The sequence below is a fragment of the Adelges cooleyi genome, unplaced genomic scaffold, assembly GCF_023614345.1.
Source record: "Adelges cooleyi isolate 19-005CV unplaced genomic scaffold, UGA_ACOO_1.1 ACOO_flye_CR_arks_rails_tigmint_CR_PRNA_8, whole genome shotgun sequence".
In the NCBI taxonomy this organism is placed as follows: Eukaryota; Metazoa; Arthropoda; class Insecta; order Hemiptera; family Adelgidae; genus Adelges; species Adelges cooleyi.
In genome coordinates this window covers 221,876-366,054 of record NW_026096513.1, presented here as the reverse complement: position 1 = coordinate 366,054, position 144,179 = coordinate 221,876, and the positions used below count along the sequence as shown (strand labels likewise).

The window sequence follows — 144,179 nt, the reverse complement described above, 5'->3', positions numbered from 1 at the left end:
CCACTATTGAAAAAAAAACAAAACCGTATTAACGGTGTTCGACCGGAACGAAGACAAAGCGCATGGCAGATGTCACCGTCTTCATAATATAATAATAAGCCTGTACAGTCGAGAACTGTAATACAGACAGCCCTATAATCGGTTATGTCGTTTTGTAATTTATTGGCAATATAATATGCATAAGTATTTTTTTATTGTTTCTTCTTTAGTATTTAAATACACGAGAATTCACAAGGCGTGATCATTTCAAACGTGTCACTATATCATTGTCTCCAGTACACAACTATTTCGCTTTTGGAGACATCTAAACCATAATAAGACAAAGAAAGTCTAAAAAATAAATTGTTTGCATATGAAACGGTCGGCGTGCAATAATTGTCGTTACAGTATTAGTCAACCATAGAAAATGCAAATATAAAACAGATATAATATAGTAAACCTTATTATGGCCTTCTAAGGCGGCGGTAACCAATTACGTCCTCACAAAACGGAGAATTGCACTGTTATATATTCTAATTGGATTTGCATATCTAATGGATTACTAGGAGTTATTATCACGATAGATGCAATTAACTACACTGTTAAATAATTTGTTTCAAAATTGCATAAATCTGAAATGAGGGGCTTAAAATAATAATAAAAGCGTAGAACGTGTTTCGACTTATCTTGATGATGTAATATTAACAGCTATATATTTCTTATATTATTTTATAGACTTTCAATAATTAGCTAAAATGTATTCTTAGATAAATAATGTATATTGTACAGATTGTTTTGCTAATAAAAAAAAAAAAAATTAAAAAAAGAAATAATTCTGTTTACTATAATTATCCATCTATTTTAATAAAAAAAACTAATAATTGTTCAAAATAGCAAAAAAAAAAAAATTATTTACATAGCCATTTGATGTTAATTACCTTGTTTTATTGAAAGTATTACTTTATTCGTGTATTTTAAATATTTTATATCTCATGGTGGTAGCGTGGATCATTTAAGGTCTGTCAAGCTACATGATAGTTGATAAGGTAGGTATTGCACGTCATTAAATGAATAGGTAAGAACATAAAAAAGATACAATTGATTTATTTCTCGTTCTGGTCATTTCTAAAAAAAAAACGGTAGAATTGTATAAAATTGTACAGGAAAGCAAAATATGATTCAAAACTCTTTTTTTTTTTTTTTAAACGTTCATTGGTACTCTTTTGGTTATCATAATTCTAAAATATGATAACTACTCTTATACTGTCGTCTCAGCATGACATTTATATGAAGTTTATACAGCGAATGTAACGTTTAAACATTATAATATTATTTTGTTCAGAACAGCAGGTTATGCTCGTATTATCTACCGGTAGCAGGTTGTATAATACTTTAGATAAGGATATACATATTATGTACTGTGGGCAAAACGCGAATGACAAATAGCTTTTTTTTAAGTCGTTTCGTCTGATTTTTTTTTTTTTTTTCGGTAATACATAATAATAACAATAAAGTAATTGGAAAATAATTACAAAAGAAACACAAAAATATGAAAAGACACACCGTAATCTACCACACACAGTAGTAATGATAATAATAATAATAATAAGAATTTTATTAGCCGGCCGTTTCGACGATATTCATTGTTCTGGGCGCGCGCCCCTGCTGTACGCCATTGAGTCGGTTATCAATTTATTTTGGCAACAGCGAGCACGAACCCGGAGGGCCTGTATTGATGCGTGCACAATAATCTACCGGTTGGTTAAACCGAGGGACAAAAACATCGGCTGTGATGGGGTTTGTCACGAGAGAGAGCTAAGGCTAATGCACTCGAAATGGCCAAAAGTCGACTTTCCGGCAAGTGAACACACGGTTTTTGTTGTCGGCGTAGTACCATGAGACTTTTTTTTTTTAGGTTCATTTTTTGTTTGTTTGTTATACGCGTGTGTGTATACGGTGACACCCGTAGAGCGGTTGCAAAATACTGTGCTCGACAGTCGCGAATAGAAACGTGTACAAGCGGTGAAATAAATCCAACAATGCACGAACATTGTGATTGTTACAATATAGTGTGTGTACCATACTTAAATATTTGTTACAATTAGGAGGACCCGATTGGAAAAAAATTATTATGACACCGTACGCATGCAAGTCGTCGCGAGTACAATGCAAACTTTATAAAATATGTTCTCACGAGTGTTTACGGTCTAACGAACATACATACTTACTATACACGCCCAATCAATCAAACTTACAACCTACGTCAATAATAATGAAAAACGTCCATGGCCTCGGTTAATTATTTTAAAACGTATACAATACAATTAAACCTAGTTCGTTACGATTTACACGAGTGAAACATTGAATGTTGTTAAACAATTGGACATTTTTATTAAAGACACGAACAATTATTCTTCTACTGACAGTATACACATTCGGATACGAACAGTGTAAGACACCAAAGCTCCGACCAAAGCCAGCTGTAAACACATCACTTTTCATGTTCACCGAGGCACCCCAAAATAGGCTATGAAAACACGAGGTTCGATATATTTTTAACTCTTAACTTGCCGTTGTGTCTTTAAAGATACAAACATTTTTTATTACATAACTTTCGGTGTCTAAAAAATGCTATTATTTAAATTAATTTCAATATTTAAAAATAAGCCCTTTCCATAATATGAAGAATTAAAGAAAAACGTATTTCTATATTATATAAAAATGGTTTTTAGCTTCGATTAAACATATCGCCTTGTATATATTGTGTAACAATTAGAAAAATTATTATAACAATATTCACTAATCCATAGCGACCGTTATGATAATATAGTCGGTAATACTCTATGTAATTATGTATTTAGTTGTCAAGACCAGTTATATCGGCCGTTGTCTAGGTACCCTTGATCAACAAGATGTTTTTCGCTTTTGTCGTTTCAAGTTGGTGCTACTCGGATATCACTGCTCAACTTTTTACGATTTTCGCCGTTTAAATACGTTTAATTGTCATTTACCTGCTACCATTGCATTCTACACAGTTTTCTCTACACGCTACAGTCAGATTTTGTTAAAAACAAATAATTCAAGATGCCTGAAAAGTTATCGATCGTCGTTCCTGGTCTTTCCGCTTCGGATGTACTGAGGATGGAAAGGGAAACCGTCAGGAAATGGCTCTTCGATAAACTACCGTTCAGCGGTGTGTCGACAGCTCGAGTCAAATTTACTTCAGCTCTACCTAAGCAATTTACTCGGACTTCGGATGAACCGGCACCTTGCGACGTGGGACTTTGGGACGATGGTTTTACATTGGAAGAGCTGCCAACTTTTGATTATGGCGACCACGCTTGGGAGTCGTATCTTCAGAAGTTTGTAGTGACACCCGAAACTTGCCAGAGTTCCCATCGAGGGTCGATGTGGAAACGAGGTAAGAGAGCCGTAGGCCGACGACTCAGGTCGTTTAGCCGAAGTGTTTCTCATATTTCTTCTCGATTTGCCAGTTCCTCTCAAACGTTTTTTTCCTCGTCCGTAAACGGTTTTAAATTTGTTCATTGTGATGTTTAATTTTTGTCATACACTTCATTTTTTACTATTATTCTATTTTTTTCAATGTATTCTGGATACAAAGTTTTGTTTTTTTGTTAATCACTTATTTTGTTACTATGTTGTTTATTGTATTTTTGTGTTTAACCTAATACGGGGGGTGGTTGTTAGGTTTAAAAAATGTTTGGTTATTAATTTTCTTGTTTTCTTTTGTTTTTTGTAAATGTTTCGAATTGACTTATTGTTTGCAAACTTTGTACCTTTCTTTCTATACACTTTGTAAATATATATAAATATTTTCTTTTTATTTTAGTTTAATAAAAATATATTTATTCATTTCTTTGTGCAATTATATTTGCGATTTTTATTTCATATTTATTTGTTTTAAATATTTTTGTGTCAATGTCGGTTTGATGTTATGTAATTTATGTTTACTTACAAACATGGTAACATATACAGAGTAACGTTCTGGTAACTGATAATATTATAGTGACGACATTTTGATAACTGTACAGGTTTTTTTGGACTCCTACAAATAACTATAAGCTGAATATACAATGATATTTTTTAACTTTTTGTGAGATGTATTAAAATTTTTTTTAAATAAACCTAATTTTTCTATTTTTTTTTCTGAATAAACATAGAATTTAATATAATTCTAAAATGACAGCTTCAATAATTTAAATAATCATTTGCAAATGACACACTTGGCGCTCCAGCTGTGAACAACACCGCAATTTATTCTTCCCATAAGAAAGCATTGAAAAACATAAATTTTACTTATTTGTAATGTAAAAAATTGATTATTGTACTACTTTTTTGTACGTATCAAACAAGGCGTTCGATATACCTACAGAAAATGGATAAACCCATTTGTTTTACTACTATAACGGGTATTAGAAGAAATGCTCTTATCACAAATGGTATAGTAAGAGAATTTATGGAGTTGCCTACTAGGTTGCGGTGTTTTTCGTCGTTGGCACAATTTCGCCGTTTAAATACATTGAAATTGACGTCAGCTTCACCTGGCCAAGTTCCTCGGACTTCAGGTGAACCGACTGCTGGCGACTTGGGAATTTGGGACGATTGTTTTACATTGGAAAAGCTTCCAACTTTCGATTTTGACGACGACGTGTAAGTCACCCGCGGACGACTATTGACTGAGCTTTCAAACATCGACCTTGGCGACGACCCAAGGGAAGGTTTGGTCCGATTCATATCTTCTCAAACAACAGGACGGGTTAGTATCAGGTCAGCCGTCCCACCTTGGCACCTTGGATCCTAACGCGACGGACCAGGAGTATGAAGAGGCGCCTTTAACTTCCCAGAGTTTCCGTCCAGGGTCGATGTGGAAACGGGGTAAGAGACCCGTAGGTCGACGACTAAGGTCGTTTAGCCGACGTGTTTCTCATATTTTTTCTCAATTTGCTAGTTTCTCTCGACTATTTTTCTTCTTACCCTTATATAGTTTTTTATTTGTTAATTATGATATTTAGATTTGTTATCCTCTTCATTTTTTGCTATTACTTTTTTTTACTCAATTTTCCCATAAAACTATTGTTTTTTTGTTTACTAAACTTTTACATTTTATTAATCATTTTTTGATTTTCATATATTGTTTATAATGTCATAATACAGGTTCTTATATTGTTACATTTTTGATAATTAATTCACAAAGTTTATTTTTAACTATTTTTTTCTTTTTTGGTTAGTATTTTTTTTTTTATATTTAACATTTTTGTTTGTATTATATTTTGTTCTTTGTGTTATTTTTTGTTCAATTCTCATAATTTATGAATGATATTATTTTTACATATTTTGTACTTATAATTTGTACTACAATGTTAAAAAAAAAGTTGCTTTAATTGTTATTGTTATTATTTTTGTATCATATTTATTATTTCAGTCTTATGTCAATTAGTTTTACGATTTTGCTATTTTAATTTTATATCTATCTATGAATTACTGTTGTATATAATATTACTACTGTAATATATATACTAGTATGATACTAGTAGTATCAGTGTTAGTTACGTTTATATGCACACTAATTAACATGGTTACATTTTTAGAAATTATTTGCTAATGGTTTTTTAACGGTAACCGCAGTTTCAAAAGAGTATAGTTGTAATATTATACACAACATATATCAAACGTTAAATTGTCGGTAAATATAGTTATCAACATATTTAAACGCAATAAGACAACGTAAATAAGATGAGTTAGGTGAAATATCCCAATAATTTGAGTTCTTTTGTTTAACTGTTTTATTGATTATATATTTTTGGGTTTATAAGCTGTTTTTTGTTTTCCAACTCGCATTACTTTTTATATATATTATTGGTGTTAAGAATGAGAGATATAACTTATTATTTTTCTGGCGTGTTATCAGCTTGTGTGTATAGTGCCAGCGCACATATTATAGTAGGCACTTTAAACATAATATAGAATATTGATCCGATCGAATACCTGTTTCGGTCGCGTTATTATGATGATGATGACCATCGCTGATAATCTACCGGATAAGTTTTATCTATTTATATGTTTGCTGGCGATAGGATTTTACGGTGTTAGTGTTGTAAGGCCTGGCAGTAATAACATTTTAGTCGTCAAAACCCCGTACGTGCAACGAGGTAGCGGTTGAGAACAATGTGAGTATTCTGTATTACATCACTACCTATATTCTAAAATACTTTTTTACATTAATTAAACCGACACCTAATAATATAATTACCGGTGGGTGTATTTTGTGGGAAAATAATATTATTAAAATTAACCCCTAAGCCAGTAATTGCCGTCGTTCGTTTGTCTTAAAAATATAATTATTATTGAAAAGAGCTGTTGACATGTTATTGTATATTTTTATATGGCCGGCAAACATCCGGAGAACCGCTTTTGTAAATCAGTGGATTTTTAAGGTTATGCACGATGGTTGATGTTCGACTTGTCCATTCTCTAGACTCAATTGTAATAATTAATACTTAAAAATATAATGTTGGTACATTATAAAAATAAATGTTTTTTTTTTTTATACTCGGTATATAAAAATACACTACTATAACGACGTTGTTTTAATTAGAAAACCGTTTTCGCGAAATTCGTTTTGGGAAAATTAATGTTTCATTTGATGAACGTTAAAAACACTTTTACCGGGAACAAATTATAATATGTTATTATTAATTTTTACGCTTACATTGTAAAACATGGCCGAGATAAGTTCTACGAATCGTCAACCTGCACTTTACAATGATTATTATTTTGTATCCGTTTTAATTAATCCAAGATTTTGTCGACGTTCGCGTTGCTTCTTATTATATTATTTAACGGATGAGACCGGATGGAAACCGAAATTGACAATTAAATCTACAATATAATATAGCGACAACCCAACAGGGAGTACCTACCATTAGAATCTTAATAACTTTAAGTGCCTTTTATATTTTTACACTTGCACTGTGCACACGCCACATAATAATAATAATAATAATAATATACTATCATCTGTGAGACGGACAATCTCTTTAATAACCGTTTTGTAGCTCCCAGTCAACACTTGGGAACAAAATTCCTTTTTGTCGTGGTCGGCCTTTTACTGTTTACTTTTTGTTTTTTTTTTCTATTGAATAATTAATTCGACGTTTTGCTGGAGTTAAGTTACGACGAACGTTTGGTTTCTCACCAGAGGTTTCACCTAATTCCCTTAGTCACAAATTAACTACCTATTTAGTTTTGGGTTAACTTAATAGTCTTATTTATTTTTCTGCGATTAACGGGATGAAACTAAATCTTCCTCCAATAACTGATTTGACTGACGTTAAATTTACATTAGCTTTTAACTAATAACTAAGTTAACTGAACGTTTGATTTAACGTTAACTTGAAACTTAATTTAAAAATAGTTAATTTAACTAACAGTTAATAGAAACTTATCCAGCTTTGGAAATGACGAAGCATTTCTTTACTGTTTACTGAAACGTATGGTTTACATACGTGTTTTTACTTTATTGAATAGGTACCTACATTTTTTTTGTAAAGAATATTCAGCCAAAAGAAACGATACTTAAGCTCTGATTTAATAATAATTGCCGTTCTCATCAGTTTTGGTAATTTAAAAATTTAAGTCTAGTTTAGCATATCATTTTATTATTTTTTTTAACTAGCGACTTAACTTCTAAGCCTAATTTTTTCTAAAGTAAATCATATTTATCAGATTTATTAATACGATTGAACATATAAATATTGTGGCAATTACATTTTTTAACCCTTTCGACTCAGAATCGCCGTTCCATATTTGGCTGACCTTCAAATCCCCTCTGAATTTACATGAATTTAGTTGGCATTGTGCCCAATCAAAAAAAAATATAATAATAATAAAGATTTTGTTATTCTGAGAAGAATTCAGTTTATTTTGTATGGCGCCACACAACGCTGTGGACCGAATAGCTTCAATTGTTAAATGTTATGATTATGTCTGAACGGCAATGCTGTAGGATAACGCACTCGAAATTCCATTCTCACCCTTTCTTTCAATGAATGGTTTACTCTTTTGACCAGTTAGTCTGACGATCCCCGGACACCGATAATTCCCAAGATTTCCTTTCATGCGCCCCAGAAGTGTCGGATGAGATGATAACACGTTGTGTATAATATCTGTAAGACACATCTAAACAAACAGCCGATACGATTCGATCATGTTTATGACGTTATGTGAAGTAACAATGAAAACGCAGTACCGTTCTCTCGCGAGACAGTGTCTTACCAAACTCGAACATAATATTCTGTACATTGTTGTTTCTTACACATTACAGTGTGCCGCGTTGGAGATGTGCGTTTACTATTACCGGAAACGATCGGGGTCGACAGCTTTCGCGCCGTTGGACTTGCGCAAGGCGATAGAGCGCGGCCACTACGATACGGTGAAACGGATGATAACGTGGAACCGGTACCTGATGCATTGCCCTTCCGGCCGGACGTCCGACTATCCGGTGCACGTGGCCGTGCAGGCCGGCCATCAGCGGATCGTCAAGCTGCTGCTGAACAGAGGAGCCGACCCCAACGCCAGGAACGCGCACCGCAAGACACCAATGCACCAGTGTGTCTTAAACTGCCGGCATAACATTGTCGGTCTGCTGGTCGACCACGGCGCCGAACTGGACTCCACCGACGGCTCCAACAACACGCCGTTGGACTTGGCCACGTTGATGAACGAAAAGTACGGTTCGGTTTAGATTTATATAATAGCTATCTATAAATACGTATTTGTCTACCAAACGTGGCGCTTCTTCACCTTACACCACTCCAAACTACACGGGGTCGGCCACCTTAATCCTACACCTATACATATAGGATCTCTATCTTCTACATCTCGTTTGATCACCCCAGATATCCTCGTATCACTCTCTATCTTTTCTTCGGTCTGCCTCTGCCTAATCTCTCCTCATAACATAACCGAACTATATTCTCTCTCGTTTTCCACACAATTGATGCAACTCCTAGACTCGGCCTTATGTATTCATTGCTTATTCTATCCACCCTAGTCAACTCATCCATCTTCGCTACACTCGTACTCTGTTCAGTTTTCTTGTCTATTGCCCAACATTCCGACCCATTTAAATAACACTGTTGACCTCACTGCCGTTTTATAAAATCCACCTTTCAATCGTACTGGCATCTTCCTGTCACACAACACCTGAAGCTCCCGTCCACTTTATACATCCACAATTAAACCTATTTTTCACGTGCTGGAGCGCCAAGTGTGTCATTTGTAAATGATTATTTAAATTATTAAAGCTATAATTTTAGAATAATATTAAATTGTATGTTTTGTTCAGAAAAAAATAGGTTTATTTAAAAAAAAATGTTTAATACATCTCACATGTCGTCACTATAATATTATCAGTTACCAGAACGTTACTCTGTATACGTTACCATGTTTACATGTAATCATAAATTACATAACATCAAACCGACATTGACACAAACATATTTAAAACAAATAAAATAAAATAAAAATCGCAAATATAATTGTACAAAGAAATAAACAAATATTTTTATTAAACTAAAATAAAAAACAATAACAAATATATATATGTATATACAAACGTACAATAACAAACTTAATGACTATACAGTGTATAGAAAGAAAGGTACAAACAAGAAGTTAATTCAAAACATTTACAAAAAAGAAAAGATAATAGTAAAATTAATTACCAAACATTTTTTAAACCTAACAACCACCCCCCGTATTAGGTTAGACACAAAAATACAATAAACAACATAGTAACAAAATAAGTGATTAACAAAAATACAAAACTTTGTATCCAGAATACATTGAAAAAAATAGAATAATAGTAAAAAATGAAGTGTATGACAAAAATTAAACATCACAATGAACAAATTTAAAACCGTTTTCGGACGAGGAAAAAAACGTTCGAGAGGAACTGGCAAATCGAGAAGAAATATGAGAAACACTTCGGCTAAACGACCTGAGCCGTCGGCCTACGGCTCTCTTACCTCGTTTCCACATCGACCCTCGACGGGAACTCTGGCAAGTTTCGGGTGTCACTACAAACTTCTGAAGATACGACTCCCAAGCGTGGTCGCCATAATCAAAAGTTGGCAGCTCTTCCAATGTAAAACCATCGTCCCAAAGTCCCACGTCGCAAGGTGCCGGTTCATCCGAAGTCCGAGTAAATTGCTTAGGTAGAGCTGAAGTAAATGTGACTCGAGCTGTCGACACACCGCTGAACGGTAGTTTATCGAAGAGCCATTTCCTGACGGTTTCCCTTTCCATCCTCAGTACATCCGAAGCGGAAAGACCAGGAACGACGATCGATAACTTTTCAGGCATCTTGAATTATTTGTTTTTAACAAAATCTGACTGTAGCGTGTAGAGAAAACTGTGTAGAATGCAATGGTAGCAGGTAAATGACAATTAAACGTATTTAAACGGCGAAAATCGTAAAAAGTTGAGCAGTGATATCCGAGTAGCACCAACTTGAAACGACAAAAGCGAAAAACATCTTGTTGATCGAGGGTACCTAGACAACGGCCGAGCAAACTGGCCTTGACAACTAAATACATATTAATTGCATAGAGTACATTACCGCCTTTTAATAAAACGGTTGCTATGAGAATGGATGAAATATTGTTGTTTGTACGTCTTAGACTTAAGAGCATATTAGGAACTCCTAGATCAAAATGGTTTTATTTAGAACGAGATTTTTGATAAGTATAATTTTAGATGTAAAGTAAAATGGTTTAAAAGTCAGTAAGGTGAAATTCGTTATAATATTTGTATTTATTAATCAGACATAATTTGGTAATAATTTGGTGAAAGATGTGTTGATAATTTCTTGTTTCATTTTACTAATTGGGGTTTTTATGGTTCGCTGCTGTATTACAGACGGTGTTTGGACTTGTTGTTGAACTATGAAGTTCCCCAGAATGCGCTGAACAGAGCCTTTTACAAAGCGGTGTCGCAGGACAATACGGTGCTCATGAACAAGCTACTTAACCGCGGCGCAGAACTGGAGTACAGGGACGAGGTGACTGGTTTCACGGCATTGCTGATGGCCATCAAGAGCAAACACGTTAGATCCACACAATTACTATTGGAAAAAGGCGCCAATCCCATGGTCCACGATTTCTTCAGGTATCAGACTATGCATAAGCCGATCATGTTATACACTGTTTTTGTACATATTGTTATTTGCGTTTAAATAAATACAAACGGATAGTAGGTTAGGTTAACTTTTAGCATCACATTCAGTAGCCAACTGAATCGGCCATTTCTGTAGGTTTCGGCTAGGTGGGTCTTAACACTTAAACAATTTATACGCGGTAAATGAAAACAAAATTGTATTATCACTAAAAATTTTTGAGATATGTCTGAAATCGCATGGAAATAGCGATTTTCAGCGGTTTCACTCGATTTGCTGGCCAGCATAATATGACATTTAGCAATCTAGTTTTTTTAAAATCTTTAACTGAGCAATTTAGATAGCAAAAATGATCTAGACAAGATCTTTACACACTTAGTGTATGACGTGCAAATTACAATATTATACAACAACGCCATTGGACACCGTGTAATGTTGTTTTTTTTTTTTGTTGCCCAGGTGGACGTGCCTACATTTTGCGGTGTACTTCCAATTCCCTCAACGCATACTCGCGATGATATTGCAAAACTGTTCGAAAAAGCTGATCGATTTCAAGACTTGTAATCAAGAGACGGCGCTGCACTTGGCGGCCAAAAGGGGCAACGAGATGGCGGCGTTTACGCTGCTCCGGGCCGGCGCCACGGTCAACAGCCTGGACTGCAGGTCCCGGACGCCACTGCTTACCGCGTTGCACTGGCAAAACGAAATGGTCGCCCGGTTCATCGTCCACGCGGGCGCCAACGTCAACCGCGTGCCCGGCTCCATCCAGACGCCCTTGCACGCCGCCGTGGCGCGCAACAACCTGTCCCTGGTGCAATTGATGCTCGAGCATGGGGCCCAAGTGGTCGACCTGGACAACGAGGACATCGACTGGACGGTCATACACTCCGCGTGCGAGACAGGTGAGATATTATACATTCATGCTTGGAGCTGTTACCCCATGTACCCATGTGAGACATGTCTTCTATGGCGGAAGTATGAAAGAACGAGAAGAGGGAGGAATTTGTGAAAAAAAACTTAAAGATAAAGTACAATGTTTTAGTGGGCGAGAAAAAAAAAGTTGAGAATTAAATTAAAGCAGTGGAGGGATGCGTTTGACTTGAAACTAATAATTAGGTCTAAAACGGAATACCTACTTTAGTAATGAGGAGATTTTTAGAAAGAGGCGGAAAACCGGTCATGTTTGCTGACCTAGTGGTAAATAGAGTAGATAAATTTAAGTGTTTGGGATGAGTTATGCGAGAGAATAATGAAAATAATGGAATTGAAGGATATAAGTTGAGTAAAGTAAAATGTGATTAGGTGAGGTGGAAATGAAGCAACAAGGGTTGTGTGGGTGTGTGGAGTAACTTGGTTGAGCGAAAAAATAAACGAGAGAAAATAAATTGAGATAGTCATGTTGAAATAAGGGAGGAAAGTGAAATAGTAAAACAAATTAGAGAGATTTAGAGGTAAAGGTCAACAACAACAAAAATGAGTAGATGTGACAAATAAAGACACGAAGGTTTTGGGACTGAATAAAGAAATGATAATGGTGGATTTAGCTGATCGACCCATCTGAATGGGATAGGGTGAACAAGAAGAAGAATGTTGTTAACGACACCGATTTTGTGTTTATTGGACGCAGGTGACGTGAAGATGTTGGAATGCCTGTTGGATTTCTGCGAACCGGACGTGTTGGCCGCCCTACACTGTGGACGCCGACCGAAACCGCCTCTGTTCGTGGCCGCTTGCCGGGGCCATTCGACCGCCGTCAAGGCGCTGTTGGCACGCGGCGTGGACATCAACACCCGGTCGGAGAACAACGAGACGGCGTTGCACGCGGCCGTGCGCGCCAACAACGCGGGTCTGGTCGAGACGCTGTTGAACGCGGGCGCTTGCATCGACGCCCGAGACTCGCTGACGGCCTCGCGGCCACTGGACGTGTCCGTCTACACATGGGGACGGCGCGTGACCGTCACCGCGCAGCTCATGCACTCGGACCGCATGGCCAAAGCCGTCATCCGGCACGACCTGGACACCGTGTCGTTCCTGCTGTCGTGTGGCGTCTCGCCGAACATGACCACCGAGGCGTTCGGGTCGCCGCTGCACGTGGCCGTCCGGCACCGCCGGTACGAGCTGATGGCCACCATATTGTCGTCCGACCGGAGCCGCACCTCGATCCGGCACAACGGCGTCACGCCGCTCGACTACGCCACCGACATGGGCGACGCGCGCGCCGTCAAGATGATCCTGTGGAAGAACCTGCGGCGCAGCAGACACTCGAGCCTCATCAGGGCCGACAAGAAGAAAAAGACGACGACGACGACAAAACGAACGTCAAGAGCACCGTTGCCATTGCAGGGCGACAGTCCCAGACGTACGTCTATTTGACGAATCCCAAACAAACAAAATAACGGGGGGGGGGGGATTACTATTAGACACACCTTTTGTTTTACTATCTTAATGCGCTTAAGGTAAATCAGAATTTAGGTTTTTCTTTTTTTTTAATATTTACAATTTATGAGACGACGCATGACCGATGATTTGAAACGTTTTATTCGAATCGGTTTTTTTTTTGCTCTTCTGATTATTTTAAGTTGTTTTATTTTTATCTTAACGGGCAGTTGCCAGTATATTTATTTTGCGCTTTACTATGATTTTTATTTTTTAAACGTTTTGTACAGTGTTAACATATAATTAATAATTTTCGACGTTATAAACAGGTTGAAAATCGCCTGTTTTAGAGAAAATCTCTAAAAAAAAAAAAAAAAAAATGTTTATATTATATAATTAGGTATTATAAAGAAATTGTTTAAACGAGTAATAATTAATAACCAAAGATTACCACTGTGATTTATTTTACTATTAGAAATTAACTATAGACCTTAACTAGGCCTAACATAACACATGAGTTTTTGTTCCTTCGTAATATTATTTTGTTATTGCATTATGATTTATGACTATTTAAATAAAACACTTGTTTTAGCAACATTTTTTAATTGATCGGATATCATTATCATTATTTATTTATAAGTGTGTGGTGACTGAGATATTATATGTAGTACTTAATTGTGGTTACAAACAGAAACAATAGTCGTTATTATTTTAACTATTTGTTATTATTTTCGTTATTTATTTAATGTGATACTACCTATACTTTATATATCTACCGATATATACATATTACCTACACTTTTTCAACTTCACATGTTTTGAGTCATATAATTCAATTATGTTGATACGGTATCTAGGCTCGAAGTGTTTTACCAGCTTAGCAACTGACGTAGTATTGCCTATAGTTATAATTGTATACGGTCCTTATGTCTCGTTTAAAAAACATAAAATTTGTGTGTTTTATTGTTTGAAAAGTTGTGCAGTCAATTTAAAACCATACTTTTTATGAAAAACTAATGTACATGTATACTTATAAAATATGTATATCAAGGCAATGAGAATAATAACAACTGTGACAATTTGTTTTAACGTTATACATATGTTTTACCCACGAATACAAATTTCAGTAATTCGTTCATTCGATGCAAAACCTCACTAACAAGTGTTTAGCAACGCAGTTAAAACTATAAAACTACTAGAAAATTATACCGTCATTTTATTTAAATTAACTAATGCGTCGATTAGTATTTTATTTGTTATGAGATTAAATCGTGCATAACTCGGTTCGCGTCCGTGTCCACACTGTATAGTGAACTCTCGGCGGTTGTACTTGCAATGCTTTACCGACAATGGCAATTTATGATGTATTCTAAGCAAACCGAACGCGGCGGATTTATCTTCATGCACACCACAGTCCACAATGCAATAGAGTTTCGATAATATACGCTCTGTGAACGCCGTGCGGTCGACAACGAGACATAAATGGCAGATTGTCGGCGAACGCTCGAGTGTAGGTATTATATATATATATATATATATATTACACACACTTTGGCTTGGCCGAAAAATCAAATACGTTTGCAACGCGCTGGTAAGCAAGTACTTGGCGCTCGTTTCGCCCGAAAACCACCCTCGAATGGGGTAAAACCGTGCGATTTCCTACACTAAACGGTAAACACAATGTCCGTGTGTGTGTGTGTGTGTGTCTCTGTGTGCGCTCGAAGCGGTATATAGTTGAAAACATAATAATAATAATAATAACTGCTCTTGTGTTCATTTCGAAAGGATTCCCTGCTCCGGTTTCTCCGTGAGTGTAGTACTTGTATATATATATATATATAGCTCAGGGCGCCTCGTTTACCCCTTTCGCACAATATATTCCCCAGAATCGTCCCTGGGCCGTATACGCAGGAGACAACTGTACCCGGGCAAAATGCCGAGATTTAATATAACCATCGCGCGCCATTTCCCCGGATATAATATAATAATAATCGCCAACAAAAGAATATAACAATATATATATATATATAATAATACGACGTATAGTTTACCCTTTTGCCCCCGTACAGTGTGCAAAGCGACTGATTCCGACTGAACAAAGCGGTTGCTGTTTTTTACTTAAAACAAAAACCACAAAATAACATTTTGTAATACACGTAATGTTGTGTAATTCGTTTACTTCAAAGCTTAATAATTTTAATAGATTAATATTAAAAATTACCTACCATACTAACTCGGTGTACTCGGTTCGTTTGGATTTCCTACAAAATGCGTATACTATTAAATCGTGTCGGCCGGAAAATTATATATTATTTATTTGATAAATACACGGTCACCATTAATTTAGCCGTGAATAATCCATGCGGTTCTGTAATATTTTGTTTACAGTGTGTACACGCTTGTTGTCGACATTTAGCAGCTACTGTGTATACACTACACTGAGTGTATAGCTTATATAATATAATATACTAGGAACCATATTATTTCCTTGTCAACTCCAGTGTGTACACATAGACAGGCTATGGCCTATATGACAAGAGAGGAGCATATAGTAATAATTGTGTTTCTTCGGAATACGCATACATTCGGGTTAAACACTGCACATGGGGTAGCGCCGGTGCCACTGTTTTTACAATATTGCCGGCGACGACCGACTAGACGTGTTAGGGTTGATAAAAACTTGTCAAAAGCGCTGGTCATAAAACAAACGATATTTAAGAACCTAACAGTGTCAACTATATAATAGTAAATAGTATTAAAAAAAAACTGTATACGTTGGGAAAAAGCGCTCGACATAACCGTTACTACAGCTGTTAATATAGAAATAATAGTACAACAAACAGACGATGGTCCGTTTAGTAAAACAAATAAATAGAATAATTATATTAGATACTTAATAAATCCAAATAATCCAGAACTTTGTGTGTAATTCTCCCATAAATTTACCGGTATTTTTTCTTTCGAACGTTTCATGGGTGTTTAGTATTTATTGAATATAAAGTTTAAGATTTGTTTGCAAAACTGTGTAAAATCTACGCATTGTTTATATGAAATTAAGTTAAAGTTTAAAAAAAATGTAAGTACTTGCCGGTCACAAGTCTGAAACAATTGATTAAATCTGATATTGCATCCACGTTGCAATGGTAATTTTCTGTACTATTTTTAAATCTGAACCACCCATATATGCCTTTTACGTATCGAGTACAAAGTAGTAAGTACGGCTACATGTATGTGTTGTTTTGGCGGGTTAAAAGTTGTGCCTATAACTTTTGCACGTTGTTCGTTTCATATATAAATTTAATTAAAAGTGTTCGGCAAACTATTTGATCTGACATGAACGTAACAAACGGTGTGGAAGTTATCAAGAAAACGCTCATACACGCTGGCACGGTATTTTATGATTCTTATACCTACATTTCAAACTATTAATCCTCCTAATAATCATTTTTTTTATTTATTATTATATTGGCGGCAATAATGCGAAGAGCATAATTATTGAATGGACAGGATGTGTCTATAGGGCGCAGCAGGGAAAATGTTATAGTAACTTCTTGGAAACCAAGCAGGACGAGACAACAATGGCGTACATCAGGACTTGTGGTTGATGGGAATAGAGAACCCAGAAGAAATGGCGAAGGGTAGAGAACGACGGGAAGAGTGAAGACGTGGCAGTTGCTGCAAAGGACCCATAAAAGCCTTTAAAAAACATATTTTTCGCTATGATTTGTTAAACAGAAAGTGTTTGGTTCGAGTAGATAATTAAATCCGTCCGTTACGTGCAAACATATCCTTATTTTTTCCACAAATTTTGATTTACTGTTTTAACGTTTGTGTTTGTTATCGAATAAATATGAATTTTTTCATTCTCGATCACTATACATATGTATAAAATATTTACGAATTTCACATTTTGAAACTTATTAAACAATCGGACCAGAAACGACCAAGCCTGTATTGACATGTGTACACAAACGACGCAAGTAAGTGTATTATGTAAAATGTTCAAAACTAACTCGGGACACCATTTAATAATGTACCTACTCGTCGTTTTATGTCAGGGAAAATTAAATTTCTTGATTTGTTATCGCCAAGTTCCTAACAACATAATATTATATGTATATATATATATTGTGCCCAGATTGTTGTCTATACGTGGTACTTAAAATATATTAAATATCGGCTGACTGTAGCGGTTTTCTATCGATACTAATAATAGTATAATGTATATATATATATATATATTACTTGTAAAACATATTATATAGGTCCACCTTGAGGGTACAACGTCGACGTTAATCCCGAAGGCACCGCGATGGTATCGCAAACGGCGAAGGGTGTATAACGTATAATACATATGAACGTGTCTGTGCTACGATTTATTAGTAAACATACGGCTATTAAGTATCGCATATTAATATAGTATAATATTATACGTTCGTATGTTCGGGTGGTAGGTGTTACCTGAAACACAGGAAGCGACCCGAGAAGGCGTGCGGGGCAATTCATCAAAAAAAAAACGGTGGTAATACATATAAACTAAGAAACTAAAACCTAGGTACATAGTATACAGCATATAGGTGGTGTAGTCCACATTATTTTGCCGTGGCGTAGATATCGTGTGTATACGTTGTACTTGCTTCTCGCGTGCTCTTATCTTGACAACGGTTTTAAATAATCGCCTTCACGCCCACCCCCTTGTGCAGTTACACCTATATGCACGATAGCTGGTTATGATAATACGCACGTTTTGTAATAGCATAGGTATAATATATTAATGTATATTTAAAGATGGTCTCTGTTTTGTTTTATTTTGTTTTGTCTTTTGCTGTACAAAATTTGAATGCGATCGGTCGAGATTACCGCGTGCCCATCGGCTGTTAAAGTTCCATCTGTAATAATACAACTGATATAACAAAAAAAAAAAATTCTGTATATTTAACTAGATCGCGCTATCTTGGTCGATACTACTATTAGAAGAACCAGATTTATGGCAATCACTTAATCGAGTGTCCCCGTGGAGGTCGGGACCTTCCTCCTTTTATTTCGAATACTGGCCTAGAAGTCTGATGATAAAAATTAAAAAAAGATGTTTTAGATGACAGTTAATTTTGTATAATATGTTTTAAAGATTTCATGCCATAAATTAATACGTCTATAATATATTATAATATAAATATTCATCTTGAGAAAACGTCTAATCGGTGATTTTTAATGATAAAAATCATGTTTACACAAAACAGATAAAGGTATCTTTCAAAGTGATTTTAGAGATAAAACACCTGAAATAATAAAGATACAAAACATAATTTCCAAGAGACCTCGTACGAGTTCTTAAAAAATATGAATCACAAAAAAAGTTACAACGATTTAAACATTATATTTTTGCTTTCTTCATATTGTAGATAATTGTAAATCAAATTGTAGATAATTCAAAACGCATTTTTATTATAAGTGCATTATCACTAAAATCACCTTTGAAGGGTAATCACTTTTTCTGTTTTGCGTAAACATGTTTAGATAAAACAATTTTTTTAAATCGCTCTCAAGGATGTTGTGATAGCCCGAAAAATAAATGACTACTAAAAAAAAATAGCCCTAATTACTGAACTAATATTTACACGTTACAACAGTTTAACTCTTAAATAAAGATTTTTCAAAAAACTGCCTATACTTAACTCCTCAATAACTCCCTAATAGTTTTGTATTTTTTCAGGATTAAAAAATTGCTAGAATGTTTATGGGAACATATGGTATTATTATCATATAATTATACGATTCTATAATATTATATATTAATCATATTAATATAAGCTTGTTTTATAGGGGCCTCCTGTTGCATAGAGAACGATATAAAAATATTGGATTGGTGTGGTTTGGCCTGGTTAGGAGGAGAGACGAAAAATAAACATTTATAGGAGAAATAATGTGTACGTGAAACCGGGAAAACAACTATAGGAATGTGTTTGACCACATTTTTAATTTTCGGTTTCCTTCGAACAGCATTTCAGCGGTCAATTATTATTTAATTGTATAATTTTTCTACTTAGACGAGCCTGTTGTAATAATTATTACCGTTTTATATGTCCAACCGTGCCGATTGCTGCTTGCACGCGACAAGCACTTTTAATATTATGACCGTGGACGTCGCATACACGTGTCGGGAACTTTGCGGTCGACCGAGGCGGCGAAGGCAAAGGTCGGCCGATGCGGTTAGGTACACGCCGGACAGGCTAAATTATGTCCCATTGTCAGGCCAACTGGGTTCTCTTTAATGTCGTACACATAATAATAATACTAATATAATATTATGCGCTGTTTTTTTTTACTTCTCACTCTGTTGGTCGCGCCGATACGCTCAGACAAATTATCGTTCGATAAATACCGTTTTGGAATAATAATATTGTAAAAAAGAAACAATAACAATAATACCAAACGCATTACGGCAGCCGGTCGGCACGATCGTCTCTTGTATTATTATTTCCAACACAATACTATAATGCATACCGGGTACGTTTTGGCTTAATAGTTGATTTATGTGGTGTACACATAAAACGTCATATTATTATTATTATTGTAACTCAAAAAAAAAAAAACATATTAGTTAGGTACAAGCCGTAAGCGGTGCTTTGGTAGACGCTCTATTTCGTTTAGCCGTGCTGACTCTGCACCCTGATTTTTATCTCAGTATTACAACAGTAATAATTGCTCATAGCCGAAGATCTCATGCACTCGATATCTTTGCAATAGATTACAATAGTTTTGTTGCAAGCGTACACAAGTTTAAGTTTATTTTTATAGACACAAATTTCTGAAAACCTTTGCTTCCATTTTTGAAATTGGTTTTCTTAAACGGAAAACGACGATAATGATTCTGCGAGGTACGTACTTTGTAGTACATGGGTCTGGCTCGAAGGTGCTAATGACATATGTAAAAAAAAATTTTCTATTTAAATTATTTTTAGTAATAAACAAATTTAATGAAAAGTACATTAAAAATAAAATAAAATCACATAATTACTTTTTAATTAAAAATTATTTAATTTTTTAAAAATTTGCATTTTCATTTTCTCCTTTGTTTGCAATTAACCTATTCCGCAATATTGCCAAGTGTTTATATAAATAAATTATAAAATCTATTTTTTTTGTTTTGGTTTTTTCATGCTTACAAATTAAAAATAAAGCTTTGTACAATTAAAATGTATGTTCATATAATTAATATGAATGTACAAAATAGTTGTTATTTTTTTCAAAAGAACAATTCGTAGGCAATGACCGGCTCAATATAAATTTCCGGTAAACATCGTTTGCTTGCCGAAACCATAAATCATCTTGATTTTTTGACAGTTTTATAATAATAGTATATCCAATTCATAATTGAGGAGGACTGATTATTAAATACAAAAACATTAGAGAATTATTTTTACTCCTTAATTTTGCAAATTATGCAACTTAATCGACTTATCGTATCCCATCGCATACCGATTTAGACGTAGCCGCTGTTATAATGTTTATTACTTTTGCATAAAATGAAAGCGTATTTTATTATTATTTTTATTTTTATTGCCTCTTTAATGGTTGATTTTGGTATAATTGAGAAGTTTACGAAATTATTTTGTAACACATACGCGCGTATTCTGACAACAGTTTATGACTGTTATTAAAATGGTTTATTTACCATATACAAATCTTACTTTTTGGGGGAATTGCTTTTTTAGTTTTAGATGCATGTATGCAAGAGAGTAACACCTAATTTTCGACAAAATAAAATAAAAAGGAACAGAATTTTGTTTCCCCGTGTGTACCTCTACATGTGTTGATTCAATTATTCATGTTCGGTTGGTTTTTTTTATCCTTTCTACAAGCCCTCCATCCTCAGCAATCAACTCGTATATAAGTACACATGAACTGCATCGTTGCATGAATCCCTTTGATTCTGCTTGTACAGCTGTGACGACTTAACACCGTGCACCACGAGGCGTTGAAACAAGCTTACAGTAGGACATATTATGTGCCTTGTGACATTTTCTTACAAAGTGTGTGTTTACCACTATTATGCCTTTATTATCGTCGAATTGGCAGCTGTGCATTCAAAATTTCAGTAAAGAGAACGTTACGAATTTTCACCAAAGCCTCGTTCTAAAACTAAATCTTAAGTTTAACATTTTTAGCACGGTAATTGTCACTACTGGCGATTTTATTGATTCTACTGACTATCATAGCCAAATATATTTTTATATGTGACCTCCCCAAGTGAAAAAACGTTTTTAAAACATTATAAAAATATTTTATTATGATAATATTGCAAAAGATTTTATAACCGTTCTCACGATTGCTTTATGTAACGTTACTTAATCAAAAACATAATATGGAAAATATGTTTAAACTTTAAAAAATAAAAATAATTTTTTAAAATAGTGTACATAAAAAAAAATTGTAATGAAACAAAGGAAAAATATTATTCGAAGTCTTATACTTTGAATAATTTTTAAAATATTTGTAAACTTGTTACAAAGATTTAAGCTAAAATATTACTTAAACATAAAAATACATTTATGTAATTTTTTTTAACATTATAATTTTTTCATTTGATTGACATGTATTATAAACTTTACACATAAAATATTTTAATGTTATTTTAAAGTATGTTTTTTGCAATAAATTGAGTACAGCTACAAAATTGTAACGTTTTAGACACATTTTTTATTTTTTTAATATTTCTTTGCTATTGGGGTAGGTAAATGATATATTATAAAACCGAAAAAAAGGTTTTTATATACATAAATATTAATTTTTCTTTAAATAGCGTAACATAAACAATTTTCTTTTAAACGTTTATTGCTAAATGCTAAATATTTTTTTGTTATATTATAGGTAAACTATTCAATTTCCATAATATTTGTTCGGATTATAAAATGTACTGCGCTATCTTTTGGTAGATCTCAGAAACACAGCCAGGACAGAAGTAGAGATGGTGGGCTGAACCCCCTCCCCCCAAATCCAGGGAACGCCTATCGCCTGCCAATTACCACCACTGCCTCACTATACTCCATTTTTGTTCCGGATTATTTCCTGTGGTGTGTTGTTTCTCTGTATAAAAAAACCCTAAATGTTTTTTTTGCTATAAGAGAAAACATAATATTATGTAATGTGGTTTCAATTTATATTTCTTCAACAAAATGTATTAATAAATATCCCTTTATAATATTATTATTGTACCCACAGGTATACAATATTTATTTTAATTATTTTAGTTCTACATAATATTAATTATTAAATAAATATAAATATACATGCAAAAGGTATTTTAAACAACACAATTTTTTTAATAAATAGCATCTTTTATTAAAATGTTGTTGCAAGCAAAAAACTTTAATTATTTTATTTTACGGACATATTACAAATAAATTCAAATAAATTATTATTTCGCTTTAAAAAAACATTTTTTGATGTTTTTTATATCCTGCAAAACTCAAAATAAGCAGATAATTTTAGTTTTTTTGGTTGTTATATTTTTTTGTATAAGATATAAATAATAACTGTATAGTAGACTGCTTAATTTTTATTTTTTATCTACCTATATACTTTCGATCGACAATACGGCAAAAAAAAATGTATAGTTAGATCAAATATAATTATTGGTACTATAGGGAGTAGGGACACAGTAAACCTCTAGTCGAAATAACTAAATAACTATTTAGGCCAACTTAATGTTTAATCAAAACAAAAGTACACATTTAATTGATCTAACTATTTATTTAGTGTATACAACAGCTATGCATTTTACTATGTCCCTATTTTAGCTATATTTTTTTTTCTGGTGTACTTTTAAGAATAAATATTGAAGGGTTTGCATTTGTATTTACAAAAGTATGTTGACTATTTTCAAGTACACTAGCATAGTTTTATTTAAAACAAAAATTCAATTGAAAATATGTTTAACTATTAGCATAATAGTATGCTTTGTAGTGTACGAGTGCGGCAATATTTGTTTTAATAACACTATGTTGATTTTTGTTATATTTATTTTTGTTTTGCATACTTATAGAAATGAATCGTGAAATATCTTATATATTATATATATATATATATCATAATATTATCATGTATCGACGGGTTCAAGTTAGCTACGACACAGTAACATTATTCGTACGAAAGTCAGCGCCTATTGTAAATCAAGGGCTGCCATAGAAATAAATGCATGCACACACTCAACGCAGATGAACGGGTGCAACACACTGTATAAGCCTGAGCTTTAAGCTTCTTCTCTGTCGAGTGTCACATCACCTCTCGGGACACCAGAAACTAATGGTCCGGAATAAACCACAGTCATATATATATATAATGTTTATGTATAGTGCAATAAAATACACACTTGCTCCCCTTTCACTTGGCCTGTAACAACCCTGTCGCGTCTGACACCCCGAAATAGATAATCTCCGAGCTCGACGGGATTCGGAAAATCTCTTCCCGATGGATTGTGATTTTTTTCCATTGATAAAAAAAAAAATTATTTTTATTATGTCACGTTATTTTTATTTTTTTCGTTTTCTCGTGCAGATATCCCGCAATCATAGAAATCCCAAGAGACTCAATTAGAAGTTAGAACTCGGAACACATTTTTTTATCATAGGGCATTGCACATCTTTCAATACTTATATAAACATCTCAACATATTTGCGTCGCGTGATCAGCACCCAAATTAGCACACAACAAATTAATAGAAACTAAACGCTATTGAAATAATAGGCATTTTGTTTTTTGTGTGAACCTAAAACGATAGTGCCTAATTAGTGGTAAAAGAAGAATTACAACAGGAAATAGTCGACTAGACGAATTAATTGTTATTTATTTCGCACATGATACTTAAATGAATATAATATACGTCATGTCCATCACTCATATTATAGCTAAGTGTAGACTATTTACTAGACCGAACTAACAACATTAAGTATAATATGCCATATTGTTATCGGATCACTGTCCACTACTGTACAAGCAGCATAATAAAATATACATGAAGATTGAAGACATCGTATGTGTCTAATAAGACTGACGGTTGGCCTTGGAATTTACCGCCGTCAATTGTACATGGTCAAGTGTGAAGAAAGACAATAATGGAATCATATGTGTGTTCTTCAACGGGTTGGCATCATGACTTGTTGTGATTACTGACTGCACGGATGAAAGTAATGTTTTATATACTATTTAATATGGACATGTCGTAACTACAAGCTTTTAACGATCGAGGCTGTATTGAATTCATCAAACGTCCGTCGATAAAATAATAATAGTAGTAGATTGTAATCTATTATAAATAATTATTTATAGACAATAGTTCCAATAGATTAATTTTTTAGATTTCACTTTTCTTTAATTAAATTAATAAAAAAGTAATGAATCACTGTAAAAAAATCCAACGAGGTACACCGTACAATAATATAGGTATATTGTCTTTGAAGTTTCACTGACCATAAATAATATTTGAAAATAAACGCTGTGGCAGTGTGACAAAACAAGTATGAATTGACCGCACGAGATACACGCACCGCACGCTAATTGAGATTTAGTGTATTTATTATCAATTATTATGATTTTGCGAAAAAAATAAAAAAATGCCTGTTCCACAAAGTTCTTAACGATAATTTAGAGAGTGTATAGATGCCAAAGTTCAGTTTAACTACTTCACGCGGTATTTGTATTTATATTATTATTTAAATTTAAAAAGGTTATGCGTTTATACGGTTAATCGGACGAAGTTGTGAAAAATAAATACAAATAACGACATTTTAATGGTACTATATAAAACTAACTGTGTGTACGACTTGCATATTATAAGCGATTCGAGTTTGGTACCAAAATAATTGGGACCAGAAATCTCCGAGTCTTAAAGTTATTTAGTTGGGAAACAACAATTTGTGCGTTATTTCGTCTTCGTCTGCGCCGCCGTTGAAGTTTTTACTTCACCGCCGCCGCCGCCGCCATTGTTACTCGAGGGATGATCATCAATTATTATTATGTACAACGCAAACTCATTTAGCGCATTTTGAGGACCTGCACGTACCAGCCAGCAATCAATTTATTGTATAACGACGACTCGTGCTCGGAATACCCGCGGTTGTTTTACACGGTCCCCATTTGAATAATAATGGTCGTCTTCCAGCAATATGGCAGATGGTGCACATCTCACATTTCTGCGTCCCATTCGTTCGTTCAATAATAATAATTAGAATCGTTTACGGTCGGATAATAGTGAGCTCGACTCCTTTTACAAATCAAATCCAATAACGCACAGCCCACACGCCGTGGCCGCTATTGCGAGGAAAATAGATTTTCTCGGCTGCCCTTTGTCGGTGGACTTTCCGTTAGAGAATGCGTTCGGTTCATGTTTACCTACTATATAAGACGCTAAACTGTTTTTTTTTTTTTTTTTTAAACAGTAGCCCTAACGCATATGGTTTAATCTCTTAAATCATAAGATTATAGAAGAGCTTAATCTCTTTACTGTGCAACTGTGTGATGATAATTAAGGCCCGGAACTTACATTTGTGTCCAATAAGTTTACACGCGATGCTCGTCTTTGCAAACATTTGATTAATAAAACGCGAAATTCAAAAATCCTACTTTTATTTTGCACTTTGCTCGATATTTAGGCTTTACGTCATTTTTTTGTAGCAATTTTAGTGAGTTATCTAAAGGAAATACTTGCATGTTTTTTTTGTTTTAAACCAATTTATTTTTTTACAAACATATATTAAAACAATAACTCAACTGCAAAAATTGAAATTTTACAGGAAAACGAAAAATCCAAATTATTTTCACTAAAATGTAATAGGATGTAATTTTAACGGAATGGGAATGCTTGGGAAATTATTACAACTACAGTCCATCGTTTTTTTACCGCATAAGGTCGATATATTTAAACACATTGAAGCATTTAGCCCATTTTACCAAATTTTGCAATTAGGTCATTGTCCTACCAGGGCGGCGTATAACAAAATAAATTTAAGATTTTTTTTATTAATTTTACATGTTATTAAAAAAAAAAAGGTCTAAATGTTTTGCAGTCAGCAGATAGCTATAACGATATTTAGACCTGAGCGGTGATTCATTTGATTATGTTGATAAATTCATATGTACATTTTTGTATACAACACCACGGCATAGGTCCAAAGTATTAGGTAATTAATTAATTCATATTTTTTTTTATACTTTTAGGACATTTTTATGTAATTTTCTTTATTTTTTTGGGGGTCAGCTTTACAATTTTTTTAAGTGCATTTTAATAGGATTTTAGATCATCAAGTTCTAATAATAATATAATATGATGTTCATACTATTATGGGTACTGTTGATGGGAATTCGGCCAATAACAATATATAAAGGTTCAAAACAAAAACTAACACCTCGTCAATGCGTTGATTATGTGTTACTTATACACGAAAAATTCGTTAAAATTCACAACAACCAAACTCAACTTTGCCATTGGTCTCTGATAATTTGTAATTAAAACACGGTTTTAGACTATGTTCAAAATTTGTTTTTTTCATTTCTAAGTATTCTAGTTTCTCAATTAGAAAAAAACGTCTCTGATCTTGGCCCTTATACATAGAGAGAGACTTAGAATAGCTTGCGCGTGCAATCCGGATTACACGTGCCGTGCTGTCACTTTTATAATAGGACGTTTACGTTCGACGTCCTTTGACTATTTTTAATGAAAATCTAGTCCACTTCAGGAGGTGCAAATCTCCAGGGACAACATTTTAAAGCTATTTTCATAGACTGCGTCCGTAAGTCCCCACTAAAAAATAAGCATATTATTAGTGCGATGTTAAAAAATAAATAAAAAATATTTGACTGCAGTAATCGGGATAAAGTGTGTAAAATAATTCATACTTTCAAATTATTATTGTAAACTCACTTTTACCAAAAAACACACACACACACGTTGGCTTAATGATGTTGTTACGGATGATCCGTATACAAATTGTATAAGTGGTAAAAATATATGTAACTGCAGCGGATGTGGCGACGGCGGCGGCACCGGCTCGGTGGCGTCCGAGTCGGTGTAAGATTTTTTTTTTCTTCATATCTTTTCTGCTTCTGCCGGAACACACGGCGAGACCGGCGATAAAGAGGATAAACAGCGGAGATATTAATACACATATATACGTGCGGTCGAAGACAAGAGAGAGGTCATGACGACGACGACGACGACGATGATGATGATGATGGAGGAGATGTATACAAGACGCCACCGGAGTCATTAGCCACGATGACTGTGCATCAAAACTTAGCCCCTGTCATAACACGATATTGCGTTTACTGGCTACCGTCGACGTCCGTCTGCGAGCTATCGGTAATTACATTGTCTGTCATCGGGCAGAGCAGCAGCAGTTATACATACAGTATCCGTAATAGAGGAGATGGTTTCCGAACGATAAAGACGTATTTCGGTTTCGATATCATCCGTATTATATGTGATGCGTTTCTTAAAGGTTGGTCTGCTAGTAGTGCCCATATGGGTAAGATCAGGTATTTATTATATCTGGTCGTTAAACAACCGCGCGCACAGCTATACAGACAGCGGAAGGGTATAATGTAAAAAACCAAGAGAGTGGATGAGGAATTATTAATACAGGTACACTTGGCTCTCAAGTGGCAGTGCTTTCGACCAATGGCCGGGTACGTTGAACGGTTAAACACTATGCAGCACAACTAATATATATATATATATATAGATGTAAGTCATCCCGCATAGCATGAGAAACGGCCGACAGTGTTAACCATACTGGGAACGTTTGTTTTCTGATATTGTAATACACCTATATAATACGTGTATAATGTATATATTATGTACTTGTATATTATATAATCGATAATATCGTATCGTCATCTTTAGTTAGACTACTGTGCATTAGTATAAATTATCATATTTATTTACCAATCGCCTTTGTCCTGCCCCGATGGTAAATAAAGATACACAGTACGGCTAGACGGAATTAACGACGAATGATGATCACGCTAAAACGAGGATAAATAAGTGGTTTACTTATTATTAAGTAGACAGTTGTATAATGATACAGTCATGATTTTTTCTTCAAAAATTTGCATATTATAAATACTCCGGCACATCCCGCAATCGCCCTTAATAAAATATTTTTTTATTATTATAATATATGTTCGCGAAATTAATTTATTGAAAGAAGTATTAAATTTGACAAGTCTAAAGTTTTGCAGTTTGTTAGTAAAATAAGGGGCGGGGCGTATCAAGAAGAACAAGAATTTCTGTTTTTTTTATTATTAATATAATCATATTTATATCTGACGTGTGTACCTATGTAATTAATAAGTATAAATTAATTTTGTGACAATGACTTCTACGTTGTAAGCATAGCCTATATTTTATTACCTACAGTCGTTAATGTGCATCAACTTAACGAGAGTTAAGATAATCCGAAAATTAAGTGTATGCAAACGCATTTTAATGCACGGAATAAACTACATAGTTGGACTAACTATAACTGTGGTTAAAATACGGACACAATACATGTAAATATTTAGGCCAACTGTTTAATGAATTAACTATTTTGTTAGTTCAACTTTCTTTTTTCCCCGTATGCGCTGAGCCTAATGCGAGTTGATTATTTTAATTAGCTTCCTCCAATTAAATTCAACTTAACTGCCTGATAGAAAATTGCATATAAACCCAAACGCTAATGCGCATTAACGACATTGTATAAACGTGGTAAATATAGCCAATGTGGTTACACCACTATTATCCATTTATAATCTCGGATTGTCTTATAGGTAGTCAAAATTTTAAATGTGAAAAAACTAATGTAATGTTGCATGTAAACGTGGTAATACATTTGAGAGATACACCATGTTTACACGTATAAAAAAAAGTTAACCAGGTTTACAGTAATTTGATTTTACCTAATTCGGATTAGCATTAATTCACACCCTATTGACATTTTCCAATTAAGATAAAGATTCACTCAGAGTATTAAGAAACATGAAAACGGATAATATTGTTATGACTTAATAAATTAGGTTTTAATATATTTATGTACCTACCACGTTTATTATTGCCTTAATGCGAATTAACTATTTAATCAGATTCCGCCAATAACAAATTAATATGCAGCTGTTGTTAATGTGTATTATTTTAATGTCAATTAAGTTAATCTACGAGTTAGGTGTATATAAATCTGTTTTTTAAAACGCATTAATTATTTAATTGAATTTCTCAAATTGAATAAAATCTACCACCAGAATTAAAATTTGCGTGTCGGAATCGATTTAAAGTTTTACGTTTAAATAACATTGGAATTTCAGTAAGCTGTAGTTATTGTTGTTTTTTAGGGTCACAAAAAATTTGTTCATACATAAACAAGTATAAGTCACAAACATACATAGTATGCAAAGGACAAACAACAATCCTATGATTTATACCTATTGAGGATTTTTAAAAGGGTTTTGTTCTGTTCCTGTGTTACTAAAATATGACTACTTTAAATAAACATGTGCTTAACATAGTAGATTTCGTATGAAATATTAAAAATTGTTTCAACTAAGAATTTGTTTAGGAAACTTTAGACATGTTAGCGAAAATACATTTATTTATTATAAAATCTGACCGTCGTAATTATAATTTTTTTCCCGTGCACAACAATCAGACGGCTAATTTTTTTTAAGGCGATATTCATGAAAATCACCTATATATAATTATTACACAAAGTAGGGCCACCTATCAGTCAGCTAAGTCACGCCAACATACATGATATTCGTTCCATCGAGTTCATCCGTATTTCGTACATCGAATATTTGAGGGTGACGGGTTTGAACAAAAATGAAATAAATAAACGTGCTAAATCTCTATATCTGCCCGCCTACTGTCGACTCCGACATATTCGTTTCGGATTCGAGTACACCGGCAGTGCTGTACACAACATGGATTATACACAGCGTTGTACAATTGGTTTTGCATTAGGGTTAGTACGTACGCTGCAGCAGTCGAGAGGTTTTTTTTTTTTTTTTTTTTTATCGTTATTATAACACTGGTGCACGCACACATAACGGTTAATTTCTATCGGCGCGACTCCCCCCTTTAATGGCGGCCAATTCAGCAGCGTTCGTGACATAATACAAAAGGGCGGAAAATGCCGTCCCTCGAATTTTTCCCCCCTTCACCGCGTTTCTGCACTTCCTGTCGCCCCCCCCCCCATCCCCTGCCAAAGTCCTACCGCCCTCGATGTACGTTATTACAACCAATGACCCCATTGACGTCAATTGTCAGATGAGTATACAAAAAAAAAAAAAAAAAAGAGAAAGCGTATAATTAATTTTCGTATAGGGCGTATCCACCCTAGGGTTTTTATTTTTATTTTTTTTTTTTTTTACTAGTTTCTAGGTTTTACATTTCCCGTCGGACAAATTACACATTCTTACCGTGTAATTTAACCGGTAGAGTTGTTTACAAAAGGTAGAATGAAGTTTGCCCGCGTGTATCCGTCTGCGTGTGTACTTACATTCGGTTTTCGACTGCGTACAAAGTTGAGACACGGCAAAAAAAAAAACAGATCCATTAATGTTATTAAAATAAATAATTACGGGTCGGTAAAGAATATTAAAAAAAAAAAAAAAAAACCCACTTACCCATATACTTTAATCGCCTCAAAGAGCACATCAGCGCCTGTATGTAATGGTCAATATTATACTTTTGAGCTGACTAATATAAATAATACAATCGCGGCCATAGGCGTTTTAGACTGAAGCCCAAACCTTCAGTTTTCAACGATATTACCTCAAATATAATATGCAGATGAACAAAGTAAATTAAACAAGAAGCTGTTTAATTGACTAATAGGTAATTCACACGTCGGCTACCAAAACATATTAATATAATACATTTTTGGTAAATAAGAGTTTTATTAATCATTTAAATAGTGTAGTGCGGCCATGGCGGGAGGGGGAAAATACATTATTCAAATTACCTTCCTCATAATACCACTATTACCGTGTGTTAATCATAAAAAAAAAAATCATGACAGGAAGTTTTAATATAATCCAAAATTTAGGGTTTTCATGAAACACCGCATTATTGTGATATTCTATATACCGAAGAATCGTATGGGCCTTCATTCATAATCGAGGAACTAATCATACGCTGGATATTTTAAGTGGCCAAATGGGCATTAAGTGTAGACATTCCTCGTCGTATTAAACAAGTTGCCCCGAAGATATTTGAATTATTCATTTTAAATACACACAAGCCTTCTTCATATCGATAGAAATCATATTATTCGTGTTTAACTAATCATAAAAACACATCGTACATAATATTTACTCGTCTTGTTTAACTAATTGATAAAGTAAAAGTAAAGTATATAAAAATATAAACCATGAATATTTTATAAGTTATGTATACATTATACGTATATATTATATAGGGTGAATACATTATTATGGAGTCTACGCAGGTATACCGCTTGTGTACATTACCTATACATACTATTATACCTACGTGTAATAGATTTGATTTTAATATTATTGTCAGACTTCATCGTTTTCCTATGTATTTAAAGTTAAAATCGGTTATTTAATCGGTGCGTTGGCTTGTCGGTTTCTTTCATTTATAACAAAAATAGATAATAATTGAAGTTGAAACCGCTTATTTCTCTAATTGTGTTAAGCTCAGATAGCTAAAAAAAAAATTATCCCAAAAAAAACATATAATGAATGACAAAATATATCTAGATTATTTCTACATGTTAAAACTCTTTATTATGCATAATTAAAACATATTCTCCGTAATCTCTTCACAACATTTTGGGTAGGATTTATTATTTCAAAGTATCTTGACAATACAACAAAAGATGAAGAGGGTGGGTGGAAATGTTGGGTGTCAATAACTGCAGCTAGTGAAAAATATAATATTAAAGTCAAATTATATTTAGAAATATATTTGTTTACACTATAAAAACACATCTACAACATCGCAAATTTTCGACAAGACTTGCACCTTGATTTGAAGATCTGTTTTTGTAAGAGCTACCATCCACCATAAGCACTCATAACATGCTTCATACAACCTGGGGTTATTGTAAAGGCAATATTTGACAGTTTAACTATTAATAATTCGTTGTTGATGTCTGGATATTTATATATACATATTTATTTATTTATTATAAAATAGGTATTCAAAAAAATACAAAGTAATGTTTGTAACAAAATAATAAATAACATTTTATTTGGATAAATAAATAATAAAATTACATCTCTGAGATAATAATTCATAGACAAATAAGATAAAACGGTCTAAGTTAGGTTAAGGTATAATATAATCAACATATAGTCTAATTAAAGTTTCGACACTGTAAGCCTATAAATAATATCTTTGTATAAGAGCACTTCACCGAAATGCGAAAACACCGGTCATATTATAATTCTAATAAAGTGAATGGCATTTTTTTTTTAAGGTCGCTCTTTGACGCGACACCCGAATTATTTTAATGTCATTATGTAATTTTGCCACTATTCACTATACAGTATACTGGTTATATGTAAACCGATCTACGGCCGAACAACCCGGCTCGTACGATACAATACCTATATTGTATAATATAATAATGTGTTGTGTTAAATGTTGCCAATGGATTATATTTTATAGCCTGGAGCACGGGGGTTTTTTTTTTTGTCCGGCTCCATCATGGCCGCGTTTAGGCGTGGTATACTATGCGGTGCCGACGAATTCACATTATAATTTTTATATTATTATCATAGTACCTAGCGTTTTGCGAATACCAAAGTTTCGCGTTTCATCGAGAGAAAAAAAAAAGAAAATGTCAAGGGCATAATAATAATAATATTAAACCGAACGAGTGAGTGAGGGAGAAAAGTGCAAAATCTTATTATCCCGAGCCGGAGTTTGTCACATGTCGGCCAGATCCGGTTACTACGCAGTCCATATAATATTATTGTATTAAGCCGTACGGCGTGTGTAGTGTGTGCGTTCGTCAAATATCTTTACATAATACCTCCATCCTATGTATAGTCGATACAGTTCTGTATAACGATATTATGTGCGAGACACCCGCGATCGTAATCAACGCGTTTCATATTGTCATCTCGACGACTTACATTATTTTTCTTCACACCAAATTGCATTCCACCTCCTGCGTGAAACCACACAGACTCGGCGATAATATGATTATACCGGCCCTACATTTTGTACATCATTCATCCTTTTATAGTATGTGCGCCGGATAAAGAAGGTTTTTTTTTTTGGTGGAAACTAGAGATGATAACGTTTTGAAAAATTGTGCCCCAAGGTGTTTGTTGTAATATTATTATGTATGTTTATTGTCAGGCCGGGCTGTTAGTTCGAGACGTGCCCCGGTAGAAAAGGTCGGTGGATATAATGCTGAATGGCGTTTTATACATTAAATATTATTTTGTTTATTTATCTCTCTTGTTGGGTCGACGAGCGCGCATTACACGGTAATAACAACACTAATACTAATGCACCTCTATCGGACAGAGAAGTCGACAGAAAATCACGGCGTATCGAGATGATCCCAATATAATATTAATATGTCGTCTACACGCACAAGACAGACAACGTATACACACAATGCGGATACAAGGAGTTGTATACCTAAGCCTCCGGCATCCAGAGTGATTACGCAGAACAATACTTACCAACGTCCGTCGAACGCAAAGGTATTAAACGTATACCATAAGTCTTAAAATTCCATTATTGTCGAATCTCGATGGTGTTAAACCTCGATAGTGTTAATTCTGACCGTAAACAGACGACTCCGGGTCGTTTGGCAGACGTGTTTCTAATATATTCCCTCTCAATTTACTAGTTCCTCTGAATGGTTTATCTCCTCGACGTTGATTTGTTTTGTTCATTGTGATATTTAGTTGTTTCTTATACCTTTTTTTGTTTCATATTTTTCTTTTAATTACATTTTTCCATACAACTGTTGATTTTTTGTTTGTTAATTTGCTTACTAAAGTCTAACGGATTTATATTTATTCACTATGATGTTTAATTTGTATTAAATTTTTTTTTTAATTCAACTTTTTCATATAATTCGTCTTTTACGTTTATTAATTTTTGTTTGTTTTAAACTATTTTTCGATTTGCCTAAATGTGTTTATCATAATACACATTTTATGTTTATATGTTAATGGTAATTACCAAAATGTATTATTTACCATTTTTTTCGTTTTTGGTTGTACTGAATTTTTATATATATTTCTTATATATCCTTATTTCTTTTAATACGCTCTTCGATTAACTTTTCACTGTTGTTAATCAAATCGACCCGGCGGCAAACCGTCTCGGGTTCTGCTTAAGCGTTTCCAAATCACCGCGGTACACGCTTTTAGTGTATTGGTCGAAATAAAGGGTTTTCAGCTGGGTAATTGCGTTCGGTTCATAGCCGCATGTCAGGTTTAGACACATTTTATTTTATTTATTCTGTTTTTAATTTCGGTCTCCGGTAGCTGTTTCAAATCGGTCGTTGCCAAGTTCGAATTTTCCTTTTCGCAACCCTTGTTAAAACCTAGTATAGTTTTATAAAAGTAACAATGGCTTCCTTTCTTTCTGCAGCGTTTTCGTCATAGCTAAGATGATTATTACACACCAACAAATGTATTAAAATAATAGTTATTAATATTTTGTGTTAATCATTTTATGTGAAACTGGTTTTAATGACATTCTACCACAGAGCAAACGGTTACTTTTTATTCTATATAAAATCAAATTCCCCATTTGCTCCTTGCCAATAATTACTCAGATGGTTTTTTTGACAAGACGTACAAAAAACGTAAAACAGCGGTCTATAAGTTGATAAATTATTGTTTTTTTTTATTGTGTTGTTTAACAGTTTAATATTTAAAAATGCTTTGTATTTATATAAATGTGAAACATTTATGAAAGACAAGCGCACAACACAAAGATTAATATTTCCATAGAATAGCTACACTCTAAAATATGGAACATGATTTTGTTATTAGGACCTTTAAGAAATTGATGTACAAAATGCAGTCTATATTTACAAGATATTAGGCATTATAATATATTAGGACTAAAATTAAAACAATTAGAGTGACAAATTTGGCGAAGATAACCAAATCTGGTATGCTAGTAATAAATCTTTCTAAAACATTAAATAATGACACCGCTTTCTCGTCAAAATCCAAAAATTTTAACAGTAAACCCAAAAACGGTTAGCGATTAGTAAATAACAAATAACGCAATGACATGAGTTCTCAAAGTAATAGTCATATTTTATTATATTAAATGTATGATACTGAAAACAAATTTAAATATTTTAAATATTATGTTATAAAGATAATTTGACGTAAAATTAAAAAAAAAATAATAACAATTCGTTTATTTGTATGAACACTTTTAAAATATTTCCATTGTTTAAATATATTAAATATCATGTAGAAATATTAAATTTCGCGCCAAAACAACTTTATAACATATTTAAAAAAATAATGAAAACATGTTTGACAGTATTTTGACAATATTAAAATTTGTGGCTTTATGGGTTAGAAAATAAAAATATTACATAGGTATTAATAAACTCAGTGAATTACACCTTATTATTTTTTAACTATTTTAATAAGCATTTAAGTTTTCATTGTATTTAAAATATTTCTCTAAGCTAAACTTGCATTTATGTATAAAAACAACAATAGGTAATTCTCATAGCAACCGTTTTATTAAAAGGCAGTAAATAATAATCTATGTAGTTATGTATTTAGTTGACAAGGCCAGTTTGCACGGCCGTTGTCTAGGTACCCTAGATCATAAAGATGTTTTCGCTTTTGTCGTTTCAAGTTGGTGCTACTCGGATATCACTGCTCAACTTTTTACGATTTTCGCCGTTTAAATACGTTTAATTGTCATTTGCCTGCTACCATTACATTCTACACAGTTTTCTCTACACGCTACAGTTATATTTTGCTAAACAAATAATTCAAGGTGCCTGAAAAGTTATCGATCGTCGTTCCTGGTCTTTCCGCTTCGGATGTACTGAGGATGGAAAAGGAAATGGTCAGGAAATGGCTCTTCGATAAACCACCGTTCAGTAGTGTATCCACAGCTCGTGTCAAATTAACGTCAGCTTCACTTTTCCTCGGACTTTATATGGACCGGTACCTTGCGATGTGGGACTTTGGGACGTTGGTTTTACATTGGAAGAGCTTCCAACATTAGATTTTGACGACGACGACGCTAGGTATTCCTATCTTAAGAAGACCACAGCAGAAGGAGAGGATGAGAAAGTCACCTGCGGACGACTATTGACCGAGCCTTCAAACATCGACCTTGGCGACGACCCTTGGGAAGGTTTGGTCCGATTCATATCATCTGGAACACCGGGACGGGTTAGTATCAGGTCAGCCTTCCCATCTTAGCAAGCCGAACAACCTAACGCGACGGACCAGAAAATGTTTGACTTTAAGCTTTTAAAAATTCTTAAATTGTGCGATTCCTAAGATCTATAAACAACAATACCTACTTCCGTATCTGATAGCAACCATGTTAATAATGTTTTATTAATATCGTGTTTGTTACCTAAATTTTTATTTTATACATGTTTTCTCGTTACATATTTTAATTAAATAAAAACGAATATTTATATTGTTTTTTATATTTATCCTCAAAATTATATTTATTTGTTTTATAACTTATAGTATCAAACAAATGTTAAATGTTTGTTTAACGCCTATAATGGTTACGCAAAGATGTTTGATTAGGGGTTTTTAGATATTTATTTACTTTATAAGTGGAATTGATAATTGTAGTGATACAAATTTACTCTAGGTTTACAGCTGTGGCCGGCAGCGAGTATATACAACTTAAAAAGTAGGTATTTTTTACAAAATTGTTGGTTTGTTACGCTATTTCGAAGATACTTAAATAAATCGAAACTGCGACTTTTCTGCTCGGATAAAACGGCTAATGGCTATGACGAGTTAGAAAAAAAATATATAATAAAAAACAACAAAAACACGGTGCGGTAACAATGGCGTCAGGGACCTCTACGTACAAAGCGCTCATTAGCGAAAAACATCATGGAAGGCCCTTGGGGGATGTTCAAAATCTGTCGGATCAGAGGAGTTTATATAATATACACGTTCATAGCGTGTGTGTATATATATATTATATATATTTTTTTTTTTGTAGAGGTTTATAGCGGCGTCAACGTCAAAAGCGTCGCCTCCCCGTCCGGGCCGTGGAGAGCCTCTTGATCGCCCGTCGAGCTCTTCGCCACCACATCAATGTTAAATCCGGCAAGGTAACTGGCAAGGCATCACAACCCTGCCCGGACGAGACCTTCCTATTCACTTCTTTCTCTATGTTTTTCCTCTCTCTCTCTCTCATTCACGTGTACGTTGGTAATGACGAGGGGTGGCGATCGTGTCGGGTAAAGATTTCTTACTTGGATTTATACGTGACCGGGTTTAATTTTGGGCACAATAGGGCAAATCCTCATGACGAGTGTAAGAACATTATTAAACACACACACAAGACGTTCTTGTATGCTATTTGTACCGTTTAATTTTCATTTTTCAGTATGCCCTTTATAAGCTCGATATGAGTATCAAAATGAATTCGTCGACAATGAGAGCTTTGCTAAAATGGTTACATAGTAAAAGCATAAAAAGAATATTAAGAATAACAATAGAAATAGAAAACCAATAAATAAACAAACATTTTACATAAGCAACCGGTATACGGGGAAGCAGAGGTAGGTAAATAAACGAGTTTATAATAATTGTACTTTAAACCAAATCCTATTAGTTATAACGTTCGGTTTTTATGTTCGTCTAAATAGTTTATCTCGTATTAAAATCAAGAAAAATATACACCCGTTGTTCTACTTATATCCAAAACTTTTTACTTCAGAAGTTCTGGGAAAAGTTCTAAACACGATAGCTTTATACAAAATTGTCGCTTAAACAAAATGTTTAATAGGCCGAAAAAAGTTAGGATTTTTTATTTAAGTCTCGTAATGTAAATTTCGGTTGAATTATATTTCGAAACCCTACTAGTTATTATTATTTTAGTTTTCTTTACTACGGGCAAGAAAACTAAAGTTTAAACAATAAATATGTTCATTAATTATTATAATCTGAGCGCACAGCAGTGCGCCAGGCCAAGTTCCAGCAATGCCAGTGTATCTTTACACGAACCAATTCACCCAGTTTTTCTATCACACATATCTTTATTTCCTCTTAAGATAAGCTTATGAAATTTGAAACATAGATTAAGCTCGGATAGTTTAGGATACTGTAAAAAATTAAGCCCTTAATAGCAAGCCTTTAAAAAAGTGGAGAATTTCAAAGTTTTCATTTTTGTTACTCACTCACTCACTCATCATCAAAATGATAAAACACTTCCCGTATAGGTAGAAACGTGAAATTTGGCACAAAGGTAGGTTTGGTTAGGTTAGCATAAAACATCATTATCAAATGTACTCACTTAGGAGTTACGTGGGTGATAGGAAGGACATAATTTAGAAGAAAAGAAAAAAAATTCAGATCCCCTCCCAAAGAAGTCAGCCAGTAAAAGTCAATTTTAAGCAATACAAATAAAAGAGCAGTGTTGCTCATGAAAGAAGGAGTGAAGTGAGGTTATGAACTAAAGGAATAGCAGACAATGTAGATATCACAATTACGTTAGGTTTGCATTTTTAAAAATTTGAGTTTAATGATGATTATATTCGGGTTTACCACCAACGTACAGATGTGTCTTATTTTTGAGGTTATAGTAATTAGTAGTAGTGTATTATAATGTGGTAAATATTAATAAAAAAATACACTAGTACCTCTAAATGTAATGGAATTAAGTTTGTCCATTAGGTTAAAAAACTAATATGAAAAACACAGCCACGGTAATTGTATAAATATAATACAGCGAACACGCCAAATAGTAATTAGAATAATCATAATTATTATTCTCATTTTTTCAAACGCCCGATGATCTGAATTTACATTTTGAACTAATCAGTAATTAGTAATTTCCATCTAATTATTGTGATTTCGTGATTATTTTTTTTTTAATATCTAACCTACATAAACACAATAAAAATTAAAATAAAATGTGTGTCACGTGGAATTAATAGACTTACTTGCAAAATGCATATAATAACATATTTTGAAATTAAGTATTTATAAATAAGAAAATAACTAACTGCTAAATTTGGAAATTTAAATAGTAAATCATAAAACTAACTTCATAGAAAGATAGAAATGCATTGTTAATGCATCTCCTAGTTTAATGATGAGACATTCCATTAGTGTAGGTTTTAAAGCAATTATGTAACCTACTGTTGTTTTATCACGTATAGTGCCATGTAATGAATCTCATAATTTGTTTAAACCATAAACTATTTTTAAAGTATCATAACTGAGTTCTTAAAAAAAACATGTTTTAAAATCAGTTTGCTTTTAACTAATCGAGAACAAGAGAGAGAGTTCAACATTATATTATTCGGGGACATATACACCACTCTAGTACGCAATAACGTCCTAAATATTATTTAGTTCTCAAACACATCTTTCTCGGCCCACTTGTTTGGCGGACGTTTCGATTTGTCAGATGGAAAAAAAATACACATATAAATTATACAAAATGCCGTTTCCCTGGGGCTTCTTTAGAACTTAACCAAAGCGTACAGTTTTTTTCATTGGAAATAAAAAAAAGGGGAAATTCTTCTGAAGAGGTAAATGGATAGTAGAGGTGGTGAGAGAGAGAGAGAGAGGGGGGGGGCGGTGAAAAGCAACCCTCGACGAATAACATAATGCGAAAAACTGCAATTGAAAAGAAAACCCATCGCCGTAATGGAGTGGCCCGGGCTCTGGCGTTTGTCGAGAAGGCCGACGGGAATACCGAATGAGCCGGAGAGAACGCTTCCCTCGGGACGATTGAACAAAAGCGGCGGGTTTAAAATGGCGTCACCCATATTATTCATGGCGAAGGGCAAACGGGGGTGTTATACAATGCGGAGGCGGCCGGCCGGCAGGGTTATATATATATATATATAGCTGGTATTATATATATATATATATGTATATATCTGTACGGTGTCGACAAAAAATCCGCACGTCGCTATTGTACACGAACGCGTTTTAATCATCGCAGACGGCGTAATTTCCTTCTTTTTACTCCTCCTCTCCCCTCGTTTTCATTCCGATCCCAGCGATACAAGCCGCCCCGCCCCGCCCCGCCCCCCCTATGCTCACACCGTTGCCAAGTACAACTTGCACGAGCGCGCGCGAGGGTCGAGTCCGGACGGGTAGGCGATCACATCCCGAACCGATTCGCCCGTCGTCATTATTGTTATTATAAGCCGTCGAGATTATTATATATTCCAAAACGAACACCCTGTGTGTAAGTTAACGCATCGCATGTGTATATATATATATATATATATATACGGGTCCACGAAAGGGAGGAACGTGCGACCACCGCCCTCGTTATAATATATCCGTGTACGACGACATAATATTACACAGCCGAATCGGTCCTGAAAAAAAAACACCCTAGTGACGACCCCACGCCCATTTCATTTGCATGATAATCTGTCGCCAGGGGATGCGCCCCTTCCGCGGCGACAACGACAGTCGTTAACTCGCCGCCTTGAATAATAATAATCACGACGATAACAATACGAGCACACCATGACGATATTGTGTGTTGCCGAAATGGTAGTACACAGAGAGATTATATTCGCACAATTGCACACTCACTATTGATGTATACATAAATAGTGTATAATACATATTGTACCTACGTGTATATGAATGCCACTTCTGGTGCAAATAGCATTGTACCTAATGTTTTACAGAGTAATGCACAGCGGGTCGAAATAAGTAAAATATTATGAATTGAGCGAAAAGGCGAGCTGCGGAGTGGCCAGAATGACGGAATTACATTTCACTGGTACATATTTTTAATTTGCTTCATTACTGCAACCGCGTTGAGATATAAAACACATTACTTTTCAGTTATAATATTATAACTGAACCGGGCGATTGGTTAACTACGGACCAGTCAATAACTTAGAAGATATCAGAATTTGTTTAATTATTTTTTTTATAATTTTATAGTTATTAGTTGGGACAAATTTAATGTATTTTTGAAAAATATAACCCCATCCCTTATATGTTAAAGCCGTATGAACTTGAGAATTTTAAATGGTAACGTGTACATTTTATTAGCTTTTTAATTGAGAAAAATTTGCTGAACATTTTGACTGGTCGATAACCAGTTTTGGATAATTAGTTTTCAAGTTATTCAAGTTTAAAATTTAGGTCGGGAGGAAGGGTGGAGAGTAGAGATGTTTTTATCTGCGCGCATTACTCAACCGCCTTCTCCTCCCGTCATAACTTTTAAAATTAAATAACTCGAAAACAAATTATCCATAACTGGTTATCGACCAGTCAAAATATTTAGCAAATTATTATTAACTCAAAAAGTTATTCAAATATGTACGTTACTATTTAAAAAACTCAAGTTTATAAGATTTTAACATGTAAGGGACGGAGTTATAATTTAAAAAAATATATTAAATTTGTCCCAACTAATAACAATAAAATTATAAGAAAAAAAATAATTAAAAAAATTCTAATATCTTCTAAGTTATTGACTGGTTCGTAGTTAACCAATCACCCGGTATAGTTGATAAGGATTGTACTGTGCAGCATTTAATAAATAACCTAAAAAAAGGATTTATTTTTATTTAAAGTGGTCACACTGTCGCTCGCTTTTTTTATTACTCCGTTGCTGAGTACAAGATATTATAACTAGAACTCTATTTACTTTTACTCTATGGAGTAACTTACACTTGTACAACAATGATATACAACAAAACAATAATACACTATAGTATTACAGTATGTTATAATAATTAACAGTTATTACCTGTATTGTAACAGTTAATCATAATTACCACGTTTATATGCCGTCTAGTTAATGCGGTAATCAAAATTGCATAGTACAAACCCAAATGCTAATGCACATTGACTTAATTAGCATTTAGCATTAGTTAATGCGCATTAACAATGCCGCATAAACGTCGTAACATAATTAATAATATTATTTATCATTATTATTATGTAATAGTATTATTTATTTATAATAATTTTATTTATGAACAGACGAATCCGCTCTTACAAAATATACGCAGATATTAAATTATGTGTACTTGTATGACTGTTACACAAGCACATACAAAACAAGTACATTAAGAAAACCAATAATAATAACCATAAATATATCAAAAACTTTTGTTTGAAAATATAACATTAAATACGTGTAGGCATATAGCTACTTTCAATATCATAGGTGCCTACAAATTAAGGAGCCTAAGATAATAATGTAAAATGTTATAGTCAATTTATAAATACAGACTTATTGTGTATTAATATTTAATAATATAGTACAGCTCTAACATAATGATTGTACATTTACATTTACGATTTTTCAAAGGCTTATTTGTTAAAACAATTTTTCCGATAGTTTAGTTTTGTCCCGAGTATTGACTGTCTAATCGAGACTAAACCTGTAGGAAAATGTGCTACAAGACTCTCACTCGAGTTAGCTGCGGTGTGAAATATCATTTAGCTTTGATATCATTTTTCAGTACTTTAAGGGTGGCTTCTTTGTACGATATTCAAGCTAGGTACATAATTTTAAGAATAAAAAAACTCATTATAAATTGAATTGTTAAAAAAAACAAAAGGTCTTAGGTCTTATTTATGTTCTCTTAATTCATATAATGCTATAATATTATTCGTTAAACATTATTTTCGTCGTATACACAAAGGGATTAGGTTCTAGACGAACAATAATAACTATTCATATTAACTCCTATAATATTCAACACTTATCGAGTGTAGGTAGACTGATTTTTTTGCTTACTATTTTTTTTTTTTTTTTTAACAACGCCCGTCGCGACAATAGTTACACACTGTACAACGTACAAATAATGTATTATTATTATTTTGTCCTCGCACTTCGATTTCGCTCTTCTCCGTGCACTCCACGTTTATTTTTTTTTTTTTCTCTTGCCGTACACATCTACATAATATTATTATAATACATTTATATACTACAGTAATACTTGTAATAATAACGCTGTATAATGGCGCACAATGGCCGAAAGTGCAGGACAAAGTCGGCGGCAAAGACACAATCGATAGGGGGGACGGTCGGGGCATAAATGAAATTTGATTGAACCACATGGGGCTTTTGTACGTCGCCCGTTGTCGTTATTATAGTATAAGGCACGTCCTCCATACATCCAGCGCGGTCTCCCCCTTTTGACATTGCAGTTAATATTCCCGCAACGGTCTCGTTTTGTGTTCGCTTTCGGTTATTAACTTAACTATACTATATTGTGTGAGCGTATCGAGCCACGCGTTATTATTCGCTCGGGATCCGACATCCGGCTGCTCTTATTGGTCACATTTAAGTATCCGAACCCACCCGCCCCACATCGAGCCGCACGTTGTGTAGACAAACCTATATAGACAAACGAGACTCGCAAAAAAAAAAAAATAATAATAATAATGCCAAAGAAGTCAATCCGTTTCGCCATAACATAGGCCGGCAGTGTCCCCGTCGGATTCGAATCAATACCGATAGTGTTCATAGAGTATAATATATTATTCGATACGTTAAACCGTCGCAACCGTTTGTAGGCGTTCGGTGCCGATTTTGTTTAATTCCACCTTCAAAAACGCCATAGCCGCATTGTCCCTTCCCTCAGACTTGTGAAAAATTAGATAAAATATTTTATATAATGCAAAAAATAAGTTTTCCGGACAAGAGATGGGATTTTTTTGTATGTTGATTTATAAATGGTTCTTTAAAATTTAAGATCGGAAAATTCAATAAATGAACATTGATTAGGTTTGATTACAGTAAAATATTGAAATTTAAAGAGTTATACATTAATTAGTAATTAAAAAAAGAATAATACTATTCAAAAAAGGCGGTAGAACGATATATATATATGAATATATTTTTTATGAGAAACGAAATGTCTTTCTCACTTTTTAAAACAAAAACCGCAAACCTTTTAACCTATTCATATTTATTATATTTTTGTATAACATAGAGACGTACATTGAAGATAAATGATCGCTTTTACGATATTCACAAAATTAATATCGTGCTTCCTTAAGTGAAATGTGTTTCTCAGTAAAAAAAAAAAAACATAATAATTTAAAGAAGCCTGTTTGACTCGTACAAACTACAGTAACCACAGAATAGCCATTAAGCCATGCTATTAACAAATGGACTCCCCTTCTGAACCGCACTAAATCTCTTTGGACGACATCTAAAAGAGAGCATGAGTTATAGGCAAAATGTAAAAACTTGTCAGTCATATTTATTGTCTCGTAAATTATTTTATTTTTTAGTTACAATGCGCTTGTAATTCGTGTTATATGTAAAACAAAATATTGCAATAATAATTACATACATTTGATGTAAGTACCTAGTTAAAATAGTTTTATACAAAAACACTGGGTCACATTTATAACAATTATATTAAGATTGTAACTATGCAATATTCAACATATAGGATATAGGTAATTTTATCTTGTAAAAAAAAACACATTAAAATTATTATTAATTATAGTTCGTTATACCGATTGAAGTCCAGACGCTCAATTTAAAAACTTCACATCAGTGTATTCAATTAGGTAAGTGTATGGTTTCTATAACAGCATATTAGCAGTAATTTTTGTTTTGTAGGTCACTACAAAGAAATATATTTTCCAAGTTCAACGAACTATTATAATTGGGTTGTGTAATTTTATTACGTTACGTAAGTAAATATGTTTTTTTGATGTTGAAATTATTTTAAATGTTCACCAATTTAAAAATAAATACATATTGGGTAGTAAATTTTGTCAACATCATACTGACAGCTACAACCTGAAAATAATCTCAATAATAACTATTAGTATTTTACCACATTAGACATAATTTTTTGTAAAATACCTAAAACTCGTCTTCCGACATTTGTAAGCTAAAAAAGGGTTTGGTGTAAGCAATTATTTTTGCCAGAATTTTATTTCAAAACTAAAATATGAATTTATACTTATATCATTACAGTAATGAGGAGTTTTTTGGCCAGTTAATTTTTATTTCACTATCATGAGTCTGTTTCCAACGTTTGCATTGTTAACTATCCTAATAATTATTATACATTTGTCGGTATATGTACCGCGCTCCTACGGAATATACTGGAATCTTAACGGCTTGGTAAGCCTCAAGGATGTGTTACTATAACTACGGCCACTTGTCCTTGTCGTCGACCCTATGGAATTTCCATCGCGTCAGCTACGGCTGTTAATAAACTAATAATTATCCACTATTTACAGTTTTATACTGTAAAATAATTATAGACATCCGGAAGTCTATATAAAAATGGTCTTAAGATCAGAAGCACGCGGCTGGTATTTCCTTGGCTCTTGTGCTCTTAAGCCTTAAGGTATAAACTACACCATTTTTGAAATTACAAATAAATACAATTTGAAAACTCGTGGGTTAAGCGCTGGTTAGGTTCTAAGCGCCTCGACTACCCTCCGTCATTCACAAAACCAAATAATATCGATTAATGATCTACAGAAAGGAAAACCGGTTAATTTTTTTTTTTTTTTTTCGTGGTGGAGGGGCGTGGAGAGGGCTTTTAGGTCTACCACGTTAATTGATACACGTGTTGTCGTGACGTGTTACACACATGTTAACTCGGTGTAAGTCGTCTAGGCCTCTACTGAGGTTTCCTCCCTCCCCCCCCCCCCCCCCCCAAACACATAGTTCTGATCGCATCAGGGTTACTGAGTGACACAAATCCGTTTTAAGGATATCTCCGTGACACATTAATTGATACACCGTGGCAGCACTCCGGCGGGTCATCCGATACAATCCAGCGCGTTTGTGACGGACACGCGGATTAAACATGCACTAATATACTTAATATATATATATATATATGTTATATTATATGATATTAAAAATATATAATAATAATAATAATAATGACGTGTCGCCGGCGATGCTCGGATGACTGTGTGGTACATTTATAATATATGTCTTTCGGAAAAACAGAAGTCATTACACGAGCGACCATTATACACGGTAGATTTAACGGTCTGTCCGCCGACATTATTATAGGATTAACGCAGGGTTGTACGTATGTATAGCCGCTGTGTTGTTCGTAGGTCGAGTACCGTTTAAAACTATAGTAAAACATCTCGGGTCGGCCACATATAAGCCAAACGGACTACCCGCTAAGACTTCGGCCGCCGGGTTTTTTCATTAATGATAATAACGATCCCACCCGGCTAGCTATGTCGGGTTAAACCCGTAACAATCATTCCTTCCCGCTCTTTCAACCTTCCAAACTTAGAAAACAAATTTTGTGAAAGGCTAAGAAATTTAAAAAATAGAGTTATCCTTTCAAAGTTAATTCGAACTCTAAATAGTCAATCTTAACAATATTGTTGAACGCCATAGGCGCAAATACAATTTCCAGCCCCCCCCCCCCCCGAGTTAAAAATTGAAATTGCGCCTATGTTGAATGCTCGTGCAGTTTTTTTAAGTAGATATTCGGTAATTTCTTTAAATAGTTTAAATTACGCAATCGTGTCGTACCCCATTTTCTAAGTAGTAATAGCATGTAATAGGCAATCATTTCATTACGCCGTAGTTACAGCGTCTATACCAGTGTGTAAATATCAACAAAAGGAACACAACAAAGGGAATCGACGAACAGATTCAAATATATACATGTATTATAGTACAGTATAAGCAAGTTCGTTAAAAGATATATCAATTCATAAAAACATTTAATAGCTGTTGATTATTTGATGCCAATTTAAAGTGTATTTATAACAAAACACACGTGTTATTCTTCATGAATGAACACACCTTTGACTTACCTTCGCCTCAGTCAGTTCAATCTAGCTCCCAATTATTTATGTTTAGCCAGTGCAATCCAATTCACAATATTTTATAAAACATAGTTTAGTTAGTGGCTTTTTCTATAATCGTTGAGTTTTTTAATTGCAATGATTACAATTTGTATGGTAAATTTTACAATGATCTTCCTAAACGACCTTCTTAAATGACCTTCCTAAGATAAGTATACACGTTGTAATACAGTATGAAACATTACTACTTAGTCGAGTGATTTAAGAAAATCTGTCCATTAAGTAGTTAATTCATTTTAAATATTATCCAAAGACTTTAACTTAAATATTATACAGCATTGCCTCAGTTATTAAATAAATACAAACAATACATAACCTTTTTTTAAATTATTTTCTGGGTTTTTTTTTAAATTTGCTGATTTTTTTTTTTTTTTTTATAGAATATTTAATAACATTTTAGATTACACAAATTTTTTTTTTTTATTTGCTTTTGTGATTACACATTATAGAAAACATAAAGGTTTTTAAACCAATAAATATTTTAGCAAAGTTTATCTTACACACATACAGCATCGCAAACACACGTGTAAACTCAATTTTATAGATAACATTTTAAGTGATTTTTTAAAAAAAACCAATAATTATTTTTATATTTACGGGACAAGGCCAAATTATAATTATAATGTACATACGTATGCTGATACATGAGGTAAGGTAGTATTAGCGAAACATGTTTATATTAGAAGGAAAAAACAAAGGCTATTACAAAAAAAGGTTAGCACTCAGCATTAAACATGTAATAGAGACATTTTCAAGGAAATTTGTAAATGATAGATATGGAACTGGACCTAGGAACAAGACAGCAATTTAAAGTTGATAAGAAAGCAGGAGAACCAGTTTTAACAGAAATTTTGACGAGAATGTCAGGAGAATATTGATTAGGAGAACATGAAATAATGAGTTTAAAAGCATAATACAAAGATAGGTACATTGATTTTGATACATTTATTTGGTCGTTCCCAAATAACTGGGATCCCGACAGAGAATAAGAAGAATTAAAATTTGAATGTATAAAAAGTTTATATCAAAATATAACTAGAACCTTTAAATAATTTAAACAATCACATACAAAATCGTAAAATCAATGAAAAACACATCTTCGGCGTACATTACTAAAAAGTCCAATATCTATAGTTGGAATCTAACAAATAATTAAATAATAATAATAATAACAACAATAATGAACGTAGGTATGTACAGAAATCATCTTAAAAAAAAAAATATACAATACAAATGACTATAAATATTAGGTACAATTGTACTTTGAACAATCCTGCAATCTTTACAATTTACATCTTGTTAGACCAATTAATATAATTGACTCAAAATTGGTTCTGAGCAGTCTATTGAAATGTATTAACATAGATAATATTTTTTTAATATAAACTCGTTTTAATGTAGCCTATTTAAGTAATTGCCATTTATACGAACAATAAAATAGTGTTCTTTTAAAATAACATATTTTTAGTTAAACCAATTAATAAAACTAGATTAGATACGAGTAATTTGTTTTCGACTCTACATTTTTAACTGTTAATCGAACTGGAACAAACATATTGAACCCTATACACAAATAACTTTAAAATAAAAAACAATCGTTTATTTAAACTCTAATGTTTTTAATTGAAGGGTTGACAGCGTTCTTCGTTTTTGCACCGTGTCTTTCAAAGAATATCCCATTTGAACAGTCGACGTCACTAAGCCTCTAAATCGTTCAACCATACTGCTATTGTTTGGCCGCCGTGGTCGTTCTTCGGTTGGTTTGACAGGAACTAAAACAGTAAGCAAAAAAATCGTACGATTCGTGTGTTTATGGTATACACTTTATGATTCATAACCAAATTTTCACATAATATAGACAACAACATTGTCTGTGCTCTACTATGGCCCCTTTTTTTTTTATTATTTCAATTTGAATAATTAATTAATTAAGGACTTTTTTAAAAATGATATAGCGTCGGTTGTATTAGGTATATCGAAAAAAATACGGATGCTGCAGCACTGATAATTTTGTCATATATAATATGTATGAATTTCTTTCCTTAACTATACATGAAGCCTGAGAACAATTAATCCGCGTAAAACTGTTTTGATGGGAAAAAAATTGTAATTTATCCTACAGAATCCTATTTATCCTCATTACTGTTTTAATAAGTATACATTATAGTTTAAACTCTAAGTTAAAATTTTTTGAAAAATTGAAAAAACCTTTACTCCTTAAAAATGGGCGGTGTGGCGTCCTCTTAAGTTATTAGAGTTTAAATTTTAGGACGGGAGATACAGTAACGCGCGCAGATAAAAGTAATACTTCACTCCACCCTTTCCCCTATGTTAACTTAGCAAGTTGATGAGTTGTCTAATACTGTAAAATAACATAAACTTAAGTGTCTCTAAAACTACAAAATGTAATTTATCAAGACAAAATCAGTGGCTTGTTCTACATTTCTAGAATTGTCACACTAACCTAAAAACGAAGTTAAAATATCGTTAACCGCTAGTGGTTGTTCCTGGTGTGGAAAATGTGTAGACTTTTCGATAATCTTCAAGGTAAACGTCTTAAGGTACTCTGTGGATTTGATAACGCTTTCCATTCGCACGTGGTCATCGTCGTTGCCGGTAATGAGCAGACACGGTACGTGCAGCACGTCTTGGTCGTCCTTGTTTATTGTCGTTGATGTGTCGTTGATCCGAGAATCGATTCGATAAAATGGTAAATTTCTAAAATAATTAATCGCACCCGTCCAGTCTTCTAAAGTGAAAATATAAAAAAAAAACATTTTTCGCGGTATAATGACATTGCAAATCACGTATTGGCTCTTTAAAATATATTATTACCAGTTCTCGAAAACGTGTATTTGTACGCGTCGATGTAAGCTAAGTCGTCTTTTTGTTTGGTTTTAATCAAATGTTGATAACACTGATTTATTATCTTGAGATCACTCTGTAAAGCGTCCATTTCCGGCAAATACGGTAGCTGACTAAAGCAAATCCAACTGAAATGCAAAACATTTTTCAAGTAAGAATATTGTTGTATAATAATAACACGTTGGTTTTTGTCAATTAATTTAATTATTTATCGTAGGCGCAATTATGAGAATGATAGGGCTTATTCCCTTGCTCAAAAAAAAAAAAAAATTATCGACATCACAAATTAACTGTATCATTATATTTTCTATACTGAATTCAGAATTAGTCTAAGAATTAATTTAGATTTTGTACATAATAGGGTGTTTTTTAACACAAAATAAAATGAGAAAGTTCTTAATTTTTGTTTCTAAGTGGCTTACAACTTTTAATGTAATTAAGAAATAATTTCAATTTTGTTTTGTGTTTAAAAATAAAGTCTAAAAATTCTAAACTTGTTCTGGGACTACACGGAAAAAATGTATAGTTCAAATAGGAACACAATGTATAGTATTTTAAGTAAAGATCTACTAGGCCTAACTATTTATTTAATTACTCAATCTATACATTATTTACATTATTATAACATTATCTTATCCCAATATTAGCCATTATTTGTTCCAACTATAATTATTATTTTCTAGCCTGTGCAATTCTTAATTCGGCAAATAAAAAAATCGAACTGAGATCAATTTAAGACAATTATTCAAGCGTACAATATGAACACCACAAAACGGTAAGCCGTTGTCTTGGGACTTGATTACGTGTTCTGTCAAAGATGTTACTCTTGTTTGACACAATTGAATATGGGTGAATAATAAATAGCTACACATTATACACATAACACAAAGGCACTCGGTAGTTGGTGCTTACGTTATTGGGTTTATCCGTTATGGATTTGACAAACGGACGTACGCATAAAGAAGCGAGGACGGTTTATATTGTTAAACGACAGTACGCGAGTAGTAAGGACTCATTCAGGAGTCAATGGGGGGGGGAGGGGGGTCCTCAAAATTAGTAACTCGTTTCGGTCGCAGCCCCGGTGGTAGGTTAGGTTAGGTTAGGTTAGGTTAGGTTAGGTTAGGTTAGGTTAGGTTAGGTTAGGTTAGGTTCCATAGAATATTAAACTCGAACACATTGTGCCACGACTTGCTTTTTATTGAAGAAGCTAGACGTCGGCAGGTATTCCCAGTAAACGTTTGGATGCGGACACGAAATGGCTACGAACTTGGAAACAAACTCTGGCCTCAAGTGCACTAAGTACCAGCCCAAAAGTGCTCCCAAGTCGTGACCGACCACGTGGCATTTTCGCGTGGCTTCCACTCCAATTGTAGACAGGAACATGACCATCTCGTTGACCAGATTGTCCACTCTGTAGCCCTTCCGCGACGACGGTTTGTCGGAATCCCCAAAACCTTTCAGGTCCACTGCGATTACACTGAAACCAGAATCAAAGACACGCGGCCATAAGAAATGTGTTTTATTCGAATGGGAACCTCTACGCTGGTGTAGTGCCTTGTTGTTTTTGTACAATTACATATGTGTTGCTACTTCTAAGTACGGCGCGTACCGAAAAATACATGGATTTCAATTATTTTGAAAAACACATTCTTTATAACACTTACAAGATATCGACCGTGGCGTAATTATTTTTATATTTTAATTAATTATTTCTATGTAATAAATTGCAATTTTTAATGATTCTTACAGTAATATATTTTTGTAAATTACAATTATTGATTAAATGTGAAACAACGGGCTAAAATATTTGGGTTATCGTTTATTAATATGTATTTTGAATTTTGACCATGTCAAAAGTCAGAAAATTTAGATTAAAACATAGCAAGCAAAATTTTAACCTAGCAACACCTGATGTATTTAAAAAAATGTAAAACAATTATTTTTGTTCAAATATTTAGATAAAATAATGTCATACTCTACAATTATTCCCGTATATACATTTAACTATAATATATTCAAAACGGATTATTACTAAGTCATTATTGTCATTACATCATTCTGCTTTTTATCGGTAGTTCAAATGTGGAAGTTACCATTTGATTTCAAAAATATATTTATATTACAAAAAAAATGTCTTACAACAGTAAAACTATATAAATATTAACATTAGAGTTTGATCTCGAACATATCTGGGAAATTATTTTTAATTAATTAGTAATAAAAACACTTAAACGCGCGTCTGATATTTGTACCGGAGTTCCTATTAAAATAAACGCTAAACAACTTAAATCCGCTACAAATATTTTAAACTTTTTATAAAGTCATTAATTAATTTTTTTTTAAGAATTTTCGTGTTTCTTTAGCACGTATAGAAAACGCATTCGTGTCGTCTATAGACTTCTTTTACATCAACTAGTGATGTTTTCATAGAATAAAAAATTATACTCTGATGACCTCTTATGTTTTTAAACAAAAATGTATATAAACACAAATGGATTATTAAACATTTCAAACAAATATTGTTGTTTAAAAATACTAACCGTTTGGCATACGCTAACTGCTGTCATATTTATTTTTTACCTCTACATGTTGTTGTTTAATATTTTGAATTTGGACGATACAAAAAATTCTTACATGCAGTCGAATACAACTGTATAATAGGTTGTTTCTTAGGCACACTACATACTGTAAGTGCCTAAGTATATTATGAAATTCGGTACTGGTTTGGTTTAAAGTAAGTGCATTACCGAAAATCTTTTGACAGTGGCGGTATTTGTTGGTGCCAACTAATCCAGCATGATGGAAATCCGTGTAGCAGAAGAACGACAGTGCCTTTGGGGTCACCGCATTCGACGTAATGAAATTTCACACCCTAAACGAAATGAAAACAAATTTTAAAAGGTTTCTTTGTATACACAAAAAGTTCATACAATTCAAATAAATTATAATAGTAACTCTTTTTGTTTTAAATGTAAAATTAGTAGTTTTCATTTGTACAATAAAGTTTAAACGAAAATAACTTGTTTACATTATATCATTTGAGTACCTATAGTCTATAACACAGATTGTATATAAATGTACAATCAATACTCGATGATTTTATTCACGAAGGGTCGTAACCAATTACCTATTGTAATTTGTAAATAAAAACATTCGAAGCACTAAAAACTGGGTGTATTTGGTACATGTATCGAAAGCAAGTCCAATTATTTACATACATCACGAAACATCACGTCACTATTTAAAAACACATAAATAAATAAAACACTATTACATATAATTATTAAGAACAATGTACAGACATGGATGGAATAATTTGAAGATAGGAACTAATTAAAATTAAAATAAACATTAATATTATTGTTTACTGTTGACTATAAAAAAAAAAACAAACAAATATTTGACCATTTCACTGGCGTGACTTTTTATCTACAACTAGAACACAATATAATAAATTTAAGGCCTTGACCTCAATTTTGATTAATAACATAACGCTTGTAAATTATATTATAGGTACTAAATGATTATTTGATTCCGGGATAATATTAATTAGAATAGGTTGAAACAGATTATTTAAATCAACAGTTTCATATATTATCATAATTAAATAATGTTATGACAACATATCTTAATTATTTGTCAAGTTTATTTTACAGTTTTATGTGAGTGTCTTTGTACTTTATGGAAAGATTTTTACATAGAATTATTATAAACAAGTAAATAATTAAAAAACTATTTAATATTACATTTAACACACAATCGAATTGACTAAATACTGTTAATAATACCTGTAAAAACTCAATAGCGCTACTTTCCTATTTGTGTCAAACTCAAAAAAACAATTTAAAAAAAGTTATGAACAGGTACCTAAGTACATTGTGCGGTGCGAACCACCTTACACATAGTTAAATCATTGTTGTTGTAAATGTTATTTATAAATAATGACGATACTTTAGGTCAATGTACAGAGAGCATACGCTAATTAATAGTTTTCTATAATCCGACGAAGCTAATTACATTAGGATTTAACAACTATATTTATAAATATACACAAAGAGATTTTTATTGCCACACATTGATATATATATATACGTCATATACACTGTAATGAATACAATGAAGTACGCATAATAAGTTATTATTAATAACTATAATGTTTTGTATAAATTTGTAATTTGTATGTCATTGCGTTAAGAATTATATTTTTTTACATACTCTAGAGTCTACCACACGCGCAGAAATGTACTAATAAATAACCATATTCATTATAACAAACCATAATATAAAACCGAGTTACTTAAGTATTACTTATGATAAAACGCCCATAATAATATGTTTGATAACAACAGACTGGTCAGTTATATTTAACACGGGATAAGTGTTATTTTATCATTTTTATTTTTTATTTGTCAATAACAAAACAATTAGTTTTAGCTGTATAATTGAAATTCAAATTTAAAACGTTTTTATATTTTTAGTTTATTTTATCAAACAGTTTTTATCAATTCGAAGTCAAATGGTATAAAATGTTGAGTATATATATATATTTTTTTTTTAATGATTATTCCTATGAAAACAAGCTGTTGCCTGCCTCACTTGAGTCCTGCTTGACTGGGCTTACCTTGACTTTGGCGTAAGAGTGCGTGCCGTAAACCGTGCTGGTCAGACACGGCGGCGGGCAGTCTCTGCGGCTGACCGAACCGCGTCCGCCGGCCGGCAGGGTGTTGATCGCCCGGAACAGCCCGTTCTTGAGAACAATCCACGTTCCCCAGAACAGCGACAGCACCAGCATTTTCAGCGACTCCACCGGCGATATGCACACCACGTTGTCGCGGCGTTCCACCAACATCGCCATCGCGCCAGACAATTATCGTTGTAACCGACGGCGGCGGATCGAACGAACCGGTCGCGCTTATTACACTGGCGGATGATTACAATTTACACGCGACCGTCGTACCTACACCGTCGTACCTACTACAATAACAATACAGGTATTGGCAGCGTGCACGGACGCGGTTCGTGTTTATTGTTATTATTTTTAATCGACCATTTACTGAATCGTATGATTTACACGATAACGATTACTTTCTTCGTTTTGTTATAAATACAAAATCGATAATTATTATTACCCACTACTATTGTGACCGGCGCGCGGCGGACTTAGCAATGTTCACCCGGTGCTCGGTTGGAAGCGACCGGTTATTTTAGTGTTATTTATACTCATCTGGGCAACGCCTGCATAATTTTTTATCAAAAACTCAATCTAATTTTAATCGAACTCCAAAACGCGTGATCCGGCAATTATTTTGAAAACAGCTACAGATTTTTCCACATACTCGCTTGATAGAAGTACATTTTTAATTATCGTTATTAAAGGCAACGGAAAGTGCCAAATTTTATACAAATAAGTATCAAGTACTAAAACGAAAAGTCACTTTTTCCAAAGTGTCCATCGATATGTTTATTTTTGTTTTCAAAATTTCACTATAATCGTTTATATTTTTACTTTTTTATAGTTTTTTACTAACTACATCGAATTAATTTTATTATAGCTAAATCAAAACTCGGCCTTTTAGCTCCCCCCCCCCCAAAAAAAAAAGTGAACTTCACATAAATAACAAAAAAATTGTAAATCCGTCCAATAGATACTCCAGAAAATTACTACGGAAGTCACTTTTTATCAAACACGCGCCATAACTCGGAGAAAAATAATTTTAAAAGTCTAATAAATAGAAAATCTTGATATTTTTTCTACTTAAAATTAGTCGGCATTTTAAAAATGTCTACTAGATAAATATTTTCAAAAATTGCCTATCCTTTGCCCCTTAATAAATAGCACTTTTCGTTCCCTTAAGAGGACGCCACACAGGCCATTTCTAAGGAGTAAAGAATAGGAAATTATTTGAAAAATCATAATTTAGAGTTTGAACTATAATGTATACTTATTTATACAGTAATGAGGATACTTTGCTGACTGCCTTTTTTTTGTTAGACTATTACAGTCATTTCTATAGGATAAATTCAAATTTGTTTGATTACAGCCTTTGTAAAATTAATTCGCGCTATGCGGGTTTTTTGAAGAAAATAACGGGTGTGTGACGTTCTCTTAATGTTATTGTAAAATTCATTAAGATTTAAGAATCTTCAAAAACTGCAATTTTTCCCACAGAAATTATTTAGTTAATATTTATTATTAACTAAAAAAAAATTTTTAATTGGGCCACGATCGAATAAATGCTATGAATTATAAAAATGTTTTTTCAAAACTAAAATCGCATTATTTTTAAGAACCTACTGTTCAAAGTAGAAACACATGTACAAAATTAGAGCACGTATGCGTTATAGAAGTTGGAAAAACTTATATAAATATTAAAATAGATTCCTCTTGCCTGTGTTAATATATATGTTTACAAATTATAGCTTAATGTTTAATTTTAGTCTATACATGATAGTGTGGACAATGAAAACAACGAATGTACTGATTTAGATTGTGTTGGTTTAGACTGATATTGGTTTAGACTATGCCAGTTTAGACTGTAAGGTTAATTCAGTGCTTGGTTTTCTGTACACTGTTTCAATGGTCAATTTTTGTTTTCCAATTTCTTTTCTTTTCGTTTAATTTTACTTTTTTACATATTTATTTTTTTATTCGTATAACATGTGATATATTAAATTTCAAGTTTGTAAGCCCATAAAAGTCTTAAAAATCCATATTTATAATGTTTGAGTCAGTTTTGAGATTTTTTCGTACATAAACAAATTTTTGACGGAAGGTATTTTGTTTGCACATGTTATAAGTTTGTGATGGACGTGTCTTCAGACTTATTGCGCCAAACAGTTAAAAACCAAAACATGTTCAACCCCCCCGGAGAGTCGGTAGTGATCGAAAATTGGGTTTTGATGGAATTTTAGACAGAGGAGCATGCCTTAAGAATACTCTATAAAAATGTCTACTTAAGTAGAGCTTATCATATCAAAGTTGAAGGTTGAAAAAACGGTCAATTTTTTTGGTCTGGGGGTAAAGGAATTGACTTTTTCAGCACGTTCAATGTTTTTCTAAAATTTAAAGGGAAAATGGAGACATTTATTTGTCTATAATTAAGTACATTCCATGTATGTTTTCTGATCTGTAAACATACTACACGAAGAAATTGGTTAAAAAATAATTCAAATAATGCCCAGGTTTCATCGGTAGCTAAACTACGCCCTTTATACCTAGGTACAGGCTATAGCTATGGTATTTACTATAATCTTCGAACATCACATTATTTATCATATTATTTGAATTTGACAAGAAACACGCCTGGTAAAAAAACGGCGTCGAGTTTAGGCAATTTAGCTGCATAAAAGAATAGTGTGCTTCGTTGAGGCGTCTGCCTACATATTTCACATTTTAATACATACATAGGTAAATCATATTTTCTACTACCTTATCATATCGCCATGACAAGTAATTATAACAAATTTCCACAGAATATGATGGTACATAAAATAATAATTTCTTTTTATCTTTCCTATAGACTAATTCCTCGCGCAATTCAAATAATTTATTTTCATAAGATTGTAGTTCGGTCCATAATTTTTACAATATTATCGTCTAAATTCTGTTATATTGCTTAAGTCTGTTCGAACGTATTTGGTTCTAATATTATGATTCCATGACAACGACTTGACTAGACATCACTAGACAGGGCGTCTACGTGATTCATTTTTGTACTACTATCGCAGTGGACAATTTCAAAAATATAATTTTCTTAAAACAACCCCCCGTCAATATTTTATTTAGCGCAAGTCAAAAACTGTCACAATCAGAAATCATTTTTTAAGCGAATGCTTTCTAAACATACACGGAATCGTTTAATAACATTAATTGCTGCTAAACGTTCTAAATAATAACTATGAGACCATGAGTAGGTTTGTGTCTGGCTAAAATAAAATATTGGATGGAAAATACCAATTGCCTGTCTCTGTAATAATACAGAACAAAGCCTAATTAAGCTTGTGGTGCAAAAACATTGCACCACAAGTCTTAACTTTTGTGTATACATATTAATTACTTAGTTATGTGTAAAATAAAATGTTTACTGGATGATTAACTCTATTCACTTAAGTGCTTGACTTGGAAAGTTCATAAAAATTGGGTCGCCTTTATTAAAAACGTATTTTTCATTTTATTGTAAATGCTCCATAATAATTCATGTATTTATACTGTTTAGAAGAAATTAAAAAATGTTTGGGGTACCTTTTCAAATCCTTTTGTTGCGCATTATGCCTCCAAGTCAAGTACTCCTGGATTAGGTCTATGTATGACGATAGAGGCCCTGCAATTTGAAATGACAATTTTTGTTTACAACTTATCCTTCATTGAAGTCATCACAGAACTACCATTTATCTAAAAACATAGCAGTCACGCGATTCGAAATTACAATTTTTCCTAGTTAAGACTTCTACGCGTTTATTTACTGCCTTTCTTTGCTGTCAATTTTCATTTTTATAAGTCTTACTTTCATCAAATTTCTGTTTTTTTTCATCTATCGATTTCCTCTGTATTCCATTATTTTATTTTTAATTATTTCTATAAGTCTATACTTCTTTGTTGTTTACTTAAACATCATTAATGACTTTCCAGCCCTTTATTTGACTAACGTTTCCTAAATTGTTCTTTCTTTTTTGAAAATACCTCATCATACTTCCAGTACTATAACATCTTGCACCAAATATTTGATTACTCAAACCTCCACCGTACGTTTTATTCACTACACTAACATCATCATACATGGAGATACTACGTTAAAAAAAACGAGCCAAATACTCTACCTTATGGATGGTTTGGAAACGAGTATAAAAAACAAATTATTTTATTCTAACGTCAAATCATTTTGATCTATATATGACCTAGTAATAATTCTTTCAAAACTGTTATGTTCATTAATGCATTTCTCAATCTCTTCGAGTTGATAATATTTAATGACTAATCTAATAATTACTTTTAATTAATTGTATCCTGACACCGTAGTGATTTACTTAAAGCCATACAACAATAGTATTATTAAACATTTTAAATTTAAACTCAAATGTTTTTTTTATAAATTTAAAAATAAATTTTTTTTCTCAACATTTTGAATAATAAATATTTACAAAAATTTCTCCAGGATCAGAATTTGAAATTAAAATTCCATAAGCTTTATTAAAATTCCCCCGCTTAATAAAATGTATTAAATAACTATAAGGTTAAAAGTTCATAAAAACCTTACTACACAGAATGTATTTTACACGAGCCATAATGGTTTTAGAAAAAAAACACTTGTAATAAAAACAAATTTGGACACAATAGTATAGTATCTATTTAACAAAATATTTCCTAAATAAAATATTTCACTTCTTTAAAATAGTAAAATATATCTTATTCAACATTTATTATTATGCGGTCTGTTTTTGTGAGTTTATAATAACATAAAAATATAATTTATACAAAAATAATTGGCATTTGATATCAAAAATATAATTTACAATAACAACAATAAAATATTAGGAATGATAAAATTCATCTAGGTTATAATTTTAAACTGGTAAAGAATTTGACACTTTGTTTCTCACTGCAGAAGAGAAAATGCGTCCAAAAAACGTTAAACCTTTCTGTCCAAATGGTATGGAGTTTAATAGAAACCAAAATATGAGTACTAGATGAACAGTTAAAAATAATAGAGTAAACGGAGTACTTTGCATGAATAAAGAAAAATACAGCGTGAGAATGAGTGTGATGATGTAGCCAAACACGAAAGGTAGTTTTTCCTTACTTGTAACATATTTGAAATGGTTCAACGGACCCGTTAAAAACGACACACTAGAACAATAAACAACAAAAATCAATTCATGCTCATCTGTACTCAAATGTATCATATTGTAATTTTAGAAAAGGTATAATTATTAAAAATATCACCTTTTACTTCAACCAAAAAACTTAATAAAATAAAATAAACACACAACTGAGCAAAACAAACTTGATAAGTGATAACACATATTATTAAATTAATTTTAATAAATATTTAATGTAATACAAAACATATTATCTATCATTATTGAGTATATTATTAACAATATATACTTAATGGCATCATGTATAAAAGTGTTATGTGATTTAAACCTAAGGACAAAGTCTATGACATTAGAAAGAGCCCGCAAAATCATTTGAATAGAACATAAAAATGTTTAATAAATCCCCTTTTATTCAATTAAAAATAGAAAAATTTGTGATAACAACTTATAATTAATAATTTTATTTTTATGTATATTTTCATTCTCCTCCTATTAATCTAATGTTTAATTTCTCAAGTTTTCTATGTTGTATAATAATATTGACAATAGTTACAGAAAAAGTGAGATTAATAATAGGTATTTAAGAAACGAAGCAATCCCCATTTTACATGAACAACTTAACAAACCTCGCAAATGCAAATATGCTTCCAGCTGAATATAATATTGCAAATTTTCTAGCTTTCAACAATAGAACTGGCAAATACAATGCTGATAAAGAAAACATTAAACAGCTAACGCACACACATATCATAAATCCGAATATTCTCTGCTTTTTGGTCTGTAAACAAATATTTAAAGTAGAATGTTAATTTATATAATTACAGCTGTTATCTTTAAATTAAATGAAGAGCATACCTTACCAATGTTGGAAAATTAATGTAAGTGTTTTGCGTTGAATCCAGTAGGTTTTCTGTGTGTTCGCCCGATTCGCTGGTAATGAATTTTTTGAAAACCTTTGGTATGTGTACGTGCCCATTGCTGGGTGCACTTTTTTGGCTCTTCAAGTATTCGTCGAGTTCTAGTTTGAGATTGGCCATTATCGAAACGAAAATCACCTATGTGATCGCTTTTAGATTTTTGTAGCGTACGAAAGATCCATTAATGTTTATGATTTTTTCTTCATCAAAATACACTCAACAAATCTGGAAAAACTTTACAAATCATACAATTGTACAAGCAACGAATTTTGAATTACCGAGTATGTCATCACTTTACTCATACACTGAACATAAGTCATTACACAAATCAACGTTGTTTACGCTGTTATCATATTTAATGATAACAGAAAACATATTGATAACGATAAATTATTCGATACTGTGTTCCGAGCTCTTTTTATTCTTTCCAATTTTTATAAATCCCGTGTGGCTTGAGTTAAGTTATTTACAGTTTTTATAGCATGAAGACTAGAAATACAACTGTATAAAATAGAAACTGCACACTCATGTCAGTACTTATAACAGCAGTGTTACGATAACCAATTAGAAAAAAATGTTGTAAATAAGAAAGGAACGAGAAATACATTACATTTACAATAATTAGCTGTACGTTTTTATGCCTGAAAAAAGTCTGAATTGTAAATTTTGTTCAGTTAAATTTTCCCGCTTTTCGAGAAACACGAATATCATAGATCTCAAAATTATACAAAAAACTTACAAAATTTGTAATTAATAATTAACAATAACACTCTTACCTTTCAATTTGGTTCTTCTTTTGGCTGTATAATAGATTTGTTAATACATTAAGATAACACGGCAAATCTATTATTTATAAGTTTTATTACAATAATGATTTAATTATATAATTTTACAATTTAAAAAAAAAAAAATAATATTGAGATCAACTATTTTATACAATGAATACATGACGACCACAACAACGTTGGCTACAAAAAGACTGTACCGACGTTACAAAATTAGCTACATTAACACCAGTATAAATTACACATACATATGCTCTCTAGTCTATAATTATGTAGAAAAATAAACACATTGAAAATTAAATTATGAACTAAAATTAGCAGGCAACAGTATTTTTTTCTCCATTAATTAACATAGATAAATACATTTAAACTAAATTTGAACAATTGTTAATATTTTATCAATTTGTTTAATACAGTATTAATGTGTGGGTTACAACTAAACTATTGAACACAATATAATCATAATAAATTATTGTTTATAAAACAAAATATATATTTTTGTATATAACAGGAGAAATCAGTACTTGTAAGCAACGAGAACTATCTCGCAATAGTTTATGGCAGTGATCAGTTGGCGTAATAAAACGTGTTTAAAATAAATTATTAAATTGAACAAAAAAAAAAATCTTCATTAACACACTAGTTAAGTTTAAAATTAATTCAAAATATGAAATTAACAATAACAATTATGTTGTTATAAAAAATTCCATGTACAAATTTTAAAAAAAGGAACCAAAAAATTGACCAGACAAAAAAATTTGTTTTGCTTTAATTACAATGTATAAAATTTAACTAAATGGAACATGTAAATGACTTATCAAGTATAATTATTAATGTCAACATTAAATTTTGGATCTCACGCTTAGGAAGAAGTACAGCTTGATTAATAGTTCAAATTATTAATCAAGACATAAATTAATAATAAATAATAATTTAAATCTGCCTCAAAACAGTTTACATACAAATTGTTAATATTTATTTTTATACATAAATACCTAAGCAGTCAAATAAATAGAAAACAAAACCTAGCGTAAAAATAAAATAAAATACACATCTTATAATTTTGTTTGTTGGACCTCTCATTTCATTTTTCAGATAGTATGTTTTTTTCTAGTCTAGTTTTTTTTTTTTTTACTTTAGCGTTAAAAAAATCCAGATCTTTTTATAATCATACATCAAAGTATCTAAAAATTATACAATATTAATTTAAATTGTATTTCAGTTTGTACTTTTGGATTCCATTTTTTGCACATCAAAAAAATTGAGTCAAATAATACAATAATTTGATTTTCAGTACAAAAATATACATTATAATTAATAGAACATTTTGGTAAAAAAAAAAAAAAAAATTGAGATCTGAAATTCTAGAAAAATGTATCTCCAACAAAAATTGTTTAAAATATTTAATTATGTGTATTTACAATAATTTTCTACTTAATTATAATAATAGAAGACACAGCATTTTATACTTTCAGAGGTTATACAGTCGTTTAAGTTTTGTACATATTATATGAACACATAATGTGTGTGAAGAGCTGATTAAACTACTATAAAATTAATGTTGACAATGTTATATAATAAAAATAACTTATTTAATAGCTATATACAACAGATGTTCCCAAATCATTTTAATGACGGCTTTAAAGCTATGTTTTAATTTATCTATTACACTTAATCATTTGTAATTAACTTAGCCTCGGTAATATTTCACATGAAAAAAAAAATGTTTTCATTTAAAAGAAGGACAAATAACCTAATTACAAAAGTACTTCAAGCGTACCAACGACATATAAAATATACTATTAATCGACTGCATAAGTCACACACGACTAATCAATTTCATCAATTTACTTTACGCTTTGAACAAAGTATCAATAAAACTATAAACGCTATCGTTTTAATCTTATTATATGGTAAAAAAAATGATTCACTTAAAGCATACGAAAAATTGACGTTCTTGTAAAAACTTTATTCTATACTCAAAAAAAATTCAAACAATTAGTAGAAAATATTGCTTGCAATAAGAGTTTGTCAGGGACAAATACTTAAAATCATACGTGTTCTTTTATATACAATTAGTTATATAAAAAAAAATATATATATATTAATACAAAATAATGAATACAAATATTGTGTAATATCGTAGATACTAAAACTTACGTCAATTGTACTACAGTATTATTATTGGACGACGGTACAGGTAAAGCCTGACTGTGTAATACAAAATTGTCATAGATTTCTACAAGATCAGACATCTTATATTCCTCCAAACACACGAACCCTTCTAAATTTGGAGATTGTTTCTTTGCACATATAACACAATATACACAATGTTTTTTCTCTTGTTCACGTATCAAAAGAATATTAAACACTTCCACCTATAATTACATTGTCGCATTAGCTAAAATAGTTTGAATACCAAATAAAATATAATTGTGATTATTTGAAAACTACTTACGTCACAGTCATGACAATAATGCGAAGCTTCATTCTTGCCTCGTCCATGAAAACGAGTCTGAATTTTTTTTAATTTAATAAACTCCATTGTGATACCACATTGTCGCATAGAACACATCAAACACATCCTATTTAAAGTAAAAAATATGGTTTTATAATATTTTTTTATATTTTTTTATATTAGTCTGCAATAGTGGTCTTGAATGATACCGATATTTCTATACAACATCAAATGTCACTATTTCTTTTCGGCAAATTTGTAACATTCAATTGGAATATTGTTATAGTTTTGGAATCGAATATTAAATAAAAAAATAATTGAAAATTAAAAAGTTGCAGTATATAACATGATCGAGAAATTATCTTGAAAACAAGTCAAGGTGCTGAGTACCTTTAAGATAACCTTTTGGGAAGAACAATATTTTTTTGGTTTTTCACCATACATAAGTAGTACTACATCTAAAGAATATTATGAACAAGAGAATGAATTGATCATTTTCAAAAAAGTTCTTGTGTGCCGTAATTTGTAAATGAAAAATGCATTAATTTTTAGGGTGTTTTTTCCAAATTAGAGAGAGAAGCAATAAACTTTATTTCATTTTTGGCCTTATGAAGTACCTTGTGGGTACGATTTCTGATCCATAGACTTGCTACATGAAAAAAAATCTGTTCAGCGATTTAAGAGTTATTGTGAGTCTAGACACAAAAATTAAAAAATTAAAACACATCATTGTAAAAATAATACTTTATCTACTTAGAAGCTTAAGCTTAAATAATAATAATTAAATAAGAAAAGTTGAAAATTGAATTGATAAAATGATTGTTTGTCGACTGCATTATTTAAAATTGGTACAACACTTTGAGAAAGTGTTGTTACAGATCATTATTGAAAGACATTTCTTTTATACCATCAGACTACCCCTATTATTCTCCTATTGCCTAACTCCTACTATTATGTAAAATTAGTTTAAAATCCCTTAACTCAATATAGTAGCCTTACTTTACGAGGTCATAGAGCCTAGGGTCTGAAACTTTGATATTTCGAGCTAAATTCCAACTTAAATGTATCATAGGAACAATGCTTTTATAACTCTGCAATTTATTCCATTCGTAACGTTCTATTGCAAGTTGGTATTGTCTTGCAGTTAATGGGCCAACATTCCAAGCAATGTTATTACACCAACCAACGGCTTGAACCCAATGAACACAACCTGCCACCAAACAAAAATTTTTTTAACAAATCTACCATTTAAAACTAATATTGAATTATTTTTATAAAATCTTACCAGAGTTTACCCAAACCATGTCACCAGGTCTTTGTAAAAATCGATACAAAGGAACATTCGCAGCAAGCAAGTCTTCAATCAAGGGCCACCACGAACCGTGTAAATAGTTTAACCCATATCTACAAAAAAAAAAGGTATTTATAAATACAATATTTTACTCCCATATAATAATGTAAAATAAATTTACTTTTCACAAAGATTGTTGATGACACCCCAATATGCGTCTGGAACGGCAAACCATTCACAGTCTCCAGGCCCGATATTTATATTTATAGAACAGAAATTGTTATTTTCTTGATGGCCAGGAGTTCGACTTCCAGGAACCTATTTTTAAATATTACATATCAATAGTGGACAATTAAAAAAATATATAAATACATACTTTCATATACAACTGTACAGTGTTCATGCCTAATATAGAATGGCCGACATGCGAGAGCATATTAGCTGCGGAAACAACACGTGCGAATGCAGGTAATTTTGTAAGTTCTTGCAACTGAGATCTCCATTTTTTTTCATCTGATAAATCGACATTTGTACCAAACTTGAGCATCTTACTACCCGCTGGAGGTTTAATGCCGGGTAAATTCTACAAAAAAAATAAATACATTTACTATTATTATAACGTTAATACAAATATTGTACACCTACTGGTATACAATATTAAAACTTACAATATTCTTTTTTCGTTTCTTTTCCATAGACATAGAATCTTTGGAATCTGAATCAGATAAGTTAGAATTAGGAACTGAATGAACACCAGTGATACCTTCTTTTTCATCCTGAAATATTATAATTATAATAAACTTTAAATTTTACAGTGGTTTTACAGCAGAAACTAATATTCAACATTCTCTAACAGCTAATAGCAACTAAAAAGGTATGACAAATTCTTGCTTAAAACATGTTATGGTTAATTCGGACTCAATTTTATCGACTTATTTTTCGGTTTATTCGGTCTTAAACTAGTTCAATATACCGACTCTATTAAACTAAAAAAATTTAGTAGTAACAATCTTACTCGGATTGATTCATGAAAACTGGATGCCTGGTATTGGGCATATTTAGCAATAGTTGTATGTGATCTATGACTTATGCAAGCCCACCCTCTTCGATTTTGTTTGACATCCCAATTATCGTCACTGCTTTGCATTACTTGGGTGCGAACTTCAACAGAATGATCTGGATTGGTTTCCACTAGCGTTCGAGTTGAAAATAATCCCAAATCTAAAATAATACATTAAATTATACGTATTAACTTATTAGCATTAATACTTTAATCACTCTACAGTAGTTTACAATATTTACCTAATTTAAGGGCAGCAGCTAAACAACGGACAACCGCAATAGGATTTTTTAAACAAAATTCCTGTAAACGAGGGCTAAATGCATCCTTTTTATTTTCTAACATCACGGATGGGGTAGATGGTAGTAACTGTTCTCGTGTTAGTTGCTGTGGCGGAGGATCAGGTGGTGTAGGTGGAGGTCCATTTGGACTCAGTACATTTCTATTCCACATACCTGATCCAGTTTCTTTCCTAAAAATAAATAGAACTTGAAGACTTTTTTTTAACTAAAGCACTATATTTATATTGTTGTACGTCCTTAAATAATATACTTAAAGAATCTGAATAGAAAAGGTTAATATTAATCTCATTTTGTTTTAACATGGAACATGCTTTAGCTTTGGCCCCCCAGCACGAAAATAACACTAATTGCGATACTAATTTAGCGCAATAGATTATTGTTTATTTGGCCAGAACATATAATAAAGACTATACTATCATCATAAATCGCAAGATTATAAATCTGAAGTAATCACTATTCAGGAGCCAGCAGGCTAAAGCATGTTCCATATTTTATCATTTTTGCCGTTAGGCTTTAAGCAGACTGTAACTTTTTCAAACAGCTGTAACTTCTGCTTTTGAAAAAAATATATACATAAATGAATATACTCAATAGTGAAACTAGTTTTAGACGACACAATAAGTTCAGCAACTTTAATTTAGCAATCAGAGAAATATGGAAAACTCAATTTTTGTTAGGTAAGGTAAAAATTGGGAATAGTATCTTAATCAAATGTCTCCATTTAAGAGACAGGTTTAAAACATATATATATGTATATATGTATATATATATATATATATATATATATATAAATAAATAATAATTTACATATAATCTTCTGCCTTAACAGCCAACAGGTGTATTTCCTATTATATTTTTATTGACCTTGAATAAAAATTATTTTAAAAACTATATGCAAGATAAAAAAGAAAAAAAAATGCATTCAACTAAGTATTTTAACAGTTCTACAATTAAAGAAACACTTGATGAAAAATAAAGAATTTCATACAAAATTAGATATTAAATTACAAATAATTTAAATTATAGTAAGTATAGGTTAGTACATGGGTACTAAAGAACTTGTATGAAGCATAATACTCCACCTTGTAACATAATTTGATACAATGATCAGGTAGTAAATGGACAAGAAACAGGTGGTATAGTGAACACAAAAGGCAATACTCAAATCACCTGTTCAAACCTTGTGTTACAAAAAGGTGATTTATACTTAATTAGAGCCATTATTATTATCATTTAAGAAAGAACGTTATGTTAGCAGATACCAACAATTTAAATAAAATATTAGTTCTACCTTCATTTTTTTTTCGTAATAATGCGAAAAATCTTGATTTTTAATGTCAAACTCCAAACACAAACCAAATTTATTTTAATTCATTCTATCTTAAACCAAACTAAGTTATTTATAAAACAATTTGAGCACAAACCTAACTTTGGAAAAATGAATGCAATAACAACCTATCCAGTTTTATACACCAAACTAAACAGACAAATGCAAAAACTTGGTAGATAACAAATTACCGATAAGATGATTTTCTAGATCAAATTATGAAACCAGAAATAACTAAAAATATATTTACTTTAAGAAATTTTGTAAGAGTAGTACTTAAGAAGATAACTAAATGCCTAATTTTTTATTTGAAATAGTAAAACACTGAGCTGATGATGAACACCTAAACGTTTGCTCACTAGTATTATGGTTATCCATCTGCTGTCACAATTTCAAGCTATTTAAATATTACTTACTTGGCAACACTTAATACTTCTTCAGCGGTCATACTTAATGAGTAATCAGAATCGGAAGAACTAGTATCGTGGTATCTGACCACAGGCTCAGAAGCTATTGGTTGAATACATGTCTTCACTTCTACAATTTTTAAAATTAATAAATAATTAGTAAGTTTAGAATAAGATCATAATCATTTCTTATATGAATTACTGTATATCAACCATAAAAATGTTAATAAAATAAAACGAGTTAATAAAGTAACTTCATAATTAATACTAACGTACCATAAGTTATAGTTATTTGCTATCACTTTATAGTGCTATTTCAAGTTTCAACAAACAATTTAATTATGCAAAATTAATAAGTAATTATCTAATTAACAGCATTAACTATTCATAACTTCAACAATAAACAATTTTATAACAAAATAAATAACATACCTTCAGACTGTACTGTTGCCGTTTCGTTTGGTTCTATCTTAATGTTATCCAGTTCATCAGAAGAACCGAATTGCTTGAGCAAATCTTCAGCTAATGAGGTAGTTAGCTCTTTTTGGGATAAAAGAGCCTGCAACTCCCTGTCTAGTTCTTGATTTTCATTTGTACTGTCTATTATATCTGTTGATTTCGAATCACTCCTATTTTGATCAGGAAACTGTTTGATGACTGAAGAATTTTGATATTGTCCTTGCTGACCAACACCGCTACCGTTTTGTTGTTTCAATCGCATTTGCTGCTGATGCTGTTGCATCATTCGATAGTTATTTTGCAATTGTTGGAGCATTGTCTGAGGATTCATAAAAAAAATCATAATAAATTATTATGTAGAGTGGCAAATAATTTAATCACTATGAATATAATTTATTTACCTGTTCCCGGGGTGATAAATTATTAGAATTTTGTTGTAGAACATTCATAATTTGTACTTGTTGACTACTTAAATAGTATGCAGGCAAAGGCTGAGGGCTATCGTTAGAACCAATTCTAGGTTCAACCTAATATTATAAAAAAAAAATATTATATTTAAATTATAATGATAAAAAGAGTAAAAAGATTAAATCATTGTTTTTGCACAAACATACTTTAATTCTTTTAGTGGTATTTTCACTTTGTGGATCTGGTTTAGGTGAATTATAAGGAGGAGGCTGACTGGATATCATTTCTTGAGATTTTTGAAAAGGAGTTTGTGCAGTAGTCTTTTGTTGTTGCTGCTGCTGTTGTCTAGATGACATTTCAGCTGAAATGGGTAAATTCCAAGCTTCTTCAATTGAAGGCAACTGTCGACGTCTGATAAAACAACAATTCAATAATATTTTATTTCCCCAGTTTTAGATAATTAACACCCTAAACATTATAAATATACATTACATGTACAAATTATTGTACTAAAAAATGTAATAAATGATAAAAAAATAGTTCAAGTTCCACTTGAATACTGAACTTACTTGCTGGTAATACTAGGCATAGGTGCATTGCATAAGTGCGTTTGTAAAAACTTGATACGTTGACCAAGATTAGGATTCATTGTAGATACTGGCACATTGATTGTGGTTTTCATTAATGATTCATTCACTGTACTTCCTTTGGTTGCATTTACATAACAAGCAAGTGCGTCTTTTGGTTGATTACAACTTTCATACAATATACCTAGAAAATAATTGTGGGGAAAAAAAATTACACACAAACAAACATAATTATTTAATATTTGGATGTTAATTAATGTTAACTATAATGAATTACCTAGATTAGTCCAGGCTGCACTATGTCCTTTATCCAATTGCACTGCACATATATATGCTTGCAGTGCATCCATAGGCTGGTTCTGCTGCTGATATAAAACTCTAAAATAAATTAAAACGATTGTAGTTTTAATAATATCATTTAACATTTATGTGGCAAAATGTATCATTTAATAAATATATTAAAGTTTACCAACATTATGCATTTTCTATAACTATTTGTTCTTATTATATAGAAAACATTTACTATTATTTAAATTATATAATATATTACTCAAATATAGTATGTTTATTTACCCGATAGAGCACCATGTATCTGCGTTTCCTTCAGATTTCTCAACAGAATTACGATATGCTATAAATGCGTCATGAACTTTTCCAACACTTGCGTAACAACGTCCGAGCAAATAGAGTGATTGGCCTGATTTATTGTCTGCTTCTATAGATTTTTGTAAATATTGTATAGCTACAGTTTCACGTTGATTTTTATCACCTAAGCATTCACAACTGTGGTACATCCATCCTAAAGGTAAAAAATTGATTAGCGTCAATAATGTAAATACCATTTAAATTCAGAAAAAATAAAAATAAAAATACCCTTACCTAACTGCCGACAAATATCAGCACGAAGATGTACGGTAATTTTTGAATCATTTAATAACTGTTCATAATGATCTTTGGCTAATTTATACTTGCCTTGAACCTCATATAAATGTGCAATATGAAAGCTGACTGCAAATAAAAACAAAATAAACATTAATACTTAAATACCAGTTTATTAAATGTAGTTTTAACAACAAAAAAAGGCTTACTTTCTAGTTTTGAAAATGTACTAAGACTGGCATCCGAATGAGCATTTTTTAAATGTTTTAAAGCTGTTTCCCATTCATTAAACACTTTGTACATCAAACCCAATCTGAGATGAACTTCATTTGCTCGTTGAAAATTTGGGTCTACGTAGAGAAGTTTTTGAAAAAATTTTATAGACCTGTAAATTAAATTTTTATTACACATGTGAAAATTTGATATTAAAGTAGTTTTTAAAGGACAAAAAAACTAATAAATATATTAAAATAAATCCAATATAAATAGCCTAACAGTTGTTATAAAAGTATGACAACTAATAACTGATATACCTCCAACTGTTATTGTGTAAATAATGATGCGTTTTCTTTGTCTTAAAAAAGAATAAATGTAACTTGAAAGATATATAGTGAACCAGTCTTAGACAGAATATTTTTAATACCTAACAAGTATGATGCAATTTTATTTTATGCATTAGATTAGCAAGTTTAAAATAACAATACTAACTTTAGGATTAGATAGATTACTATAGAATTTTACATTATTGTGCTTGTATTTACTTTTTTTACCTATCCAAGAATAAAACAAAATATGCAACTATAAAATATATAACAGTTGCTGATATTTATACCTACTAATTTGGAGCACAATGTTCATTTAAGCATAACACTGAGAATTGACATTCAACGGTATTAATAATGCATAACATGCACAACTATTATTGCAACGGATGACCTAATTACAATATTTACTTTTAGTGTTCACAATTTTTTATTTCTTTAAATGTAATAAAAAAATGAGTTAGCATTTTTGATATAAACTCTCATATCCGTTTTACGAAAAATATAACTATATTCTTAAAATACTTAATAATAAGCTTTCAACATTTAAATACTAACTAAAATGTTTAAAACAATTATACTTCATACAATAGTAATTTTATGAGTTATGGCAGTTTTCAATGACACAGTGGCCATGTATTTAGCAGTAATAACTTTATTGTTTTCAATACTTGGAAGGAGCATAATATATCTGTACCTAATTGTAAGCCATTTAACAACACAACTATAATTAAATGTTTACAACAGTAACGTGCTCTCATAATCCATTCGGATTAGATCATTAAGTTTACAGTGTACAAACCCAATTTGTTATTAAGTTAACTATTTTTTTTTATACAATTAACTTTTTAGTAGGTTTTTTTTGTATAATGATGCGTCTATTAAGAATATATTATTTTGTAAATATCTAATACCTTTCACAACAATGTAAAATATATATATATATATATATATATATATAAAATACAATTAATACCTAGGTATACAATTTTCAAGTATTGCTGTCATACATTGTGAACACTAAAAATAAACAAAAAACACGACGTTAAAGACTAGAAGTTACGCCAATTAGTTACACCACTGACTTTTGGTTAGCAAGTCGACCACCGACAGATAAATACAAACTACAATAATTTATTTAGCTTGTTTAAATAACATTAGTAACACATTTGGGAAATAACAATGACTAATAATTTAGCAGACTATGACGTTGCCAGTATCGGAAATTCGTCAGCTAAGTAATGGTCGTATTATTGTGGGAATCCTGACCGAATGTTTTGTGTTTGATTCACTAGGTATATCTTGTTATTAGTAACCTACAGGATCAGAAAAATATCAATGATTTTTACAGCGTGCCACGAGCGCAAATAAGATACTCTAGAATCTGCATTGGCCGCAACGCAAGCAACGCCGTCAGCGTGTACGTGCGACACGGGCGACGACAGTAATCGCTGACAGACGGCCGACGGAAATGGGTTTGTTATGACTTATGAGAGAGCCGATGTGTTTTGTGTTATACAATCGCTTGCGGCGTCACAAGAACGATGCACCCGCGGACTGCACGCGGACGAGCGGGAGGTCCTGAAAGAGAGAGAGAGAGAGAGAGAGAGAGAGGAGAACACAGGAAACAACGCGGTGCAGATGTGTGTCATCGTTTACCTGATGAGATAACACGGCAGAGAACGATGCGATGTACACTACGCAGAGACGACGACACTACGAGCAAATTTAATAATAACATAAATACACAAATAAACAAAAAAATGAACACAAATTTAATATACACTATCGACGATGGGTGCTAAAAATAATAATAATAATAATGCGATAAGCGGAGAACAAATTGAAAATATTAAATAATAAATAATACACACTAAAAGCGGAGGAAAAAATATAATACGAACAGTCGCAGGTCGCGCTGCTGCGGCGGTGTAGAGGACATTGTCGTCGCCGCCGCACGCCACAGCCGCTACCGCCGCCGTAGAAAAAGAGGGTCTTTCCGCTGCGTCCGAGTGGTGGGGTGGAACGGGAGATGAAGGGCCGGAGTGACGGCACCGGACGGCCAGAGGGTGAGCGGGGAACAGCAACGGCAGCGTCCGCGCGCATCCCTACTACGCCTAACGTGAGTATACAAACGTAGTGGCAGCGGCGGCGGCCGTTCTAAACATTGACCTGTGGGACGCTAACCTCGGCGGCGAGTACGGAGTGAGACACTTCAGTGGTTGCCAAATCCGTGTCCAGTCATCGTAAGTCGTAACCTGCAGGTTCCTCACCGTCGAAGACGCCGACGAGCACCCACTACTACCCGTCAGCCATTGCGCAGACGTCAGATCAAGAAATAAATTTACTAATATGATATTATACATATACATATATATATATATATATGTATATATATAAATTATTAATATTGTACAAATAGTTTTACTAGGTATTGTGTTGTTGTTGTTGTTGATAGGCCCTAACAGCGATGTAGATCATCCGGAGGGTAGAAAGATTCTATATGGTGCCTGGTGGACATCAGGTAAACGAGTTCGAGGTTCCTCTATTCTTTCCCTTTTTTTGTCCAATACTGAAGTTAAGAAACAGGTTTCCTTTCATCGATTATTTGTATTATTCTCTGTGCTTCTTACAAATGCGTTGTTGCATTATTTTTTTTTCACAAAAATCTAACCTTCAGACTTGAAAAATAGAGAGAAAAAAATACAAATCGAACTGGACAACCGATAAAATAGAGCCATATAATAATAGATCATATAATTTTATTATACTACATAAACTAGTGATAGGAACGAATGTACCTTTTTAGCTATAGAGAATTTTATTTTAAAGGTTACAAATTTAAATTTGTTCAAAAAAATAGACAAGTTTTTGACTAGTATTGACTTGGTATCTTAAGAATCAAACCTGAAGTATATATTATACGTTTAGAAACACTTTTTAAAACTAATATTAAAATATTTGCAATACATAAAATAAACAAAATTAAAAATAGATACTCTCAGAACTAACTTTAGAAAAATAGGCACGAATTTTTCTTAAACCATGATATACCTACGAATGTAAATAAATACAAGAACTGTAAAATCTATTTGTTCAGTAAAAATGTCAACAATAATTTGTAAAAAATAATTTGTTTTAAACTTTTTTTGTTTATAATCATTGACTAATACGGACCATCGATTCAACGTTTTAAACCCAAAAGGTATAATTAGTACAACAGTGTCAATAATAGCAAAAAGGAATGGTGTGGGAAAAACTTTAGAATATTGGTGAGTTATTTTCAGTTTCAAAACCATATAAATCGTTACTGTCTAAACAAAAATTATGGCCATCTGTAAACGTGTACTAATAAGTAATGTCAATATTTAAAACCTTCTTTTTTAGTATTAAAGATACTTCGTATTTTATTAAAGTTGGCGTAATTTAAAACGTTAAGAGTTGAAAATTAAATTATGACTCAATACTCATAGTTTATAAGAACTGGTATTTGGTAACTGTTAAATCTATGATACATTATAACATAATAAAAAAAAAGTAATTATTCACTTTTTATTTACCATAAACGACAAAATTAACGACTGATCTTGGATATAATAGCTAACGAGTATATTGTAACAATAAAGGAGGAGGGGTTCCAAACCAATATTAAATAGTATTCAAATTTTAACTATCTACCGACGTAGGTAAATTATATTATACATTTAGTTGAAGACCGCTGTGTAAAAAAACAGAATAGGGACTAGGAAGTCAATCAAGTGATGGTTTTAGATAATACACAATATTACGAGACTATTATTTCTATTATTAGATATTGTACAGTTGTCGAGTTCCACTAAGCATTGTTAAGCACTTAAATTTGAATTAGTCTATATAATTATATACTTAAAGTATTTAGGTATGTTAATATTGATATTCGAAAGATAAAAAATTAAAATATAATCATGGCCTATATTCTATACTCTATAGAATATGTGTTATCATTTATATTTAAACGCACAAGGCACATTACCTATCTGAGATAACGGCAAAATGCGAAATAGATAACATTGACAATTGCAATTATATTATATACTCATTAAATATTATATTCGTAATATATATATATATATATATATATAATTAATGTATAATATGATGATTTGTAAGCATGTTAATGCAAGAATATTAACAATATGTATGTTATGTGTTTTTAGCTCAATTTATAAAACTTACCCTACTTAAAACTTTAATAATACTCGTCCAAAAAAATACTGTACATAATAACTATTGTCCCACATTATATAATGTTACAAAATCTGTTTATTGTATGATGTAAATATTAAAATTATAACAGCTGAGGCTTATTGTTTCATAGAAAAAAAAATAATAGAAAGTGTAATACCTTAACTTGTGATATATATCTGTGTTAAAGCTCCTTCACTTTTTTGAAAATTGTTTACAAAAACACAATCTAAAACAAGTACTATGCCAAAGACTACATATACATGCCAATCAGAAGAAAATGTAATAATGTTCGATCCTACTTTACCAAATCAATATTTTAATTAATTTAAATATTTTCATATTGTTAAAATAAAAAAAGGACGAGAAAATTTGGCTGAGTGGGTACGGCGGTAGTGTTTTAACGCTTACTGTCATTAGTTCAACATTAGGGTTAATTTGCGGGGCAGAAAGCCATCTAGAAAAAACAAACTACCATCCCTCTCTACAGCGATAGACTAACAACCTATCCCAAAGTTTAATTCATTAAGAAATCTTAATCTCATCTTCATCCCATGATGGCAGCCTTGGGCCTTCAAGGTCTGTTAATTTGCATAGGGATGACAAACATTTTTTAGAGGCCAATGCCTATGGTACCTTCCTATAAATCAGCCGTTTAATATAATACATAAAAGATCTTACCATTGATATGAATTAAAATGGAAGTATACAAGGCCCAAACCATACAAAAAATTTGCATCTTTCCAGTGATTAAATTCTGCATTATGATAATACTTGTGATACGCAGACATTGCTAAAACAAAATTAGTATATATTAATATTGAGTAGGGAAACTCGGCCAAAATGTTATGGGGAAATATACATAACATATTTTTTTAAAAGGAGACTTGTGTTTACTAGATAGATCTCTTATTTAACAAATTAAAATAGTCGTAATAAAAGTTTACCTCTTTCAAACAAAAAAAATGATCAAACACCTTTACTCAAATACTGGTAGTCCTGAAGGCACAGTAGTTATAGTACATACAGTAATATAAAAGGAAGTCATTAGAAAAAAACGAGATTATACATAATATTTTAATAATTTGATGTGGCGTAGTAAAAAACAATAAAGATGCTCTCAAGTAGTTAAAAAAAAGTAATAATACATCAATCAAAATGAAAGTCAACCTTGGAAATGAAAGGAATTATTAATTACTTTAAACAAGTTTTTTTAATGTTTTTTTATACGTATAGTGTCAGTTTTAATATCTAATAAAGTAAAAACATACTTCCAAAACAACAAATACAGCAAATTACCTTTGGAATAATTTTCTAGCAACAAATGAAAATGTCCTAGTTTGCAATATGTTTTTGAATCAATATTAATTGCTTTTGAAGACTCATCTTCTGTTCTTTCTTTATGCATCTGCATTAACATCCTTTCAAGATATTTAATGGCCTAAACAGTAAACAAATACAACTTGAATAAAAATAAAATCTTTTTGTTTTTAAACATATTTTTTTATCATTATGTAGATGTAAATATAATAGTTTATTAATAAATAGTAATTATGTCACAAAAATAAAATAACCAGCTGAAATTTACCAAAACTGCAAATTAATATAAAACTAAAATATTGCATTATAAAAAGTATTAAAATACATGCATTCAACTAGAAAAAAAATCATATTTAATTTTGATTCTTCACAGCAAAGACAATGTAAAATTGTTCTTAAATTTCAGTACAGCCTTATTTAAATAACAATATATTTAAACATTGCTTATAGAGTCTCTTTTTGGTAATTATTTACATTAAGTACATAATGTACTTATATGTTCATTTGTAATATACATACTTTGAGTACAAGGTTTTTTTTCTTTTCTTCTTTTGGATCATTTAACTTCAAGAAGCCGTACATCCGACTAGAAAATAAACATATGAAATCAATTATTTATATGAAATAGTTGAATGTTAAATTATTATTCACTTATTTAAAAATAAAGAGAAAAATCAGTATAAAATGAAATAATATTAAAATGAAATGAGATGACATGGGTAACAAAATAGTTGTACATTGAATTTATCATATATTACATATTTAAGAACAATATTTGCTAATAATAACTTACCTATACTATATCAAAAAATGCAGCGTAGTTTTAAATTTTTTTATAAATACAATTTTTTTTTCAAATATTTACATACTAACGGCTTTGTTTTAAGAGTATATAAATATTTTTTTTATTTTACAAAAAACTACACACATTTTAAAATTATACATGTAATTATATCAAAATATTTTTCTCTCATAACAATAAATAATATTATTATCATCTTTTGTATTTGTAAATTATATTCTATTGCAATAATAATGATAATTGATAACACACTCATTACTTATATATAAATATGTTTTGAACTGATAATTTAGTAAAATTAAATAGGACCAATATTACAGAAATAATAACAAATTTAATAACTAATCAAATTAAATGACTTAATAATTTTACATTCTTGATTTTTAAAAAATCAAGTTATTATGGTAAATGAAATGAAAAAAAATCTACTCTGTAACTCTAAGAGCTTGTTGTGAATAAGAAAAAAAAAACGCTACACACTAAAAGTGAGAAGATTTCGTCATAGCTTTAATATTAAATAATATACAACGGATAGATTGGATTTCAGATTTATAGATTAATATTGAATTTAAAAAAAATATTCATATTACGATCTTAAAATTTTTAATTTTCAATTCTCTCTTAAACTATAAGAGATAGAAAGTTGATTCTAAGCTCATTCATTACAAAGAGCTTGTCAAAAAGATACAAATTATAAATTTAAAAAATTTTAAATAAATGATTTGTTTTATACAGTTAAAAAATATGTGTATTTATTTTAGCTATTTTTCTTTCCACTTGCAGATATCTGAAACCGATGAACAAATTTTTGTTGTTTAGAGTCTTAATAGAATCGAATGCGGTCTTTAAGGAAAAAATAATTCTTGGTTATATTTTTTTACTATAACAACTATTATTTATAGGTTCCACCTATATTTCTCATTATTATTAAGCTACATAATATATCACTATAATGAACTTAAAAGATTTTAAGTAAAATCCGTACATAACACTGTGTCCGTCTATGAAATTATTTTTTTACAACATTGAATAATAAGTTGAAATTAAATATCCTAGTTATTAGAATACATTTACATAGTAAGTAAGCAATTAGCTGTAATGCAAAATATAATTGCAGTAGCACGCACCTGTCTAAATCCGACAACATTTGTAGCTCTTGACTTGTTAAATTGATTTCACTATACTCAGCCATCATTTTCTTTTATTCTCCACAACGTAACAATTATAAAAATATATAAAAAAAAAAATAATAAACGTAAATTAAAGAAATGAATTTACAAACAAACAAATTATAAAATACATATTGATAACATTTACACGAATCACAATGCAAACATTTATTTTAAGTTATAATAAATAATAAACTTTAGAGTTTTTAAAAATCCACATTTTAGTTAATGCAATTAATGCAAAAATAACATCCGGCTTAAGGTCACTGACCTAAATCAAAATACATAACTTCGAGGCAGGCAAGAACAGTAAGTAGCCAAACGAACTCGGGAAAGTAGAACACTAATCACAGAAAAATTTAGTCTTATCCGGAGGAAGTTGATAACAAATCGTGATGATAATTTAAGGTTATGGTAGAACGTGGCTACTCGAAACATCGAATATGAATACCAAGGTCAATTTTTCAAAGCACCAATCACCATGCTGACAATGAACGCTAATGAGTTATGCGTACCACTACCACCTATAACAGTTGATACCTCAAATCATATATATTTATAATTTGATCCAAGAATTATACTTTGTAACAAAGGGTCATTGAACTTCTCTACAAAATAAAGGTTAACGGCCTTTTAATTTTTAAATATTTATATTAAATAATCAATTCCTAATTTGGAACTCGTGTAAACATTAGTAAATACTAAGTACTAAATTGTACACTTTTAATATTTTACGATGGGCCATGCCTGCCTATAGGTTTCCCGTATCCAGCATAGACTTATGTTATAAATTATAATAAATACATCAGCTAAACGTAAATAACAAACATTTCAATCATATCAATAAAACCAATGTATTATCAAATAATTAGCAGTTGCCATAGAAATACAAACCACTACAATTACAAAGCTAGACTGTCGCCATAATGTGTAATAGGTATGTATATAAGTAAAATTGCCTTCTCAACTTCAAAACGAAAAAAGGTTTGGTTTAATTAAATAATTATACTCCATCTATAATGGTAAGTTGTAATAAAGCATTATTTTTTTTTATACGAAACTTTTTTTGGTTTAATAAAAAGTATTATACTTAAAAATGTGTACATCGTTTTAGTTATTGTCGCGGGTAAAACCAGCGGTAGAACCGCAATCTGAGGAAAAACAAGTATCTTATAATCATAAAATATCATCTAAAGATTTGATACAGAAAAGAGATTACACAGGAGCCCTCACCATATTAAAAGTATTCATTGAGTTCTACTCGTTATGTAATAATAATATGCACCAAATCCTCTGTTTCACACTGTAGTCACTAGTCTATAGCAAGGGCGTCCTCAGGGGGGGGGGGCAGGGGGAACAACTCCTCCCTAGCTTTTCCGCAAGTTAAAAAAATGTATATCTAATATGCTAAATTTGTAAAATTTATTACAAATTCATAGGCGGTCCCCTCCTGAATTTTCAACTGCGGGCGCCCTTGGTTATATAAATAAATGTATTATTATTGTATATTTTTTTAAATGTTTGGTGCCTAGTAAAAAAATTATAATAAGCATTTCTTGTGATAACTATAAGTAAAGCCCCGACTACAATGTAAATAAAGTAAGCAGAAAATAATGTTTTTAAAATTATTAAATACTGATTATAATATGCATTGATTCAAGATGGGAGTGCTCACACTTTACATAGCCCGATAACAATATTTTATCAGTCAACATGACCGTCCACACAATCTGCCTTGGCCTGAAAAAAGTATAATTAGGGACCTTGACCTACTTATACTAAATTTGTTGGAAGTTAACAGGGTGTTTTTTGTAGCATCTAAAAACTCCCGTCAGTTATAAGAAAAAATCATAATACTGTTAAACTATGGTCTGTGAACTTCGTATATTTTTAATTGGAAGGGGAAAGCTAGATGGTGTTTGAAAGAGTAGAGCCCTTTCACTGGAAGTTGCGTCATCTAGATTCTAGTTTAAAATCACACAATTCGCATTAAATGTTTATTTTTTGAACTTAAATAAAATGGCTCAGTAGTCAGTGGATAAAATATATTGGTTATGCTTAGTAGTTTGTTTTTTTTTTATGGAAAAATAGTTTCATTTTATACCATTATTTTGTAATTTGTTTTTATAACCACGACATTCATATTTCCTATCAACAAAATCTAATCAACCTGAAATCTATTAAACCGTAATCATATTGACAATTATTATGAATGAAAAATAACTAAAACTAGAGTCTTTAACTAAAACTGTGGTGTTGGGAGATGATCTGGACAGAGGGAAAAATTCTAAAAATGAGTACAAAAGTTTGTAGGGGGTCCGAGATTGAGAATTAACGGTTAATCTTTCGCCAACGATCTAGGTTTATGGCTATAATTTTATTAGACTACCGAGTACGTTGTCGCCTTATTAAAAACCAATTAGAAAATTTTAAATTAACTAGCCAGTTTCTCTCGCCACCTAAATGAAGGTGGTACCACTATAATATTCTTTACAGCTTCTCACATCCATAAATCATTATAATATTTTCTTATTATCAATGTCGGCTTATGAGTATAATACAATGGATCAATCTATATTTTTACCGATCCCCCTTAAGATGAATTAACTCATTTGTGCTTATGTGTAAAATTATATGGAGAAGCAATATACGTAGATGTATGTAGTTAAATCGTTTCTATTGTCTTTGGATGTTCCGCGTGTCCTATGTGTCATACCTATGTACAACTACTTAAAATTAACACATAATTAATTAATATTTTAGTTTGATTTGGAAAAATCAAAAGAAGACGTAGAACTGGAACAATGGGTAGCATATTGTTATTTTCACCTAGGCGACTATAAAAACGCAATGAACATTTATAAGAAGCTTAGTGAGAATTCGAAACCAAAACATGTATTTGTGAATTTAGCTTGCTGTTATTTTTATCTAGGCATGTATCCAGAAGCCGACGAAGTAATGTATTGATATTGTAATAATTAAAAACCGTTAAATATTATTTTAAGATTATATATTGACAAGGTTCTACAAAAATCTGATTTCTCTGAAGTGAAAATCCGATTGCAATTTCATTTGGCACACAAGCAAGGCGACGAGAAAAAGCTCATGGAATTTCACGAGCTTTTAGCTGACGTTGTAGAAGATCAAATATCCCTTGCAGCCATACATTACTTGAGATCGCATTACCAAGAAGCAATCGACATTTATAAAAAACTAATGGTCAACAATAGGTGCATATTGATTTACACACAATACAAAACAAACATTATACTCTAGGTCAATCAAATCTTTATAATCTTTCTATAAAAAAATAATTAAAAAATGATCATACAACAATCGTAGGCCGTAGCTAATATGTTTAATATATTATACCTAAATAGATACACTTGTTTTTTTTTTTACAGAAAATTCTTGGCGTTGAACGTTTATATGGCTCTATGTTACTACAAATTAGACTTTTATGATATCTCTCAAGAAATATTAGACGTGTACATTAAAAAATATCCTGATTCCATGATACTACTAAATTTAAAAGCGTGCAATTTGTACAGACTTTACGACGGCAAAGCGGCGGAAGCAGAATTAAAAAATCTGATAGTAATACACTAACACAACTACAGCGTGATAATTAAGAATTAGACGCTCATATTTTCCCAAAATAATTGAAATTTGGTAGTTTTACAATTTGGCGACACTTCAGCTTATGTAATTTTACAATATAAGACAAAATTCAAATTATTAACTTTTAAGCTTTTTTTCGAGCACTATCAACTTTTAAGACTTAAACGGTAACGTATACATTTAATTATCTTTTTAAATAGAAAATAGTTTCCTGACAATTTTAACTGGTCGATAACCAGTTTTGAATAAATACTTTTAAAATTATCAAAGTTTAAAATTTAGGACGGGAAGTGGAGTGCAGTACATTAACGAGCCTCCCCGCTCCCATCCTAAATTTTAAACCTTTGTAACTTAAAAAGTAATTATCCAAAACTGGTTATCGACCAGTAAAAATGTTCATGAAATTATTCTTAATTTAAATAGTTAACTAAATATATACGTTACCATTTAAATTTAAAAAGTTGATAGAGCTATGAATAATACTAAAAAAAGGTATTATTTAATAATTTATTAATATTGTGAAATAACATAGACAAAAATGTTTTCAAAAATAAAAACTAGAAAATTGCGATTATTTAAACAAAAATGAGTTACTTATCCTAAATGAATCATGCTGTATATCTATAGTATATACTTTGAGGACCATAAATCACAGACTATTTGTATTAATTAAAGGCAAGACGATCGTCGACGTTTAAATTTTGCGAAGACCTAATTAAGCACAACATGGTCGTATTCCGAGACGGAGAAGGAGCCTTACAAGTGTTACCGCCTCTCGTTGATATCCTTCCGGAAGCTCGTCTCAACTTGGTGGTTTATTATTTAAAACAAGGAAACAACGAAGAAGCATACGAACTAATCAAAGACTTGGAACCTGCTATTCCACAGGAATACATATTAAAAGCTATTGTTAATGTGGTTGTAGGCCAAGAAAAAGGGGATGTACGTACAACCATAATTGACAATCTATTATAATTAATGATGTAATTAATACCTACTGACGATGCAATTTTTTTTTCTTATCTAATACACTTCTCAGTCAAAACAAATCGAGACCGGACAACATTTGTTCAATATGGTCGGTAGCAGTTCCAGCGAGTGCGATACCATACCAGGAAGACAATGTATGGCTTCGTCTCTCTTTTTGGAAGGACGTTACGACGAAGTCAGTCTGTATTTAAGTTCCATAAAGAGTTATTTTTCAAAAGACGATAGTTTCAATTTCAATTTTGCTCAGGTATACCATTAACTATCAAATTAAAGTATTAACTACCGCTAAATAAATTGGTGGTAGGTAACTATTGACGGTCACCTTAGACGTACATAGTTATTATTAAATATGAACAATACTTATCTTTTGGTTTTTTTTTAGGTAAAATTAGCTCTGGGCGAATACAAAGATGCGGAAGAAATGTATTTACAAGTTAAAAATACTACAATAAGGGAAAGTTTCGTTTATAAAAGTCATTTAACACATTGCTGTAAGTTATAAACTATAATTAGGTACTTCAAAAACGAGTTACGAATGAGTTATATCACTTCTATTTAAGAATCGATCGACTATTATGCATAGCTGGCGTTTTATACTTATAACTCAGATCGTTTTTAGACACGTGTCGACAAATATCAGAATACGTTTAAAATTCAAATAGAATATCTTCTTATGTAAAAATATTGATTTGATGATTTTAGTTATTATGAACAAAAAGCCACAATTGGCTTGGGATTTGTATTTAAAAATGGAAAACTCTCAAGATTCTATAATAATACTGCAATCAATTGCAAACGATTGCTATAAAACTAATCAATTTTGGCAAGCAGCTAAAGCTTTTGATATGCTAGAAAGATTGGATTTGTTACCCGAATATTGGGAAGGAAAACGCGGTGCCTGCGCCGGAGTTTTTCAGCAAATCGTTCTTGGAAAACAATCAAAGTTCGTAAATCCTACAGGCTACATATTATACTATTATATAGCCAATCAAATTATTATAACTATTAAAATATTGTCTTAGAATTTCTTGGTCATTATTTTTGATTAGTCCAAATTTACAATCCTCGTTTAGACTATAAAAAACTTTCGGAAAAGACCTCCGGAATCCCTGTACACATATTATATTATATAAAAATAACAGAGGTCTCAGACCTGTTAAAGTTAAAAAAGATTGAATATGGCATGGTGGTCAGAATTGTTTTTCCTTTTATTACAATAAAAATAACCCATTTCAATTTTTCAAAATTATATAAAATTTGAAATGACATCATTTTTTTACATTTTCTAGTCAATTTATTTAAACAATAAAAAAAATCTATTTTCTTAAAAATAATTTAGTGACGAGGGAACTAGAAGCTGCACGAAAGAATTACAATAATTGTAAAATTATTACTTTTGGATAATTATAGAGAAAATATTTTGTTTTATCCCCTAATGCTTATAATAATGATACTTATTATGATAAAAAAAAATGATGTAACCCATATGACTAGTTTTATACATACTATAATTATTTTGTATAACATTGTATTACAATCGCAAAGAACCCCTTAGTTATTACCACTTAACACCATGGTAGATAAGAAAATGTTCTTAAATGTAATCATTTTTAACAAAATAATTTTTTTAAATTGTTATTATTTTTAACACCAATAATATTTTCAGTGATCAACTAGCAGATATCATTCAATTACTAAGAAATTCATCAAACTCACAAGTCGAAAATATGATACGAATGATGAAAAAATGGGCAAAAAATAACAAAGTCATAATTTAAAATTCAAATGTGAAATCGCATACACAACAGCTGTACGTAAATAAATTATAACTTTTGTTAATTTATATTTTTATTTTAATTATACAATAATTAAATATATAATAATTCAATATAACAAAATAAGTTTTCTAAAAGATCTATATATATATATTTCCATCATTCGTGTATGTCTATTCATTTGTATAAATGTGCATGTCAGCATACAAACACAATTTTGAATTATTGTTGCTTTTCTTGAGTAATTATTACTGTGGATAATAAACTATTTTAGCATTTGTGTTAAGGAGATTGCATGCGGTCTGTTTTTAAGGCGTTTTGTATAGGCATGTTTAAGAAAAAAGGGGTTTTAATAAATTTCGATCATGTCAATTAATTTACCGGTTAATTTATATAAGCTTCAATGTATTATTTTTAATTTAAATAATTTTTGCTAGGAATAAAAGCTATTTTGTTTAGACCAAAAACCAGATAAAATTTCGATATAGGATGGTCTAATTTCAATTCTGTAAAGAGAATCGAGTGCTTTGCTACTTTACTGTGTTAGATAGAAAGCCGATTTTCATTTAAAAATGTCTGTTTCTTGTAACTAAATAAATTAAATTTCCAATTTTTTCAATATTAAAACCCAAGTTTTTATAAAACAAAAAGCAAAAAATCAAAAATCTATTTCCTACAAAACTTAGTAAAGTTGCCGAAGAACTCGTATATCTTTACAGAATTGAAATCGTACAATCCTAAGTAGTCGAAATTTTGTCTGGTTTTTAGTCTAAAACATAAAAAAAAACCGCATGCAATCTCCTTAAAAAAACTTTGTTTGCCTTTGATTTTTCCACGGCTTAATAGTTAACGTTGATTTTTACATTGACTATACCATGTTCGTCATAGATCCGTTAAAGTTACTCTCGATAATCTCTATAATTTCAATCTCTAATAAACTTTGTTTATATAACAAACGTAAATAAAGAAGTCAGATACGACTTGATGAGGAGGCTTATAATTTTCCAAGTGTAAATTTAATATGAGCTAGTTGAAATTTAAACTCCATGACAACGTGTAAGATTCGTTTCCAACCTTATGTGTTGCCATGTTGTCTTTAAATAATGATAGTAGTTTTTTTTACTATTCAATGAACTACACAATAGTATGGTGTTAAAGAATATAATTTAATTAAAAACTTGTAAAATACTCACCTACTTGTTAAAATTGTTAATTATATGTACTAGACAAACATTTAAACATCGATACCTACGTAAGTACTTATTAATAATTAAGACGTATTATTTTACTTATTTTAACAGGTTTATTTACTACGCCCGATCCTTAAATCTTTTGCAGTTTGAATTTTCTTTCTGTAGAATTTTCTTATTTACAAAACCTTCTTTGTAGTTGGTACCCAATTCGTTTAATAAATTTCCCCTATGACCACCAATTCTCAAAATTCAAACAAATACTAGTGTAAGGATATCAAGTAACACCTATTATTGGGCTACTGTCTTTTGATTTTTGATCACAACGTCGTGATATGAAAAAAACAAGATGTTTCTGTTATGTTTTCTACATCAAATTGGAAGCCAATAAAGCCACCCCACATTTGTATGACGTACCCAGAACATTCGGCATACGCGAGGTGGTCTATTAGCTTCCTGTATGATATCACCAAAATAACGGGAACTTCCCGGTGCTATTATGACGTGTTTTGCACAAATCCGTAGTTCGCGCTACACTGGATTTTATACGGTTGCTTGTTCTCGAACTCGATCACTTGAACAAGTCGAATCGATGCGAAATTGGGTTAGGCTCACGTGCGCTGGCCGACAAGATGTGGACAAAAATGTGCTTTGTCAATATTCGGTGCCGGACTTCATGGCGAAGAACCGTAAAGACATGGTAGTAGTATTGCCGTCGAACTTCCACTCGGTGTCGCAAATGGTGGCCAGCGTCGTAGTTCGACCGGAATGCGCAGAAAACCAATGCGAAGTGGCCGTTTACAAACCGCTGGCCAGGTGCGACTTGGAATATCGGTTGGCCTACGTCAGCCAGCACTACGAGATGTTGGGCACCAGCGACGCCTTCGAGTTTTTCCACGGCCCCGGCGAGTCTTGCAAATGTCATGTGCCGGAAACCGCCTTGCCCCCTATTTTGCGTTGTCCGCAATCGGCACGGATGAATTCGTTTATTTCCATGCTAATGGCGTTGCGTTCGGATGCGCATTGTTCACAGTGCAACGCGCCGTCTAATTATCCAGAAATCATGACCTACTTGATGACCAACATTGAGAGTCTGACGGATGTCAAAAACAAAATCGCCAACAAATGTACTGGGTAAGGCTTTACTTGCAAAGGTAATGCAAGCGAGCGTACTTACCGCAGTCGGTAAGGCGGGTAAGAGTAGTGGCCACAATTTTCAAAATAAAACTTTCACTTTAAAAGTTCTCAGGAAAAAATGTTAAAATCAAAGTTTTTGAATACATATTAGTTTTTTATTAAAACTTTAATTTTGCACATAATAAAAGTTAAAGGTACAACTTTTACTCTGGTGACTTAACTTTATGATGATTTCAGAATAGAAAAAAATTCACATTTTATTTGAACACACAAATATGTTTTTTATTAAACATCAAAATGTATAGAACTAAACATTAATAACCGAAAAGTATCAACTCAAAACGTTTATTTGGCTTATAACTATGTTAAGTATCTTTAAACGATAAACTTATTATAAACAATTCAATATTTAACATACATAAGAGATCTTATGTTATTTTATGTTTGCATCACTTTTTTACACTTAGTGGCCATATTAAAGGCTTTTCAGGTATTTTTATTCCAATATTTTTTTGTTTCTTATCACATACAGACATACCGAATATTTGAAAAACGCTTTGATGCTGACTGATCATTTAAATTCCAAAACGACAGCACTAGACTACGAGATTAAGAGATGTGAACAGTTCATGGACGATTTAGTGGCTAATTTGCAAAATAAGAACAGCTGCTACGCGTTTAGATCAGGACAAAAAGAATACTTCATCAAAATGGCCGATGAAAAATTTGCCCTGGAATTCTTCATGAATGAAATCATTAAATCACAAGAACGAATAATCCGTAGTTTGTCAAACAAATACCAGGAGATAGAAGTCATGTTGAAAATAAGACATTTGTTTATGCCGATATAGCTGTTGTCCTGTCTGTACCAGCTACTACAATTATATATTTACAGTACTTACCAAATAGCTCACTTTATGCTAATAAATTGATATATTAAATATCAAAATATAAATATAAAATAATATTACATATTAATATATTAAATATATTTATTACATTTATATGATACACATTTAAATCAGTAAAATTAAATAATATATAAATACAATAATAAATACGTATAATTAAAAAAAAAAAATACATGCTCTTATAATGAACACAAATATAATCCATAATAATATATTACTATTATATAATTATTGTAATTAGCTGATGTAATTTTGCAAAGTCTATTAAATGCATAAATTCCATAAGTAATAATAGTAATAGATTTATTAATAATTCATAGTTGATATTTAATAATATAAATATAAATATATATATATATAAAGAATGTATATATACAACTTAAGGTACAAGAATATAATATTTAATAATTCCTTAAACGTTTTAACTACTTTAATCAAAATGTATATTTCATTACAAATTAAATAATTTAAAAAATTGTAAACAATAAATCACAATAACAATTAGGTACCTATAGAAAGTCTATGAAAATAAGTAATAACAGATTAAACTGTGTATAAAAAATATATTTTTCTTTTTACACAATATATCAATTTAATTATTTATGATAATGTTTTTATGTATATATATATTTTTTTTATTATTATAAATAACAATTACTTATTAGCCACGTACAAAATTCACCATTTTTTGTTAATATAAATTATACAACTGATAAATTGTTTAAATATTATATTATATTATCCTAGAATTTATTATATGGTAAAATTATTAATATAAATAATTGATGGTTAAACAGTTAACATGTACATATCGTTTTCCAGTTAATAGGAATAGGCATAATATACTAATATTTTCCATGGTATCAAAACATTTTATTTGCTAAAAAAAATTCGGAATCTATATAAATGGCATTTCGTTAAAATTTCTAAATAAATGTTAACAAAATATGTATTAATCGCTTGTACAATCTTCAATAGAAGACTGATTTTGCTGGTCACCGCCACCTTCTTCTTCAACTGTGGGGGGAGAGGAATGATTATGATCATTTTCAGAATCTGTGTTGTCGAATGAACCAGATGGTTGGACTGCCTGAGTTGTTGTTCGAGGAGTTTCACTGCCCTTAGGACCATCTTTGCCCGATACCAAATGAGAAGGTTCATTACGATTTTGCATTCCTTTAATATTTTTTTCCCCTTTTCGCCATAGTGTTATTTCCTGTTGAAGTAAATGTTTGAAATTCTTTATTTTATAATTTGCTGGGTATCACATATAATAACATGCAACAATCAGTATTCATTTACGTAAGCTATGTAAATTTGTTAATTTATGAGAATTCTATGTAATATCTTAAGAGACGATTGGGTGTACAGATCTAAATTTTAAATGTACACTATCAAATGCCAATCCAATAATATTTTGTATGCCAATCAAGAATATGCAATGTTGTGCCGCTCACAATTAGTTGAGAAATAATTAACGTTTAATAATAATAATATTCGAATGGCGTATTTGACCGGAAGGACTATAGCTAACTTATGCCAGTTTGGTCGCCTGCGGGCGCATAGCAATTCTGCCATGCTTATCAGGGGTGGATGGTGTGGGTCGCCGCTAAAAATCTGGGTGGTCACCCATCCGGGTTCAAGCAGCAACGGCCACAGCTTAACCTCAAGAGCCACGCGTCAGCTGAGGTGTCCACTGCGCCACACCGCCCCGATTAACGTTTAAGATGATATTATACATCCACTTTCCAGCGTTAAAGCATACTTACGCAGAATGCATTTAACTCGCTCCTTAGAGCAAAAATACCTATAATGAAAACGAATGATGACACAATTTTTGAGGCAATGTCATATCCTTATTTTGATAAACATAATATTTAACTTTTTTAAAATAGCTATACGGCCTGGGCCTAGGAGTAGAGGAGTGGCCGAGTGGGTAAGGCGGCAGTGTGTTAGCGCTCACTGTCACCGGTTCGAAACTTGGTCACGGGTCCTCCGTTTGCCGGGCGAGCAAACATCTGGTGAAAAGGAACCGCCAACAGCAAAGGATTGACAAACTGTCCCGGATAGCGAATTCATGAAAAACCGTCGCAGACAGCGCATTCTTCTGGAAACCATCATCGCATGATGGAGCTTTCAAGGCCTGTTAGGCTTACATAATGATGATGAAAATAGCTATAACTCTTTTTTACATTATTATTTTCAAAATCAGATAGACATTGTCTCCAAAATGTTGTTATCTTTCGATTTCATAATAGGTGGTTTTTCTCTAAAACAACCATGGACCTAATTAAACACATTCTGCATAGCTATATTTAAATGAAAAAAATATTTAAAATCCCTGTCAAGGATGCTGTGATAGTTTGAAAAATTAATTAACTACCAAAAAAGAGCCCTAATTGCTAAACTAATATTACACATTACCGTTAAAACTTTAAATTATGATTTTATTAAATTTTAATTAAGTATTTTTGGATGATTAGTTTATTCTTAATCATATTTTGTACAGTTCTGAGCCACCTATCCTTTTTAATCAGTAAAATTACTATTCTACCATCTTTTTTGAGGATCATAATAATCCTTACCGTTATAAATCATAATTGCAAACAACAACTTTAAAAAAAAGTTGAGTTAAATTTTCGCAGATTTGTTATCTGCATAAAGTACATTTACACCAGCAATTTTTTTGTTGAGTGATGAAACTATTAGTTTAATAAAAGTGTAATTTGTTAGTTTTTAGAATCATATGAACTTACTTGCTGTTTAAAATAGCGCCTATCTTCTTCATCCATTAGAACTAGATTCAAAAAATATCTCACAGAAAACCTCTTGTTGACATCTCTCATTGTAGGTGTCAAATCGTAACCAGCAAGAAATACCCGAATAGGAATACTCTCTCCACGTACTGGCGCACCATCCATTATTTCATACTTTGCAATAGTTTCATTTTCATTAAATGTGTTGGGACCTAATAGACAAAATAACAAAATATAATAGTTAATAAAAATAATACCAATTGGAATGTTGAAGATTTGCCTGACCTGATTACAATGTTTACAATAGTATTTAAAACAAATTGTTGATCAGTTCGATAAAAAAGCCTTAAAATTTCAAGTATTCTAGCTTAAAAACTAATCAAATTTTTAAATAAACGATTCTTAAAGCTGAACTATGATACTTAATAATCACTCTCTAGGTAAATCACAATGAAAATTTGTTTTATCAAGTTACAGCGCATTTAAATTGATAAAACTGTTAGCTTGATAACTTACTATGAAAAAATTATTTTACAAAATATCAAAAGAAGGATTTCCAATTATAATATTTAAGGCTTTAAGAATCTTTTTTACAATTAAACATATTTGATTAATTTTCAAGTTGAAATTGTTTATTATTTTCTATGTTAATCAAATGCAAAAGAAAATTATGAGGGAGTGCTTAAGAATTAAACTAGGATCTGAAATTTGAAGGAATTCTTATTTTAATTGTCTACTTTCATTGAAAGGTTAAGCCGTAGGAGAAGAAAAAAAACAATCTAAATATAAATTCACAATTGTACATTTTTTTGTTCTCATTTTACTTATATTGTAAAATATTAATAATAATAATATTTATATTACCAGATCCGGTAGTCTCCCGTTTAATTATGGCTATTTCCATATGTTTAATTTTTATCCGTACCAGTAAAAAATAAATTTTACCGACAATCACGTCTTTTAAATGGTATCTAAGGAGTAAAAGTAAAACAAAAATATTGGAAATCATCAGACAACCCTAACCATACTGTAATTTTGTTTTTATTTCGTGCACAGCAAAACTTACTTGCACTTGTTGTATTCAAACTCAATATGCAAACAATCTTCAATTCCAACCTCCATTTTTATACTATTGTTCATATCTGGATAAGAGGATAAGGTATGAACAACTATGTCCATTTCCTTAACAATATCATAAATCCTTCGTATAATGGTAACTCTTAAAAAGTATCTGGAAAATCAAACACAAAAAGCTTATTAGCACTATATAATATATTTAAATACTAGTACATACCTTAATCTAACATTAGAACCAGTATAAGTCTCGTATGGCTTCTCTACATTTAAGAATTCAAAATTATACGAAGTATTCTGTAACATTTCACCAGGTCTGGCTAACTCTTTGACTAGTGACGTGAACTCATGATGATTTCCTCGATCATAATACATTTCTATTTGACCTATAAATTCAACCTTGATACCCTGATGCTCCAGACGACTACTCGACTTTTTTAATACAACATTTACCTGTTATAAAAAAAAATTCACAACAATTACCAAGTGTTTTACTTCCTAAACTATGTACATAATTTATAAGATTAAAGGTAAAATAGTATTTATTGTTTTTAATATTTCTTTTAACTTTTAACGTAAAAATGAATATACATTAATTTAAGTCAAAAGATTATCCATATCAAACAAAAACATACCTACACATAGTTGAATGAAAAAATAGTAGGTAAACAAAAAACATTACATTTAATAATTTAGTACATCATTAAACAAAAATAAATTACTTTTCCGGACACTGTTTCTCCATCATAGTAAATTAAGCTCTGATCCTTTTTACTATTCTCGTCAAGTTTCTTCTTTCCATCGGGCCGATCTAGTATTATTTCTACTTCGGCTGTTTGACCAAGTCCAAAAAATGTCTAAGTTAAAAAACAAAAAATGAGATTAAATTAAATGTTTTCACATAACTAATTATAATTTATAAATAGATATTTCATATACAATTGTTTTTAAATATCTGAAACCTATCCCTTTTTGTGGTATCAATAAAAAAAAATGACTATAATGTCGAATTTGCTGAATTTCGAAAAGGTTTTAATTCTTTTTTATTTGCCTAACTGATAAAATAATTAAAATTTTATATTATTCACTTAGGGAAGCTTTTCTTCAATTTGATATTTATTATATTCATTCTATAATATAATAAACTTTGTATATGCAGTTTTATGTTTACAACACACTACTGTATGTTAAATGTTGATAGAACTTAATTATGCACCTCAAATATAAATACAAATTTAGAAACCTTGTTTACTTAAACAAACATCGAAATAGTTAGTCTAAAAATAATTCATAAATATAAAATATATGTTGTATTGTTATTTTTCTTAATACCCCAGTATTTATTTAGAAATTATTTCAAGTACTAGAATGAGCAATCTATGCATTGCTTATAAACTCTAAATACTCATACACAAACATCTAGGTAAAATTTGAATGAATAATGATTACATTATAAAACATGAAGTACTTTATGGTGATAATAAATCTTCACTGAAGAACAGATTCTGACATATTATATCATTATTATGTATGTAAATTTAGATTATCTAACGTTTATAAGTATTCGTATATAGACGCATAAAAAATGCCTAAAATAATAATAGCGAATGATTTAACACTGAATACAGACAATTATTACATAGATGACGACTGTACACTCAATTCTATCGAATTGAAACCGTTCATTATTTTGAACACAACAATAATGTGCGCGTAAAATGTTTGATAAACAAGTTATTGGTAATCATGTTATTTGTAAACTATATTATTGTGGAATTTATTATTTGTGCTCTCGGTGTTTGCCGCTTACCATTTCGAATGCCGATTGTTCTTATACCAACAACGACTCGCCGTCAATGACGACGATTTTGAAGACAAGTTTGAAAAACCTCTGATGATACGAATCAAACTGCCAAGTTCTCCTATGCTAGCCCGGGTTCCATAGTTTTACTAATTACTCGTTGAAAAACTGCGAAAATCCAAGTACGGTAAATAAATATTTATCATGAAATCAAAGAAAAACACCCACAAACTAACGAGAAAAGTTAATTTTTTTCTTTTTCGCGACTTTTGAGATAAGTCTAACACTATAATATGACGGGTTAATAATTCAGTGCAGCCACACGCGAGAACACAAATACATGTACATTGAGTTTTTCTCTACTACTCAATTAAGTGACAGTAGCGCGTAATTTTTATTATTTATTGCCATGTTAGGCTATCAAGCTCTAATTATTATGATTTCATGGTTTACATAGACTATACAAATTGAGAAAACAACGTGCACAATATCAATGTACACAGTGCAGTATCTTTTTATATAGAAGCGATCTACCATACTAATAATTCCTTAAATACTTTTTGTAGTGTCTGTTATAAAATGAAAACACAATTTTGGAACAAAACACAAGAAACAACACTTTTGTATTATCTTTCTGAATTTCGATTTTGGTCACAAAATTTGTCTGGACGTTGTAAAAATTGTCTAAAGCTTATTGCATAACGTGCATTCAACAAATGGTTGCATCCCCAACTGATTTGAAATTTTCACTGAAAAACAATCGCACTATTATATACTTTTACATTATAGCACTTTTATCACAAAATAACAAGTTGTAGAAGTAATGATTGTTATTTATTTTACATGTTAGTCAATTAGTTCACAATTATAATTTGTACACCTTTTTAGCTGAACATAAAACAATTTTAAAGTAAAATGTACAAAATAGTTACTTATAATATTTTTAGTACATAATTAAAAATCATTCAGTCACTTTATTATATATATATATATTTTTTTTTAAATACACTAACACATACTATCTACATACTAAAATAAACAATTAAAAAAATATAAGACTGAAAACAGAAGCTAATTCGATACAATTATCAAGAAATTAGTAATAACCAGTCTTCAAATCTCGGTTATGGTTTTACACCTCTTCGCACCCTGTCTACATTAAAAAGTTTGACACCAAGCAATAAGTATTATCTGATTATCGAATAAAATAGTTTGTTATACAATTATAAAAATATATACTTAACAATAATTGTGTTTGATTTTTGCATAGTCAATTTTTAATTATTTTTTCATGACATTAATGTTTCCCCAACAAACTTTTTATACTATATATATATATATATATATATATATATATATATAATTATTAGAATAACAACTATTAGATCTCTTAAGGAAAAATTTCTAAAATATAATATAAAATCTCAAATTTGTATTTATAGATTAATATATTTTAGGAATTTCTTACTTTTACTTAAATACAGTAAAATAGAGGTAATGTTAGTCATATTATACAAATGTTTATTGCATTAAAATATTCGGATAATTTTTATAAATATTGCTCTTTTATATTTTTAATTATTTAATTAATCCTAATATTTTAATCATGAATATATTTGAAATAAACATAAAAATATGTTTTCAACCATTATTTTGTTTCTAAATTTATAACAACAAATATTTAGTGTAACTATATAAAAACAAATATTTAAAAAAATATAACTTCCAATGTATAACATGAATTATTAAATTATATTTTGATTATTGAAAAAGTGTAAAGAAGTTAAAACTTTTATCAAGAAAAATCACATTCAAAATATAGATAATTTAGGTACAACTGATACTTAAAAGAATTTTAATAACTCAATAAATTATTGCCAATAATAATAATACTAAAAACAGTAAAAATGACTTAGATTTTTTTTTAAAGCTATTAAAACGATACAAATTTACATACATACTTTTATGTTGTCAACCATAGAAGTTATGAGAAAATGTGTATCTATGTTACACCTGTCTTAGTATTAACAAGCAATAATAATAGCACCTTACTAGTGTAAAGTCTTTAGTTAAATTATAATTGTTTTAATGTTTGAAAATGAGTTCGTTGTAGTTGCAATAATTAATAAAACACGTCAAAAGTTCTGTTGCCTTTTTCGTTTTTGATCCATTGCGTCTAATATTGGTTGGCGTTTTGTTTGGTACCGATGTCGTAGTTCATCAATTTCATGTTCCATTTCAGAATCCAAATTTGACATTCTTTGTTGTAAGTCATCAAAACTTAAAAATTTTAACTACAAAATAGTTTTAAATAATTGAAGTTTAATAATAGATTATTATGATGATAGATGTACACTAAAATTCTACTTTCTACATTATCATTGAAAACTTACGAATTCAAAATCTCCTTCAACAATTGGCGAGTAGTATCGATTTTGTTGGGCCACGGCTTGTACATTTGCATCAGGTCTACAATTATTTGATGGCATAGGAAATTGATTGGACGATATTGTTTTATCAGGGTCTATGGTCTAAATTTAGTAATGATTCTTCAATGTATAATAAAAAAATATTTTATAAAAAATATTAAACTTGAATTTAATTACCTGAGTTGAATCTTGTGCAGAACTAGAAATCTCATTAAATAATTTATTTTCTACTAAATTGTCAGCCTAAATTAACAACAAATCATTAGTACAAAAAAACATTAAGTAACACAGAATACATTTTTTTTAATAAATTGTACAAAATTAAATAGTTACAATGATTTTGTTGACATATATTTTACATACTTTTGACTTTTCTGCTATTTTCTTATCAAAATGATCCAAAAATAAAGGTCTGTACTTTTTTCCTGACTCTTCTGGACCAGTATCATGCCCTAAAAGTTTAAATATTTGTAAAGTAAAAACTTTAGGGGTTTCCCAAAAAATAATATACTTTTCATTGTAGAGTCATCTTCTCCGTCACTATTGATAACCATTGTTCGTAATTCTTCAATTAATGAATTACTTTTTAAACTTGTACCCTTTGATTTATCTGGTACAAGGGTACCTTCATCTACTATCATTGTACGACTATCAATGTCATCATCCTAGAAAATTTGATTACATAAAATTATAATAATTGTATAGTACGGTATACAATAAAAAATAGAATAAATAAGAATTACTTTTAAATTTTGATCTTTAGGTTCCGTAGAAGTTATTACACAAGATAATGTATTTGAGCGAAGATTTTGATTTTCTCTAATTTCTCTAGCTTCAGCTATCATTTGACTTAAAATTTCTGGTGGTTTACCATTTCCTTTTAAAAATTTAAATTATAATAATTAGTTTTATTACAAATTATAATATAGATAATAATAATTTTGTTTTATTTAAAATAGGCACTAAAAAAACCTTGATATTGTAACTAAATAATATTATGCAATTTACATTATAATACACTTAACATTTATAATAAAAGATAATAATTAATTAGTAGTTTAAAATTAATTTTAAAACAAATTTGAATAAAAATATATTTTTTAAAATTTTTGTGATTGTGCAAAATTTTCTTGTTTACACCAACTGTTTTAAAAATTTGAGCGTAGTTTAAACTAAAAAGTAAATTTCACTTAAATTAAAAGTATAGTTGATGCCAACGACCATGATTAAATATACTAGGTTTATGCACTTTTACCCCTTCTTCATCAAAATTTTCAACGATAAAAATAAAATGGCAGCGTAAGGGTTAGCCAATCAAATTAATTTATTTTATAAAGGTATTATTTATATATTTATCAAAAAAACAATGATGTACCCTTACGCTGCCATTTTATGAATTGATAATATAATAAAGTGGGGATATGCAATAATGTGTTTTAGTTACAATTTTTTAACTGCAGGTTCTTCAGATTTATTTAGAAATTCAAATTATTTACCTATAAATTCATGTTCCAACATTTTAGAAGCGGTTGCTCTTTCTTCAGGATTTTTAACTAAACACTGACTAACAAAATCAATAAATTCAGGTGACCACTTATCAGGTTCTCGAAACGATGGAGGTGGTTTGGTCGGTATCATAAATATGGCACGCATTGGATGAATATCTCCATAAGGTGGTTTTCCTTCTGCCATTTCCAACGCAGTTATTCCTAGATTTTCAATTACATGTTACTTTTACTTTAAAATAGTGATGGTAGACAAAAAAAAAAAAAATGTGTAAACAACAATTTCTATATATTTCTCAAAATACCCTAAAATGGTTTTTAACATATTGAAATAATTGAAAATAATTGATTAAATTTTTAGTCAGAAAAAATATATAGACATTCTGATATAGATATTCTGAATAAACTAGTACAATAAAATTTATTAATTTTTAAAATTTTTACCTATCTAGAGTATTGTTAGACATTTTTAAGACTTACACTTTATTTTATTAGCCTATGTTATTTAACAGGAGCGGATATTATACACTAATTTATTTATTATGAGAGCTTACGTCAGTTACATTGCACTTAAGCTTCAATTTAAGCCATAACTGATAATTGTTTTGAAAATAATGTTTATAGCATAAATAATGTCAATACAAATAAAAATTGAACGCCTAAAATACAATTATTTACAAATTATTTGACAAGAGTCGCTTATGCCTTTTTCCTTTTGTACTATACAGGGTGTTTCACGAAGACAATAGGACAAGAGGCACCCCTATATAGACAATATTATATTTTTTATTTTATTATACCAATTTTTTTATAGCACCTTATACCCTATTCTTTTTAAAACACGTTCCTAGTTTTCTATTTTATACAGTATTGCTATTAAGAGTTAATTACCTCTCCTTCATTCACAGTTTGTATAATTTTTAAAATTATAATTGACATTCAATTTACCTAAACTCCACATATCAGCAACACAATCATAACCTATTTCTTGGATAACTTCTGGTGCCATCCAAAATGGAGTTCCTATAACAGTGTTTCTTTTGGCCATAGTGTCCTATACATTAATAATTCAAAGTTGTTATCTAGAAAGAAAAAATTTAAAACCATTTTTATAAATTACAGTCAATTGTCCGGCTACTCCAAAATCAGCCAGTTTGGCATGGCCTTCAGAATTTAACAAAATATTTCCAGCTTTAATGTCTCGATGTATTTTTCTCCGTAAATGTAAATATTCTAATCCTTTAAGCGTATCTGATAATATGGTTGCTATTTCATCTTCTGACAGAGTTTTTTTTCGCAACCTCATGATGTCCGATACTGACCCAGCACCACAATATTCCATTACAATCTATTATAATAATTAATATTATAAAAATAAGGTTTTACTTAGTCAAGATATCTAAATTATAAGTACTAACCCATAGATCAGTATTTTTAAAATATGATCCATAATATTTGACAACATAAGGACTATCACATTGTTGCATTATTGAAATTTCTTTTATTATCTCCTGAAGGTCTGTATCAACTGGCACTTGTTTAATAGCTAAGACTTGACCAGATTCCTTATGTAGAGCTTTATAAACACTTCCATATGATCTAAAATGCAAAATGATTATTAAAACTCATTTGTGTGCAAGTGAAAACAATTTCATTACCCTTCTCCAAGTTTACATATAATATCAAACACTTCTTCGGGTTGCCTAGTTAAACTCTCTTCGGACAACTTTTTCAATTCGCTAAAAAAAAAAATATAATGCATATGTAGTCATTATTAATACATTTTATTTTATTTGTACAATAAATTCTAAGGTGGGATTTTACCTTTTCGAAGACATTTTTATTTGTCGGTTTTATAATTTACATCACAAATCTCCACTACTCATCAAGCAATTTGAGGTATATTTAATACAAATTATAAGTACATATTATTTACAAAATCCATGAAGACAAAAATGAAAAAATCAAACGAAAACAAAACTTTTTAGAATTTTAATAATAACAATTAAATCATAAATTGTACGGAAATCATTAAAAGTGATGGTAGCAACGGAAAGTATTTTTTTTTTAATTCCTTACAAATGATAACGAGATAAGGTATCAAAGTTGTTATCGCACTTTATAATAGACCTAATACTACAAGACTAGACGGAGCACGCATGTAGTTCCAGTGAGCCGACGTGACTGCGCTGTCGGCGGGTCTAGATGACGTCACTTGGTCATGTGCTCATGCGCAATGGTGTTCTCAGTTTGGTATAAGTACGGAATAGATAAAATCGAGTCACTTTCAATGTAAACAAATAAAGTGACGACCATTTTGTAAAGACCTTATTATTAGTATATGTTATATCTAAACACAACAAAAATAATAACGTTTAGGTATAACATTATAGTGGTGTAGCCTTAAGATGATGGCCGCCGCGTTTTTGTGTGATAGTGTGATAAGTATCTTTCCCGTGTTAATTTTTATCAGTGTCCGGGGCACTTTATATCATAGACCTATAAAGAAATCTTTATAGGTCTATGCTTTATATAAAATCTCTTATCAATCGACAACTAATGATACGATAACTAAACACCGCGCTGTAGTGAACACAGACGTTAATTATTATACTCTATAAACAAATTAAGTATTAAATAATTTTTAGACTTTAGTCACGACATTATGACAAACTACCTAGTGAAGTTTCAAGTTTCTTTAGTACCTTAATAATTTAAAATAATACTCCTGTTTTGAATAATGTGAAACTCAGCTTTTGACAAGTTCAACAAGATTTCACAGCGTTGCTGGTCATTGAAACAAATAATTATGGAGAAATTACGTAGTATACTATTATACCAAAATTTAATATGCAATGTGCGACATTGTAGGATGTATAGTACTGCTTCATCAACACAGTCCCTGTCTAAATTGTTTAACTATCCGGATTCAAAATTTAATTTTTTTTTTAATAATCGAACTGTAAGTTAATTGTATATTACAATTAATACAAATTAATTACAAATTAATTGTTAATACAATACTTTTTCATAATTAACATATTGACTATTGTCTATTAACAAAAAATAACTGATATATTGAGCAGTAATAAGTAATACTTGTATACAAATTACAGGGATTATTTGGTATACCAGAACTTTGTTCTTTTGAAGGATTCTACGCACTTAGAGAACGTACTAAATTGGAATGTGACAGTTTAATTGAAGAAATTTATAACTCTGACCGGTGAGAACTAACGTATTATATGTGTAAATGTTAGTTAATATTCACTTTAAAATTATGCTAGATTTTGTTGATATAAACTTGTTGGTATAAACTCATGGCAATATGTATTGCTTTTCAGCTTACAATTATTTATTGTGTTCAATGTATACTACTAACTCATATACTAGAACATTGTTGAAATCTGTGAATATTATAATATACTATTTTATTTTTATGTATACAGTAAAAAAAACCTAGTGCCATTGTTTGATCAACTGTCCAATAGCCTTTGTTGTCTTGCTGATTTAGCTGAATTCATTCGTACTGCACATCCCGATTCATCATTCATTGTAGCTGCAGAAGATTCTTGTCTTTCAATGAACTCCATCGTTGAAAAGTAATTTTTTTTCTGACAGTAATAGCAGCTAGAGTCTATTGCCATTTGGTCAATAAAGTAACATGATATGTTCTTCATATCATATGCAAAAAAAAAAACTATTCAAATTCTACCTTGCTTTTAATAATATAAAGTTATACCTTATTTCTTAAGCGAATGCTGTGTTTTTGTACCAATAAAAATAAGCAACGGAGATTTTTGTATTTTATACCAAAATCCAACTAATGTTTTTAAGCTAGCCAATTTACCTAGCCTAAAGCATATATTTTAATTTTCAGGTTAAACACTAATAAAAGACTTTATACTAACTTGAAAGAAGTACTTACAAACGGTGATAAATATCCAATGACAAAAGAAGACATTCACGTTGGTCAACTATTTTTATTCGACTTTGAGTTAAATGGAATTCATTTAGAAGAGAAAAAAAGGCAATATGTCGTTGACTTGAATAACTATATTTTAATTACTGGCCAGAGATTTATGATTGCTGCAGAAAAATCAAGAAATGTCGATGTATCCAAAATTTCTGATACTGTTTTAAAAGAGTAAATTAACAGTCTTTTATATTATCAATAAAATTTGAAAATTCTGATATTTATTTTTAGGTATGTTAATCAAAATGGACAAATAATTGTTAAACATACTAATGCTCATTCAGATAATCCATTGGTAAGAGAGGCAGCTTTTAAAATTTTTCATAGTCCAAATGAAGAGTCTGAACAGTTATTGGATAATCTTTTGGAATGTCGCCATAAGCTCGCTTTGACATGTGGATTTCCTTCTTACGCTCATAGGTAGAAATAATGTTAACAATTGTATTTCAAGTATAAAGTTAAATGATGTGTATAGGGCTTTAAAAAATAGCATAGCTGAAGATCCTACTTTTGTAATGGAATTTTTAAATGTATTAAATACAGAATTAAGGGCTCGTTCAGTAATTGATTATAAAACTATGAAGAAGGCTAATAATCATCAGGTAAAATCCAATTATTCTATATCCAACTTGGGCATTATTTAAATAAAAATTCAAACAATAAAAAAATATTGTTTAAATACATACTTAATGTAAATAAAAGTTAATATTAACGCTCTAAAAGTATTAGCATTGAGTATATATTGAACAATATATACTCAATGGTATTAGATAGTATAATAATAAAAGTCAGGGCCCTTTCAAAATATTAAACATGCGAGAGGCAACGTTAGCATAAATTCAGGGGTTAAGCTAGGTGAGGTTTTATCAACAATACTATTCAACATTGTTTTGCATAAAGCTGCATAAGATACAAATAAAACAGAAAGCATTATCAACAAGTTGTGGAAAATCTGCGCTTATGCATATGATATTGTAATAATAGCAAGAATCGAAGGCACCATGAGGGAAGCTTACTGAAGTAAAGAAAATGAGGGAAAAACTATGGCATTAAAAATTAACAAAAAGAAAACTAAATACATGAAACTATCATCCGTAGTAGAAGCGTGTCACAGAGTACAAAATATTACAATCGTTGAAAATAACTTTGAAGGTGTAAATGAATTTCTGTATTTAAGGATCACCCATTAATAATAGCAAGAATGAAAAAAAAAATTCTGTCAGAAGAAATGAAAGAAGAATTATGGCTAACAACCGCACATACTTTGTCAATATTACACTCTGTAAATCAAAGCTGTTGTTGAAAGCTACTAAGATGAAGCTATATTAAACCCATAGTTTGCTATGGAGCCGAAACTTGGACATTGTCAAAACCGAATGCCAACAGGTTAAGATATTTAAAAGGAAAGTGATAAGAAATAGTGAATGAAGAAGGAGATGGATGACAACAAAATAGAGCAGATTATAGAAAATGATAATATTGTGAAATACATAAAATCATGCAAGGTCAGATGATTGGGTCATGTCGAAAGAATGGATGAGGAAAGAATATCCAAACACATAATGCAAGAATGGAAGGAACCAGAAGTTAAGAACTTCCAAGTAGTAGATGGCTGAATGAAGTAAAGAAAAATCTACAACAGATGGATATACTAAACTGGAGAAATGCAGATAAAGAACGGGATGAGTGGATAAAAAGTGTTTTGGAAGTCAAGGATCACTATAGCCTGTAGTGCTCATGAGTAGTAGAGAGGTAGCATAACATTTGATAAACTAATAAAATTTCATTTTGCCAGGAAACGTTTGTTGCTTGGTCCAGCCATTATAAAAGTTCAAACAATAAAATTAAATACCTAAATAATTATTTAGAAAATCGAACTTTGTAAGTTTGTGAATATTATTTATATAATATATTACACTATAATAATATATAAATTTATTTGATTTAGTTCTTTAAAATACATTTATTTGAATTATACATTATTTGAATCATTCAAAACGCATATTACCAAGTAAAAAGGAATTTGAACTTTTAAGTAATAAATTATTTTCAATAATTTCAAAAAATTTGTTATATGCGTAATATTCTTTTTTATTATTTAAATACAAATTGCCCAGGTTTTTACTTTATTAACTATTGTAAAAATTATTTTGCTTATCTTTCTAATTAATTTGTTTAAAAAAAAAAATGAATTAGACTGTTGCACCTTGGGACGTACAATATATATCAAATAAAATTAAACAAGATCATCTCAAATATTCGATGATTGATTATTCGGCCTTTTTTTCCTTGGGAGACTGTATGGAAGGTTTGAATTTAATTTTTAATAGTTTATACAACATCAACATGGTATTTGAAGATCTAGAGCCGGGTGAAGGATGGGCGGACCGAGTACACAAATTGGCCGGTATTATAACAAATATAGTTGTGTTGTTTCTTGTAACTTAATTTTTTTTTTTTTTAGTAACACATAATACTGAAGGTTTATTGGGCTATATATATTGTGATTTTTTCGAAAGACCTGGAAAATTACATAATGACTCTCACTATGTGGTTAGAGGTGGACGCCAATTGACAAATGATTCTTATCAAGTATAAATTTACATTATGGTTATTTATTGACATGTCAAAAACATAAAATAATTCCTTAATTTGACATATATTTTTTTTTAGTATAAAAAGTATTTATATAGATATAAAATATTTTTACAAATTTTAAGTACTCTAATTCGTATTGACAAAAAAGTTACCATAATATAGGTAAACAAATGAATTAGGTGCAGTTACCTTTACGCTTCTCAAAAATAAATGGATACTTTGAATTAAAACTTTGTAGTTATGTAAATTTGAGTTATTGGGTTATTTAAATCATAATCCTGCTTGTAGGCTTGACATATAAAAAAACAGTGTTTTAAATAAAATTATTTTTTATTTTTATAAAAAGACAAAGGATTTTTTCATTGTAAACCACACTTTTTTTAACTTAAAAAACAACAATTAAAAAAAAACCACTCATTTTTACTTCTTAATAAGCATAATCCTGCAAAATAGTAATAATGTAAAATAGTATTAATTGATTAATAATTATTTAGGTTCCAATAGTGGTAGTCATGTTAAATGTCGTATGGCGTGGTAGTCACGGTCCCGTGTTATTACATCCAGGTACGGTCGAAAATTTATTTCACGAATTTGGTCACGCTATTCACTCTATGTTGGGTCGTACGAAATATCAACATGTTAACGGGACAAGGTGTGCCACAGATTTAGCGGAATTTCCATCAGTGTTAATGGAATATTACGCTACTCAACCTCAAGTAAGTCAGAAATCAAGAAAAAATGTCAGTGTTTAAATTTGGTTTTCAATAGGTGATAAAGCGATACGCCAAACACTATAGGACTAAAGAACCTATGCCCGATGAGATGTTGAACAGATTGTGTACTTCGAAATATTTGTTTGCCGCATCAGAAATGCAATTGCAACTTTTCTATTCTGTACTTGATCAGCAATATCATACGAACGCACCTCAACCAAAGAGTACAACAAATATGCTCGCCAAGCTTCAAGTAGAATATTATGGTCTACCTTATGTTGAAAACACAGTAATAACTAGTTTAAATCCTGAATTTGTCTGCATCTGTTAAATTGTTACAAAATTAATTAATTATTTTAAATTTTATATTCAGGCATGGCAATTACGTTTTTCTCATTTTGTTGGTTATGGATCAAAATATTACTCATATTTAGTGTCAAAAGCTATAGCAGCACGAACTTGGCACGAATTTTTAAGCCAAGACCCACTCAACAATAGTCAGGGTGAACATCTGCGCAATGAATGTTTACAACATGGTGGCGGTAAGCCGGCAAGAAGTTTAGTAGCCGATTATTTAAAAACTTCAGTTACACCCAAACTACTTGCATCTTCATTAATAGAAGATATCGATCAAGGCATTGAGTTATTCAATATGTCCAAAGACATATAAATGAAATAAATAACATCAGTTTCATATTAATTAGACATCATATGTACCAAGTTTTTTTTTTTAATGTAAATAAAATTATTGTTTGTTTTTTTTCTCTAGTTTAATAAAACAGAACTATCAACAGCGTCTTGATAAAAAATCAAATTGTGCGCTTTCTTTACTCATAATAATATGTACATTTTCTGAAAAGTTTTTAAATTAAAACCCTCCCCACAAAAAATTCAGCTTAGTTTTGTAGAGAGGAGGTGGCTAACATCGGTTATGTATTTGTGGAAATCGAAATAGATTCAAGTTTTTTGCTTTTACCATTGCACGAAAAACATTCACTTATAGAAGTGATTTTAATTCGAATTATTAAATACTTAATTTTTATAATACATTTTAATTTTCGCCTAATAATTAAATTGTCAGCTATTTGAATAATTAGGCTAAATATTCAAATTATTTGGGTAACTCCCATCGCTAATTTACAATTTCTGAGCTGTGGATTATAATTTATTGTATGAATTGGTCATTTAAGAAACGCCTTAAGTCACAAAATGTACATTTTATAGAAGTAAAATACTTCTTTCACCAACACAGAGAAGGAGAAAGCATTTCATAAACACTTAATTTCCTTATAAAAGTTAGGAGTGAGAAAAATATTGGTATCAATATGAATATAAGTATAATATTTTACACGTATTGGCACTGATAATCATCAAAATTAATTGCACCCTTTTACATGACGTTATATGTAAATAATTGTTTTAAATAATTTAACATGTTAAAAAAAAAAAAAAAAAAAAAGACTGCATTAACTAAGTTCAAAAAGGCTTCATTTTATTTTATTTACAAAATATTAAAACTAGTAATTACATTCTAATTACAAAAGAATTAAGAAAAAACAATTTTTATTGGATATTACCAAAATCAACATTCACTTTCAAAAAAATTGTTGATTCCTCTTTTTTTTGGAGAGGTTAAATAGAAAATGTTAATGATGTATCGATTTTTAGGATCAACATGCATTCACTAGTGCCAAATATAGTACAAAATAATTAAATAACTAATAAATGTTTGACAGTCTTACATTTAAACAATCCAAATTATGGTAAATAAACAAATCTTGTAGAAAACCAAATTATTATTAACATAGATAAATATTGGGAATATAACAACAAAAACGACAAAACAAACTAACAATTAAATAGATCTTTTTTTTCTCTTTTTAAATTCTCGTAGTCATTGACATGGTAAGTAGTCTTATTGTTTCTTAATGCTGGAAAAAAAATAATAATAAAAAAAAAATATATAAAAAAAAAAAATAAAACGACAAGCCTAACAGCAATATTATTATTATAATTTCAAAGTAGTTTTAAGGAGAAAAAAAATAGCCAAATGTTATACAAAATAATGACTAAAACTCAGTTGAGCAAACAACAATTATCAACAATATTTTTTGTTGTTAAGTTAATAATACTTTTTTTTTTTTAATTTTTGTTTATGAAATTAACTTACTTAAATTGTTTAAATTTAGTTATTTAATATTTACACAAAGTGAACGGTGTGTAGTTTATTTTTAATTTAGCATAGAAATATTAAATTAAAATTGTATACTGAGAATTTTTCTACAAAACGACTTTTTATTATAATTTTACCTTAATGTGATTATTCTTTACAATATTTTTATATTTCTTTCTTTCAGGTTTTAATGTAACGATAATCTACATTAACTGATATTAATTATTTATTACTACAATTAATTTGTCGTATATTTATTCATAAACGCCCGAAAGCTTAGAGTATTAGTACAAATTATAACTTAATAAAACAGTAAAAATTGAGGTATACATGTGAAAGATAGGTAAAAATTCAAATAAATCGAGAGGAAGCAAGGGTGGATTTTTTTATATAATTTTTTTAAACCCTGGCAATGCATTTATTTTATTTATAATACACACTTCTGTTAAAATTCAATAGAGATAAAATAGTGGTATTAGAATATGAAAAAGAATTTATTTCACTGGATCATATATTTACTATTATTTGGGTTCAATTTTCCAGGTTAAATTATAAAAGCAATATTAAAAGACTTTATAGTTAATATTCCTTCTAATTAATTTAAAATAACATTTTTTGAATTTTTTTTCTACTTATCCTTTGTCTTTATTCCAACTATTTGGGGTTGGCAACCCTTATTCTCTGTACCTACAATCAACATGATCTCCCACATTATCTCTGTTCTATTTTCCTGCCTACAGTTCAACATTCTAAAGTTTAGAAATGTTGTGTATGGTTTAGAGTCTAAACCATACAACATAAGTCGGTCTAACCACACTTATATTTAAGTCTAATTGGAACTTTTTATCACAAAAAAACATTGCTTCTCTCCACATGTCCTCCGTTTCAAATCATCATCAAAATCGTTCTTCTGTACAAAAAATTCTAAATACTCGTAACTCTCAACCTCTCAGCTTATTTTCGTTACTCGTCTTGTTCTGTAAACCTCTTGTTCCCTTCCTCCAAGTTCATATTCTATATATTCTGTTTTACTTTTACTAATCCTTAGTCCCTATCCTTCAAATGCTATTCTCCAGCAAGCCTTTACTTAATTTCTTCTAGATTTTCTCCTACTTGAACTATATTATCAACAAACATTATACCTTATCCTTATTTCTTTTGTAACTGCATCACCATTACAACAGAAAACAGGTAGGGGGCTCCAAGTTGAACCTGGATGCAGGCCATCTCTAACCCAAAATATCTTCTGTTCTCCTCACATAATTTTTATACTTGTAATTGAATCTTCATACACAATAACCTCTACTAAACTAAAATTCAATTTCAGAACTCCTTTTCTCATTAACAAACCTCTGTCAGCACTTTGCCATATACATTCTCTAAATCTATAAACACCATACATAGCTTTTTTTTCTTCTCTTTACACTTTTCTACAAGCTACTAATTTACTGAGTTTTCATCACATACAATTAATAAATACAATAAGATTTAAAATAACACTTTTCGATTAAAAAGACAAAAACTGAATAATGTAATAAAGAATTAGTGCAATATACCTCTTGGCTAATTTAATGTTCAAGCAAATAGGGGTATCATCTTCAGGTTGTGTTTTGTAAAGTTGTATGCATGGAACTTCGTTTGCCGGTGCATTAACTAGATTCACCAACACTTTTTCACTACCTACCATTTTATAAATTTCATTCGCTATTTCTGAGGTCATGATACTAGGTGGCAACAAGTTCATTGTCACTTTTATTGCCTATAATTATGTGATACAATAAAACTTTAAATATAATTTGAGTTGTTAAAAATTCTATATTATAAAAAGCTAAATACCTGAGGTGGAATCTTTGTCATAAGTGGATCGTATTTTTCCAAATCCAGTAGTTTTGCGATTTCACTTTTTCCATTATTACCATAGTCAATGTATATGATGTTAACCTATGGACATAAAATAAAAATTCATTGTTATACATTAGCTTACTTGGTTATTTTAGTTATCATCTATTAAACACATTCTTTCACGATCAATACTTTATTTTCATCAATTCCTTCTTTTTAATATATTTTTTAAAATAAATTGATTATTGATTAATAATAATTATTAAGTATTTTTTATTTATAGTAACGGTACACATAAAAATATAATTTAACCAAGAGAGATAATTTGAGTTTAAACTTTTAAGAATCAAAGAAAAAGTAATTTTTAGATTAGTCAATATTTCTGTAAAATTATTTTGATAAAGAACTTAATTTAATAATTGAAATAGCTACGATTTAAAGATTAGTTTAATAAACATAAATGGTCAAGGATATTAGGACAGCCAGGACACAAGTAGGAGGAAAAATGTTTAATATCGGGTATGGTTTATTTTCAAGGTATGTCAAGGGTTTAACAATTTTTTTTTAAAATCTTTATTAGGTAGCACCGAAAACAAAATAGGGGAAGAGCATAAATCGAGGTTTTAAAAAATACAATATGAAGAATGTGATAAATATTATGTAGGTAAGACTGTAGTTAGGTTATAGGTTAGTATAATGTCTATGATGAGAGTACTATTTTTGTGGTTAAGGGTTTATTTAAATATTTCATTATTTTATTTATTCATGAAAATATTATTAGTTAGAAACCTTAGTACTGCTGTGTTAATTCCAAATAGCCGACTGAATATAAACAAATACTTGCCTCATTTTCATCAATAAACTCAGTAACTTGAACACGACTCCAAATATTATCTAACTCATATTTCGCCAAGTAAATTTTTTTCAAATCAATTTCAGCTTTAGATTTTACAAAATATTCAGGATAATATCCATCACAATCTGTAGGCAATATTTCTTCGAGTGAAGCAACAACGTCTGAATTCAATTGTAAATACAAATGACCAGAAGCGACAACCGATGATACTGTACCATTCACGACTTCATTATCCTGTAATCAATTACACAGTTTCATCAAGGATACGCTACCTGGGACGAATCGCTAGTCCATTACAAAATCATTTATTATAAATACTATAGATCGCCTGCTGGCTAGTTATTCAATAGCACTTTAACTGTTGCCGTTGTAGAGCGTTTTACTGAGTTCGAGCAGGTAACGTCATGAACGTAGACAGCAAGAATACTACTACTGTCTACGTACGTACTGGTTGTATTGGCCTAGGCTCCATGTAATAACAGGCGATCTATATTATTTACACAATTTTTTTAAATTTCTATAATTTACCTCAAATAAAGGAAGTTTGGTGATGGATTTTTCTATGAATTTTTGCACAATCAAATCGTTAACATTTGTCATATCATCAGTTGTTTCATATAATGTTACTGTAGGTAATGTTGGATCTTCCAAGTTGTCAGGTACTAAGACAAACTTTTTATTTAATAGCACCTCATCCAATATATCTTTTAAGCCAAAAAATGCACTGAAATTCTCTAGTTGAGTTAATCCACATTGAATGCCCTTAACATAAATAAATTCACTTGTGTTAACATTACTACATATCCAAAAATTTAAGTCCGTTAGTTAACGACTTATAAAATAAAACCCATACTCATCAGAGCATTAGTAAGATATATAGGGCTTTTTGAAATTAAAATTTGCATTCCATGGGGCTGCTTTTCTCCACTAGAGGTGGTCAAATCAGATTTATTAAAATAATTTTTCCTAATCTCAAAAATATATTTTGTCTTTTATCAATAAATAATGATTTGAACAAAAATAAATAACACTGTTATTTACAGCAAATTATCTTTTTTATGAAAAAACTTATACTCTATTCAAAATAAGAGTGGTCCGCGCGGCCGACCGATTTTCGTCGGCGGTTTCTCCCACCAAGTCTCGAGGCGCACAATGCAATGCTCCGGAATAAAGCCACGGCCATGTGCAACCCTGACCGCTCTTATTCTGAATAGAGTATTCTAAAAACCATTTAAGCAATTTTTGTGAAATATGACACCATGTGCCTTTGTGCTTTTGAATTTCCAACACTTTGTATAATAACACAAAGAAAAAAATTCTGGATGTTCATTGGTTTATTTTTTTATAGAAATAATGTTTTTTACATGAGGATTTCATCTGAGATGATTATGTCATGTATTTATCATGATTATGCTCAGGTTATAGGAATTGTCTTAATGAGTCAATAAAAATTAAACAGTTTCATTTACCTGTGCTTTAGTTTTCAGAAAAATTGGATCTATGAAGCAAATCTGATCTTTAGAAACTGTCAATGTTTCTCCAGTATCTATCATATAACAATCAACATCTACTTCAGATATGCTTGCAGCTTGAACCCTGTGCCATGACGATTCATAAAGTACAGCGTAGAACTCCCCTTCGATAATATCTTCAACAAGGCAGTAATTAGAGTTCATTTGAGTATTAAATTTGGCATCCATTTCAATAAAACTTTCCTACAACGCAATGTACAAATGTAAAATAAATACTATAATCCAAAGTAAATATTAATTTAGAATAGAGCAAATATTCTTACATCTATGTCTTCATCAACATAACGGACATAAACACATAACGAGCTATAAATCGCTGTGACAAGTACAGATTTCTCTTCGTAGTCATTTAAGAATAAGGCCGTGCCAGGAACATCAGTAGTATCCTCATCTGCTGATGGTTCGTTGGAAATTTGATGAGTTCCGTTTATTTCTCCATTATGGCCATTGCTTAAGTTGGTCGCAGGTTGTTCATTCTAATAGTAAAAAAATTAACCAATATATATTTAGTAAAATAGTCTTCTTAATTGTTATAATGCTTTTATTAAATAAAATACAACTACCAAATAAATGACCATTTTGTTGGGAACTACATTTTCACATGTAAAATATTTAAATACAGCCAAATACTCAACCCAGTTTTCTAACAAATTTTCTTTATAATTTTCTCGATATTTTTGTTCTAAGTCATCACTCGGGACACCAGATTTCTGGTTATCCGATTTCAACAACTAAAATAAAAGTAAATTAATTATAATGTTTATAATAAATCTATTAACTTAAGTAAAATTACATCTTTTACACGTGATGCCATCACATTGATATCATCAGTAACAGGGTAATCTGCATTGTTATCCAACACGGCTGCTGAAATAACTTGTTCTGCAGCCTGGATCCTCTTAGCTTGGAAAGTATTATTTACCTAAAATGTATGAAAAGAAATTATAATAATAAAGATGTAGTTATGTTGACATTAAAATTGTTCATTCCGAGTTAACAATAAACAATGTTAGGTCAGGTCTAACATTGGTTCATTTTGAATGGTTCATCCAAAATGATCACAAGAAAGTAAACTATACAAGCAAATGTCTGCATCTAACCTATCAGATGTTTAATGAAAATTAACTTCGATGGAAGTCACTTGTTGGCACGTTAAGAAATATATGGGCGAAAAGGCCAATTTATTTATTTTTTGTTATATGTTACAGAAACTATAAAAAGTAAAATATAATTGTTTATTTAACTCGTTGAGCCACATATAGGGGGTCGATCGTGGCACCGGGCAACCGGCCATGACATCCCAGTGAAATGGGGATCAGATTACTCTCAAGGAGTTGCCCGCCTGTCGTACAAAGCGACTAAAAGGCTCACTACATCTTGAGCCCAACCTTCCTCGTCCCGCAATTAGCGCCCAGTGCTACTAGTCGTTCCAAGTCGTAGGCGATCCCTCGGGGGTAAACCACAAACGCCAGGGAACACCTGTTTATTTAACTATTTCATAAGAAAAAAAAAGCTACTAGCCTCCATAGAGATGGAAAGCTTTACAATAAAAAATATTGCTGAAATTTGTTTAATAAATACTCCGTACAGCAAATTTTTAAGTATTAATTTATATGAGATTTTGCATCACAATTTTCTTTGTTACAGCGTTAAGAAACAATGAAATTATGTACTTACTAATAAAGGGAATCCGAAAATCTGGATTTGAAAAAAACGCTATTTAAGCCCCTAGAAAAACTTATAAATATTAAATATTATTACAATAGAAAGCTGTGTATCTAAGTAAAATGTTTGAATACAAATTTGAAGAAAAAAAACAGCTATAAAATGCTTTTGGATTTCAACAAATCCAAAATCAAAAAGCATAGTTTTGTAGTTTTTTTTTTTTTACATTTTCAATATTTTACTTAGGTACACAGCTTTATACTGTAAAAATATTTAACACATATGATTTTTTAGTGGCTTAAATTGCAGTTTTTTGTGAAAATTCGAATTTTTGGATTCCCATCACTAATACTTACCATTTCAATGACTACGAGAATTTAAAAAGAAAAAGAAAGAGCTTTTTAATTATTAGTTTGATCTGTCGTTTTTGTTGTTAATTTCCCACTATTTAACTATGTTAAGAATAATTTGGTTACTATTAAGAGTTATTTGTTTACCCTATTTAGGATGGTATGAAAGTATCCATAGCAACTGTCAAACATGTATACTATTAATACATTTTTTTTTTTGCTTAATAAGTAAGCCTCGTTTTACAATGTGTATACAAATAATGCCGTTTTTAAAATTAATATTCAATAGAAAACTAACCAACTTGATGGGGCCAGGTAATTTAGTCACTTTTAAAAATATACTTTGTTAAAAATGTATAGATATAAGGTATCAAAGTTCAAAAATCTTTGACTTCAAATAAGGTTAAAATAAATGTTACTTTGTGTATCCTCAATAATACAATTTTTCTTCCGAATGAGAAATATTCATGAAAGACTTCATGAATTCATGAAAACATGAATTGAAAAGCTACATGCTAGGTACAACTAACAAGTGCAAACTACGAAGGAAAATATTTCAAAATGTATTCCTTGGCCTCTTCTAGGCGCTTTTATGTTAATAATTAAGAGGATCGGAATACGTCAATTTTTCACAAATAAAGACTAAAACGCAGAGTAACTTTCCAGAGTGTCTACCGAACTGATTTCAATCATTTTAGTTTGCTTTTATAGTTTAACATCTTCTCTAAGGGGCTAATAGGCCGATTTTTTATTTTTGTTTAAAAAAAATACTTATAAGCATTTTAATTTTTACTTTGTGTTTGATCCTCGGGTTATACATGGTAAGATAATTTCTTAATAGGTATTATCTACAAAATGTTAACTAAATTTATAAAGTTACAAACCTTGATGTCGTTTCCTACTGCTTGAGAAGTAAAATTGTCAAGCTGAACACCATTTGATTGAATTGTTTGAGGTATTTCTTTAGTATCATCCTATAAAATAAACGACAACTCGTTTTGAATAACTAAGTACGATATCTCAATAATATATGTACATACTTTATTATTAACGTAATAATTTTTTAGTAAACATTCAAGATTTTTACTGGCTTCCTGCACAGTTTTTATTTGTTCTAAACACGAATCGACAAATACTTTAAAATCCATAGTGTACTCCAGTTACACAATAGAGGTCCCAGATTTAAATAATTGTATAATTTAACCGAATAATTAAAATAAAAAAACGAAAGTCAAAAAGTCAAAATCTTTTTAATCTAATAAGAAACACATGCTCTCAGATAATTAAGAACAAAAGCTATGAAGCATAAGTCTAGTCACAGATGAAAATAATGTGCATCTGCCGTCTACGAGTTAACCGCCAATGGGTAAGTTAAGCAATTTATTAACAGCTTACAGCAGCTACCAGGACGCATTATTTTTTCTTTATACAGCTAATGTGAATGTTATCATAGTAAATGACACAATTCAAACATGTTAAGTTGGTAATAAAGTGATATGGTAGCACGTGGTCAGTGTATTTATTACGTTGATTGGATGTTATTGTACTTAGATTTCTTAGAATTTATATTAAAAAAAAATGGAAATTCCCAAAAACATTATTGTTGTTGTACGAAAACGGCGAGCCACGATAGGCGTTGCGCGACAGGGCTAACCAAGGGTTCTCAAAACGATAAAGTTGGCCTTTTTATCATGTGACAAAATATTATTATGGTCCATTACATAAAACTGTTTACACTAATAGCTCATATTGTCTTTTAGTCATTGGTACAATCAAATATAATTAAGTGCGAGGTTGTCGTAAAAAAGTAAAATTATTTTTAAACAAATAATGTATACAATAATTATAAAACTATTTAAAATACTCGATCCATATGTTTCAACAATTACAAGTTCAGTAGGTAATAAAATTATGATAATAGTATATGTAACGGTCTCTATAAAAGTTTTAACCGGTGCCTAGTTAGTGATAAACCAACAAGTTAAATCTTAGATTGAAAACATTGCACATTTTCAGGTGAAAAAAGACCTAACTGTTATTGTTTTACTGTACCGATCGAAATAATGATGCGATAATAGTAATTTGAAAACGGGTTTGAATTGCTCAAGCTTTACTTTTAGAAAATTTTTGATTTTATCATTTTTCTTTAAAATTTTAGAAGATAACTAGCAAAATAAAAATCAAACAATTAAAAAATAATTAGTTGTATCATTAGATTAGATCGATCTATACGGTAGAACAAAAACAAGTCTTGTTAGCGGTAAAATAAATATTATGTATAATATTAACACAGTCGACATGACATGACACTGAGCATAAGGCATAACCGTACAAAACAGGTCATAGGCAATGATAAGGTGTTACACACACATTTATGTGTGTTCATTTACTTTTACAACAGCACGCACTAGTCCCTACGCCAGAATGCAGTACAAAATAATTATGATATTGCCTAAATATAACTCGTTTAAAATAGAACGTTACCAATCCTCGATTAAAATATGTATTTTTAGAAATGTTAAAAAAAAATTTTCTACTGATAACAAGTACACATAATATTATGTGTGAACAGGTAAATTTGTGAAAAAACCCCCTATCTTACTTTAATTCATAACTCTGATAAACATGTTGCAATGTAAATTTTGGTTATTTTAGCCTATAACTACTCTATGATGAGTTGGCAAAAATCAACTTACTTTGTTTGCTGTTTCCTCGCATTTCTTTGGATACTTTTGAAGTCGACTTTGAGCAGTTGATGGTTTAACAACCTATTAATGTATATAAATATTAAAAACTGAACAAAATCAAACTTTTTTCTAAGTATGAATATTTTAAACTCTTGTTTCTTAATTATAAACAAAATGATTCCAAAATTCTAGCTTACCAAATTCTGTTTTGCCAATAATGAAGTAATTAACGTTGCAGATGTTGGCGGTGGTTTTTTCTAAGAAACAAAATGAAAATTTAATCTAAAGAAAAAATATCTAACAGCAAAAATCCAGTTGTAGTATTTTCAATTTTACCAAGGTAAAAAAAATGCCAGTAAAGTGCAATTGGGGCTAGTGGGAACAGAGCATATTTAGGGCGAGGGAGTTCACAAGTCTATATGAATTATTACAACTGAAAGTGTCCAAATAAACACTTCGATGCGAAACTGTAATTGTAGAAATACAAGTATCAAAAAAATAACATTGTACGTAATGTCAATAATGAGCATAAAAATGTATTTTTGGTATTAGGGTTGATCGTCAGTCTATAATAATTTATTGCCATAGTTATCTATACATCGTAATGAACAATTAATGAAAATATCTTCAAATGCCCATTGACTGAGGTTTCACATGCACATTTCCCTTTTCATTTGGTTGTTCAATAAAAAAGAAGTTTGACTGAAGATTTTTTGAGAAAATTGTAAATGTTATACGGGGCATATTTAAGATCTACCTTCGGTCTAATTTTCAAATCTTTATTCCTCAAATTTTGCCAAAAAAATTGAAATAAAGAAAGTTTCCACCCTTTGTAGGGCAGTGTTTTATATTTTTTTGGTTTGTCAACGTTTTTGGGTAGTACTATCTAAAGAAAATTCCATACAACTAATTCGACTATATTTAAAAAATAATACATCACTGTAAATTTTAAGTTGAAAAATATGTACATTTTTTTGGTGTTTTTCTAATTTTGAAGAGAAATGAGTGCTTTTTAAATTCTTTACCCAATAAAGTACACTTCAGATTCCTGATCTAAAAAGTTGCTACACGATGAAATCGGTTCAGCAGTTTAGAAAATATTGTGGGTCCATATAAAGATAAAAAGAAAAACACATCAAAGCTAAAAAATAATTTAAAATCTAAAGCTAATATTGTATTTAAATAAAATTAGGTACCCGCACACACCATCCAACTCTTGTTGAATGAATGTTGGCCGCTGTCATTTTCAATAATATAATGGCAAATTAATATGTTATAAAATCAACAAGTATGGTTACTACATTATAGTAATTAGTGTAAAGTCTTAGGTTTAAATAACGATTAATTTAATTTAAATTACCATTCAAATTATACCTTCTTTTTTCAATCTAACATATTATATTATGTTCATTAAAATACATAAATAATAAAATACTAACCTGCAGATTGGGGTTATACGTATTTTCTGGTTTATCGACAATTGGTTGTCTACTAAATGTATTTGCTTGAGATTTTGGCTGCAACAATACCAAATTCATAAAATTTGAGCACAAATTTATTGAATATTAAATTAATAGTTAAAAATATTCAAACATCAAGACAAGTTTATACATTTTTAGTTAAAAAAAAAATATAAATGTTTGGCCGGAACTTGTTTCAATACCCTAATGCATGAATTTATAATAACATATAATAAAATGATTTTACTATCAATTATCATGCAAACTAAGCAAATGTACGATTGAATTAAAAAAATGTAATACACAAATATTTTAGACATTAAATTAAAATATTGCATACTACATATCCACACTTACAAGGCAAAAGGTCGTAAACGACATTTCTTTTGAAAATGAATTTTTAATATATTAGTGTCAAAGCCACGATTCTCTATCAATTTAGACAACTCCCATATTGTTACGATTATTTTAAGTAAAATGTCGATATTTAAATATATAGTGTAAACTCCATTAATTAACAGGTATTAAGTTATTGTCAGTAGTAAACGACTGCTGTTAGGTGCCAATGACAGTTTAAATAATACACGATAAATAGTTCAACATAAAAATTACATCCTTAAGTAATTTCCTAACAGAAGAGAACAGAAAAAGTACTGTATTTTTATTTTGGCTGTTTTGTAAAATTACAATAATGTCGTTTACAACCTTTTGCCTTGGATCATTATATAGAGTATTCCGCAGAGTACGCAATTTTTGACAAATTCATAAATCAGTAAAATTGTAACAAAATGCATTTTTATATACATATTTCCAATTCAGCAACAACCACTAATAAATAAATCGGAGTGATATTAAATACTAAATATGATGTGAACAGAATTGCGAACAAACATTTTTAAAAATGCTGTCAGATTCAAAAAGTATGTACACCCTCTATGGACACCCTTTATTTTCCTTGTCAACAATAAATAACATAAAAACTATTAAATTTTTATCTTTTACATACTACACTTACAACAGTAGATGCAACTGTATGACCAACTGAATGAGTACTGTATGTTGACTCTAAACTGCTACAACTGCTCGTCAGTGGTGGTAATGGTACTTGATCTGTTTTATTATTAAGTTGTCCATTGCTATTGGCATTTACAGGAAGTCGATTCTAAAAAAAAAAAGAAACAATTAAAGTAATAACACATAAATTGAATTGGTTAACACACAAGTTAAAAAAATAATTAAACGGTGGTGGGCTATTAAAAAATTGGCCCTACAAATAAAATTATCAACCCAAAATTACTTCCACTTTTTGAAGTATGAACCTATCATGACGATGAATAATTTTGATAACAAATGAAGGGCAAAGGGAAAAAAGGGTAGTAGTCCATTTATGACATTTTTTTTTCAAATAGTTTTTTTCAATATACGCCATTAATTTTGTTTATTTATGTCAATAGATTGTTTAAATAAATACATTTTTTAGTAGAATAGCACTTAATGTGATCTTTTTTTTGTTCTTATGAAAGAGGGAGGAATTCACGAACTTTGTTTTTGCTATACTCTAAAATTTTCATACATGGACTATTACCCTTCTTCCCCTGTGCTTTTCAATTGCATTTAGTATTTATAAAATAAAAATAAATATTTTGATTTATAAGTTGTGCCAGTTTTGTTTGTTAAGACCAAGGCTATGGATAGGTCGCGAGACCCACATCGGAAATTGTCACCTTCCCAATTGGCATAATACGCTACTGTAATTAAATAGTAATAAAATATTTGAATATAAGTTAACACAGATAAAAATACATAATATAAAACCTAATAATGAGTAGCTAGACCGATTGAGCTAAATTGAAAAATAACAGCTAATTTAAAATTTGAAGATAAAAACAATATTCATTTAAAAATCAAAATTGCAACTATATCTTTATAACTGTAGCTTTTCATTTTTTATATGGATGGGCGGACTGAAAAAAAAATTAGTTCCCATACTGTAATACTTTATTACTATAGTTAAATTTAGTAATCTAACTGCACATAAAACAAGATTTTTTGGAGGAAGCTAAGCTCCTCTTAAATTTTTGCCAATTGCACTTATTATTGTATTACTTAAGCAAGGTTCACATCTTCACCCAATAGATACATGGACTAACATGCAAATAAGAATTGAATTAGTACAAGCAATGTAGGTTAGTGTAATTGTATTGTTAGGTGGTTACTCGCAGTTAATTTGAAAGAAGTACTAATTCTTACGTTGGAAAATGGAATGGCTGGCTTAGTATTTACATTAATATTTTTTGTACCATTGTAATTTTGATGCATCTAAAATATATGTGTCAAATAAAATAAGATTAAACATAGTAGTAAAAGTGCAATCAAGATAAGTAATTGAAACGACAGTATTGTATAATAATATTTTTTAAGAATAATATAAGTGTTAAACTACCAATAGTCCAAAAGCTATATTATGTTTATCTAAACAAAGCAATAAAGTGATTTTTTTATTTAAAAATTGTTTAATAGATTATTTTTGCAAAAATCAACAAGTTATTTATAATTTATTTATGTCAATTTTTTTTTAAATTTCTTATGAAAAAATAAAGCTTATCAATATCAAACCCAACTTAGGTTACCCAAGAAACTCGAACTTGATTAAATTGTTTAAATTAAAGAAGTGATTTAAAAAACATTTAAAATGATATGACAAAAAAATAGTTAATTTATTATTTATAATATATGTTTTTTAGGATACATTTTTAGCTTTGTTCATTTATCAAAATGTATTTTAAATAAATTAAAAAATAACTAAGCTAATATGTTTTGTAAAAATAATAAATAAACTGAATAACTATTATTTATCAACGAATAATTTTATTTGAAAATAAAAAATTATTTATTATTTGACAACAAAAAAAAAGAAATTATACATTATTAGTCTAAGTTTTGCTAACACCGTTTTTAATATTTTTATAAGTAAACAATAAACATCGAAAGATTATAACTGTTTTAATAATAATTTCTGGTTGTTTAGCATAATATAACATAATACGCAAAAATATTTAACAGAACAACAGTCTGTTCGGAGTGCTGATGATGTTAACATTGCTGCCGAAATACAGAAACGTTGGTGAATTTTTTCCTTGTGGTTAAGGGTTCATCATTTAAATATTTTATTATTTTGTTTCTGTACCAAACTTTCTCAGTTTTGCAACAAGGACATACAATTTATAGAAAAACTGCAGTCCTAAAATTGTATAATACGCAATTATATCATGAAAAAATATTGACACACAATATTGATGATTGTTTATAGACTGATTCTTAGAAGTTTACTCTATTCATGGTACAAATTTCAGAAAAATAAATTATGTTGCTTAAACATGGTAACTGGATTTTGATTGTATCAATTAGTTTATGTAATTGAAGAAAAAACATTTAACAGTTAAAGCAGTTTTATTTTCCTAATTACTGATTTATTTTTCTAGCATAGTCATTAAGCGTAATCTTTTTAAATTTTTATAAATCTTACCTTTTTAAAATTGGCTCCATCCTGTGGTCGTGGTTGATAGGTCTACAAATAATAATGCATATTAGAAATCATAATAAATTCCTATTTAAATATTCTATACAATAGCAACCAAAAATTCCATAACATTAGTTTTAAACAGAATTGAAGAACATTTAATATTTCCATAAAAAATATATAATATAATCTATACCCAACTGCAAATGTATTAATAAAACAAATTTCAAACTTTATTTTGAAAAATATTTTGTACTTACATTATGATATCCAACTTTGTTATTATTGAAAGAAGATTGTGAAGTTTTATAAGTGTTATTATATTTGGCATTAAATCCAGACAACTAATGGAGAAAAAAGCAAATTTCTAAATAAATATTGTATAATTAAAAAAACAAACTGTTTTCGTTTTACTCACCGGCTTATAATTTGTGTTGTGCCCATTTTTAGGATATTGATAGTTTCTATTTTGATAGTTGGGTTTATTCTGTGGCGAAAAATGATTGAATGGTTGGGTAACCTGAAAAGTATTATTAATTAATTATAGGAAACATTTCACAGAAGTAAAAAACTAAATATTACTTATTGCATCCCTAAATTTAATTTGTCAAGAACCTATCTCATGATGGCACTGTTCGGCCATCAAAGCCTATTAAGCCTACATGAATATGATGATTGATGATGAAAAACTAAACACGTGTAAACTTTAAACATCTCTTACTTCTAAATTAATTGGGAGCAGTGTGATAAATTTGCAGATTCAAAATCAGAATAAAAAATGTATTAATAAATATGTTATTCATCATCATCAGCTTAACACAGGCCTTTAAGGCCCGACACTGGTTTATTGACAAATTTGCTATCCGGGACGGGTCGTCAATACAACTCCAGATATGGCAGTTCCTTTTCACTGGATGTTTGCTCGCCCGGCAAACAGAGCGCCCGTGACCAAGTGTCGAACTAGCGACAGTGAGTGCTAAAACACTGCCGCCTTACCCACTCGTCCTCAAATACGTTACTAGAAAACATATAAAATTTAACATACCATTTTCTTCTTTTTAGGTGGTTTTGACTTTTGTTTCTTGATAAGATCTGTTAAATGTTGCGTTTTATCATTATTAACCATATTAACCCAAAGTGTTCCTCCACGATGTTCTAGATGAAACTGATTTGATGATTGAAATAATGCTTCCAATGATGAAAATCCAAGTTTTCTATATGGTATTCGCTGGCCAACAAGACCAAAATAATCCTCTGCAAGTACAAACAATTTTAAATAACAATATATTTTAACAAATGAGAAAAAAAAAATGTTGAAATCTTGTTTTAAAAATAATGGCATTTGCATTGTAGAATTTTAATATTTTAATTTTTGAACACAAGATATGTGACAACTTTAAAACTGATCATCTATGAAAGTAGTGGCATATTTAAACATGTTATTTGATCGAATTGGCCCCAATCCAATTTAACTGAATTAATGATTCAATAGATAACCATACATTTAGCATTGTAACAAAAATGATAAAAATATGCAAGTATATTTTGAAGCTTATTCTTATGCTACCAGTTTGTGAGCTATGATTAAACAAATTATAGTAACTTGGTACTTAAACTCTCAGTTAGTCACATGGGGTAAGAATGTACCCCAGTCACACTGTGACTTCGTTAAGAAATATACACCGGTTACACTTTATTTGAATGCGACCTAAAATCAGGTGACTGACAAAGGGTTAAGAAAACGCTTATAAAATATCATTACAATTCACAACACTTAATTGTTGACACATAGTTCATTAAAGAATGAAACTTACTATCTATTTGTTGTAATGGTATACCACTTTGACTTTTCCCTGCATTAGAAATAACACAAGCTCTGATTTCACTTATTACCGAATCCAATTCTGCCATGTTTCAAATGATTTTGTAATACTGAAAAAAAAAAAACAAATTGATTAATAATTTGAATATTTTATGCGAAGGCACAGACATATAGTCTGTTAAAACAAATTTAGTCCCTGATGTTTAAATAGGTACATAATAAATAGGTCATTGTTTTTGGTAATTTGTATAAAACAAAATAAAAGTTTCAGGCAAGCTAACTTACTTAATTGGGTAAGCAGTAAGATAGTAATGTGATAAATCTTAGATATCAATCCATAACAAATTTGTAAGAATATTTAGAGCTTATCTAAATCTACTTAATTTGATGCTTAATTTTTAATTATAGAGTCGTTGGAGGTAATAATAAGTGTACATAAACAAATGTATGCAAAAAATGCATTGTAAATATAAAAATAAAAAGTCAGAATATAAAAGGGTATTCTTGTTATATTTTTATGTTCACATTTTAGATTGCACACTTGTCCAATTTATCGATCTCAAAACTATACGTAAAAGTACAATAAAAAAATAGCTGGAAAAGAGGGCCGTAAGAACTCAAAATATACCTATGCTAATTACTATTATAATTATTTGAATGTAACCTTCATCGCCCCTGTCTCCCTGAGTTTTTGTGACTTTCTTGCTCAACACTTCACCCAAAATCTTCAAAAATAATTATTGGCTATATTTAGTATTGAATTATGGTAAATAAATATAATATATCAAAGGATAAAAAAATTTAAAAAAAAAAAGTTAAATAAACAGGCGCTCACTGGCGGTTATCTACCATTAAATTACTCATTGCACGTTTCACGTTAACTTGAGACAAGTGACTGTGAAACTTTCACAAGGATGACTCTATCATCTAGTGTCATATTACAACATCAGAGAACCCCTCTGATCCTACCCTATTCTCATGGGGAAAAATTACACGCACCTTATGAATAAGACGGCAAACTATCGCCCACGCACCTGGATGAAGGTTAATTACACAATAACACTTGACAAACTACTTAACCCTTAATCAACAAAAATTGTCACGGATCTTTTGTCAAAAACATGTTAACGTATCTTAATTAATAAATCACAATATCAATCATTAGGGATGTGCACTTTCCAAAGAGAGTCGACTTTTGCTATGTATCTCTTATCTATACATATCCTATGATACAAATGTAACTTTTATTTCTAAATTAGCGAAAAAACACTACAAAATAGCAAAGAAAAAATATTTCAATCCAGTCGGTACATTTGAATCAAATAATGAAAAATAAAATACAGCTGAAATGACCTATTAACATATCAATATATTGATTAATACATACTTGTGGACTAGGTAGTAGTTGATTTTATTATTTAACCATTAATACAAATACAATCCTTTATTTTTACACGACTTATGGTTGCCTTAGTGCCCTTTAAATTTATTTAAAAACTTTACATTAATGCATCACGGAACATATTTACTTTACAGGACACCTTTATTTGCCACATGAACATAGTTGTGCAAAAGAAAGGATTGTATTTGTATTTATGGCTAAATAATAATAGCTACTACTACCTAGTCCAGAAGTAACAATTTCTCGTAAAATTACTAATTGATAATAGTTAATTAATATACTTAATACAATTTTTCAACATTGGAAAAATTTACTTTACAAAAATTATTATTAGAGGTTTTGTGTCTTGTTAAATGATAGTTAAGTGTTTAAGTTGGAGATAACTGAACTAATAAAATGATCCTGTCTGGCAGTTAGAAAAACTACTGAAATCATTTTAATTCCAAATGAGCTCATCAGCCCACTTTAGAATCGGCCTAATAATACACAAAACATAATTTGTAGGGGTTAAGTATGTTAAATTTAACTTGAGCACCAGTATTGAGGTAGGTTATTATTATTATTGAGTATGACTTTATCCGGGTCCGGGAGTTGGTTTATAACGCGTAGAAAAAATTGTGTAAGTTCAAAAATCGTACCCTGAACCTTATTACAAATTAACCAGAAAATAAATTGGCACGGTCGAAATTTTTTAAAATCCTTTAATTTTAAATTATTGCCTATATAAAACCCCGTTAAAAATCGCCCGCTTTCAATCCTCTTACAAGGGTTATAATATCGCGGAGGTAATATTATTAACGTTAAGCGATCTCGATTTGTATACTAAACACTAGATAAGAATATTTTTTCGTTGTTTTCAACATTCCGACATGTAAATAATGTTATGAGAAAAAACAAACCTGTTTAATTATTTTACAATTACGAGGTGTTTATAATGTCTCGAAGATCCATGTATTATTACTTTGCATACCTACTCGAGTTTATCGTGCTGACAGCAGAACTTTTATCAATAACCCGCCAACGAAACAATTGTATCACCACAGTTTTTTAAACGCGATTAAAACATACAGCCACTAAAACCCAACATAAGCAATCAAAATGCTTGTCTAGTCGCTGAATGTTTTAAACACAATTTCGAAATTTCTAATAATCACGAAACACCTATGTCCAACGACGACCGATGTACTAAGTAGTAAATAGTAAATAGTAACGCGGTGAAAGTACGAAATTGCGACTACTTAACATGGTTGGCCATTAGAATGTGATGTGGATGTGGTATCAGTTATCATTAAATAAAAACAAAGTATAATTACTCGCTTCGTTATCAGTTTCGGTAATTTATAAAGTGCATTCCGATTTCTGCCACCCGGCAATATTCAAATTTCAAGAGATAAAAATGTATTGTAATCACAGAACAATTTATTCTGTGTTATAATATTCACAGTACAGACAATCCAATGTTAGGTGTTTTACCTGTACAGTACACGGCTGTAAGTTATTGCATAGCGTCACACCCGTAGACTTATAAACTAAACTAATAGATAGGGCTTAGAGAGAAAGAGAAACCAAGGGACGAGCTGATAGTTGAGACTTGACACTAGAGAGAGAAAGAGTGTTTGGACCATATACCTTATGGCTTATATTTCTATAGACGGAGCATGCGTGTAGTTCAAGGCTCCAGCACTGAATTAATGAAATTTCATTTATTCTGTGATTCCAGCGAGCCGACGGCCTGCGCTAACGGGAAACAACGGGACCTTGTGACGTCACCAGGTCTACTGCTCATGCGCATTTGAGTTCCCTGTTGGGTATTATAAGTATATATGTATGTATATACGATAATAGCCATGCTCGTACACGCTTAGATTAATTAACTTATTGTAATGTCCTTATGGTCCTCCATGATATTATGACCCAAACTTCTGTTTTTCTATCACTCAATCTGGTCTACAGGCTATAAGCCAATTGGCAGGGTGGCCCGGCGTGCTAGGAGCAGTCCATTAGTTTATATTATGTTTAAACTTTATAGTCACACCTGTTACCACATTTTTTTGGCGCGTAAAACCATAGAGTGTTACCACACAATAGATAAAAGTTGAAGGGTCACTTTCAATGTAAACAAAAAAGTGACAACCGTCAACCATTTTGTAAAATTTAAAAACCTATTTAGTATTATGTTTTTTTTATTTGCGATTCTGCATAATACTACAACAAAATGCATTAAATCGAAAAACCAGCCTCGGTAATAAAGGAAATAATGTGTAGGATGGGAGGTTCGCAATTGGAATTAAGCATAGAATGGAGAGTAAAAGAAATGTTTAAGGACCTAAGGAAATTAGCTAAAATATCGCGTTTAGGGGACAGGGAGGGACAATTAAAAAGGATATGAGGAAAATCGAATATAGACTCCTCAACATGAAGATTGAAGAGTACACAGAGGGGATTCGTTTAGATAGTAATATACTATTATGTGTTATATTATTTACGCTATGGTTACATCTAACCACAACTAAGTAAAAATAATTATATGTATAGGTATAACATTATAGTAGTGTAGCCTTAAGAAGATGGTCGCCGCATTTTTGTGAGAAAAGTTCATTTTTATCAGTGTCCGAGGCCTGGTATTACTCCAGATTATGATGAAATGTAAAAATAAAACTAACAGCAAAAAGATTTAGTGTTTGAGATATTATGATAATATAATTAAAACACTAAATTAAAAAGAAATAAAAATGGAATTGATTAACACATTAAGTACCAAAGAAATTACACTGAATTATTTATATTGAATACGACGGCTTTTATACCATCACCGGTGCATCTATATATTTTTTGATAGAATAATCTATCCCATGCCACTGTCATGTATGTGTAAGTTTCCAGAACATTACATGATATGTGATGGCAAAGATAAACTGCTTACTGCTTTTGGATTTCGGATTTGTTGAAATCCGAACGATATTTATAATCTTAAGTAAAGCGTTTTTTTTTCATTTTCATCAAAATATTTTACTTAGGTACACAGCTATATATTGTAATAATATTTTATAATTAAAAGTGGCTTTTTTTTTGTCTAATCCAGATTTTAGGATTCTGATCACTATAAAACAAGAATGAATATAGTATGAATTGTTAAGGAAACTACATACATTTTAGTTTTTTTTTTTGGTAAAGCTAGGCTATGTCGTGAGTGGTAGAAAACACATCTAAAACCAGTTTTCTCTAATAAATATTTACTTAGCTTAAGTGCGAAATAGAAGGTAAAGTCTATATGCGTCTTTGACATTTCATAAATTTAAAAAATTGTGCAGTATAACTTATAGTGACAATATTTCTTTTCTAAAGACATATACTTGTTTGTTGTTTTGTAGTGTGTTAGAAATGCGCAAAACAAGTCAAACATTTAGCTCTAGGCCTGGAATCGAACCCAACTTCCGTTTGCCGGGCGGCTGCTCTGTCAGTCACTGAGCTACCTGGATATCCTCTTTGACTCGTATTCTTGCTCTTCTATAGGTGTTGCCACAGACTATATGAACATATAGACAGTGTTGCTAACAAATGTTTTTAAATAGAAAATAAAAACCACAAATATTTATTAAATATTATTTAATGCAAATTGCACTTTGTAGGCTCTTTCCGTAAATAAGGTATTAAATTCAATCTGCTAATATAGAAGCAAAAATTCGCTCATAGCAGTTTGATATATTTTTCTAAAAAAATATACTGTTTAATTTCTTAAAAATTGGTTGATAAATTAAAATTTGCATCATGAGAAAACATATAAAGCAATTAACTAATTAAAAATAAAAACATATTTTAGACATTATAAATAGCATATTAGGAAATATAGAAGAACAAAATAAAGTTATAAATATATGGTATACAGTAAAATAAAATGTGTCATAATAAATAAAATTAAATTCTTAAACAAGACTGAAATAAGTTAGTTAAATAAAATATGAATAGCAAAACAACATAAAGTAAAATATTTGGTACAATGAGGTACTTAAAATACAAATTAATTTTATTTGCAAAAAAAAAAAAATATATATTAAAATAAATTGTGTAATAAATTTGATTTTGTAACTTCCCTTGTTGTGGAAAAAAATATCATGCAAATAAAATAAAAATTGTAAATAATAAAATACATTTAAAAAAGTAAAATAATTAACTATAATAATAATGAATTAAATGCAAAATCAAATTACATAATTTAGTACTGATTACTTAAAGCATTCTTATGTTATATAATTTAGCTCGTAATACTGTCAAATAATACTACTACAGACTACTAATAAAATGTGTGTAAAATATTTTATGTTGTAAATACTGTATAAAAATAACACAAAACAAAACGTACATTGTATAGGATTATTCAGAAGAACTGGACTAGAAAATTATTGTCTTTTTTAAATAACAAGATTGTATATATCTTGTATTATGGTAACATGAATTGTCAGGTGAGACCATTTTCCTACTATTTTGTAAAGTAGTATAAATATTTTTTTTGTTTTGTAAATTTAGAAGAAAAAAAAAATATATATATAAATAAAAATAAGTTGATCTACTCATCATGCAAGTGTAAACTGTAAATATTATTTTGTAAAAAATATCATTTAGGATAAGAGAAAAACAAATATATTGTCTAATAACAAATAAAAAGCGTAAAAAAATATGTATTTTAAGATAAAGGCTTTTGTTAAGAAATACTATTAAAAATATATACTATCATTAGTATTTTTAAATATATATAACTTTGTGCTTATAAATACAATTAGGTCAATGACCCCTGTTTATATAGTTTACATTTTTGGCACATCATTATATTAGTAATAGCTTTTTTTTTTTATAGGATACTGCGGTTAAATGTTAAGGCAAAGTAGCATTTTTAGTCAAGTTATTAAATAATTGATTAGGATAATGTTACGAATTTATATAAATTAGCACAATCCAATTCCATCACTTTCTCTGTTGCCTCTTTTTTCATAAAACATGACATCCTAGAGGGAAATAAAAGATGAATTATTGCAATCATACTAAATAATTTTTTAAAAAAAAATAATAGTATGTATTTACTATTAAAAAGCAAGCTCCTAACATAACCGCTTTCATACGAACATCAAGGTCCATTGGAAAAGTTATTCCAAAATAATCAGCATCCGTAAAGGCTTCTCTTAAAAGTCCAGACCATTGTTTAGATATACGACCGACTTCAGTTGACAAGTCTTTGGATAAGACCTAAAATATAAAAGAAAACAAAATTGCAAATATTATAATATTTATTAGTTAACATATGAAAAAATAAACCGTGAAATTATTATTGTTATAATAATTTATTAAATAAATTTAAAATAAGTAGAAACTAAAGAGCGTTAAGTTTAAAAAAAATTAGCAGTTTTACACTCTTATTAAGAGGATGTCAGTCAATAGCAGTTCATGTTTTTTTTATAGCGCCTATTTTCAAATGCTTTTTTTATTATAATTGGTCAGATATAAATTATCCTATTTTATGTAAAGTGGTTGTAAAATTTTAAAATTTTTTATTACTCTAAAATACAATATTATACAGCGTACATCATTGTTTTTTTGTCATTGTAACTAAGTATATTTTTATTTATGTAACTATAAAAAATAGATAAATGAATTTAAAAAAAAAAAGCTAAAGAGATATTAACAAAAACCGATATTGTATTATGTATAATATTGTTTTTTGTAAGTTTCCAAATTTTCAAAACTTTAAGACTACTATAAATAAAATATGATGGTTTAAGAAATACCTAGTTTTACACTTAACATTACAGTTGTGTTGTACACTCCTAAATATAAATTCCACAAGTTCTGGTTCAGGTTCTTCTACTACTAAGATGTACTACAAGAGAATGTTTAAAAAATTTTAAATGACAATATTATTTATATTACTTTGAACTCAACATCACCACACATTGAAAAACGACACATGGGACCTTCGATTTTTAAAACTTCTTCATTAGCTGCATTGCGTATGGTAAATATTGGGGTAAGAATAGACCAATCTTGTTCAACTGTTCCAACTAGACACCCTGGTGGCGAAAATACTTCAATTCTCTAAAAAGCAAAAAATAATAATAGTAACAACCAAAACAATTTTACACAATTTTTTTCTTTGAGATTTATCAAAATAACAATATTTATCTCAACAATAACAAATACACAAATTAATAAATTAAATAAGAATTAATAATACTTTAAACTGGATAAATGTACAATGGGAAAGATAATATGAATTTTAGGGGTTTGAAGAAATTGAGGGAGAAATAATGATATTTTACGAGTCAATGAGAAATCGGTGAGCTAAAGTCGTTGAATAGCAAGCACTTGGCATTGAAACAAAACTGTTTTTTTCCCTAGCAATAATAATTATCTTTATTAAATAATTTAAATTAATATACTCAATCTGTACAACTTTGTATAATAAGTATATCTTTGAACCTAAATATTTACATAATACAAAATATTATATTGACTGTTACAAATTTATATAAAATAAAAGTAATATAAGTGTAAAGTTTGATATTAATTTATAGCATGACAAATTATTAACAATATCTTTGTTGATTTTAAATTAAACTTCAGACAAATGTTTTTCAGAAAAGCCTTGATTATTTTATGCTTTGAATATATATGAATATATGTTATTAATATTTTTGATTATTTAACAATTGTGGTTTTACCTGTAAACAACATGGAAAGAAACACGATTGGCACGCAAGTGGTCTTGATAAATGAATGATTTCGTTTTTGTAGTTATCCAATATTTTCATTTCGAATGGTCTTATTGGTCCACAGCAGTTTCTCGAACAGCAATCATTATCCTCGATAGCGTAAAAAACTTTCTGACCAGCACTGTTTTTGATAGTATATTTGTTGTTTGTTTCAAAACCCAAAAAGGCTACAAAATAAATTTGTGTTTCATTTATAAATACACAATTTTAAAAATTAAGTAGAAAAAAATATACCTAGCAAAATGTTTTTCAGTGATTTTGTAATAATTAAATTAACTGTTTACGGCTATAGTTCAAAAATAATTATTTATATTATAAAATTAACAAATCAAGCTATATTGGCTACATACAAGAATACAGTAAACAGCGAAAAATCATTTTAGTTCTAAAAACATACATTGTGTTGTTTGAACTGCGCAGTCCTTTGATTTCCATTCACAGATGTAATTTATTAGTTTAGGAAGTCCGTTTGGGTAATTAATAATTGATTAATCAGATTGTGTAAGTCCACATTTTTGATCTTCAGTAATGGTATTTGAAAAATTGAAATTAAGTCTTAATAGTTACCTTCTAACAATTCCACTTTCTGCTTCACAAGTAACTGATTAATTGTAGTCAGATATTGAAGGCCATTGGGACAGTTTTGTGGAATACTAGCTGGTATTGCCATCCAACCATCTATTAATTACAAAATATACAAATTAATTTACTTGTATTAAAATAATGACCACTTATAAACTTTGTGGTTCTAAAAATATATTAATATTTAGTATATATTTGATAAATGCACTAAAAATGATGACTACTTATTAAAACAAAACTGTTACCAGATGCAGCTGCAGGAGGAGGTTGATGAGCGCCAGGCTGCTGTTGAATTACTGGACCATAACCTTGTGGAGAGTAAGGCGGCGGATATTGGTTTGGAGTTGGGTTGTATGCAAATCCTGGATTATATGGCGGTTGGTTATACATATTATATTGGTTTGGCTGATTACCAGGTTGCGGATATTGCTGCTGCGAGGGTGGAGGATATTGAGCATAACCTGAAATCAAAGATTGTCAAATTGTTTAATAATTCCAGAACTTAATAGTAACAATATTGTTATTAATTATTTTTATCATAATGCCTGCTTTATTATTGACATTATATAAAGACTAGTTGACTAATATACTTAATACCGGATTATCCCAATGCCGGTAACATAATCATAGTTTATATAAAATCAGACTTTTAACTTTTATAGAGGAAATTTTAAGCTATAAAAATAAAAATGTGCACCTCCCATAGTTTTTTGATAAACATAGTTTTAAGTTAGAAGGATGACTGAGTACAGTTCAATCTACATACCAATGGTCGCTAATCACTTAACTATTTAAATAATAACATTTTCATAAAAATATCAAATACCAGATACCTTTTTTTGATAATAGTGACATATTACAGTAGTTTTTTATAGTAAATTTAAATTAGAAATTCACAGACTTTACAAGTTCAAAAATAATAATAACTTGAATTTTAAACAAAGTTTATAACAACCCGTCCCTGATATAAATAGTTCAGAAATCTCCTCATTAAAAAGAGGATTGACAAACATAAAAGTGCTGTTTAAAAAAAATATAGGTAAGCATATTTGTAATGTTGGTGGTTAGGTTTTGTAAATTATTTCTTTTATTTAATTATTGCTCAAAATATCTAGCATCTACAAATTTCTGATTTTAGATTCAAAATTTTCATAAAAACGCTATAAAAAACAAATATTTTAATAAAAAGGATGTTTAGTAAAGTAAATTTATTGTAACATTTCAAAACTTATAAATACAATATAGATATATAAATAATATATTACCTGGTTGTGTATTGGCAGAATACATTTTTTTCTACTGAAGAACTCTCGAAAAAACTTTCTAAAAAAAATATGTGTATTTAAAAAATTAGAAAACTTATGATAAATTATAAGTCAGTATCTTTTAAATTAATAACTAATAAAGTACGATAATTTCTTTTATAATAAGTTACTATATTTATTTATTATCATTAATGAAATATGTATCATAATGATAATTTTTTTAATAGTTATTACTCATATATTATGTTGTTACAATAATTGTAATTAGGGAGAAACAGTTGCTACGGAAACATGATGTTGACAATAGTAACAAGGAATAAGAAAGATTAGGTTGGTTGTTAGTAACATTAAATTGTGTTTGTCATTTACAAAAAGAAAAAATAGTTTCATTTTCTTAAAAAATAAATGTGTTTAGCACAGAATTATTAGACTTCAAGCTTGGAACTATTGATTGGGTTCAATTCCAATAACACTGTGAATCAGATGTTGTCCAGCCCCATGACATACAAGCTCTGCTTATGTCAAAATAAATGTTGGGTATTTTAAATTATAATATTACCTAAACTAAGGAATACAAAAATGTATAGAGGAATGTCATTTGTAATTCTTTTAAGTACAAATTATTAAAACATTATAAATTAACTTACTAAATCGTCTTCAATCTTGCACTAAAGTAGATATGGTAAACTTGTAGATATTAAAGATAAATTATAAATAACATTTAACACTTTTTATTTTTTTTAATAATTTCAACAATATCACATAGCATATTATGCCCTTCGTTCAACTTGAATATAATTGCCATCACACAAAATCACAGTGTACCATATTGATATCATATCAAAGTATATTATTATCTTATATCTATGCTGTGCCACAGATAAGCTGGATTATAAGTCCATCTTGACCTTCGAATACTCAGTGCATTCCCTTCCCACAATATTGTAAAATTTAAACTTGATGCTTTTAAACCAAATTGTGCGTCAACAGTATGATTCATTTGTCATGACTAATGACTAATGAGTCATAACAATAACAAATGTTAAATAAAATGGTCTATGCATTAGATAAATGTAATTTATGTTATAATTGTAAGCTTACATGTACAAGCTGTATTTTATGTCAATAATTAAAGTATATATTTAATAGTAATTAAAACAGTTTTAAACATTAAATTTACCGCTTTTTTAAAAATGTATTCAAATTTAAATGAAAGTTCGTGCAACCCCCAGTCAACATTCTTCATTTGTCACTATTCTTCAAAGTTGAAAGTTGAAATAGAAATAATGGAAATTGGAAAATGTTGGCATTAATCTAATGTTTTATTTTTAGAAGTTGTTAATATGGTTTTGGCCTTTGGGTAAAATGTTTCAGTTTTATTTCTCTGGTAATAAACACTAATGCAAAACGCTAGTCGACTATAGGTGGCTGCACTGCACATGATTGGAAAATGAGAATCATAAAAGTTTCTTATCATCTACCTATCGCAATTTCACATTTTTCCGGTCTTCAATGAATCAGTTATAAATTATAATTATTATTTGATTTACAATAGTTTATCGTTTAAAGTTTAAACTTAAACATAATATTTTATATCTCATTTTAATTATATTTTTTATTGTCGCTATTTATATATTTCCTAACCAATTTTGTTTAAAAATAATTGTAGACTATTTGATTCCTATCAAATTCGTCTTTGTGTTTGGGAATTCGACGTCTTTCACGGATAAAACTTAAAATGGCAATTTGGTTACCTTTAGAATCGAATCCAGAAGTATGTAAAGAATAGTATAACTTCATCATTGGCTGAAATTTAGAGAAGCTTGGAATAATACCTTAAATTTAGTGCTGATAATTAATTAAAAAATATTTTTAGCCACGTTTTGTAATTATTGTTTACATTTTTCTCGTGTTAGGCAGAAATTTTTGGGGCACCATTAGGTTTCTGCCATAGTGCTATGCCAAGGTGGTTGATAGCTCTTTCTCTAGACAGTTGCCTGACCTAAAAAAGAGACCACCTATAGCCAAAAGCCGAACTGGTAACTGCCTGTGGGTATCATCTAAGTCACTGGTCCCCTTCTCTTTGTTTTTAATAATCGTAATATTAATTTAAAGATTTTCTGAAACTAGTTTATTTTTGTTAGTTACATTGGAACTCTATAAATTAACAATATTTTTTTCCTAATTAGTTATCATGGTCTCTAAGTATTTATATTAAAAACTTAATAAATTTCACTCTTGCGAAAACAAAACAAAAGCGACACATAAGCTATCAGCTGTATAGAACGTGAAACGAAGAACGTTTTGCAATTATTTTTTGAAAGATTTATATTCTTAACCAATAGTTGAAAAATCGCAAATGTCATACCTAATTAAAACAGCAGTATTTTAGGATTAAAAAAAAAAATTGTTAAATTGAGCACATGATTTTTTAAACTTTAGTGCATTTAATTATGTTTGTAATAAATTTTTAACTTTTCAATAAAAGTGATGATTTTAACTACTACCTAATTTTGTAAACTTTTTGTTTCAGGTAATGAACAAGGTATGGTATGAGTGGAATCTATATTCTTAATTCTATAGTGTACAGGGTAAAAAAAAATTGGTAAATTTATTAATTTATTATGCATTTATAAAAATATATGGTAAGTATAAACTATCTATTAACCAATTATCGATCATATCTTGAGCCATTTATTTACCAACATCATACAGAATTCGGTATAAATTTACTTAACTAAATGGCCAAGTTTCTGGTAATATTTTTTTCCCCGCTTAATTATAGTTTCTTTACGCTGTTTAAAAATTGTTTTATCAGAAATCCGCAGACTGCTGGTTTAAAAGTTATAGTTGCTATAGAGATAAACGTGGCGTCACCACCCAACAAATGCAGAGCGCTGCAGCAGTTATCAAATAAAAAAACCATAAAGGACGAGAGAGTGCATCACAGTGTAAAGTAATGAATGACCGTCACACGTATGGTATATTCCTAGAATTTCTGATTATAAATTTTAAGTCAGCACTAAACACTATAAATTGATAATAAAAAAAAAAGAAGTCCAATAAAGTCAATTTGTTTTAAAATTATTTTTAATAAAGGATTACACATAATAAATACCTTGAGAATATTTACAAAAACCCTAAAATTAAATTTAAACAGGATCTTTACTGTTTTAAATGTAAAATGTTTTAATTATAAATTTTCAGAAAGAAAAAATCTGATTGTATATTTTCTTAAAATAGGAACAAGCAGTAATAAAATACCAACATTAAAAAATATAAAAGTACCATTTTGGAATTTTATCAAATAAATTTTTTTAAATATATAAATATAAGCGTGTTATGCATGTATCCGTGTGTAATAAAAATAACTGTTTATGCAATTTAAATGATTTCAGTTCTTGCATCACATGGGAGTACCCGATGATTGGAATATGTTTGACATTTATGGTCTCGGAGAGCAAGAACTAGCAATGGTCCCCTTGCCGTGTGCATCAGTTATTATGTTATTTCCTTTTAATGACGCTGTAAGTATTATTTTACAAGAATGTACATAACTCATACAAAAAATTGTCACTTTAATTTGTGTATTTAATTCAATGACAGTATGAGAATCGAAGAAATGAAGAAGAACTACTGATTAAATCAAAAGGTCAAAAAGTGTCAGAGGATCTATATTATATAAAACAGTATGTGGGCAATGCTTGTGGAACAATAGCACTTTTACATAGTGTGGCTAATAACAGGGACAAGTAAGCTATTCATTTTTATTTTTTTATTTTCAGGGCTGTAACGCAATAAAAGTACTGTATTACTGTAATAACATTAGGGGTTGAGGTGGGGATGGGGTTGGGGGCATATATGTTGTATTCACGATGTTCAAACTAGAACTGAAAAATAAATTCAATAATTTAAGAGGTCATATTCCTATGAATTGTTTTTAGGCCAGATATTATGAAAACACTAAAATATTAGCCAGAAACTTGACATGTTTACTAGCCACCTAAGATACTAGCTTGTTACTGCTTGTTAATATACTATTTCATTATCTATAATTCCACCACTACTCTAAATTTATTCGGTACTTTAACGAGACAGGAAAAAGCTCTTTCGTGGTTGCAGACTCGGCTGAAAAATGTTTTTTTTTTGTATTTAATTTCTAGAATAGTAATGTAAACAAGTAAAGTAATTTCATTAAATTCCAAAACTAATTTTATGATTTTTTTTTTTTAAATTTTTAATAAAGGATGTTCTATACAAATTATTCCTTTTCGAGTTAAAAAAATTATCATTTTATTTTATAGAATTGAGTTAAAAGAAGGCCTATTAAAACGGTTTTTGGACGAAGGGGAAAATTTGTCTCCATCTGATCGCGGCCATTTATTAGAAAAAAATGAAGAAATGAGTAATGCACACAAGGAAGTCGCAATCGATGGCCAGTCCGCAGTAAGTTATTGTAACTTGTTTATTTTCTGTACAAAATTTGGAATTTTTTATTTATTTATTTATTTTTTTTTTTAAAAACATTTACAATCTGTACATAAAATATTATACAATAAGCAAATATGTTAACAAAGTAAATATGTGACTTGGAGACTTTGGGTAGGGAACCTATCCAGTGATAGGACCCTATGACATGTTACCACTGTACATTTTTTTTTATTAACTATAACTTCTTAATTTTAGGCACCAGATCCGGCCGATGCAGTTCCTTATCATTTTGTTGCGTTTGTATGTAAAGACAATAGTCTGTATGAATTAGGTAAATTTAAATTGATTGCAATTATTTTGTAGATAAGTAAGAAATATAATATTTTGAATGCTATTAATTTAATTTATTTTACTTGTTCTAGATGGCAGAAAGTTTGAACCAATTAATCATGGTCCATCCAATCCAGATTCAATACTTGTGGTAAGATCTATACTATCCAATAATTAATCTAAAGCAGGTTGCTGCAGTCTATATATATATTTATATTTTTTGTTTAGGATACAGTTAAGGTCATCCAAGAAAAATTTATTGCTCCCGAGTCGGGCAATATTCATTTCACATTATTGGCGATGTCCAACTGCAGTGAAGAAATCTAGATATAAAATAATATTTAAGTATGATGTACATTATTACTGTCAACTTAAACAAAATAATACAATGTAAAATTTAATTTATATTTTTATTTTTTATGAAATTATACTTCAATATTATTATAATTTTTTTATACAATAAAATATGAATTTAATATGCTTTCTATGAAGATTTCTATGTTAATTTAATAAATATTGGAATAACAGCACGAGTGGGTTGTTCGACAGTTTGGCACTCCAATAAGAATGTTCCACTGTGCAAATGTAAAAACAAATTTAAATTCTTCGTTGACTCTTCTAAAGACTAAATATTGGACTTATCTTGCCCGGCATTTTATTTAAAAAAATTTTAATTTAAAGAATATTACTTAAACCGAGAAAAGAAGTAAAAATGTAAGTGAGTATTTGGTTTAGAATAAGTCAGAAGATAGTAAAGTACTTAATGGGTAATTGTATATTTGTAGGAACTTAACATTTTTATTTTCAGACATAATTATTATTATTTTTTATACAGCTTTCTAATTCAATTTGATGTGAGTCGCAACACAAAGTGTACAAACCAAGAATCTGTCATTGGTGTTACCGAAAATTATTTATACTACGAGTTACAAAATTTTTATTTCAGCAACATTGTAAAAGCAAAAAATTTACCTAATGCCAGACACCAAACTAGTATTTAGTGTCTTTATACCTTTGCACTTTTTTAGATAATGGTGTGTATTCATATATTTTGTTAATAGTATAATAAAACGGTGATGTGGGGGGCATATGGGGTCGGGGAGGTCAGGACTACATGAATTCACTTTTAAATAAACTCTTCCTTGTGAATCTGTGGATAGTAGGTTTAAACCAGTATAGTCCGAACAAGGCACAGTAAGGAAATATTTTACACGAGTAAAAGTAGTAGTAGCAAGTGAATATCGATAAAAGCATATTGCACCTAATGTCAATTATGTGCATTTTTAGTACTAGGGTAGATCGCTTGTCTATACAAATGTATTGCCATAGTTATACCCATAAATACCTAGTAATAAACAATATAATGAAAATATCACCATTACCTAATAGGTAATAATAGTAATATTCGTGTATGGTGTATTTACCTAATGACTATTGGTTGACTCGAACATAGTAACCTGGAAATTGATTACCGTCAAAGTGTAATTCCCCTTTTTTTTAAGATTTTCCCAAGTAAACGTGGACTCTAGAATTATTGATTTCAAAAGTTTGTTGATTCAAAATAATAATCGTTCGAATTAAAAAACCAGACTCAAATATACTCGGATTCAAACAACACGTCATTCAAAAGGATATTACCTATTTAAAGTTTTTGAATGTGTGTCCGTTTAGTTAACCTTTGTCTACATTCAGCTTTAATAATTTTGCCAATATTATCAATTATAAATAACGTTATCGACGTGTAACGCGCCATGTTTAAATATTATAAATTAACGCGAATATTATTGGCAAATAGTTTTGGCATGTTTAAACAAAAAATTCAATAAATATACATTTTAATTACATTTTTGAACTCTGTGTGCTTTAGTTTTCCTCGAATACTGCTAATGTGTTTTGGTTTTTTTTTTTAGACGGTACTATAATGAATCATTTGCAAACTTTGATTTCAATACTAGTTTCTGTAATTTGTTTTACACGCGTTGAAAAACGTAATGGTCGCCACGCAAAAATTGGCAGAATATACTTGAAATTTGAAACCGACAACGTTGTCGAAATTGTCCCAACACGGTAATGGCGAGGACGTGGTCGATCTCGAAGTAAAAAAACATTAGCAGATATATTTTCATAGAAGTATTACGCAAAAACATAAATTGGTTGGCCGGCCATCATTGCAACCTTCCGTCACTCAAAGAATGGAATATAGCGAATTTTATAAAAGGGTTTGTGGACATAAACTAAATTAGATAAACGTGAAAAAAATGAACCTTTTCATAATAATTGCTGTCACATAGATTTGTGAAATATTAATGAACATAAAAATAATTGACGTTTCTGAAATAAAAGCTGTTAGGAAAAATATGTATTTAAAGACCAATAAATTACATATACTGTGAATCCTGTGTTCTCGGATCCTCATTACAGGACTGGTAATCGATATTCTGAAACAATCATCAGGTTTCATCAAAAACGACTACCAAACTTAGAGAAAACAAACTTGGAATTGGATATAAATTTACAAGTGTATGAATTCATATTCGCACACAAAAGTGTGAGAGAATTGATAAAATAAATGTATAATGCATTCGAGTTATCAAGTTTTATCAATACATTTTGTCATTTAATTAGGTACCTTAAGGCTTAAAGTTATAACAAAAAAAAAAGATTGTATTTTTCATTAAATTTGTTTGTTAGCCTTTATTGGAAAATATTACAGCTCAACAATTACATGGTTTAAATATTAGTACAATCTAAAATAGGAGCAAAATATACAAGTAAAATAGATATAAATACAGAAAAGCACATAATATACAAACCGTTAATGGTAGATCTTAATTAGATAACAAATCCAGCAACAAGGATACATTTGACGATCGATTTAAGTATATTGTACGCGTTAGGGTATTATAAGAAGTTAAAGAGGATAATTCGACGGCTTCCGGGTAATAGTGGTTAAGTACAAAATTGCAATTTTTCAGGAGAACGAAAACAAAGTCAACTTGTCTCCTTATAGCCAATCATATTTCCATAATACTCATGCTCAGAGCATCGCATATAATAATGATATGAGGTAACCCTTTATACGCATTTGTAAAGAATTAAAATTTGTATTTTATGGCGACATAACCCATTAGTAAATAATAAAAAACACAAATTACCAAATAATACCTCCAAGATAATGAAAGCTATTAAAATAATAGCGATCTTTGCATATGTAATAATGAACTTTTGTAATCTAAAAACCATTATCCGATAAGGAACCTAAAGTTGTACAGGCGCAATATTTAAATGATCATATAACACATTATTAAGCAAATATTATTCAGACTATACAAGTATCGGTGTATGCAAGTATGGTGCAAACGGCAAATGACTTTATTTTTAAATACAAATATTTAATAAAACATTTTTTTAGTAAAACACTTGTGCGAACTGACTGATGATTATGGATTTTATTGTAGTCACGCGGTTGACTGTTACCTCAACATTTAACTGTAATGCTGTATAATTTTACAGTAAACAGAAAAAAACACATAGTTGGTCCATTTAAAATTATTCTTAATAAAGGGACACGATAAATTTCTAGTTTGAATAACTACATAAATAGTTGGGCCAACTAAGTAATTTTTCCCATGTATTATAACGAATGTTTGAAAATCAGTCGTTCATTGTACTTACTTAATTAAATAACTTAAAATTATAACTACACTAAATTTTTATTTTTGTTTAGGTCAGGTTAGGTTACACATTGTTCCAACAGGACGTGTTAATCTGAGTAAAAAGAAACTGAAATGATTATTTTATCTGACATTAAAAGTTATGACTAAAACCCGATCAAAAAAATGTGTGAAATAATTAAAGGAAAATTTTAATTAGTCCGAGAAATAATATCGTAAATGTCTGGTGTTATTATTGAATTAGGTTAAAAAAGTCAAATTAGTCAGTCACATGGACAATAATTTAGGACATTTTTTTTCTAAGTAAAATAATATCGATAAATTTTGACAAGCAAAAAAAATATCATTAACCCAGTCCACTTAAAGGAATGGCGCATTTTAAAATTTTTTTTTTTAGAATTTAGAGTTTTAGGACTTTTAGACCGTAGTGAATTTCCAAGTTGCTTTATGCAAGTGAAAGAATATTTTCGTTATTATGTTAATTTCAATACAAATTGTTTTTTTTAAATATTATTAATTGTTTTTGTTATTACACATTATAGCATATTACTAACTCATAATGGTAAAAACAATACCTCTTCAGCTCCGTATCGAAGCTAAAATACTTAATTAATTGAGTTTTTTTTATAAATCTCTCTAGGAGGAAAACGAAGGTATATAACAAACAAAATTGAGTTTTCTCATTTAAAACCAATTTGCATTGCTCCATAATTGATAATTTCATTTAGAAAAATAAATAAAACATTCATAAAAATTTGCATTGCTCCATAAACTGTTTATTCGGCTGGTATTTAGAAAAATAATCAAACTAAGGAAGTAATATTTTTTTTTAAAATAATCGATGTAGAAATAGGAAATCCATACTAATATTCAACAAGACCAAGTTTTGCCATTAATTTTCACATAGCCGATTCTCTATTACAGATAATCGACATCTATTAGAGGTACTATAAAATAAATTTTACAATTTTTCAGCGGCTTATAACTATGTCGTAGACATTTTTTTATATCCATACTTGCCCGAGTCAAAATTTAAATTCAATCATGATTCTTGAATTTACATGGACACGTTTTTACGCTACAACAAGTAGTTTGTTAGAAATGTATGTTTGATGAGATCAAAAAATAAAATAACAAGCAAAATAAATTTTAGAAAATTGCAAATGTTTTTTTTTAAACTTAAATCGGACTATTCTTGGAAACGTACTTTTAAAAGTAGAACTATTCGGTTTTGTACATAAAACAGGGTCTGTAGACGTTATAAGAGTTTAAAAACATCAAAGTAGCTACCTCATTGTTGGGTTAGTATGTGAGCTTACAATTTTTAACTTAATAATGTTATTTCTATCGAAAAATTGCCTATACAATGCGCCTTATTTTATGACAAAAAGTGGATCGATAAAATCGGCTAACTGTATGTAGTTAACATTTTTAAAGTATTCTCTATACAGGATGATTCATTTAACGCCCTACACCGGTTTTATCTTAAATAATTTATATCTTTTCTTTTCGAAAACATTTTTTTTTTTATGCGGGGTATATTATAATATTACACAATATTAAGAAGGTGCCACACACCGGTTATTTTCTTAAAAAACCCCGCCTTGCGCGAATTAATTTTACAAAAGCTATAATCAAACCTAAGAAACCGAATTTTCACATAATATAGACAACAACATTGTCTGTGTTTTACCATGGCCTTTTTTTTAAATATTTGTACCAGTTAATGAATAATTAATTAATTAAGAAAGGACTTTTTTTTAAAAATGATATAGCGTTGGTTGTATTGGGTATATCGAAAAAATACGGATGATGGAACACAGATAATTTTGTCATAAATAATATGTATGAATTTGTTTCCTCATCTATAATTGAAGCCTGAGAAAAATGAATCCGCGTAAAACTCAGCTCAACAGATTTTTTTTTTTTAAATCGCTGTCAAGGATGCTGTGATAGTCCAAAAAATAATTTAACTACTACTAAAGAGTCCTAACTACTGAACTCATAGTAACACATCACAGTTTAACCTTTAAGTTAAGATTTTGTAGAAAAATTGCCTATACTTTACTCCTTAAAAATGGGCGGTGTGGCGTCCTCTTAAAATTGTATCTTTTTTAGTATTTTCTAGAGATTAATC

The 144,179-nt window shown here is 30.3% G+C and overlaps 12 protein-coding genes across 24 annotated transcripts; 5 read left to right on the top strand and 7 right to left on the bottom strand.

The window, feature by feature from the left end:
* The first annotated feature begins 6,054 nt into the window (after nt 1-6,054).
* LOC126845701 (ankyrin-3-like) lies at nt 6,055-14,064 on the top strand. The gene is made up of 5 exons (XM_050584533.1): nt 6,055-6,167; nt 8,324-8,727; nt 10,921-11,169; nt 11,636-12,078; nt 12,804-14,064. The coding sequence occupies exons 2-5, from the start codon at nt 8,339-8,341 to the stop codon at nt 13,547-13,549; spliced, it is 1,827 nt and encodes a 608-aa protein (XP_050440490.1). The 5' UTR covers nt 6,055-6,167; nt 8,324-8,338; the 3' UTR covers nt 13,550-14,064.
* A 34,319-nt stretch (nt 14,065-48,383) lies between these two features.
* On the bottom strand, nt 48,384-55,456 carry LOC126845624 (epoxide hydrolase 4-like). 2 transcript variants are annotated; one of them, XM_050584399.1, is made up of 6 exons: nt 55,083-55,456; nt 53,209-53,333; nt 51,654-51,938; nt 50,432-50,589; nt 50,061-50,342; nt 48,384-49,368 (listed from the first exon to the last, which is right to left on the bottom strand). In XM_050584399.1, exons 1-6 carry the CDS (start codon nt 55,314-55,316, stop codon nt 49,196-49,198), a joined length of 1,257 nt encoding a protein of 418 aa, XP_050440356.1. In that variant the 5' UTR covers nt 55,317-55,456; the 3' UTR covers nt 48,384-49,195. The 2 variants fall into 2 exon arrangements, with proteins under 2 accessions (XP_050440356.1, XP_050440355.1); XM_050584398.1 differs by having other exon boundaries at nt 48,388-49,368; nt 50,061-50,345; nt 55,083-55,448.
* A 4,415-nt stretch (nt 55,457-59,871) lies between these two features.
* LOC126845743 (uncharacterized) lies at nt 59,872-61,531 on the bottom strand. Its single transcript, XM_050584616.1, has 3 exons — nt 61,138-61,531; nt 60,904-61,055; nt 59,872-60,305 (listed from the first exon to the last, which is right to left on the bottom strand). The coding sequence occupies exons 1-3, from the start codon at nt 61,312-61,314 to the stop codon at nt 60,023-60,025; spliced, it is 612 nt and encodes a 203-aa protein (XP_050440573.1). The 5' UTR covers nt 61,315-61,531; the 3' UTR covers nt 59,872-60,022.
* Nucleotides 61,532-63,421: 1,890 nt separating this feature from the next.
* Nucleotides 63,422-79,592, bottom strand: LOC126845688 (lysine-specific demethylase 6A). Of its 4 annotated transcripts, none has more exons than XM_050584504.1 (22): nt 79,173-79,589; nt 77,763-77,829; nt 77,223-77,364; nt 76,605-76,716; nt 71,367-71,542; nt 71,158-71,286; nt 70,852-71,077; nt 70,556-70,656; nt 70,261-70,462; nt 69,898-70,102; nt 69,685-69,810; nt 69,257-69,602; nt 68,834-68,954; nt 67,031-67,260; nt 66,744-66,949; nt 66,397-66,504; nt 66,105-66,311; nt 65,910-66,046; nt 65,723-65,841; nt 65,437-65,647; nt 64,438-64,564; nt 63,422-64,357 (listed from the first exon to the last, which is right to left on the bottom strand). In XM_050584504.1, exons 1-22 carry the CDS (start codon nt 79,238-79,240, stop codon nt 64,136-64,138), a joined length of 3,588 nt encoding a protein of 1,195 aa, XP_050440461.1. In that variant the 5' UTR covers nt 79,241-79,589; the 3' UTR covers nt 63,422-64,135. The 4 variants fall into 4 exon arrangements, with proteins under 4 accessions (XP_050440461.1, XP_050440464.1, XP_050440463.1 ...); XM_050584505.1 differs by lacking the exon at nt 63,422-64,357 and adding an exon at nt 65,055-65,132 and having other exon boundaries at nt 64,508-64,564; nt 79,173-79,592; XM_050584507.1 differs by lacking the exons at nt 76,605-76,716; nt 77,223-77,364; nt 77,763-77,829; nt 79,173-79,589 and adding an exon at nt 73,359-73,633 and having other exon boundaries at nt 63,423-64,357.
* Nucleotides 79,593-80,035: 443 nt separating this feature from the next.
* LOC126845747 (intraflagellar transport protein 56) lies at nt 80,036-85,628 on the top strand. Its single transcript, XM_050584621.1, has 10 exons — nt 80,036-80,236; nt 80,329-80,457; nt 81,978-82,169; nt 82,236-82,444; nt 82,619-82,811; nt 83,511-83,777; nt 83,875-84,072; nt 84,208-84,316; nt 84,528-84,768; nt 85,492-85,628. Exons 1-10 carry the CDS (start codon nt 80,234-80,236, stop codon nt 85,601-85,603), a joined length of 1,653 nt encoding a protein of 550 aa, XP_050440578.1. The 5' UTR covers nt 80,036-80,233; the 3' UTR covers nt 85,604-85,628.
* Nucleotides 85,629-87,117: 1,489 nt separating this feature from the next.
* LOC126845791 (uncharacterized) lies at nt 87,118-88,912 on the top strand. Its single transcript, XM_050584689.1, has 2 exons — nt 87,118-87,924; nt 88,460-88,912. Exons 1-2 carry the CDS (start codon nt 87,290-87,292, stop codon nt 88,776-88,778), a joined length of 954 nt encoding a protein of 317 aa, XP_050440646.1. The 5' UTR covers nt 87,118-87,289; the 3' UTR covers nt 88,779-88,912.
* Nucleotides 88,913-89,512: 600 nt separating this feature from the next.
* Nucleotides 89,513-94,755, bottom strand: LOC126845616 (vacuolar protein sorting-associated protein 26B-like). Its single transcript, XM_050584379.1, has 7 exons — nt 94,479-94,755; nt 93,391-93,525; nt 92,889-93,121; nt 92,661-92,825; nt 92,459-92,565; nt 91,595-91,806; nt 89,513-90,054 (listed from the first exon to the last, which is right to left on the bottom strand). Exons 1-7 carry the CDS (start codon nt 94,479-94,481, stop codon nt 89,791-89,793), a joined length of 1,119 nt encoding a protein of 372 aa, XP_050440336.1. The 5' UTR covers nt 94,482-94,755; the 3' UTR covers nt 89,513-89,790.
* A 1,422-nt stretch (nt 94,756-96,177) lies between these two features.
* Nucleotides 96,178-100,437, bottom strand: LOC126845644 (serine/threonine-protein kinase 3). The gene is made up of 12 exons (XM_050584426.1): nt 100,228-100,437; nt 100,062-100,142; nt 99,822-100,002; nt 99,524-99,751; nt 99,352-99,457; nt 98,395-98,607; nt 97,642-97,775; nt 97,410-97,563; nt 97,262-97,350; nt 97,076-97,141; nt 96,863-97,000; nt 96,178-96,763 (listed from the first exon to the last, which is right to left on the bottom strand). Exons 1-12 carry the CDS (start codon nt 100,239-100,241, stop codon nt 96,605-96,607), a joined length of 1,563 nt encoding a protein of 520 aa, XP_050440383.1. The 5' UTR covers nt 100,242-100,437; the 3' UTR covers nt 96,178-96,604.
* Nucleotides 100,438-100,939: 502 nt separating this feature from the next.
* On the top strand, nt 100,940-106,459 carry LOC126845816 (mitochondrial intermediate peptidase). Of its 3 annotated transcripts, XM_050584737.1 has the most exons (11): nt 100,942-101,365; nt 101,520-101,629; nt 101,853-102,005; nt 102,284-102,550; nt 102,611-102,799; nt 102,855-102,981; nt 104,576-104,786; nt 104,844-104,971; nt 105,472-105,693; nt 105,746-105,979; nt 106,064-106,453. In XM_050584737.1, exons 1-11 carry the CDS (start codon nt 101,213-101,215, stop codon nt 106,358-106,360), a joined length of 2,091 nt encoding a protein of 696 aa, XP_050440694.1. In that variant the 5' UTR covers nt 100,942-101,212; the 3' UTR covers nt 106,361-106,453. The 3 variants fall into 3 exon arrangements, with proteins under 3 accessions (XP_050440696.1, XP_050440695.1, XP_050440694.1); XM_050584738.1 differs by lacking the exon at nt 102,855-102,981 and having other exon boundaries at nt 100,941-101,365; nt 104,710-104,786; nt 106,064-106,458; XM_050584739.1 differs by lacking the exons at nt 104,576-104,786; nt 104,844-104,971 and having other exon boundaries at nt 100,940-101,365; nt 106,064-106,459.
* A 702-nt stretch (nt 106,460-107,161) lies between these two features.
* LOC126845703 (uncharacterized) lies at nt 107,162-126,435 on the bottom strand. Of its 6 annotated transcripts, none has more exons than XM_050584538.1 (21): nt 126,313-126,435; nt 123,590-123,707; nt 122,821-123,029; nt 122,194-122,295; nt 122,036-122,119; nt 121,782-121,823; nt 120,506-120,574; nt 119,271-119,417; nt 118,235-118,312; nt 116,993-117,052; nt 116,805-116,876; nt 114,993-115,082; nt 112,887-113,015; nt 112,654-112,824; nt 112,357-112,569; nt 112,031-112,276; nt 111,090-111,323; nt 110,550-110,795; nt 109,700-109,804; nt 109,420-109,622; nt 107,162-107,621 (listed from the first exon to the last, which is right to left on the bottom strand). In XM_050584538.1, exons 2-21 carry the CDS (start codon nt 123,684-123,686, stop codon nt 107,606-107,608), a joined length of 2,613 nt encoding a protein of 870 aa, XP_050440495.1. In that variant the 5' UTR covers nt 123,687-123,707; nt 126,313-126,435; the 3' UTR covers nt 107,162-107,605. The 6 variants fall into 6 exon arrangements, with proteins under 6 accessions (XP_050440495.1, XP_050440492.1, XP_050440493.1 ...); XM_050584535.1 differs by lacking the exon at nt 126,313-126,435 and adding an exon at nt 125,899-126,271; XM_050584536.1 differs by lacking the exon at nt 126,313-126,435 and adding an exon at nt 125,970-126,271.
* Nucleotides 126,436-129,229: 2,794 nt separating this feature from the next.
* LOC126845626 (phospholipid scramblase 2-like) lies at nt 129,230-134,421 on the bottom strand. The gene is made up of 8 exons (XM_050584401.1): nt 134,255-134,421; nt 133,608-133,665; nt 132,588-132,803; nt 132,328-132,438; nt 131,710-131,927; nt 130,919-131,083; nt 130,076-130,237; nt 129,230-129,999 (listed from the first exon to the last, which is right to left on the bottom strand). Exons 2-8 carry the CDS (start codon nt 133,630-133,632, stop codon nt 129,940-129,942), a joined length of 957 nt encoding a protein of 318 aa, XP_050440358.1. The 5' UTR covers nt 133,633-133,665; nt 134,255-134,421; the 3' UTR covers nt 129,230-129,939.
* A 685-nt stretch (nt 134,422-135,106) lies between these two features.
* LOC126845692 (ubiquitin carboxyl-terminal hydrolase isozyme L3) lies at nt 135,107-138,853 on the top strand. 2 transcript variants are annotated; one of them, XM_050584514.1, is made up of 8 exons: nt 135,107-135,381; nt 136,141-136,152; nt 137,006-137,134; nt 137,214-137,359; nt 137,912-138,053; nt 138,294-138,369; nt 138,461-138,519; nt 138,597-138,853. In XM_050584514.1, exons 1-8 carry the CDS (start codon nt 135,346-135,348, stop codon nt 138,693-138,695), a joined length of 699 nt encoding a protein of 232 aa, XP_050440471.1. In that variant the 5' UTR covers nt 135,107-135,345; the 3' UTR covers nt 138,696-138,853. The 2 variants fall into 2 exon arrangements, with proteins under 2 accessions (XP_050440471.1, XP_050440472.1); XM_050584515.1 differs by lacking the exons at nt 135,107-135,381; nt 136,141-136,152 and adding an exon at nt 136,556-136,588.
* The last annotated feature ends 5,326 nt before the right edge of the window (nt 138,854-144,179 follow it).

Bases quoted from the DNA above. Each gene is read 5' to 3' on its own strand.
- LOC126845701 (XM_050584533.1), top strand. From the start codon at position 8,339: ATGTGCGTTTACTATTACCGGAAACGATCGGGGTCGACAGCTTTCGCG. The intron at 11,170-11,635 runs GTATCAGACTAT...TTTGTTGCCCAG, and splicing joins ATGGTCCACGATTTCTTCAG to GTGGACGTGCCTACATTTTG. The intron at 12,079-12,803 runs GTGAGATATTAT...TATTGGACGCAG, and splicing joins ACACTCCGCGTGCGAGACAG to GTGACGTGAAGATGTTGGAA.
- LOC126845624 (XM_050584398.1), bottom strand. From the start codon at position 55,316: ATGGCGATGTTGGTGGAACGCCGCGACAACGTGGTGTGCATATCGCCG. The intron at 50,346-50,431 runs GTAATAATATAT...TTTTCACTTTAG, and splicing joins ATACACGTTTTCGAGAACTG to AAGACTGGACGGGTGCGATT. The intron at 49,369-50,060 runs GTTAGTGTGACA...TTACTGTTTTAG, and splicing joins TATTTTAACTTCGTTTTTAG to TTCCTGTCAAACCAACCGAA.
- LOC126845743 (XM_050584616.1), bottom strand. From the start codon at position 61,314: ATGGCCAATCTCAAACTAGAACTCGACGAATACTTGAAGAGCCAAAAA. The intron at 61,056-61,137 runs GTAAGGTATGCT...ATTTGTTTACAG, and splicing joins ACATTAATTTTCCAACATTG to ACCAAAAAGCAGAGAATATT. The intron at 60,306-60,903 runs GTTTGTTAAGTT...TTATTGTTCTAG, and splicing joins AGCATATTTGCATTTGCGAG to TGTGTCGTTTTTAACGGGTC.
- LOC126845688 (XM_050584504.1), bottom strand. From the start codon at position 79,240: ATGATGGCTGAGTATAGTGAAATCAATTTAACAAGTCAAGAGCTACAA. The intron at 66,047-66,104 runs GTATGTATTTAT...ATTTAAAAATAG, and splicing joins CTGTACAGTTGTATATGAAA to GTTCCTGGAAGTCGAACTCC. The intron at 64,565-65,436 runs GTAAGGCTACTA...TACTTTAAATAG, and splicing joins AGGCTCTATGACCTCGTAAA to GATGTGTTTGATGTGTTCTA.
- LOC126845747 (XM_050584621.1), top strand. The intron at 82,445-82,618 runs GTGCATATTGAT...TTTTTTTTACAG, and splicing joins AAACTAATGGTCAACAATAG to AAAATTCTTGGCGTTGAACG. The intron at 84,317-84,527 runs GTAAGTTATAAA...TGATGATTTTAG, and splicing joins AAGTCATTTAACACATTGCT to TTATTATGAACAAAAAGCCA.
- LOC126845791 (XM_050584689.1), top strand. From the start codon at position 87,290: ATGACGTGTTTTGCACAAATCCGTAGTTCGCGCTACACTGGATTTTAT. The intron at 87,925-88,459 runs GTAAGGCTTTAC...TATCACATACAG, and splicing joins ATCGCCAACAAATGTACTGG to ACATACCGAATATTTGAAAA.
- LOC126845616 (XM_050584379.1), bottom strand. The intron at 92,566-92,660 runs GTAAGTTTTGCT...TTTACTCCTTAG, and splicing joins TTTGAATACAACAAGTGCAA to ATACCATTTAAAAGACGTGA. The intron at 90,055-91,594 runs GTAAGTTCATAT...TTACTTCAACAG, and splicing joins GGCGCTATTTTAAACAGCAA to GAAATAACACTATGGCGAAA.
- LOC126845644 (XM_050584426.1), bottom strand. The intron at 99,458-99,523 runs GTAATTTATAAA...ATTAATGTATAG, and splicing joins GAGTAGCCGGACAATTGACT to GACACTATGGCCAAAAGAAA. The intron at 97,564-97,641 runs GTAATTCTTATT...CAAATTTTCTAG, and splicing joins CTAAAGATCAAAATTTAAAA to GATGATGACATTGATAGTCG.
- LOC126845816 (XM_050584737.1), top strand. From the start codon at position 101,213: ATGGAGAAATTACGTAGTATACTATTATACCAAAATTTAATATGCAAT. The intron at 101,366-101,519 runs GTAAGTTAATTG...TACAAATTACAG, and splicing joins TTTTTTTTAATAATCGAACT to GGATTATTTGGTATACCAGA. The intron at 105,694-105,745 runs GTAAGTCAGAAA...GGTTTTCAATAG, and splicing joins ATTACGCTACTCAACCTCAA to GTGATAAAGCGATACGCCAA.
- LOC126845703 (XM_050584538.1), bottom strand. From the start codon at position 123,686: ATGGCAGAATTGGATTCGGTAATAAGTGAAATCAGAGCTTGTGTTATT. The intron at 118,313-119,270 runs GTAAGTGTAGTA...GTATTGTTGCAG, and splicing joins ATACAGTTGCATCTACTGTT to CCAAAATCTCAAGCAAATAC. The intron at 110,796-111,089 runs GTAAATTATAGA...AATTGATTACAG, and splicing joins CCAAACTTCCTTTATTTGAG to GATAATGAAGTCGTGAATGG.
- LOC126845626 (XM_050584401.1), bottom strand. From the start codon at position 133,632: ATGTATTCTGCCAATACACAACCAG. The intron at 132,804-133,607 runs GTAATATATTAT...CTTTGATTTCAG, and splicing joins TTCTGCCAATACACAACCAG to GTTATGCTCAATATCCTCCA. The intron at 132,439-132,587 runs GTAACAGTTTTG...TGTAATTAATAG, and splicing joins TCCTCCTGCAGCTGCATCTG to ATGGTTGGATGGCAATACCA.
- LOC126845692 (XM_050584514.1), top strand. From the start codon at position 135,346: ATGGCAATTTGGTTACCTTTAGAATCGAATCCAGAA. The intron at 137,360-137,911 runs GTAAGCTATTCA...TTTATTTTATAG, and splicing joins GTGGCTAATAACAGGGACAA to AATTGAGTTAAAAGAAGGCC. The intron at 138,054-138,293 runs GTAAGTTATTGT...TCTTAATTTTAG, and splicing joins CAATCGATGGCCAGTCCGCA to GCACCAGATCCGGCCGATGC.